This window comes from Trachemys scripta, chromosome 20, assembly GCF_013100865.1.
Source record: "Trachemys scripta elegans isolate TJP31775 chromosome 20, CAS_Tse_1.0, whole genome shotgun sequence".
Taxonomy (NCBI): Eukaryota; Metazoa; Chordata; order Testudines; family Emydidae; genus Trachemys; species Trachemys scripta.
In genome coordinates, this window is record NC_048317.1 from 15,449,060 (window position 1) to 15,591,748 (window position 142,689).

Here is a 142,689-nt window from a genome sequence, read left to right on the forward strand (position 1 = left end):
CATAAAGAAGCAAAAAGGGGGATGCAAACCTCCATACTTTTACCCTGGGGGAAATGAGGGTGGGATGTGGCTGGGTGTGTTTATCTTGCACAACTTGCCTTCACAGTACAAGCTTCCAGCGCATCTGGCAGCCAGGCGTGGATAACTTCCCCTTGATTTTATCTCAAAGGATCTGATTTTGCAACTCTGAACTCCCGGGGGCAGCTCTTCTGCAGCGTCCCTCTGAAGTCAATGAGGAAAGGACTTGAGCGCGGGGCCCCAGCCAGAGGATCTCAGAAGTTCCAGGAGCGGGCAGGGCTTTTCCAAAGGGGATGGGAGAGGACCGGACCTAAGCCCAGCAGCGCAGGCTTCAATTAACAAACTCAGTAGGGATAGGGTTACCATATTTTAATTTAAAAAAAGGAGGACACTCCACAGGGCCCTGGCCCTGCCCCAACTCTGCCCCTTCCCCGCCCCTTCCCCAAAGTCCCCGCCCCAACTCTGTCCTTTCCCCTGAACGCTCCGCCCCCTGTTCCTCCCCCTCCCCTGCTTCCCGCGAATCAAATGTTCGCGGGAAGCCTGAAACAGGGAGGCAGCAGGTAAGCTGGGGCTGGGGCAGGGGCAGGGGCTGGGGCGGGGCGCGGCACGGCCCAGTCCAGCCCCCCCGCCCGAGCGGCTCCCTCCGGCGGCCGGCCAGCCCAGGCCAAGAGGTTCTGGCCCCGGCGTCTCCCGCCCGGCCCAGCTCCGCACCGCCGGGCCCGGCCCGGCCCTGGCCTCCTGGCCGAGCACCGCCGGCCCCTCCCTCCCTATTTTCCCGGACATGTCCAGCTTTTTGGGATTTCCTCCCGGACGGGGATTTGAGGCCCAAAAAGCCGGACATGTCCAGGAAAATCCGGACGTATGGTAACCCTAAGTAGGGGATCCAACAGCCCACTGTCACCGGGGTGGTGGTCGCAGGAGGGGGGGTGATGACCCTGCAGCAGACCGAGGTTTTCCCACAACAAACTCTTGGTGCTTTCCGGTTGCTCTGCTAAGCAGGGCTGTTCACTTTGTCCTCTCTCTGGCGAGGCGGTGTCCAGGGCAGCTGGGGCTCTAGAGCACGTAGGGAGACCCCCCCCCGACCTCCCCGCTCAGGTTCGGGTGGAGTTTTACCAAGGGACTCCTGAGACTCCTTCGTGCAGCAGCTGCAGTAAAGGTGCCTATCTGAACGCTCACCTTACTCACTGGACTGGAGGGAATTAATACAACCTCGGCTGCTGTTCCTTCTCTGATCCTTGGGGGTTCCTGACTCAGCCACCTGTTGCCGTCCAGCTTTGAAACTTCTACTCCGCCCTCCCTCTCTCTGATTCAAAAGCCCTTCTGGTTTGCACTGGCTGTTTGTGGCTATGAGCCGCTGTCTCCACACCCCCCAGAGCAAGGGGCCACGGGCACAAAGCTCGGGTACAAATCTTCTGGGTGACAGGACAGTTATTACAAAACACTTTGTCACTTTCCCCAGGGCTTTGCACAACACAGATAAGACACGTCCCCTGAGCTGGAGAGCTTTCTGGCTCAATGAGACAGGACAAGCAAACCCAAGGCAAGGCAGAGAGGGAGGGATTGTAGGTGAGAAGGAATAGTTCGAAGAGGCAGACTGAAGGGTGTAGGTACTAAGGTGCCACATATCTAGATTGCAGAGGGTGTCAGGTGGCCAAGGACCCTGGGCCTTGGCCCATTGTAGAGATCAGGCTGACTGCAAAGTTGGATCTAGATCTGTGTTTAGATTCTAAATATACCCGAGAGTTTGGGGATGTTTGGCTCAGGCCCATCTCTAGTAATATCTATTACCCCTTGGCCATTTGGAAACCCATTCACAGCCCTGCAGTACATCTGCTATGCTGGTGGCAGGACACAGATCTAAATGAGGGCTTGTCTACATGGGGACACTCAGAAAAGTTAATCTGAATTAGTTTGGTGGTTTGGTTAACTGCATTAACTCTGAATAAGAGTGCTCCCACAGGGGATTAAAGTTACCTTAATTCACTTCCAAAGTGAATGCCGAATAAGAGCATCCACACTGGGATTTAATGTGTTTTCACTAATCCACTTTAAATTCACACCTTTAGTTCAGATTAATTTTCCTGAGTGGCCCAGTCAGGACCAGCTCCAGCTTTTTTGCCGCCCCAAGCAAAATATATATATATATATATAAAGCTGCGATCAGTGGCACTTTAGCGGCAGCTCTACTGCGCCGCTTCATTTTTCGGCAACCGATCCCTCCGAGAGGAACTGAGGGACCTGCCACCGAAGACCCGGACATGCCGCCCCTTTCCATTGGCCACCCCAAGCACCTGCTTCCTTTGCTGGTGCCTGGAGCCAGCCCTGGGCCCTGTGTAAACTAGCCCTTGGCTATCTAGCAGCATCCCCATCTGGTGGCTAGGGCTGCCCTGTATGTGTCCTGTTTGTCCTCCGGGCCAAGTGTTCCTCCTACCTTGACATGTCTGTCATCGGCGGTCATCTCATCAAACTCCTCCCCCAGTTTGAAGCTGATCTCTGTGCTCTTGAAGGTGCTCTGGGTCTTCACGGTGACCTTGTCGCCCTCCAGCTCGATGATGGTGGTGGGCTTGGTCAGGTTTGCTATCTGCCTCATGGCAAAGCCCACGCCTGTGGGACAAACAACAAGAGCAGACAGCACTGAGTGGGAGCTGCAGGCAGCGGGCTCGAGGCCTACCTGCAGGGAGCAGGCGGAACAGATCCTCAGCTGGCGTGAACTGACTCCAATGGAGCCACGTCATTTGACACCAGCCTCAGATTTGGCCCGAGATCTTCCTTGTGCAGCTCCAAGCAGGGCCTCTCCCTCCAGCACATCCCCGCCCAGCTCACCCTTGCTGCCTCTCCCCACAGCTCCCGACGAGAGATCACCGACCAATGGGAGCCCACAAGCCACATCAGGCCTGATTCTGCCCTCGCTCCCACCCGTCGCTGCCGAGGGGTGACTCCCCACGCACTCTTGGGGGCCTATTATCTCCTTTCTATTTCTTGTGAGACACAGGAGCCAGAGGGGGCGGGATCACACTAGGCACTTGCACTTGGCCTTCCGCGTGGGTCACCCTGTGGCATGGGCAAGTGTGCGACAACACACCCGTGATCATTTCTGACTCTTACAACCAAGAGCTTGGGAGCCTGCCCTCCAGCATCTCAGTAGCTTTAGGGGGGCGGTGAGCAGTAAGTCCCCTTCCCAAATCGTCTCTCCCATCAGCTGGACTGACTGACTCACAACTAATAAATAACATCCATCGCTCTCCGGGTAGCACTGGACAATTTCCTGAGCATTGGTGCCTCTTGTCTCCACTTATCTCAATTGGGCGCTTGGTTCCGTGATTGCCTCTCTCATCACAGCTCTCGAGGGGCAACGGAGCGAGAACTTGGCCCACTGACCACAAATCACTGCCAGCAAGCAGCTGAACGGAGCCCGGAGAGGAGCCGTGTTCTGAAATGTATCAGCGTTTGTACCGGGCTCCCTGCATAGCCCGAATCCAAGCGTCAGTATTTTACAACCCTCCGGACACTGGTTTGAATGGGAGACGCCCTTGGGGCTCGGTCTTTGGCAGCTGTTCAGTGGCCGAGCTCCACTCCCTTTCCACCCGTGCTCAAGTGCTTTGCTGAATCAGGGCTGCTGTGCTGAGCACTAACCCTTCCCCAGCACCCATGTGCGCTGCTGCGTTCGCACCTGCAAGCTCCCAGCTGCTGTGTCCGGGACACCCCTGCCCACCCGCTGATTTTATTGGGACTGCAAAGGTGCAACAGGACAGATTTTGGCCCAATGTCCGCTATCTCCGCATGGCAGCTGCACTGTTCCCAAGCACGCGCCAGACTCATTTCCAGCATTGACGCCAGTGCAGTTCAGCAGGATCACGTGAAAAGCCCCTAGGCTGAGGCACAAGGGCTGACGTTTAGCACAACACCTGGGAAGTGATTAAAGGGCTGAGCGCTTGCTGCTGGGAGCCAGGGTGTCAATGGCAAGCAGCAAGTGATCCCGCGATAGGCCTGCGGTTAGCAAATGTTGGCTAAGCTGGGGGGACCACCTGAGCAAACGTGCACTTATTAATGCACAATAGGGCTTGGCTCCATGCGACTCAGCTCCTGGTTTCCTTCTTTCGGGACATGTAGCAGTAACTGCTGCAGGGACAGGCGCAGGTTAACCATAATCCTCACCGTGAAACCACCACCAGTTAGGGAGAGTCTAATCTGCACCCCCTCTGCTCAGGGCTGAGTTGTGTGGGGCAGGGACCACGGCACAGCTGGGGAATGTGGGAAGCCTGGGCCAAGAATGACTCATGTAACGCTGACACTCCTGGGGAGGTTGGCAGCAGCAGGGATCAAACCTGGGAGCCTGGTTCCTAATGCATCGGCCTCTACTGCCCGAGCTAAGAGAGCCAGCTCTCGTAGGCCGGAGCAGGCGCATCAATCGATCTGTTTGGCCTCACCACCGCTGGAGGGGACAGAGCTTCGCAGCAAGTGGGCATGTGTAGTGAGGCGGAGTGGCCTCCCACTGAGTAGAGGGGAAGGAGTCTGTGACGTTCTCTACCTTGTGGGACCACCCTGCACCCCCATGTATGTTCATCCTTATAATATGCTGGTGTGGGATCCAATGCAAAGTTTGTCATGTCGGGTGCCTTCGGAAGGCTCATGACACACCGAGCAGTGTTGTTATAGTGATGTTATAGGTTGTAATTTCATGTATATAGTGATGAGGCTGAGAATGTGTCCTCATGGCTTAAAACAAGCCCAGGCAAAAACTTTCCAAGAGCAGAGGGGCAGTTCACACCTCATCAGGGCACGTATGGGAAAAACCCAGCCCAGCCTCACAGGAATAAAGGACACTGGCCTAAGCAGCAACAAAGGATCTGTTGGACTCTCGAGGGAGTCACCCCCTTCCTTTAGTCAGTTTGAGACTGCGATGAGGTAATGCTCACCTGACTCTGAAGGGGAGGGGGCGAAGCCACAAGGGAAGAAAGAATACGATAAAAGGGAGAGACGTTTGCCATGCTCTTCCTCTCTCTTCCACCTACATCTACAGACATCACCACCAAGTGACTGAAGCGCTGATCAAAGGGGAGAGCCTGGCTGAAAGGCAACCAGCCAGCCTGTGGTGAGAAGCATATAAGTTTGTAAGGGCACTGAAAGTGTTAAGATCAGCTTAGAATGCATTTTGCTTTTCTTTCATTTGACCAAATCTGACTTATGTTTTGACTTATAATCAAATCTTTGTAGTTAATAAATTTGTTTGTTTATTCTACCTGAAGCAGTGCGTTTGGTTTGAAGTGTGTCAGAGACTCCCCTTGGGATAAGAAGCCTGGTGCATATCAATTTATTTGTTAAATTGATGAACTCATATAAGTTTGCAGCGTCCAGCAGGCATAACTGGACACTGCAAGACAAAGGTTCCTAGGGTTGTGTCTGGGACCGGAGATATTGGCTAGTGTCATTCGGTTGCACAATCCAAGGAAAAGCTTACATCCCAGAGGCTGTGCGTGAACAGCCCAGGAGTGGGGGGTTCTCACAGCAGAGCAGGGTAAGTCTGGCTCCCAGAGTCCAGGATTGGAATGACCTAGCAGATCACGGTCCAGATAACACCAGGGGAATGTCACAGAGTCACTCTGTGATCCCTGGTGAGTGCAGCCAGGCCAGGCTCACCCCTTCTGCCTAGAGTGACCAGACAGCAAGTGTGAAAAATCGGGACAGGGGGTGGGGGGGTAATAGGAGCCTATATAAGAAAAAGACCCAAAAATCGGGACTGTCCCTATAAAATCAGGACATCTGGTCACCCTACTTCTGCCAGAAGCTAAGGGGCAAGACGGAAAGTATAAAAGGCAACGCCTCTAACGCAGTTGAGCCTGAGCCAGGGAATGGAGCAGATGTCTCCAAGCCACTGCAGATCCCCAGACCTGAACCCACGCTGCACCATGCCCTGCCCTGCTCCTGGAGGAGACCGAACCAGGTGAAGAGCTGCCAGGAGTGCTACTCGCCATATACCCCAATGAGAAGGGAGATGACCCCAAGCCACAGGTACATTATAGTGGGAGAGTAGAAAGTAGCCCAGGGACACCAGACAGTAGTTTGGTTTCTGTTGTTGCCTGAACCCCGGTCAGTGTGTTTTGGGCAGATCCCATTGGTCAGGTGGCAGAACACTCCACCACTGGGCTAAGACCAGCTGGGGTAGGGTGGGCCCGGGTCCCCCTACCCCCTGCTGCCAACCTCCCCCTGGGGTGGCAGCTCCTCACCTTAGGACAAGAGGCCTGTATTGTCTGCCGTCTGCCAGAGCTGGGACACCGGACTGTCTGTTTGTATTGCTCTGCCCACCTAAGAGCCTGAGCCTTAAGCCTGCTTGTTTGCTCCGCCCTGCCTAAAGGCTACGGCTTTAATCCCCGATAGGGAGTGGCATCCCAGAGTCATAGTGAGGTGGAGTGGCTTCCCACTGAGCCAGAGGGCAAGGGACCATGACAGCATGGTTTTCATTAGTGATTTGGGGAGACACCTAAAAGGTGGCTGAGCACCCGTCTTCTGCAAACTCTCCCCTTTAAGGTGTGCTCACGTGGGCACCCAGAATCACTAGGCCCTTCTGCAAAATCTTGACCCACGTTTGTCTGGCTTCCCCCAGTAGCAGCCCAAAGCTGGCTTTGCACTAAGTGTCAGCTGGGCCTCTGCTCCCAGGAAGCCAAAACCCTTCCACCAAAGTAATCAAAGGCCAGAGCTGGCCCTGAATAATCAGAGTGGGGTGAAAGTGGGTGACTTCCCCCTGTGTGCGTGTACGTGCATGTACGCATGGGAAGACGTACAAAATGTTTCATTCATTTATTCCAGGCCATTTTGCACCCCTGATATTTCAGTGTCACAGTCAGGGAGGGACCGTGGACCCCACCCAACCCGCATGACTGGAAAATGTCCCCACCGTGTTTATTCAATGGCAACAGCTTCTGGGAGCCAATTTCGAGGGAGCAGCCATTTTACACAGCAGACCCCACAATCTGCTAGGGAGAAGGCTGGAGCAGCCACTCGCCATCCCTGACAGATCCCCTCCCACGGGGTAGCTAAGGCAGGCTGGCCAGGGCAGGGGTCCCCCGAGGAGTCTGCTAGAGATTGCAGTGCTCCAGAGCAGTGTCTGCCCCGTGCTCCAGCAGTCACGCACATGCAAAGCAGAGCACTGCCCAGCCCAGGTGAGTTGGAAGCGGCTGGGGTGTCCAGTATGACAATGCAAACCCCTTTCCTCCGATGCCGCAAGGAGGAGACTGGGGGGGTCCAATCCTGCCCTCAGTTCCGCCCATGCAGCTTCACTGTGATTATGCTGGACATGTAGCTAGTGCTCGCCGGTGGCAGCGCAGAGCGCTTGCTGCTGGGCCCAGCTGCCTTGCCCGAGCCTTGCAGGGTTCTGGATGGCCCACGCCCAGCGATGACTCCACATCCATCTGCAAATGCTGCCTGGCACCGAGCAGTCTGCGCACGGCAGAGAGGAGAGGCACTGAGTGAAGCCAAGCTCCCATTGCCAGAGCAATGACAAGGCAAAGGGTAGGACGGATCTTGCATCAGACACAAAGGGCCACTAACACCCCCCTCCCCACTCCTGCAGAGGGGATTGCATGGGTGTGGCTGATGCCTGTGAGCTCATTGATGCTGGCGCAGGAAGTCGCTGTGGCTGAGAGCGATGAGCCTGGCCAGCTGCCATGCAACCCAGGCTTCCCCTTTTGTGTCTGATTGTAGAAATATCAGTGCCAGGCTTGGCTTGGCTCCGTTACACTGACCTTGCTCGCCAGCTCTTGCACTCAGACCTCCCCCCACGCCCATCCAGCTGTCAGCCGTGCAGAACCCCCCCGCCGGGCCAAGCTGCTCCCAGAGAAATCAGGTGACAGAGTGATTAACCCTGCCTCTTCCATGCCCTCATCAAGGTCGGAAAGGGGCGTGTGTGTATGTGTGTGTGTGTGTGTGTATGTTTGTGTGTGCATTTTAAATACAGCACAGCAGCCTGTTTGCCTTTGATTTTAGGTTTAAAAACTGCTATAAAAAAAAAAGATAGAAAAACCATTCTGCCCACTAACACTGCTTACCAATAACACTTGTCCCATATTTTCCATTTCCAAATAGGGTGACCAGATGTCCCATTTTTAAAGGGACAGTCCTGTTTTTTTGGGACTTTTTCTTATATAGGCACCTATTACCCCCCACCCCCTGCCCTGTTTTTTCACAGTTGCTGTCTGGTCACCCTATTCCGACAGGAACATTTGCTCCAGCCCTACACGTACTGAAAATTCAGCGTGAAGAGAAAACAGACATCACTGTTTAAAATGTTACCCAAAATACCCCCTTCCGCCTGAGCCCACACCCTGGACATTACGCCCAGGGGACACTTGTCTGCATACAATGCACAGAATTCAGCTCAGCAACGGGAATGCAGCCAGTCCTGGGATTTCACTGCCTGTTGAGTTATTTGCCTTTTTTCCTGGCCAGCCTGCAGCTCTCCTTGTATCTCCAGGGCAAAGAATGACCCCCTAGCCATCATTCTCCCTTTTAAATAAAGGCTCGTCCACTGCACCACCCAATTCCCAGCCCCCTTTCACGCTGCCAATCACTCACCAATCGCTTTCATGTATTCATCAAAATTATTGCTGTCCACCAGCTTCCAGGTGCCCGCGAAAGCTTCAGCCATGCTGAACCCTGTGACTGCAAACTGCCGTATGGCACTGAGGAGAGGAGAGGAGAGGAGAGACTGCTCTCTAATCTAGGCACATTCTGCCTCTTTAAATAACTGTTCTAATCACATGATTGGAGAGTGAGCGAGCGGCTACAGCAATATTTCCCCAGCCTACCAGAGAAACTGTCAAACTGGAACAGCTAGATGGGCTGGTAGGGGGCAGAGCTCAGCGAGAGGTGTTCCAGCCTCGCATTGCGTTAGTAACACTCCAGTGCTGCATGGATTGGGCTCTTCTGGCAAGCAAATCATCTGCATCCTGCCCCTATCTCCTGTGTGTGCCGCTCCCCACGGCTCAGATGAGATCCCAGCGTGGCCAGTGAAATCTCTGGCATGAACTGACCTCTGCAGAGTGACACGCTAGTGTACAGATGTGGGTCAGGAATCAGACCCCTTGGCTTTTCTCCTAGTACCTGGCTGGATCTTTGGAGGGTTTTCAGAGCCTTACGCAGCCCTAGGTTAGGCAGCGATGTACGAATGATTATTTGGATTGTAGCTGTGCTCAGATTGTGCCCAGCGGAGATCAGGGTCCCGTTGTTGTAGGGCGGGGTGTGAACACGCAAGGAGAGCCACCCCCTGCCCCGAGGAGCTCACAGGCCAATAGACAAGACATGAAGGAAAAGCCAGTATAATTATGCCCATGTTACAGATGGGAAAGCGAGGCTCAGACGGGGGAGGCGTCTCGCCCTAGGTCACATAATGAGAGGCAGAGCTCAGAGCAGAATTCTGATCCCCGGATTTCCACCTGAGCAGACCCCTCTGCCCCTCTGAAGCAGGGCAGTTGCCCAGTCCCTGGTGGTATTTGGCAGACAGTCCCCCAGGGCCAGTTAGAGTCAGGGGAGTTCCCACTCTCTCCCGTCAGACCTCAGGGCACGTGGTATAAATCCACTTCTTCCCAGCCCTGCCCCTGCTCACACCCACCTTCTTAGCTCAGGGGCTGGAGCGGGCACAGTCTCCCTCTTTAGTTGTAACATGGCGTTGCCCATCTCTGGCACCGTTCACCCAAGGCATCAGTGCCATCGATCAGTGCTCACCAGTGCAGCCGCGCACCCCAGAGTTATGGTGTGGGGCTGGCCGCCTCTCCGAGTACAGCCCTCAGGCGTCAGGCCTCAGGCTCTTAGCTCCCGGAGGCTGGCATCCTCCGATTGTCCCGCTCTCGGAGCGGGTGCTGGCTCCAGTCCCCCGCGCACAGGCTGCAGCAGGACGGCTGGTCTGTCGGGGGGTTGTGACCCACGCAGGGTGACCAGACAGCAAGTGTGAAAAATTGGGACGGGGGTGGGGGGTAATAGGAGCCTATATAAGAAAAAGCCCCCAAAATCGGGACTGTCCCTATGAAATCGGGACATCTGGTCATCCTAGACCCATGTGGGGACAGTGACCCCGCAAAGCTTCATCCGAACAGCAGCCTAGCAGGAGAGAAGGTGTTTAAACCACCCAACGGCCAGCAGGCCTGTCTGCTTTGCCCCGGTCTGACATTCCAAAGTGGAGACCTGGACAGACTCAGCTTCCTCAGGGCACCCCTAAACTCTGGGGTCGGGGGTCAGGTTCTGCTCCTCCTTGTGAGAGTGTTTAACCCCCCCCCACCCCCATAGGCTTTTGATCCTCCCGCCCCCAGGACTTTGAATCCAGCCCAGCAGGGGCGTGGAGCCCAGTGTTCAGAGGGAACTGATCTGCATTGGCTTGTCTGGGGAGAAGGGCACTCAGGATTCGCCTCCCCTGCCTGGGTGCATTTCCTGCTCGTCAAGTATCTCAGGCTATAAGTCCATTAAACAGCACAGCAGCCTGGTCATCAGTTCTAGGCAGTTCCAGACCCAGCACTGTAGAGTTACTCTCACTCTGTAGATAGGTAAAGTGGATCACAGAGAATTGTCTCTCCCCCTTCCTTCCCCCCCCCCCCCCCCCCCCGCCCCCAGAGATGCACAGCCGTGGCAGGAAAAGAATTCAGGTGTCCAGATCTCATATCTGTAAACCTGGGTGTAATGCAGATGCTAATAGTCCTTAGCATTCACATGGTGGTTTTTGTCCATACACCTCAAAGACATAATTATCATTGCAGCTGGGGAAACTGAGGCACAGAGCAAGGCAGGCCCTGGTCCTCAAAGACATTTAGGCACCTAAAAGCCTTTGAGGATTGGGGCCGCAGTGGCTAACCCAAGGCCATGGAGTGAGTCGGTTGCAGGTCCTGGCTGCTGGCTTTGTTTTGCACTACTCTATCTGAAGTCGCAGCAGCAGCATGCCAGCGAGGCTGACCCCTGGGGCCGAGGGGCGCAGGCGTGTACACGTGCAGGAGATGCCTTGAGAGCCAGCACGCCCCCATTGGGGCTCAGGGGTCCCCTCCTATGACTGGCAACGCTGTGGTCCCGTGTGGAGTTTGAGTCTGATCTGCCCCCTGCTCCCAAGAGCCGCAAGCCGAAGCTGGCTGGGACGTCTCCGGGGTGGTCCTCGGCTGGGATTGTAATTCAGGCCAGGCTTCAGCCCTTGTGTTTCTCGCTGGGGACTGCGCCCTGAAAAGACTAGTAGGCATGGCTGCTGCGTGGTACAAAGAGCGTGTGTAGCCTGACACAGGGGCTTGTGGATTTTAGAAGCTCCACCGAGCGCTTGCAGAGGGAAAACGGGGGAGGCACAGTCCCAGCTTTGCCCCCATGCCCCCCACCCTCCTTGCACCCTTTGTGTAAGGGAGCCACGGCTGTGACCATCAGCAGCCACCTTCTCCTCCTGCCCTGAGCCACAGACTCTATGGACCAGGGCTGAAATCCTGGCCTTCAGTTTGTACAGCGCCTAGCACAATGGCATTCTGGTCTCTGACTAGGGCTCCTAGCCTCTGTGGGAATAGAAATAGTAAATGACTATCATACCGACATCCACAGCGAAACTCCCATTGACGGGACCAGGGCCTGCCCCACAGACTTTGCTCCGTGGATCTCATTCACCTCTGGACTTTACGAAGAGCATGTGGGTCATTTTTCAAGACCACTTTACAGGCCTTGCAGAAAACACGCGCTGGGTTTCTAAGTGCTTCTTTCTTCAAAGTACCTCAACAGTCCTTAACATTTTTGAAGCACTTTTCATGTTCAAAGCATCACCCAGTTATTAACAAATGACTCCTTCAACAGCCCGGCCAGGGAGGCTGGTGAGCTGAGCTAGGCAGTTTTAGTATGAAATTATTCAGTGAAAAAAATGCAGCAACAGCGACACTGAAGCAGTTCATGACAGTGTGTTGGTTTCACTGGATTGTTTTGGCTGAAGAAACCTTACAAAATCCACTGAAATAAATCAACGTGTTTCAACTGGTTGGTTCCAAATGACTTTTCATTTCACAATAGCCTGTCATTTTATTTTTAAAAAATAAATCAAAACCATCTGAAAATGGTCAAAAGTGAAATAAAACATCGATTTGTCCAAACAAAATGTTTAATTCAGAAAAGAATGTTTATACTTTTCAATTCACCAAACATTTTGACAATTTTCATTTTGCTTTGATCCCAGGTTTTTTGTTTTGTTTCAGATTTCAGAACCAAAAAAATAAAAATCAGTTATTTGTGACACAGAGGCCCATTGGTTCCAACAGGCAAAGGATTCACTGTTCTTTACAGACAACTCCTGTCTCAGACCTGAGAAACTCACTACTCCTAAGGAAACAACAAGGAGTCTGGTGGCACCTTAAAGACTAACAGATTTATTTGGGCATAAGCTTTCGTGAGTAAAAACCTCACTTCTTCGGATGCATGAACTTACATTGGCAAAGCTACATATCTTGGGGTGTGAAAAATCCACACCCCCTTGAGACATCCATTTTGTGCTCAGTGCAGTAGACAGAGAAGACAGATAACCTGCACCTGCACTGTGACAGTCTTCCACACCCCAGCCAGAGGTGCAGGGCACAGTAATCAGAATGTTCCTCTAATGTGCACCAGCAGGCTAGTGTTTTATAGACCTGGATTCAAAAGATACTTAGATGCTGCAATGCTGAGTGTTGCAACACCTAATTTTTAGGTGCCTAGGAAATCACTGGAACAATAGTGGGATCAACAAAGCCCAAGTTAAGTGCTTGGGTTTCCTATACAATGAATGGGGAGACAGGCTCAGATTGGGAAGGAAAACCTTAGAGGTTTTTAAGGTCCGGCTTGACAAAGCCCTGGCTGGGATGATTTAGTTGGGGTTGGTCCTGCTTTGAGCAGGGGGTGGTACTAGATGACCTCCTGAGGTCCCTTCCAACCCTGATATTCTATGATTCTTGATGTAGCTACACCGATCTAGCCCCAGGTGTAGCCAGCATGAGGTTGATGGAAGAATTCTTGCATTGACCACACTTTCCCTTCACTGAGCACATATATAACTTGACAAATGTCACTTGTTTCCTTTTCCAAAGTGTTCGTAGGCAGCACATGCTTTTTCTGAATCTGTTTCTTACTGGAAATGATTTGCCAGCTAATCTCAGTGGCCCTCTCTTGTTTTGTATTTCAGTTTCTTAGTATCTGAGATCTGCAATCAGAACAGCTTTGCTTAGTTTGGATGGGATGCAAAGATCTCATAGAAGGTCTGTATTCCCGTATTGGATGAGGGTGACTGTCAGTATCAGATTTCCGGTGCAAACACTCATGTTTACAAGTGGCAAATATTGCTTTCCGTCAATGTGCTCCAAATATTTACTTAGCGTGTGCTGATTCGGTTAACGCTCCTGCCACCAAACACATCTCTGGTGCATTCCTCCAGAGGCAGGATTTTTGCCGCCCCAAGCAGAAACAATTCCTCCCCCCCCCCCCTTTTTTTTTTTACCCCACCCCCGGCCCCACCTCAGCTCCGCCCCTTCCCCAAATCCCCCGCCCTGCCTCCTCCCCCCAGGCTCTCAAGCCTGGGAGGGAGGGGGAGAAGCGGTGCACGCGCCGCGGCCACTCAGAGTCTCCCCCTCCCTCCCAGGCTCTCAAACCTGGGAGGGTGGGGGAGCAGCGGTGCACGAATCAGCTGTTTTGCGCGCCGTGGCCGCTCGGGATCTCCCCCTCCCTCCCGGGATCTCCCCCTCCCTCCCAGGCTCTCAAGCCTGGGAGGGAGGGGGAGCAGCGGCGCGCGAATCAGCTGTTTCGCGCGCCATGGCGCACGAGCGGCAGCAGCGGAGGTGAGCTAGGGCGGCCGGGGCACATTTTTAGGGGCGGCATTCTGGCACCGGCCATGCCGCCCCTAAAAATGTGCCACCCCAAGCACCAGCTTGTTTTGCTGGTGCCTAGAGCCGGCCCTGTCAAGAGCGAGCGCAAACGGGGCATGAAAATTGGCCCTGCCAATTTCTTCTAATATTTATGGGATTTATTTATTTTTTTTTAGTTCTATTTAGACTCTTAGCTTCAGCTCTGCATTCTCTCCACTGCCCTGTATTATAGTGATAACCCCGAGTGGATAGGACTTGCTCTATCATAGACTTCCTCTGTGATCTTAGATGAGTTACTTGGGCCCAGGTCCTCCAAGGTATTTAGGGTCCTACAATCCACTGAAGTCTGTGGAATTTAGGAACCTAAATACTTGTGAGGGTCTTGGCCTTAGCCTGTGTGTGCCTCAGGTTCCTGTCTGTGCTAAGAGAATAATAGCACTGCCCTTCTCCACAGGGGTGCGGTGTGTCCCATCTCCTAGCCAGACACTGCTTCGCCTGCCAGGCCAACACCCTGGGGGCTTTGCAGGGTACAGCTGTCTTGCAGCTGTTGCTGATAAAGACTGTGCATTAATTTAATTAGCTGAGATCCAGGGGGAATGCTCATGTTGTGACGCTAGTTTTTGGTCTGGAGAGACCTCTGTTATTCATACTTAAATCGTCTCCGCCAGAGGCCCTGTTTTGGAGCCATGGCTACTTGCTCATGGTCCCAAGGGATTCCCACGATTGGTTCACGCTGTTACTACAATGGCCTCCTATTGTGGGTGACCGAGACCCAGAAGGCAGGGGCCTGCTCTCCCTTACGCAGGGAGTAACTACTTTGCCAGGAGTGGAGTTATTCTGGGTCTACACCACCGTGACAGAGATCAGAACCTCACCCAGAGAGACTACCTGGTCTAGGGCCACCGAATCTGGGCCATGGAAAGAAAGGGGGCTCTAGCTGATCAAGTGCTGAACTGGGTCTCAGGAGAATTGGGTTCAAATCCTGGTTCTGCCACAGACTCCCTGGGTGCCCTTGGCCAAGTCTTGTAGTCTGTGCTGTGCCTCAGATCCCCGTCTGTGAAATGAGGGTGATACTTCCCACCTCACAGGGGTGCACGCAGGGCCGGTGCTACCATTAAGACGAACTAGGCGGTTGCCTAGGGTGCCAAGATTTGGGAGCGCCAAAAAGCGGTGCCCCCAATATTTTTTTTACAGTGTTCCTCCCTGAGTGCGCGGTCGCCGCTCCACTTCTCCCGCCTCCCAAGCTTGCAGCGCCAATCAGCTGTTTGATGCCGCAAGGCCGGGAGGAGAATTAGAGCGTGAGCGGCGTGCTCGGGGAGGAGGTGAGCTGGGGTGGGGAGGTGCCGCACGGCTTCTGGGGCCGGGGGGGGGGGGCGCGGGGGGGGGGGCACCTCAGGGCAGAGGGGGGGTGGGGAGCTGCCGCAGGGCTGGGGGGGCGCAAGGTGGAAGTTTCGCCTAGGGCGCGAAACTTCCTTGTACCGGCCCTGGGTGCATGGCTAAAATCCCTTTGTGATTGTGAGGTGCCGTGGGCCCTGTATGACAGATAGGACCGAGCAGTCCTGATCGCTAGCAAACGCATGTTCTGCGGCAGTCGCCTTACTGCTAGTCTGTGCCTTGGAAAGTCGAGCTCTGTGAATTGGGGCAAGGAAGAGGGGCCTTTAACCAGAGTCTCTCCCATGTGTGGCCTGACACATTCCTTCCCCCAGCCAGCTGCACTGAGCTGACATGATGGGCTTACGTAGCAGCTGTCAAGTGCTTGCTCCTGGCCACTGCGGGATGGAGCTGCTGGTCCCTGTAGCAGCCCGGTGGTCACAGGCCAGCCACTATTGATTCCTGCAGAGCCCATTGTGATCCTAAGGGAACCCCAGTGCCACAAGGCAGGGGGCTCACTGTATCAGGCAGGGAGTTTCCTCTGGTCTGACCTGTTCAGTGCATCCCAATCCCAACTCTGTGTCAAATGGGTGTCGTGTGAGGTATCCCTGGACAACCAATAACACCCTGATCATTAATATTCCCGCATGGTGCATGTACGGTAAACACCAAGGATTGAGCAAATGGGAAAGAAATATGGGACCAAGACAGGGCTGGAGAGTGGGGAAACAGGTGTTTCCGGACAAAGGAAAGGCCAGTGCCTCCCTCCAGCTGCAATCAGACAATTGACAATCACAGTCGAGTGGCCAGTCATTGGCCTATCAGCTGCTGCAGGGACAGATCAGTTTCCATTGTAGAAAACACCAGCGGGGAAGAAACCTGCATGGAACCTTCTCCATCAGGCTTCCTGGCACCTTTCCTTACAGCGGGGACCCCCCGGCTTTTGAGGAGACATTTCCAAGGTCCATTGGACATACAAGATGGGATAAAGAACCCCAAGTGATCTCTCACCTAAGATGACAAAGGAACCGAGCAGTTTGGACTTTGTGGGAGATCCTGACCCAGGGCTGGTCAGCCGTCTTGCTGGAGGGACGTGTGGTAAGACTCTTATCTGGAACGAAGTCTGTGGTTTTGTTAAGTCTTAGTCACTGGAAAACGTTTTTCACTTTTATTTGTTGGTAACTGTTTCTGTCTTTATCCCTGATTCCTGAATTCACGTCAGACCTCTCTCTTTTTGATGAAATACACCAGGTTTACTTCTAGTCTAAATCACCCCAGTGTTTGCTATGACATGTTTATTAGCTCCAGTCAAAGCAACAAGCTGTGTGCTTATGTCTCTTTAAAGGCGCAATGGGTCTTTATTACTCCTCTGAATGTTCCAGGACAGGGCTGAACATTGCCGGGCAGACGGTTTGGGGGAAATGCAGGACTGGGGGTGTGGTTGGGTCACCTGGCTGGTGGTAACCGAGGCTGGTGAAGACCAGAGTCTGGCTGGCGGGTAACAAGCAGGCTGCTGGAGTCACAGCTGCTGAACCAGGACACTCAGGGCATGCTTCTCCACTGGCTGGGAGTGTCCAGACAGGAAGCTCCAGCAGCAGGGCATTTTAAGGTTCTCAGGGTTACAGGAAAAGCTGTGACAACCTCTCACTGGCCTGGACTGCACCCCCAAAATATGAGCACCATGCTCTCCAGTTACTCCAGGACACTGTCTTCCTGTCTGGAACTGGTGGGCCATGGGAATGGGGTACAAAGAGACCTTATTCTCTGCCCCATTTTGTCTGGCTGCTAATTCTGCACCCCACATGCCTTGTCAGAGCCTGAGACCCCACCTTATCTGCACCAGGCTTTTGGGTGGGAGATCTGGATAGAACTTCTTTCAGAGACCATGAGTGTCACTGCCTTCCTCCAGAGATCAAGTACTCTGCAGTACTCTCCCCCTCCGGCCAGCCCAGCTCTCCTACCTGGCAAGACACACCATGGACACTGATAACATATCAGCCACGGAATTCAACGATCTCTTCTCAGATGGGGAAACTGAGGCCCCAAAGCAAAGTGACAAAGGTCACTGAATAAGCCAGTGGGAAATCTGGAAATAGAGCCCAGGAGTCCTGACTGCCTGCCCCGTGCTCTACCCACCCCTCCACACAGCCTATCACCAGCTGGGTCGGCCCCCAGGCTGTTGTGGTAATGTGATGTGACCTCTAGACAAGTGTCTGGAAGCCAGGCCTGGGCCGGAGAGGGGAGGGTTTGCTGCAAGGGACGTGGGAATTCTGAACCAAATGGGGAGCTGTTGGTGATGGAGGATGGGCAGAAGGTTGGAGGAGGCGCTGAAGCCTATGGGTCAGGGCTGCCCTGTGCACTCAGCTCCTGGGGGCAGAGCCAGGTCCCCAGAGGCAGGGAGACTCCATCCGAGGGAGCAGCAGGACGCCTCCTTGGCCATCAGTGGGGGGGCCCTGAGCAGAGGATACTGGAAGACCGGGGAGGAGCTGCTGTGTGTGGCCCATGAAGGTCTCGGCCACGCCCCTCACGGGTCAGCAAACAACGCACTGATGGACCAAAGGTAGGTAGAGACCTAGGTAGGGTGGCAAGGAGCCAGTGGGAGTTGCTCACAAGCCCTGGGGAGGGACGGCTCCCTGCTGGGGAGGTCTCTGCTCACAGGGCACAGGGGGTGAGCGGGAGGGAGGGGTGGCTCCCCACTGAGGCAGTCTCCGTTCACAGGCCCGGGCAGGGAACGGCTCCAGCTGCTCACAGGCCCTGGCGGGGGGCAGGACGGTTCCCTGCTGGGGAGGTCTCTGCTCACAGGCCCTGGCGGGGNACAGGGGGGGGGGGGGATGGCTCCCCCCTGCTCCCCCAGCAGAGTTACTGTTTAACAGGTGCCTGCGGCTGGAACAAGCTGATTAGGCAGAACAGCAGCTTGAGCAGCAAGTAAAGTGCCTTTGTCCCACCTCAGCCCCTCTGGCAAGGCGTAAGGAACCCACAGATCACTGGGCAGAGGCCTCCTGTGCGCCAATCCTCTCCGCTCACCCCCAGCAGCGCCAGGATGTCCTGCAGCCCGCCCAGCCACTGGCCCTGGGGACTAGGCCACAGGACACAGGCCTGGGGGCCGGAGGAACAGCACAGGACCATGGCAGCCTGCCCTGGGAGCACAGGAGAGGAGAGGTGCTGAGAGCTGGCCGGGAGCCCTCCGCTCTCCCCCGTTTCTCCTGGCCCGGCCCTCGCCATTCGGTGCTGGGCGCTGCACGTCTATGCTGAGGATCCTGGTGGGTTACCGCTGTCTGGGAGCCACAGTTCTGGGCTGCTGATGCCCATTGGGGTGTTTCCTCAGGCAGGAGCTGGCTGGTGGAAACTGACCCATCCACCCCCCTCCCCCCCCACAGGAGCCGGCCAGCAGGGCCCAGCACTCGGGAAAGGCAGAGTAGGAGCTGTTCAAAATATCAGCTCACATGTGTCACCAGCTCATAGGAAAATCCATCCCCAACCTCTCCTCTCCACTGGGTTCTTGTCCCAGTGCGATCGGGTGATAGAGCGGGGCCAGAGAGAGCCTGACCCACCCTGCACAGATCCCCGGGTGGGACGGAGCTAGGGGTGGGAGTGGGGCCGTGGAGTAGGTCTGCCCTGCAGTCAGGGGTGCGGCTGCAGCACGTCTGGCCACAGCCGAGCTGGCTTTGGTCTAACTCCAGAACCTGAGAGCAGTGACGCTGCGGCAGCACGGAGTGTCCATGCCTGGCTGGGACTCGACCGGCTCGCTCTGCTGCCACGCCTGCCCTGCTACTGCCATGGCGCTAGCGAGAGCAGAGCCAGCTCAGGGACGTCTGGCCACACCTCTGATTGCAGGGCAGACGCACCCGCTGGTTCTAACATTTGCACTAATAGAGGTGGGTGCAATACCTGCACTCACCTGCCCCTCAGGTGCTAGATGAGCTGCCAGCTCGGGCACGGCATTCATGTCTGGGGGTGGGGGGTGGCCTTCGGGGGAAAGCCTTGGCCAGCTGGGTACCGTGGTGGCCAGGTGGAGGACGCTGCCCCATCTCACTCCCATTTGTGCTCTGACCCCAGGGCAGGCTAACCTGTCACTGTGTTGCAAGCAGCTGGGAGAATTGCTGGTCCCAGCACCCAGTGCCAAGAGATAAGGGCAGGAGGCATGCAGCCAGCCAGATCCCGGTGCAGGGCTGGGAGAGAGTCCAGGGGGCCAAGCACGTCCCTTTTGACTGCGTCCAGCCTGCAGGGCTCTGGGATCCAGGTCATGCTGCCCAGAGCCAGGCCTGTGAGACTTCAGCTGCAGGTCCCAGTGTCGCCGCCCTCTGGAGCTGCCCTGGTGCCAGTGTGACCCCCACCAGGAGCAGAGCAGTGCCCTACTCGTTGCCACCCCATGCTCAGCTGGAAGGTTTGGATAAAAGTGTCAGACACACAGGGCCTGATTCTCCCCTATGAACACCTGGGGGACTCCAGAAACTCCTGATTTACTCCACCAGGGGGTGCTGGAAACTACAGCCAGTGTAATTGCCATGGGCCCCGCCATGTGCTCCTTGCCCCCTCGAGCCCAGCCCAGCTTACGAAGCCCATGGAGACGTCAGGCTAGAAGCAAAGTTTGACGTCTAAGGATAGAACAGTGACCTTCCCGCCCTCGCCTTTAGTCAAGCGCACGGCGTAGGCAGCTTGTGTCACTTCACATGGCTTTGCAGAGGGGCTAGGGTTGCTAAGTGTCCAGTTTTTGCCCAGAAGTCCCAGTCGAAAAGGGACCCTGGTGACTCCGGTCAGCACTGCCGACCAGGCTGTTAAAAGTCCAGTCGGCGGCGCAGCGGGGCTAAGGCAGGCTCTCTACCTGTCGTGTCTCTCCGCAGCTCCCAGAAGCAGTCGCACGTCCCCCCTTCAGCTCCTATGCGTAGGGGCAGCCAGGGGGCTCCACGTGCTGCCCCCACCCCAAGCACTGGCTTCGCAGCTCCCATTGGCTGGAAATCACAGCCAATGGGAGCTGCGGGGATGGCGCCGGCAGACAGGGCAGCGTGTAGAACCACCTGGCCATGCCTTCGCATAGGAGCCGAAGGGGGGACATGCCGCTGCTTCCAGGAGCTGTTTGAGGTAAGTGCTGCCCAGAGCCTGCACCCCTGACACCTCCCGCATCCCAATCCCTTGCTCCAGTCCTGATCCCCAACTCCCTGCCCCAGCCCTGATCCCCCTCCCACACTCGGAACCTCTCTTTCCCAGCCCGGAGCACCCTCCTACACCCCAAACCCCTCATCCCCGGCCCCACACCAGAGTTCTGGGGCGGAACATGACAGCTGTTCAACAGGTTGTTTAAAAAGAAAACCTGCCCAGGAGTTGAAGACGTTCATTGAAGGCAAATGCTGTAGCCAACTGGAAACACAAGAAGAATTAGGTAACACTTAGATTTGTTCTGTGTTTGTACAGCTCCTAGCACAATGGGGTTCTGGCCCATGGCTGGGGCTTTTAGGGGCTATCACACTACAAATAATAAATAATAAGCATACTGCAGCGATGGGCGCTATAGAAAACCCTTAGATAGGCAAAAGTTAATACGCCCTCTAGTGGCTAGATCACATATAAAGGTTTGTGGGTCTGCTGCCTGATGTTTTAGCAGAAGCGCGTGCTTGACCCAGAGGTCCCACGTTCAGCCCTCCTGGGTGACTCCTCCAGCAGTGGCGTTACACAAATCGTTAATGACCATAAATAGCCAGGACTGGAGTTTAGCTCCCCTCTGCACCCTCCAACAGCAGCGTTGGCCCTAGACTGACGCGGGACGAAAGCCAGCCAGCGTTACAGCACAGCTGTCCTTTGCAGCTCTTCCAGCTACTGCCCCAGCCAAACGCTGCTTCACTTGCAAGGACTAATAGGCTCACAGCACAGGGCTGCGTGGCTGCATCTTCACCTGTGGCAGGCGAGTGAAGGGCAGGAAACAAAGCCCTCTCATACAACCTGAGCCCGCTGCCCACGGGCATTACAAGCATAGAGCCAAGCTAAGGCCCCGTCCTGCAATCTGATCTGACCTCACCAATGGGGCAACTGCAGTGCAGAGTAAATGAGCAGATTTGCACTGGACCCAGAAGCCCGGTCAGACCTCAGCATTAGCCCAGGGCAAATCAGCACATCCAGGAACACCAGGCCCTGATAAAACCTGGAGCGTGAAATATGGATAATCATCCGATCAGACTCCTTCAGCACAAGGGGATGGCTTTATAGTTTTAACACTACAGCACCACCTGTTGGCAAAAGATATCACTACAGCCCTAGTTTGTTTTATAAGAGCAGGAGATGTCCTTAAAAAATTAAAACTCTGGGTCCTTTAAAATCATAATAAATCACCCACATTTAAAGATACATGCGCAGTTTGTTTCAAGTTGTAATTCTGTAGCAAATGGGATGGGCTCTAGCTTCCCCAGCTCCTTTGTCCAAGAGCCATCTGACCGTCCCTATGTGACAGCTGCAGATCGTAAGGCAGGTCCCCCAGCGACCCCCGTGTTCATGGGCAGGAAAGGGACACCTCAGGGTTTCTCCAACTAGTGTTTCCTTCCAGGTCAATTGCGGGATGAGTTGGTGGGCAGGTGCTCAGCCCACCTAACAGACAGGTGACCATGTCACAAAATAGTCTCACCACGGCTGGCACTAACTGGCCCCTTCAGCAGAGATGCCAAGGACTGGATGGGCCATGGAGACCGAATAGCCCTCTCACCTCGAAAGGTGGCTCCCATAGAGCAGGGTCCGCTGGCAGGGGCTGTGGGCGAAGCGTGCCCTGCCGCTGCCCAGCCTGTACCCCTTCCCTAGAGCGAGACGGCCGCCCTCCAAGGCTGTCACATGTTCATGGCATAGTTTTCATTGGACCTAAATTCATTGTAAAGTTTAAATGACAGCCCCACCCCCACCCCCTGCCGTAAAGAGAATCTGCTTCATTTATGGCAAGCAGGGCTGGGGCTGGGCCAGGTGCTTCATAAAGGCCAGACTGTAACACTGACCGGCTCCAAGGGGCTACCTTGTCGTTACTCAGCGCGCTGCCTCGGGTGCTGGGATTCATTTCTCGGCATGCTGGGTCCGTCTGTCTTCTCCTGGCTGCAGGGCACACGTTGTGGGGCCTGTCCTACAAGCGCCGAGCATGCCGACAACAACAATCCGAGGGACTGCACAGCGCCTGGCCAGGGTGCTCTCTGAATCAGCGACCGAGGAGACAACGCCGGGTTTGGGCCTGGAGAAGTGGCCAGGCTCCGTAAAACTGGGCCAGGACCACGTCCCTCGGGTGCCTCAGCACTGCCAGTCCCAAGCAATGAGGAATGACGGACAGCAGCACCAGGTCAGGAGTCATTCGTGCCGTTCCGGGGGAGGTTTGCCAGCCCTAATGACTCCTGGCAGCAGTGTGCATTGCCCCACCCCCACCCAGGACAGGAAATCAGGGCCCAACTCCCATTCTTCTCATTAGGATTTGAAGCCCTTAGGCTCCAGTCCGTAAAGGTACATAGGTGCCAAAGTCCCAGTTTTGGGCCCACTGTGATCTACAAAATTGCCACTGAACCCTGCAGGTGCCTCAACTCACTTGGCCCCTACATTTTCAGGGTAAAAGTTTCCATGGCCTGTTTCTGCCTCTGGCCATGTGCGCAGCTCCCTCCCTCCAGGCATCTGGACGCCCATCTGAGCCCCAGAGCAATCCAGGAACTGGGGGGCAGATCGGGGCTCACCCGCCTAACTAGGATTGCCTGGAACGCCCGGTCAAAAAGGGACCCTGGCAGCTTCATTAAAAGTCCAGTTGGCGGTGCAGCGGGACTGAGGCAGGCTCCCGGAAACAGCAGCATGTCCCTCTTCCGGCTCCTATGCGTAGGGGCAGCCAGAGGGCTCCGCACACTGCCCCCACCCCAAGCGCTGGCTCTGCAGCTCCCATTGGCTGGGAACCATGGCCAATGGGAGCTGCGGGGGCGGCGCCTGCGGACAGGGCAGCACACAGAGCCGTCTGGCCATGCCTTTGCCTCGGATCCACAGGGGGGACATGCCGCTGCTTCTAGGAGATGCTTGAGGTAAGCGCCGCTCAGAACTTGCACCCCTGACCCCCTCCCACATCCCACCCCTCGCCCAGCCCTGATCCCCCTCCTGCCCTCTGAATCCCTTGATCCCAGCCCATGGCACCCTTCTGCACCCCAAACCCCTTATCCCCAGCCCCACCCCAGAGCCTGCATCCCCAGCTGGAGCCCTCACTTCCCTCCAACACACCCCACCCCCCTGCCCCAGCCCTGATCCCCATCCTGCCCTCCGAACCTCTTGGTCCCAGCCCGGAGCACCCTCCTACAACCCCAAACCCCTCATCCCCAGCCCCACTCCAGAGTCTACAACCCCAGCCAGAGCCATTACACCCCTCCACACTGCACCTCCCTGCCCCAGCCCAGAGCCCCCCCCACCCCAAATCCCTCATCCCTGGCCCCACACCAGAGCATGCACCCCCAGTTGGAGCCTTCACCCTCCCACACACACTCCAACCCCCTGCCCCAGCCCAGTGAAAATGAGCGAGTGAGGGTGGGGAGAGCAACTGACGGGTGTGTGTGTGTGGAGTGAGCAGAGGGCGAGGCCTCGGAGAAGGGGTGGGGCAGGGGTTGGGGCAAGGGTGTTCATTTTTGTGGAAGTAGAAAGTTGGCAACCCTATTAGTCACGTGCAGGGCCTGACCCAGAAGGTGTGCTCAGAGGCCACCACCAGATTGGGTCTGTGATGGGGTATACTGGGACCTACCACAGACCACCACAGAAAAGGAGCAGTAAAGGTGGGTCCTCCAGGCCTGCCTAGAAAGGCTGCAGGGAAGCAGCCAATCAGAGCCCAGCAGGCTCAGTTAAAAGGAGCTGCAGGAGCTGGGCAGGTTAGTTCCTAGTGGGGACCAGAGGAGCAAGGCAGGTGCTCCTTGCTGGAGTTTAAGGGAGAGCCAGGAGAGGGTTTTGGTGACTTTGTCATTTCCTGAGGAAAGAGAGGAGAACTTCAGCCCTAAGGGAAGGGTGAAGAGGAAGGGGCTATGGGGGAAGCAGACCAGGGAATAGCAGCAGCCACTATTACAGAAAGCAGCATGTGGCTGCTTTTTATAGGGTCCCTGTGTCAGGGCCTAGAGTAGTGGGTGGGCCTGGGTCCCCCCCTGACAGGATGGCATAAGCCCTGAGAAGGAGATAAGGCTTGTTTAGAGGCCTGAGTGAAGACATGGACTTATTGACATAGGTGGTGAGTTCTATGGGCCTGGAGTGCCTGGGCACCAGGAATATTCCTGGCCTGGCTCCAGCATTGTTTGAGGCTGGGTCTCTTCCTTGGCCCCGTCTTCTGCCCCTGAGTGTCCCCTAGGCGATTTAAAATTGCCCTGGGACCACCACTGGCAGTGCAGCTTCTGCCTGTTTGCTCCACGTGACTGCCGGCCCCTCCCTGCGGCCCCTGGGTGGGTAGGTTGGGTCTGTGTCCACGCGCGTTGCTCCTGCCCCAAGTGCCCCTGTGGCCAATAGGAAGCTGTGGGGGAGGTGCCTGGGGGTAGCTGCACATGGAGACCCCCAGCCTGCCCTGCCTAGGAGCCCCAGGTAAGCGCCACATCCCCTCCACTCCCTCCCAGAGCCTGCATCCCCTCCCTCTGCACCTCCTCCTGTCCTCAAACTTCCTCCCTGAGCCTGCACCCTGACCCTAGCCCAGAGCCTGCACCCAAATCCCTCCCAGAGCTGGCACCTCAATCCCTCCTTCTGCCCCTGCCCTGCCCCAGCCCGGAGCCTGCACCCAGCACCCAAACTCCATCCCAGAGCCTGCACCCCAGATTCCCTCCCCCACCCAAACTCCCTCCCAGACCCCAACCTCTCACCCCTTCTGCACCCAAACTCCCTCCCTCCCAGAGCCTGCACCCCAATCCCCTGCCCCAGCCCAGGGCCTGCACCCCAGACCTCCTCCCCCCACCCAAACTCCCTCACAGAGCCTTAGGCAGGTGGGGGCAGAGTTTAGGGGTGGCGGACTCTGGGCATTCTGGACACCACCAAAATGTCTACAAACTGCCACTCCTGCTTATTGAGTCTCTAGGGAGAAAACCCTGGGAGCACTGCTCTTGGCATGGGCTTAAAACTAGCCCAGAAGGGCTGAGGACTGAGTCCAGAGCCAGGGCTGAAGACATGACTGAGGGCACAGGGACCGGCCCACTTGAACCTTTTACCTCAGAAGGGGTTCGTTCATGCATTTGACTGTGTGACTTAGATGGAGGGCTGAGCCACCAAAGACCCACCTGATGCGATTCACAGCCAACGGGGTGCTCACAAGAGGTGTGTCCCCCACCACAGGGTCCCATTGGGAATTTGAGCCCTACTGCGGGAGGCGGTGCCTATGTGGTCACTGTTAGCCCAGTGGTGAGGGCACTCCCCTGAGCTGCGGGAGACCCAGGTTCCATCCCCACACCTGAGGGGAAATGAGGGATTTGAGCAGTGCTATGGGATAGTCTGATGTGGGGGGCTGATAGTCTCTCCAGTTGAAGCTGTTCCACTGGTGCGGGGGGGTGGACCCAGGGACTCTGACCTCCCAGGTGGGTCCCCAAACCACATGATTATACAGAGTCCCTTTGTGGATCTAGGCCAGCTGGCCCTCGAGCTCCTGCTGGGGAGCGGGGCCTGTGGCTTGCCCAGCCAGGGCACAGGGTTGGGGGCCGTTCCAAACGGCTCCTGGAAGCCGTGGCATGGCCCCCCTCTGGCTACTATGCATTCCAATGGCCCCCTCTGGCGCTGCAGGGGCGATGCCTGCGGACAGGGCAGCATGCAGAGCTGCCTGGCCATGCCTCCATGTAGGAGCTGGAGAAGGGACATGCCGCTGCTTCCGGGAGTCGCGTGAGGTAAGTGCTGCCCAGAGCTTGCACCCCTGAGCCTCTCCATGCCCCAGCCCCGATTCCCCTCCCACCCTCTGAACCCCTTGCTCCCAGCCCCTCCTACACTTCAAATCCCTCATCCCCAGAACCCACACCTCCCAGCCGGAGCCCTCACCCCCCCCGCCCCACAGCCCCCTCCCGCACCCTGAACTCCTCATTTCTGGCCCCACCCTGGAGTCGGCACCCCCAACCCCAGCCCTCCCACACCCCAACCCCAATTTCGTGAGCATTCATGGCCCACCATACAATTTCCATACCCAGATGTGGCCCTTAGGCCAAAAAGTTTGCCCACTGCTGACTTAGGACATTTAAAATTGGCCTGGGAAGAGCCCTTGGAAATGCCCCCTCAGGGATGGATCAGGCCTGCAATGGCACTGGGAGATGGGCCAGAGGCTCTGAGAGGCATTTCCCAGCAATAGCTTCCAGGAGCTGATGCCAATTCACCCCGGATGATTTATTTCGTAGCATTTCCTCTTATTTTTTCCAAGCTAAACGAGCTGGCTCAGCGGCCGCGGGCTCACTCCCTTTTCACTGTCGCTCTGTGACACAGAGCAGTCAGGCGGGGGCCTGTCCCCCCAGCGCTGTGCTGCTGTACACAGTCACTCTGAGTGCATGCACCCAGTGGGGGGTGGGCATGACATGCTCCCCGGTGGATTACAGACACACTGAAGATCAGATTTTCAGACGTGCTCCGCTCCCTTTAGGCACCGAAATGAGACTCAAGGGAGCAAAAGGACCACGGCTGCCTACAGGGTTGTGTGCCTGGCCGGAGGAGGCAGGAACGGGGCTGGGAAGCCCACTCACAAGCAGTGGCACATGCTGTGGGGCTGAGGCCTGGTAAGAATTGCACCAACCATGCTGGTTTCCCTCCTGTGCCATTGTGCCAGGTTTGGGGGGTAGCCTTGGTGAGCCCCAGCTCTCCAGCCACCCCCACTCTGGTACATGTGGAATGCTGCCCCTGCGATAACCGTCCTGGCTTCTCACCGTATGGCTCCCCCCCACTTTAAGTCTTTTCATTAGCTCGCCTGCTTCCACCAAATCAGCCACAATGGGAGGGGGAGATGGGAATGAACCATCCACCTCCTCTGCACCCGGCCCATGCATGACTCTCCTCACCTGGTCATGCCTCCTCATGGCAGAAACTTGCTCCTCTTCCCCCAAATGCAGGGAGGCCCCCACCTCCCTGCCCACAGTCTGTCTCCCCCCCAAGCACAGGGAACCCACTCTGGCAGCAGGCGGCTCTCACCAATTCACTGGGCTTAGCTGGAACAGGGTGATCCATGGGGAGGGGCGGCTGGGTGGAGAGTCTCAGGGAACCGCAGGGACAGGATGTCATTTGGGCAGCAGTAGGGTGTGGAAGACAAGCTAGAAAACCAACCAAATGCTCATCTGCTACTTGTCATTTTAAATTCCCCTGCCAGTGTCAAATCTGTTCCGAAGTGACTGGCCCAAGGTCCCACCCTGAGCTGGGACCTGAACCCCAATCTCCTGAGCCCCGGTGCTGTGCCTTCATCCCAGAACCAGACCTGGATCGTCCACCCTTTGTAAACCTCATCAATCAAGACACACTTCACTCCGCCCTCGGTAGACTGCCATAAGAAGCAATGTCCGAATCCTCTGGACATAAAACAATCCAAAGCACAACCCCTACCAGAGCCCTGCACAGCCCCACTGCTAACGACACGTGGCCAAGGGAGCCCACACGACAGCCATCTATAGCCATTCATAACCTAACCAAATTCTGCACACCACCTGGAGTTCACAATGCATAGCATATGCTACCTGTCATATCCTATGCCTTTTGTAGAGATGAGCTATGAAAGCATCCTTATAGTCCTGGGGCACAGTGCCCTGTTCCCAGATAGTCCTGAAAAGGCTGGTGAGTTTCCTGACCAGGTGGGCACCTCCACACTTATACACTTCAGGTGGAATGCTGTCAGGGCCTGGAGACTTGCCCGTGGACAGCTGCTTCATGGCCTCAATAATCTTGTCTAAAGGAGGAGTGATGGGCATCTCCTCCAGGACAGGATGCTGTAGGAAGTGAGTCGATAGTTCATTGGACATAGGCATTGACAGTTCAGGAGACTAGCAAAGTGCTCTGCCCAGTGAGAGAATATCACTGTCATCTGTGAGCAGCCAGCTACTGTCCACTGTGAGGACAGGGGCTGTACCACTGGATTTTGGGCCTTCATGTCACGCTTGTCAGCTGCTTCCTACAGTGCAGCCTTCTGCTGCCACCAGTGTTTCTTCATCAGCCTTAGTCAGGTTTGTAGTGTATGTTTGGCCTGATGGTACCTGGCCTTCTTCATTGCTGATTTCTTGTCCAAGACGTAGGACTTGTGTGTGGTGTGCACGATCTTCAGTAGCCAGTCTATCTCAGGGTCATTCTCATTGAACCAGGCTTGGTGTTGCCACCTTAGAAAGCCAAGAACCTTGGATGCTGTATTATACGTGACATCTCTGAGCTTCTGCCGGGTTGCCTCAATATCTGTGGAGTTCTTTGGGACCTCGGCTGGAGCAGTCTCCAGTGTCTGTTCCAACTTTGTTTCCTGGGGTCTTTCATGGCAGCCACATTGATCATCTTTGGGGGGTTGAAATGATTTCTGGGGCGCTTTGGTGAGAAGTGTAGCGACATGATACATCTCGCTACCCGATGATCTGACCAGCATTTGGTGCCTCTCAAAGAGTGGGTGTTGTACACATCTTTAATGTCTTTAGACCATACTGTATGCCTCCATGTTGTCTTTTATATTTATTGGCCTGTTGGAAAACTTTGTTGGTAATAGTTAGATTGAACTCTGCACACTTGGAGAGAAGTAGTTGACCATTGGAGTTTGACCTTCTAATGCCGTGATGGCCTAGCACCCTGTTCTGGGTGTCAGAGTTGGCTCACACTCACGCACTAAAGTCGCCAAGGACAATGAATTTGTCCTGGTGTGGCACCCCTCTGACCTGCTGAGATCTTCATGAAATGCCTCCTTGGACTCTCACAGCTGTCTGTCATGGGGAAGATCCTTGCATGGGTTGTTCTCAATAGGTTCGTCTCTCATCTAGTGGATTTGGTGTGTCCAGAGTCACCGTGGGGTTTTCATGCTGGCCATGGCACCAAGGACATGATTTTTGCAGGCCAACAAACACAAGAGAAGGCTCGTGAACACAACAGAGACGTGTACATGGTGTTTGTTGACCTGCCCAAGGCCTTTGACACGGTGAATTGTGAGGCCCTATGGAAACTCCTTCATAAATCTGGCTGCCCAGAGAAGATTATTGCTGTCATCTGCCCATTTCACAATGGCATGATGGCCAGGGTGATGGAGGGTGGTGACTCATCAGAAGCCTTCCCCATCACCAAGGGCACCAAACAAGGATGTATAATGTCTCCAGTTCTCTTTGCCATTGTCTTTCTAGCCATGCTCGTTTGCATCCCAGGACTTGACAGAGGCGCACACATCGGTTCAGATTGGCTGGGCTCTAGCGACTCGGGTTCTGTGCCAGGGCGATCGACGAGCCATTGGAAGAGCTCCTGTGTGCTGATGACTGTGCCCTCATTGCGCGCACACTCGAGGACATTCAGCTTATCGTGGGCGCTTTGCCTAGGCCTCAAAATGCCTCGGTTCCACGCTCGGCCTGACAAAGACGCAGGTCACGTCCCAGCCAGCCCCAGACCATCGGCATCACGAGCACCTGATCTCGTCGTCACAGCTGACAACACACCCCTCAAGTCAGGTGGGAAATCCGGCTGCCTGTGTAGCACACTTCCCAGCAATGCCACGCTGGGTGAGGAGATCGCTCAGCGCCGGGCGCAGGCCAGCTTGGCACTTGGCAGGCTCACCCACGGGCTCTGGAGGGAGCGTGGAGTCTGCCTCAGAACCAAGAGAAACAACCTACCAGGCTGTTGTACTCACCTCACTCCTCTACGGCTGTGAGACACGGACGCTTTCCCAGCACCACATCAATCAGCAGGAGAGCTCCCACCCTCACCGCCCAACATCCAGCCGCAGCATCAAGTGACAGGACTGGATCCCCAACACTGAAATCCTTGACAGGTGCCAAATCCCTGATGTCGACAGCATCCTCATCAGGGCTCAGCTTCACTGGGTTGGACACGGGGTCGCATGGAGGTTTCCCGTATGCCGGTAGCAATGTTTACAGCCAGCTGAGCACAGGAACCTGCTCTAAGGGTCGGCCCGTCCTCAGATATCAAAATACCTCGAGGACCGACTTCATGCACAATAGACCTTAAAACCTGGGAACTTGTTGCCCTGGACAGACCCAGATGGAGGGGTCTGTGCCCACGTTTGAGGAGTGGCTGTGAAGTCTCTGCAGGAGAAGAGCACATCACAAGGTCAATGCCCCATCCTCCCCCGTGCAAGACCCCAGATCGGACTCGCTTCCCACGGGAGAAGCGATAAGAACAAACCCAGAACTGAAGTCAACATCAGCTGAACACTCCTCCATCGCCGTGTATCCTATGCCACTCCTTGTGCTGGCAGCCACTGCAGTTCAGCCCAACCCTCCTGCCCCCCCCCAGTAATCACTCCCTTTAACTCCAAGCATGCTTGTTGTCTGCGACACTGTGAGCCGACAGGCCGATCTCGTTGCTGCTTTTGGTGACCCGGCTAGGGTGCACTACACTCTAGCACCCGGCGGTTGAACAGAGCCCAGTAGGAGACCAGGGAAATCTCCTATTACACACGCAACTTTCCCAGAGGGTTGCACACATCATTGCTTATGTAGGCCACGCTGTACACCCAGCTGGGCTCTCACCCAGATGATGGCCAGGTCCCTCGCCCCGTACTCTGGTCAGAACCCCACTGATTCAGGGGAAAACCAGAAAAGGCTGCCCCTCCCCCAGGCCTCGGTGACGTCACTGTCTCACCCCTGTATCTTGACCCAATCGGTGGGCCTGGTTCTAGTGGAAACCAGGCTTTTGGGGGTTTCAGATTGTCACAGAAATGCCATCGAGTTGAGTGTACGTCCTCACCCCACACTCTGCATGGCCAACTGTGCAAACTCCGGCTTTTCTTGATAGCCATATAAATGTCCAATCCCTTTTTGAATGGCTCTCCCCTAACGAGCGACCTGCTTCTCTCGCTAATATCCCTTCCTGACCCCCCTCCCCTGCTGATCGGCTGCTAGCCCTGGAGATCTTCACCCCACAACCCACCCAGCTTGCAACACCTCCCCCTACACAAACATCCACACCATGCATGCAGTTCAGCTCCCTAGGCCCCTCACAGACCCCTTTGCAAGCCAGAGAGAGGGATTCCGCTCTCTCCTGGCTGGCTACACGCCCTCTGACCAAAGAAACCACACGCTGCACGGGGGGTTCACAGGAAAATACTCACAATTTATTACCCAAACAAGTCCCCAGGTGGGAGCAGCTCAGGACTCTCCCAGAGATGCACGCTGCTCCCTTAAAAAAAGACCCTCCGTGTTCACTGCCCTCCCCGCCCCATCTCAATTCCTGACAGCAACCAAGTCAAAACCAATGAGCTCTGACAGTTTGGGCGCTGGGGGCATCTGCCCATCTGAAATTTCCCTTTGGAAATCCCAGTCCTCAGACCTTCCTCCCAGCCCTGGTCACAAGTATCCACCACAAACCAGTCTCCGCATTCACTCTGTTCCCAGCTGCTCCAGGAAGCCGCATGTACACACTATACACAGCCGACACCCACCCACACATACACGTTACACAGACATTAAATCCAGGAAACCTCTTGTTTACATGTTAGGAATGATGCTAAATCCAGTATCCTTTTACAAGCATTATTTAGCCATGGGGGGCCAGAGTCTGGTCTCATTTCCACTGGTGTAAAATTGGAATAACTCCATTCACTGCAATGGACTTACTCCAGATTTATCCTGGTAGTCACTGAGATCAGAATCTAGGCCTGAGCCTTCCAGCAATATCTTGACAGATGGATGTTTTGCAAATTCAGCACAGGATCAGTGCTTAGAAAAATCAGATTGGTCCTGAAACCATTTGTATTGGTCCCATCAACAAAGCACGTTTGTTCCAGTGTGATTTTTAGCAGCTGATATTTCAAGTTAGAGGTTGATGCTTTATCCCCTTGGGAATCTCGGATTTCCAAGCTTCCACCAAGAGGACAGACAGCATCAGTTTCTGTCTCAAGTGGTTCTTGAGATGGCAGCTACCAAAACACATTGGAATTCAAGTGTGGGGAGAGGGGGGTGGGAAGCAAGATGGTAATCGGAGTGTTGAGATTTAAAAGATCTGATAAAATGACCTTGGATGATTAGAAATTAGTGCTTTATACCCCTGGAAAGCTGGGAATACCAGCCTTTTTAATGGCAGGAAGTGTCTATTTGTCCCCTAGGTAGTTAAGGAGAAATGAATTTCTTAAGTCTATGTCAAGCCTTTAGGAGTTGTTCTGTGTATCACTGGAGCTTTTTTTTTTTTTTTAAATGCCCAACACTGGGTGTAGCAAGTCCCTTGGACCAGCGATATATTCATTCCTGTCTATAACCAGGGTCGGGTTGTATTTTTGGGTCCATGGGATCTTTTTGTATAGGACTAGGAGATCCTCAGCTGGAAGGTGCTGGAGAATGGCAAGGGGCCGGTATTACTGTGCAGCACAAAGGTTTATTAGAAGCATCTTGTTCCTTGCGACACCGATGTGTTTCCGGCTGTTTTCTGATGACCCCAGGCCTGCCGGGGCAGTGAGCTCTACCCTGATTCCACAGCTGGGAGACCAGAGCCCCTGCACAGCTCAGTCCTGTCCCAGTGCCAAGGCAGGAGCTACCATGCTGGAGACCTGACCTTAGCAAGAGTGCCAGAGGGGGAAGGAGTGTTCTTCACCTCAGTTTGTTGGGTCTGGGAGCCCAGGAGGTCAATAAGAAACCTGGGCAGCAGTTCTGCATTCTCAGAGACTGGGGGCAGCCTCAGACTCCTTGGCCTTTGCGCTGGCAGGGAAAGGACAGCAAAATCCTAGTCTCCTGAGCACCCAAACCAGAGACCCTGGCTGGAGGCAACCGGGGGGTGGGGGGCTGGCAGCACAGACACAGGGTGCCCACTCGAAGGAGGAGTTAGGGAGCCCAGGGACACAAGTGGGAGGGGAAGGTCTGAATCTAAACGACTTCCCGCGAGGGGCTATTCTCCTGGCTCCTGTGTGCCCAAGGCTGGAGGCGAGGCCAGTGGCAGTGAGTCCTGGTGGATGCATAGTGCTCGTCTCCCTCCCACGAGCCAGGTAGCCACAGTGAGTGCTGGGGCGAAAGCCAGCATGAGCCCTCATGCAGCCTGGGCACGGCCCATTGATCTTCAGGGCTGGGAGTGTCTCCGCTGGGTGTGCACAGCGCCCAGCCCAGTGGGGCCTGGGCCCGTGACGGGGGCTCCTAGCACTACTGCAATACAAACAACAGGAATAGTAAGGGAGAGGCCATGGCGAGCAGGACAGCAGGGTCCTCTGTCCCAGAGCTCCCCTATGGAGCGGACCATGGCAGGAGGGAGCCCTCTATCAATCCAGAACCCTGCCCCGTGTGGCCACGGCAGCACTCGCTGAAGTGCCACACTATATCTGAGCCAAACCCACTAGGTTTCCTTTATATTTTCCTCCTCTCGGGGGCAGGGAGGATCCAGGCACGGTGGAGGGTCCCTCTACGCCTGTAGTGAAAAGCAAACATTAAACCCCCCCAAAACCTGAGTAGCGCCTTGTACCACCTGCAAATCGTTCCCTGCTGTCCTGGCCGGTAAGGGATGGGAACTTGGGGCTGTGTAATGCACCAATCTCCCTGCAGAGGGCAGTGTGCTGCCAGGTAGACAACACCTGTGTTTAGGCAGCAAAATCCTAGGCCTCAGGTTCTCTGCTGTTGTTTGGGGCAGCCCCCTCTGGGGTTTGCTGTGAAACCCACTGACGCCCCTTCTCTCTCCGCAGAGCCCCGCCGGCCGTTTCTCGTCCCGAGCGCTCGATGCTCCTGATTAGCTCAGGCGGCAACCATGGCTTGGGGGCAGAGTCAGCGCTGCTCCTGAAGGCCAGTCGTGAGGGAGGTAGCTGTGCACAGTATGCCCTGGCCCCTAACCACAACCCGGGGCAGGGGTGCTGCATGGGGGCAGGGATCCAGGCAAGCCCAGGGGGCTGGGCTGAGCCTGGTTCACCAGTGATGCTAAGCTCCATGGATTGGTGTCACTTACGCCCCGATGTGGCCTTCTGGCTGCTTTGAGACTTTGGTGAAACTGCCAAACTTCATCCCCTTTGGTTGGCAAGCTCCTAAAGGGAGCCAGGGCTCCAGGTAGCTTTATCCTGCAAGTGGCAGGGGTCCCAGCGTAAGCAGGACCCAGCCTGGGAAGGGACTCGCTTCTGTTTGCCAGACAAGGGCTTCACCTTTGGGTGCCAGAGAGGAGAATGTGCTACGGACCCCCACTGCGCCATTTGCCCCAGGCTTCTCAGAAGGCCTGAATAAGGATACTGGATCATCTATTATAAAAGAAAAGACAAGGAAATTGTGCCCCAGAACATCACAGTGAACGAACGTACTCAGCTAAGAACAACCCTTGGGTGCTCGTCATGATCCTAGCACGGAGACATCGCGGGCGGCAGCACCGCTCAGCTGTTCGGGTGTGAAGACGAGAAAATACCCCCAAACAAACGCCCTTGGTTCCTAAGTCGTGTCCTTAAATGCCATCGAAGAAACGTTTCCCCGCAGGGTTTTTCCCCAGCTTTGCCAAACGCGTGGCTGCTTATTCCCCCTTGGAGGTTCCTCTACTCCCCTGCTCCAAGGAACACAAGATGTTCTTGCTGCATAGCACCAAGGAAAACCCAGCAAGCTCCAGGCCCCACCACTCAAGCTGTGTCGATGCTCGACAGTCTCTCCTTTCCCTGCTGGTCAGAAATGCATCCCAGGGGAGGTGTTAAGACGTGTCCTTCAGCTCTGGGCTTTGGGGCTGCTGCGGGGGCACCTCTGTGGAGGGGGACTGCATTTCCTGGGATCTGTCTGTGGAGAGAGCAAGGGAGGCAAGTGCAGTGAAAAGCCCTGGAAAGCCCAATTCTCTGCAGCCCCCAGGCAGCCCCACTCCCAGGCCCAGCGAGACCCATTCCCTCCAGCTGGCCAGCCCCACTACTCACAGCCAGCGCCACGCCCCCAGCACTTTTGCCTACAGCCAGCCCCATTCCCTCCAGATCCCCTGTCCCTGGGTGGCCCCCCAGCCCATAGGCAGCCCCAGCAGTCCAGCCCACTCCCCCAGTACCCTTGCCCCAGGCCAGCCCCACTTCTCCCAGCCCCCCTGGGTGGCCCAATCCTCAGACCTTGTCCAGAAGGGACTATCTCCTTGGCTTATTCAGAGACTGACAAGGATGCCAAACGTGTTGTTCAAGGCAGCCACGTCATAGTGACCACAGCACCCAAGGAACTAGCCATCAGGCAAGGATCCCCTCACGCTGGAGCGGGGTGAAGAGCGCTGGGCAAAGGCTGTCTGTGTGCTCTGGCAGGGCACCCACATGCCATGGCGCTGCTCAGCGTGTCAACTCTTTGGGACAGGGACCATCTGTCCGTGCTGCGTCTGTACAGCGCCTAGCGCCATGTGGCCTGGTCTGTGACTAGGGCTCCCAAGCGCTATGGTAACACGAACGATAAATAACGATACTCACACTAGAGAGATGCCCATCAGAATAATAACACATAACAATCCCCATTGTTCCAGATGGGGAATTAGAGGCGCTGAGAGGAAGTGACTAGTATCACTCCGTTCCCTGCTGTAACCACTAGCCCATGCTCCTAGGCTGTGTGACCCTTCTCCAGGGCACATCTGCCCTCTGCCTCCAGTGGCCACAGGACCAGATTCCCTGGGGGACACAGAGCAGGGCCCATCAGGCAGGGCCAGACCTGCTGTCTGGTACATACCTGAGCTTAGAGACATTTCAGCTAATTTCAGAGGCAGGTCGGAAGGGCTGACGCCGGCCGGCGAGCCCAGGATGTCAGGGAGGGCGTTCCTGCGGCCAGTCCTCCCAGAGGATGCAAAGTCCAGCACAGGCTCCACCTCAGTCATGCTTCCCCTAGAAGGCACACCCAGGTCAGGCTAGAACCTCCTGCTTCCCCATCCCAACCCAGGGGCCTGACTGAGGAGCTCAGACCCTTTGGGGCAGGCTCGCTAACCGCTAAGCACCAACGGCAGGCAGCAAACCTTTGCCTCTCTCTCCAGGCCTGATATTCTGCCCCTGCAGGGGCTGCAGGGCAGTCGCACGCCCCACAGCAAACCCCACAACCCTCGGGCCCACACAGTGCATCAGCTTCTGCCCAGCAGCAGAGCACACGGGGGGAGAGGGACTCAAACCAAGATGGAGGCAGAGAAATCCTCTGTCTTCCCCACACCCCCATGCCTAGGACGGCCACCTGGCTGGGTTTGGTATTGCCTTGCTGGTTGCCAGGGAAAAGATGTAACGTGCCAGCTTTTGCCCCTTGGCTGGGACCAGCCCTCCCAGTCAGATTTGCACACGCCATTTTGTAACTACCACGCACATCACGTCTGCAAGGGCGGCCGGACTAGACCCTTGCCTATGGGCCCCATTGTGTGCTACATTTAACCTGGATTGTGAGCCTCTTGGGGGCAGGGAACATACTGTTACTTTCATCTGCACCACCAATGCCTAGATTCTATAGAAATACTATGCATTGGGGTGGGGTTTTTAAACACACAGGCCCTCTCGGGGCTGCTGCGAGGGGGGAGGAGCAGGGTGGGGGAGGCCGGGGCTCCTGGGAGGGGACGGTAAGGGGCTTCCTTGAGCTGGCAATACCCCCAGCACCAGGCCTTGGCCCACCCAGGCCATTTGTCTGTGACACTCACTCGCTGGCCTGGGAATGACTCCGGCGAGCGGGAGCTGGAGTGCAGAGCCCTGCCTGGCGGGGGCAGTGACAGCAGCCATGGGGGCTGGCATCAGGGGAGCTCCAGAGGCAGGAGCCAGGGATCTATACCTTGAACTAAAGAGCCTGGCTCTGTACCTAGGGCGACAACACATTTCCCTCCTCCGTGACTCGGTGCAGGAGGGGGGCTGGACTGGACGGTGGGTAACCTGGGCTTCGGAGCTCTCCTGGTGGGGTACAGACTTGGGTTTCTCCCTACCCCATTTCCTGTCCTCAGGAGCTTCATGGGACTGGTTTTTCTCGTGCCTTGCTGGTTTCCAGTCAGAAGTAACATGCCGGTGTTTTTGCTGGGTGATCTTAGCTACCGGCCACCCACGGCCAGAGGTGCTGGAACCAGGGGCGCTGGGGATGCTGCCGCACTCCCTGGCTTGAAGTGGTTTCCATCAGACCCGGGGTTTACAGTTTGGTTCACTGGCTCTCCGCACGTGCCAGCCCCGCTACGCATGGCATGGCTAGGAGTGCGCTGCAGCCACCCCCCTGGCACCCGGGTCCTGCTCTGCCTGCCTGCAGCAGCCATCAGCTGTTGGGGAAGCCGAGCCCTAGTCCTGCCCCGAATCCCCCCAAGTCTCAGGTAGCCCCTCCCCATGGTTCCCCCCAGTGCCGGGACCTGGCCCCACCCACAGACCAACCCCTGCTCCCCTGAGTCCCGCACCTGCCTCCCTTGGGATGTGCCCCCCCGCCACGGATCAGCCCCTCCCTCCTGGACCTGGCCCCACCCACAGATCGGCTGGTTTTTCTGTGCCTCGGAGGTGACAGCCCCAGGACTCAGGGGGGGTGTGCGGGAGCTCTGGGGGCAGGGATGGCAGGGGAGCAGTCCAAGCTTCCCCCACGTGCCCTGCCCAAGTGTCTCATCCCTGGTAGGGGAAGAAGGCAGTTCAGTCTCCTTGGCCCAGCCACTCCTCGGCCTCTCTGCTCAGACGCCCAACAAGGGGCCCAGTGATGCCAGTGGGGGCTGGTTTCTCTGACGGGGCCTCCTGCCCACAAGGAACTGGGCCGGCCCAGCTTGGCCTGGGACTTTGCTGTTTGGGTTTGGTTGGGCTGACGGGTCTCGTGGGGCACGCAGGAGGGGAGTGGCCGGGTCAGGGTGTACCAGGGCTCCTGGGCAACCTTGTCTGCGTTGTTGAAAAGGGCATTGGGAACAGGACACCCATCGAACCAGGCTTCGTCTCCCCTCTGGTTCTGCACCCTGGGGGGAATCACAGCCTCCAGCTGACCGTCTCCAGGGCCCTGCCATTGCCAGCAACCCTGTCTCTGTCCTAGCGCATGGTACGTGGGTGACACTCAGCCAAGCCCAGAGGGAACAGGAGCAGAGGTGCAGCCTTACCTGCAGCCTTCCAAAAGGGGCTGGCTCTGGCTCGCCGAGTTCCCAGGGGCCCCGCTCGCCTGGGGTAGGCTCCCTGGGGTGGGGTCTCCCCCTCCAGACGTCCTCCAGCCTGGGGAGCGATTTCACCAAGAGAATGTGGGGCTCAGACTGGGGCTCGGTCCCAGCGTGACTGGCCTTTGCCCACAGAGCGACGCAGCACAGCCTGTGCAAAGAGAGAGCGAAACCCTCAGAGCCATCCTGGGGATGCCCACATGCAACCCAGCGGCCACTCCCAGACAGAGCTGCCCCAATGTCCTCCACGATTAACTCCCCTGGCTCCCGCAGCCTGGCCTCGCTCCACCACGCTACACGTTCAGGGGGCAAGAGAGGACTATTTCCTAGAGGCAAGCAGAGAATCCCTTTCTGTCTTGCCCCACTGCCCCCTCTCCTCTCCCACCCAGGAGCAGGGCTCTCTGGGAGAGGCATGGGAGGCTGGGAACGCTCTGTGTTGGGGAGAGACGGGCGCTGGCTCGGTCCGTGTGTGCTAGCCAGCACTTATATTGGCAGTCAGAAAGGGTCAGACGACGTGGCCGTCCTATCGCCCCCTGCTGGGGAAAGGGGCTGCATCTTCGTTGCTCTGCTCCTTGAGTGGTCACCGACGCCAGCACAAAGTGCATGTAAAAGGCTGCCAGCTGGGAACGGTGGTGTTTTTGCACCGTGTAAATGACACACAAGGTGCAGGGTGATGGAGATTCCAGTCCTGAGTGGGGTGTGCGGGATTCCAAGCACCCCACTTCACATGCCATATAAGATCCTAGTACTGCTCCCTGCAGTATAAACTCTTACACCCCTCAGCTCTTTGGCAAGCATGAAGTGGGCTCCACCCACATGGGCCTTGGGGGCTAGCCACAATGGGTTGATTTCTGTTCGCGGCAGGAGTGGTGCTGAGGGGGGACCCTGTAGCCACCCCTCCCAGCGCACAGTTCAAACGTTATGCATTAGTAAAGGTGGCATGGTACGGCATCACCACCCTTACTTCTGTGCTGCTGCGGGCAGTGGTGCTGCCTTCAGAGCTGGGTGGCTGGAGAGCGGCGGCTGCTGGCTGGGTTCCCAGCTCTGAAGGCAGCGTTGCCGTCAGCAGCAGCACAGAAGTAAGGGAGGCATGTCGAGCACAGGAAGGGGTGGGAATAACAACAAACAAGGGAGGAAGCATGTAGGGAGTGATGTGTGGGGGAGTGTGCATAAGGGAGGGGATCACAGATGGGGCAGGGGAGCATCAATAGGGGAGGGGGAATCACTGATGGGGATGGGGGAGCATGCATGGGGGAGGAGGATCACAGATGGGAAGGTTGGGGCAGGGGTCACAGAACAAGGGAAGAGGAACCTGCATGGGGAAGGGATCACAGCGGGGGGCGGATGCATTGGGGAGGAGGGATTGCCAAGGGGGGCATGGTTAGAGGAAGGGGGCATGGATGAGGGGCACAGAGCCCCGAACAGAGGAACTGTAGGTGCGGGAGGAGTCCCACACCAAGCGAGGAGGGAACTGACGCCCTGTGGAGCTGTAATATGCAGCCTGGTGTGGGGCACTGCACGCCGTGGGGGTGGCACAGGGACCGGGATCCGCAGCCACGTTGGGAGCACGGGATGCTGCTGCAGTGAGCGGGACAGGCAGGCACCAGGGTCTGGTCCTGCCGCTGTGGCTGGCTGAGGGCTGCTAGCGGTGGGCTCGCCAGGCACTGAGCAGAGCTATGCCGCAGGGTGGCGGGCAATGTGAGGGGTGCGGGGCTGACCTCAAGCCGCAGGGCTGGAGCCCAGGTGGCTCCAGGGCCCTTCCCACAAAGAGGCAGTGAGGGGTCAGAGCCCTCCTGCTCCTCCCAGGCCCTGTGTGGGGCAGGCGAGCCTCAGTGCTCCTGTATAGTGCAGCCGCCCCCCCCAAATTTTCTCTCTAGCCCACCTCAGCCCCCCACCAGGAAGAATCTGTCACTGCCCCTGGTTCCCCATCCCCTAAATCCATTCAGATAACCGCAGCACCCCAGAAAATGATCCCGGCACAGTTTTACCGCGACAGCCTCATGCCTGGGCACAGGCTGGGTCAGCAAGCCCCGAACTCACAGTGCCCCAGCAGCCTGGGTGTTAAATTGCAGTTAAGTGTCAAGTTGCAGTGGGGGAGGTCCAGGTTGGATATTAGGAAACACTATTTCACTAGGAGGGTGGTGAAGCACTGGAATGCGTTACCTAGGGAGGTGGTGGAGTCTCCTTCCTTGGAGGTTTTTAAGGCCCGGCTTGACAAAGCCCTGGCTGGGATGATTTAGCTGGGAATTGGTCCTGCTTTGAGCAGGGGGTTGGACTAGATGACCTCTTGAGGTCCCTTCCAACCCTGATATTCTATGATTCTATGATTCTATGAAATGAAATCCAGAGGGAGGCTCCTCCTGGGAGCTCATTGAGGCCCGGAGCATTGTTTCCTTATGTGTGTGTGGCGTCTAGCACAACGGGCCCTGATCCCAGACGGGCGCATCTCGACACCCCACCAGACAAAGAACAATGTGGGGCTCAAAACTCAAGACAAAGCTAATCACAGGGAGATGCACTACCAGCTAACTGCCTTCACAGCCCCCTGCCATGTCCTCAGCAGTAGCTCAGATAACCTAACGGGTAGGGTCCACAGTGCAGCAGCTAGACCCTATTCCTGCAATATGCTGAGCACCTGAGACACTAATCGCAGGATCAGGCCCTTACTGAACTAGTAACTTCAAAACCCTGGGAGAGCCAGAGAGTGACAGCAAGGGACAGCGAGGGATGGGACAGAGACGGAGTCTAGAGGCAGCTGGAAGGACAGAGAAAACGATGGATAATGCCCTGGGAGGAAGGGTAGTGCAGATAGGAGTGTGCAGCTCCTACTGCAATCATGGGCATAAATGCAGTGGATTTGGGGCCCCTAGGAAGGAAGGGGGGCAGGGGTGGGACAGACAGACAGACACACGCCCTGCCTGGCTGGAAGCAGAGCTTTTCCATCAATTGCCCATCACTCTAACGTGCCAAACTTTCCCTTTCAGCTCCTGGGAGAAAGTCGAAGAGCATCAGGCTGCTAATTCACTGAGTGCTTTCTGGGCAGCGGGCGCTGGCCGCTGCTCCCCGGGCCGGGGATGGAAATATCACCATCGGCTTTGCTGCACGACAGCGTTAATCTTCCCAAACGCAAGCGTCCCGAGCAATACGGCGCAGCAGGACAGGCCTTTATGTCTAGTGAAAGGAGAGACAGGGGTCTGGCTCCCCGCACCAATAACAGTAACAGTGCCAATCAGAGCCAGCCAGACTCCCTGCTCTGCCAGCTCTTGGCAAGGAGCCTGAGGGTACGTCTACACTGCGGCTGGCCCGGGCTGATTCAGGCTCACGGGGCTAAGGGTCTGTTTAACTGTGGGATAGCTCAGGTTGCAGTCCGAGCTCTGGGGCCCTCCCCCCTCAGGGTCTGAGAGCCAAGGCTCCAGCCCAAGCATATCTACCCCACAATTAACCAGCCCTTTGTCCGGAGTCAGCTGGCCTGGGCCAGCCGCGAGGTCTAATCTCAGTGCAGATGTACCCAGAGAGTCGTACAGTTTAATCCCCGAAGGGCACCAGATCGTCTAGTCGTTCCTCCTGTATATCACCGGCCACCACCACACTGCACCCAACAACCGAAACCAGACCAAAGCGCCACAGCCCACAGGAGGGCGTGTTCCTTTCCTCTCCTGTTCTGACTGCAGACGATGCCGCTGGAACGCAGGTCATGACCCAGCCAGTGGGCAGCAATGCAGGGCCATGTCACGTGGTGGCTACCAGAGAATTCAGGGAGCCAGCCTTCACCCAGACCCCAAATTGTAAAGTCAGAGGCTCTTGAGCACAGACAATTACTTGGGGGCTGGGGGGAGATTTCTCAATGTGACCTGGACCATTCAGAGCTGCTGGTGCATAAGAAAGGTATCCAGTCCCCTCCAGCACCTCCCAGCTGAAGATCTCAAAGCACCACCTAAACATTCCCGAGTTAGAGTCTCCCAGCACCGCCATCAGGTGAGGCAGTGCTGCTGTCCCCATGTTACAGCTGCGGGGTCACCGACCTTTCCAGCTACTAAAGGGCGTCTGTAGGAAATAACACAGCACAGGGCCTGTATGGGATAGCAGCAGCCCATATGGGCCAAACCCACTGTCAGTTTCACAGCATCGGATCCTCTGCTCGGAAGCTGGCTCTGGTCGGGTATTGGGTGCCGGACCCTGATAATGGAGGGGAATCTGCAACCACCTCATGCCAAGTACCTTTGCTCGCCTCCAAATCCCTCCTCTTAGCAGCCCCTGTAGCATCAGGAGATTGCGATAGGGCAGAGGATGAGGCTGACTGCAAACAATGCTCCAAACTTTCCATCTCCTGTGCTATGAAGTGCTATATTTAGAACTACCACTAGACTCACATGGGGCCAAATGTTTCTCTAAGGCGAGGTTGACACTACGAGCTAGGCGTGCGACTCCCAGCTCACGCAGACACGCTCGTGAGCAGGCATGCTAAAAATAGTGGACCGGCGACAGCAGCGGCAGCATGGACTAGCCGCCCCAAGTACAGACCCCTGGGGTGCAAGCAGCTTCGTGTTCCCAGCAGCTCGCAGCTGTGCCACTGTCTGTGCTACTGCAGAACCTTCCCCACAGCCTCAGGTCCTGCTACCGGCTGCCAGCGGGCGAGTCACAGCCCCCATCTGCGGGGACGAAAGCTGTGAACACCAACGTCAGTCCCTGAAGTGCTGCCTCTGGACACGCACGAGGGGCAGCTCTGCTGAGTGAGAAGGGGCCGGTGCAGCTCACTGTTCCTTCTCCATTGTCTTTAAAAACCATTGCAGGGAGGTGGTTTGTTTGGGGCGTCCAAGAGACTGTTGGAAAGTGGCCTTCCTGGTACCATCAGCCCCCCCAAGTTCCCAAATCATATGCCAGGCCCCACAAGCATGAGATTGGATTACATAGTAATTGTGGGGTTCCTTTCTTTGCTGTCTGGTTTTGGAGCTTTGAGGACACACTCGCGTCATGTTTTCAAGCTTTTTTCCATCAACACGGGGGCTAGAAACTTCCTTTTTTTAAAAACGAAAGCTGAGCTTCTCGTGTAATATCATGACTCCAGGAGCAGGGGCTTTAAGAAATAAACCAGATATCACAAGACTTCAGGTGCATCAGGTGAATTGGCAACACTGCCTTCCCGTGCCCCAGAGGAACTTATGGGACACTGCACAACAGCCTAATATAAACGGACTGTCTTTAATTCCCCAGTCTCTGCAAGGCCCTTGTGGCATTTCCCTCAATGTACCTAGGTGTCTCCAGGGGAACATGGCCAACTCCATCCCTCCATCCTCGTCATCGGTGGCATTAAGTGATAACTGCTCTGTCCTGAAGAGTGCAGGGACATCTCTGCATGCATGAGTGTCTCAGGAACAAAGATTCATGCAATACCCTGCTGGCCCCGCATCCAGCCCCCAAGGTGCCTCCTTCTCCAGTGCCCATGCAATGAGCCCGTGCGGGCAGGGAGCTGGAACCAGCCCCTGGGCTCCTTTGCAGACTGTCTGGAGAGGATGCTCACTTCATTAGGATAAGGGGCACCATCAGCATCATGCTGGTAATTACCCAGCGGTAGCATGAAAGAAAACGAGCCCTCTTAGAGCAGAACAGATGGTGAAACAGACAAAGGTGGCAGACTCGTTAATTTCCCATCCCCAGCTGCTGCTGGCACCGGGAGGCCCAGCAACACGGACGCTCGTCACGCTGAAGGTTTGCAGTCAGGGTGAACCTAGCTCCACACTTCCACGGGCAGTCAGACTGATGCAGCCCCTGCTTTGTTATTGTAGGGTTCCTTGGGAGAGCTGGGCTGGGCACGGGCAATGGGCTGGCCTGCTGCTTGGTGACGGCAGGGCTGTCCGCAGGCCCTGGGCTGGCTGGGTTGCTCAGCAGCTTTGTGCCCCTAACGCTGAGCTGAAATTGTGCAATGAAGCAGTCGACTGTCCCCTCCCAAAGCCAGGCTCACTCCTCTACTGTGGGGCCTGGGGAGGTGGGACGAGGAAGTGGATGAGTAGCAGCATAGGAGGGGACAGGGCTGTTATCTGAGGGGATGCTGGCAGGGTGTGTGAATTAGCAGCTCCGACAATGGCCTGTTTGCTGTCTGTCACTGGGCGCCTTCCATTCTTCTAGGACAAGAAGGACTCGGCTGGGTTTGCACCAAGGGAGATTTCGATTGGAGGTTAGGAAAAACGGTCTAAAGGCAGGTTGGGCCCCCCCAGACCCATCGCTCACTCCAGACAAGCTGCCCGCAGTGCCCTGACAGCCTGTTGTCGCTGTGCCGTCAGATGAGGAGTGGAGCGGAGAAGCAGGCACAGAGAGACCCCCAGTGGTGCTCTCGACTCCACATCGACTGATGCGGTCTGTGCTGCCTAGTGTCTCTGTCCAGGGTCTTCCTGGCCTGGGCAGTCATGGATTGAAATATACTGATGACAATATACACCCAAATATCCCTTTTCTCTACATAGAACCTGCTCAGGACCAGTTATTGCTCCGTTTCTGGTATAAAATGACTTGATCCTAACTGAAGGCTGGCACCACAGGACACTCAGAGACAGACACAATAGCCAGGAGACACTTGGATGCCATTCTTCTCCATTACTACTAGCTGTCCTTGCAGAGTCAGGTAACTCAGTGTGCAGACAGGGACGATCCTGTGGTTAAGGTACTGAACTGGGACTCAGCAATGCTGCCACTGACTCCTTCCTCACCCTTGTGTGACCTTGGCCAAGTCACTTAATCTCTGCTGGCAACCTGTGTTCCCTTTTCCTTATCACTGGGGAGATGACACAGCCTCAGATTTTCCCTTTACTTTACACCCTTGTTTTCCAAAGGAAATTACATTAAAGACAACAACAACCCCCGCAGCATGTACCTCCAACCGCCCGGCAGGGCTGCACTATAGGAAGAATAACAGTCCTTGCTTGGGAGGCCTTCACGCTCTGCTTCTAGGACGCACTGAATAAAATAAACATCACGCTGAGGCCTGGTGCTGCCAGAGCTCAATGGCCCGACCCTCTGTCCTTCCACGCCTCCTTTTGCCATTACAAAGGGCTGCCGCCCTTCTGCTGAGGCAGCGTTTCACACGCTTCACCCTGCAAAGCGCAGGGCAATGGAGAATCGGGCCCAAATGATCCAAGCTCTGCCCTGGGACCCCGGAACCAGATTCTGATCCAGTAGGGCCAACTCCCGCAATTTGATCGCGATTCTAGTGATTTGGAGCAGGGGGAGTTAACCTGTCTCATGAAAACATAATGAAAGGCCCTCAACTCACAATTCTTCCCTTATTCAAAATGGCCTCCACCTCCCATGACCAGCATGACGGCCGCCATTTCCCCACAGTCTAGTCCCATCGGAAGTGCGCCTGCCCTTAGCAAAGATGGCTGCTGCCTCCTGCTGGTTTCAATGAGATTGACACCATGCCCACAGACCAAATGGCTGCCACTCAATGGGTTGGGGGCTGGTGGGATCCAGGGACAGTGGGGAGCAGGAGAGACCCTGTGAAAAGGGGATGGGGAGAGTGAGGGGTATTAAGAGGCAGATTTAGGGGGTGCAGGCAATGGGGGAGGGGAACGGGGAGAGGCCAAGAGGGGTGCAAGGGATGGGGGGGCAAGGAGGAGGCTGAGGGGGGTTCAGAGGGATGGGGGGAGGCTGGAGGGTGCAGAGGGATGTGGGGGGCAGGGGGATGGGGACAAGGGGGAAGCTTAGGGAATGTGGGGGGACAAGGGGAGGCTTGGGATATGAGGGGGTGCATGGGAGCAGGAGGGAGGCAGATGGGGGTGTAAGGGGCATGGGGAGGCTCTGGGGGTTAGAAGAGGCCAAGAGTGGGGGAAAAGGTTGGGGGGTACAGGGGGATCTGGAGTGGCAGGAGGAAAGCTGAGGGGGGTGGAAGGTGGTGCCAATGAGGCCAGGAGTTTGTGGAGGGACAGAGGGAAGGCCAAGGGGGTGCAGAGCAATGTGGGGGGGTATAGCAGGAGGCTGAGAATGTGGGAGGATACGGGGACAGGGAAGGTTGAGGGGGTGCAAATGACAGTGATGGGTGGGGCTCAGATGGCAGCTCCCCCAGCTTAGGGTGCTGGTGGGGAAGGAATGGGAGAAGGCAGTGTACCAGCATCACACCAACTCTTTTGAGCTGATCTTGAGTCACGGGATTTTGATGCCTGCAAGAGGAGCTGTCGTGATCTCCTCTGATCTTGCGCTTTTTAGGGCTGGGCAGAGCTCTGTTGCCACTGAACCATGCCTTCACATGTGGCCCCAGAGGAGAGAGAGGGCCTGGGGCAGAAGAAGGTGAGGGAGGGGAGTTGAGGAAGTGGTGCTGTGGGACCAGAGCAGAGAAATGGGGAGTCAGGGAAGTGGTGTCATTATGTCCCAGGCCAGGGAAAAGCCAAGAAGTGAAGGAATAGCTGGCAGTTCCCCTATCTCAGGGATGAAGACAAGGTCCGTGGAGTCTCCACCAGACCAGCCAGGGAGAGACATGCATTTCTGTGCGCTTTAAAGGTTGCCCTTTCAACCTGAACGTCTCTCCTGAACATTGGCACAGAAATAGAGAGGGGATTGATAAAGTCAAATGACAGACTGGAAAAAAAAAAAGATTTGATTAAAAAAAAAAAAAACCCTCATGGTTTTTTGGGCCAAATCTCATAATTTGAGGAGGGTCTGCCTCCTGATTTTTGATCTCTTGAGGTTGGCAATACTGCTGATCTCATCCCAGTTTTACTGCAGTGTTGCTAAGTGTCTTAGTGCAGATAGTCCTGATCTAAATGGGTGTACATGAGAGCAAAATCTGGCCCTCTTTGGTTGGCAGATTCTAAATTTGGCTGAGGGAACCCTATAGGGTTTGCAAGGTCAGTTTTGCAGTGAGGTGACCCAAGCCAGTCCTTTCCTTCCCTGTCTACTTAGAGTTCAGCAAATATTATCTGAAGGTGATTTTCCATCCCTTACCCAGCAAATCCCTCTGCGACAGCTGCTGGAGCCTGGGCTGGGGAAACAGTCGCTTGCGATCAAATCAGAAGCAAAGTGGGAACTGCTGTCACTTTGAACAGTGTACACAGAGCAGGTTGCCAGGGAGGGAGGGAGCCTGGCTGACTGAGCCCGAGTTACTCATAGAGGAGAAAAGAGAAGGTCAGTAATCGGTGATCCCATTTAAATAACAATACTTGGCTGCAGAGATCTGGAAGTAACTTGCAAAACAGCAGTGGATTAAGCCTTGAGACTCCCTTTGAGGCTGGTAAGTGAATGACTCCAAAAGAAGGGGATTGAGACCCAGAGAGGGGGATTTGACTTGCCCAAGGGTATAAAGGCAGCTAGTGATAGAACAGTGGTCGGCAACCTTTCAGAAGTGCTGTGCCGCGTCTTCATTTATTCACTCTAATTTAAGGTTCCGCGTGCCAGTAATACATGTTAATGTTTTTAGAAGGTTTCTTTCTATAAGTCTATAATATAGATCTAAACAATTGTTGTATGTAAAGTAAATACGGTTTTTAAAATGCTTAAGAAGCTTCATTTAAAATTAAATGCAAATGCAGAGCTCCCGGAGCGGTGGTCAGGACATGGGCAGTGTGCCACTGAAAATCAGCTCGGGTGCCGCCTTCGGCACACGTGCCATAGGTTGCCTACCCCTGTGATAGAACTAGGAGTCCTGGTTCACAGGCCCTTGTTTAATCACTAGCCTAGTTTGGCTAGAAACTTACTTTACTTGGTCAGAGAGCTATCGGTCTGGGCTGCTGCTGCTCAACTAGGTCCAACAATCATCTAATGAATCCATAAATAATCAAACATGGCAAAGAGAGCGGCGATTTTCTAGTCACAAAACAAACGAGCGAGCAGGAGGAGGAACTGCCCAATGCTATTCCTTGGTGAGTGCGGGGCCTTTAAAGCTATTGCTATGAGACCCCTTTGTCCTATCTCTTCTCTGCTCAGAGGTGTTACACAGCAAGACAGACAGTGCCTGGAAGCGGGCAGTAACTCTTCCAGCTCTTTATGCCAGGCACACCCAGCTGCCTTGGGGAGGTGCCAAGGGTTTCCAGGAGAAATCTCTCGCTTCTTCCTGCTTTGCAGATATAAGCGCCAGGTGGCACTTCCCAGATAGGGTCTCAGCCACACAGAGCCAGCTGTCTGGGCAGGGGTGCAGGAGGACTGGGATGGAAGGAGGTGCCACTGATGTGACAGAGAATGTTTAACCTCAGTTGCTTGGCTTTTGGTGTGGCCTCTGGACAATGACCCCCACCCCCCTCTCGGCAGCCCTACAGGGCATAGTACCTACACCTCCTTCCGGCTGGTGAACGTGGCAGCTGTTTAACATCCCGCAGCCACGCCACACATAAGATCGGGGCCCAATCCTGTGAGGTGCTGAGTCCTCTCAACTCCCACAGAGCTCGGCACCCCGGGCTCCAGGAGGGGGAGGGGGGAAGTATTCTCTCTCGGGGGAATTCTGGCAGGGGGAAATGAAATTTCCCAGAATTTGCTAGCACTGAGTGAAGGTGTCGAATACAGAGCCCCTTGGCTGGCACCAGAAGGAATCCAAACAAAAGGCCTCTCCCTGCCTATTCAGCCTGGCACATGCCTGACGCCCTGCAATTAAGAAACAGCAAGAAAACGAACAGTCACTGGTACTTGGGCTGGAAAGAATGAGATCCAGCCAGTCTGGGGGGATTTGGGTTAGGGTGGGAGGTGCAGACAGAAATTTAGGCCGGGCACAGGACAGAGCAGCAATCATGTCCCCGTTAACAAGGTGACTGAATACAGTGCTGGCCCCCTTCCCTGCCCTGTGCTAGTGTAACACTCCCAAAACAGCCCCGGGCCGAGCAGACGGAAATAACCAACTCACCCAAACTTTCCTGCTTTCAGTCAGAGCTGCCCAGGTGCTTTGATGTTACTTTTTAAGCAATTACATCAAAGGTTCTGAAGTCCTTGAATGCTGCATCGGCCGTCCAGTCAGACAGAAATATACCCGTGGGAAGTGAGCAGAGGTTCTGTCCTGGCAGGAATAAAAGTGAGCTCAGGCGTGCGAGGGAGAAGAGAGAAGGGAGGAGTCAATGATTAACCCAGGGGTTGAATCACTGCCTGGAGCAACGTGTCTGTCACACCTCTTTGGAGGAACTAAAACCACTCTGCCTTGGCCTTTCAGCAGGTGCAGTATCCAGCCACCACCCACCAAGAAGTTGTCTGACAAGCAGCCTCTAGCAGGGCGATGTGCCAGACATGGATCTGAATGTCTTTCTGCTTTCCAGATGGTGTCAGTGTGCCCTTTATTGATGGGGAAACTGAGGCACAGCAAGGCAAAGGCCCCTCGGTGGGAATTTTGTGTGTGCAAGGAGTACAGGATCAGGTCCTCAGTGACTCACCCCAATGTGGACAGGAATAGATCCAAGAGCCTGGGATAAGCTAAAGCAGTAGGCGGTTAGACTACACGATCCTTGTGGTCCCTTCTGGCCCTATGAGTCTATGAAAGCAGAACTGTGCCGGTGCACACAGCCAAACTGGAGAGGGCATATTGCTTACATATGTGTGTGTGCATGTATGTGCAGTACGCGTGTGTCCGTAGTGCACGTGTGTGAGCATATGGAGGTGCGCTGATGTGCACTTAAGTGCATGTTTGTGCCCAGCTGTTCACACTGGTGCTTGCCTGCCAGGTGCCAGCTCCCTTTACACTAGCAGCTAGTGAATTGCTCTGGTCACCGGCTTTGCTCCACAGTGGCCGTTTAAGTTCCTTAGGCTATGTCTACACTGCGCACCTTACAGCGGCGTCGCTGTGCCACTGCGGCCATGCCGTTGTAAGGTGCGCTGTGTGGCTGCTCTCTCCCGGTGGCAAAACTAAACCACCTCCAAAGGCTCCCGCTGACGAAGCGCTGTCCACACTGCGCTTTTCATCGCTCAAACGTTTGTCGTTCGGGGGGGTGTTTTTTCACACCCCTGAGCAACAAACGCTTTCGTGACGAAAGTGACAGTGTAGACAAAGCCTTAGGTTTGACCTTGCACTAAACCACGACACGACCTTGGGGAAGTATCTGGTTTATGGCCTAGACAATAAATCCAGCCACAATCAACAAATGCCAGCCCAGGAAAGAGGTTCCTCGTGTGCCATTGGCCTGTATAATCCTGTCCTAGGAGTCGCTCAGCCAGGTCCAATCTCCAGGATGCTCAAACCTCCCGGCGTGACAGCACAATGGAGAGTGCAGCACAGACCTCGGGGCCCTAGGCAACCCCCAGTGTGTTGCCATAGCAACCGTTCAGGAGCAGGGCCTGGTGGCTGCTAGCGCTGAATCTGGTCCTCACACACTTGGCTTTGCACACAGATGCCCCGCCCGGCCCTGCACGGCCATGCAGAGTCCCTGCTTAGTAGCCAAATGGCCCCTTTTGTGTGGCAAGGTGGTTGAGTGGTTAAAGCAATGGACGGCTAATCCAGTGTATAATGCATGCATGGGTGCACGCTCCACCTTCATTCTCTGTCCCCACCTGCTGGTGCGCAGACAGAGCTAGGAAAGGCCCAGTTCCCTGTTTAAAGGGAGGGTGTATGAGAACCTGTTAATAGAAGGTTCAAAGTTGGCTTTCACCATGCTTGTTCTGCTGGCCGTGGCAGGCCAGAGTTGGACCGGACTGGTTTGCAGTGCAGTGAGGCAGTGCTTTCCTCTGGGGGAAGACGGCTTGTGCACTGCAGTTTAAACCTTCATTAAAAATATTAAGTCTCTGTTTGCTTCCAGTTGCACAGAAATTCTGCAGAATTGGAACTTGGCATAATGCAATTCAGTGATGCTTGCTTGAGTTTGCAGACAGCCTGAACCAATAGCTCCAATAAAAGTGTTAACTTCCCCTATTCATCTCAATGGGGCAGTGACTGTGAAGCCTAATTATGCAAATGTAGATGTTTCACTGCTGATTAAAGTACACAAGGAAGGGGAGAGAGGAACCTAGCATTACGGCAATCCACACAATCTACTGAGTTGCATCCTATTTTGGGGTGACAAGTTGGCAGAGCTTGAGATGTTGGTAGAGCCTGGATTGTGGGTGGAGCTTGAGAGAGTACCACCCCTTTTGTTTTTTCTAGTCTGACACCCAAGACAGTGTTAAACCCAAACACTCCTACCCATCCCCTGGCTGAAACATACTTCTGGTTGGTTTACAAACCCAACCCCCTCCTTGGCATAGACCGGCTCACCAGACACCATCTATCACCTCTGCAAGGGAGAGACATATACTCTAGTCAGCTCTTTGTATTTGCAAATCCTAACCGAGCAGAGACCATATTGGGGACACTGAGGCGCTATCCCCTGTACTGTCCCCCTTGTGATTGAGGTTGTTCCTCCTGGACATCAACAGAGACCGGGGTGTACCAGTGGTGGATAAGCCCAGCCAGCTCTGTTTATCGCACCAGTAGGCTTCTGGCTCCGCAGAGTCTGTCCGTGACACGTTAATAGTCTGAAAACCTGCATCCTGGGACAAGACAGCCTAGTGGGTGGACTCACCAGCCGTACCCCTCCCCAGATCTGGACTTGGTATGCTGGCTAACCCACAGTGGGAAAGGATCCAGGAGGCTTCTTCTAGCCCCTGATGTCAAGTATGAGGGGGTAGCCGGGTTAGTCTGTATCCACAAAAACAACAAGGAGTCCGGTGGCACCTTAAAGACTAATGGATAATATGTATCTGTTAGTTTTTAAATAGCCCCTGATGGGAATTTGTCTCCATTGCAAAACCACCTTACAACTTGTAGGACAGACAGACCTGCTCATGTTAAACTCAGCACTGGAATAGCAGGGGAGGGCGGGATGTGGGTCAGGATTGAGGGGCATGGTCAGAGCTGTATGTGGGGAGCCCAGGACTGGAATAGCAGGAAGGCTGCAGGTCGGGATTGAGAGGTATTGGCAGAGTTGGAGTGGGGGCTCAGAGCTGGAATTCCTGGGGTGCTGCGGGTCAGGGTTGAAGGGCTCTGGCAGAGCTGTGGGGAGAGGGGCCCCAGAAGAGCTGTGGGTCAGGATTGAGGGACTCTGGAAGAAAGCCATGGGGGGGAAGGAGGGATGTGGGTCAGGACTGAGGGGCACTGCACAGCTGTGGGGGGCCCATGGAGGGCTGAGGGTCTGGATTAAGGGGCACTGGCAGAGCTGGGGTGGGGGTCAGGGATGGCTGTGGGACAGACTACTGGGATATGGCAGCACTGAGGGGGAAGGGGAGGTAGGGCTCTGGGTCAGGACAGCGGGGGAGCTGATGAGGGCCCGGGGGGCTGTGGGTCAGGGTTGAAGGGCTCTGGCAGATCTGTGGGGAGAGGGGCCCCAGGAGAGCTGTGGGTCAGGATGGAGGGGGAGCTGATGAGGGCCCGGGGGGCTGTGGGTCAGGACTGAGGGGCACTGGCACAGCTGTGAGGGGCCCATGGAGGGCTGAGGGTCTGGATTAAGGGGCACTTGGCTGTAGGACAGACTACTGGGATCTGGCAGAGCTGAAGGGGAGCGGTAGGCAGGGCTCTGGGTCAGGAGCGAGGGGCACTGGCAGAGCTGGGTGAGGGCCCAGGGTGCTGGGCGTTAGGCAGGGTGACCAGGTGTCCGGTTTTGGAACAGAACACCCAGTCCAAAAGGGATCCTGGCGGCTCCAATCAGCACCGCTGACCGGGCCGCTGAATGTCCGGTTCGCGTGGCACCACAGCGGGGCTGGCAGGCTCCCCGCTAGCCGCTGTGCCACGGACTACGGCTCCCGGGTCGGGAAGCAGCCAGCATGCTCCTAGCCCTAGGGACTGCCGGGGGGAAAGGGGGGGACAGCGTGCTGCCCCACCCCCCGCCCTCAGGCACAGCTCCCATTGGCTGGGTCAGGGCAGGGGAGGAACTAGCGCCACTCGAGCGCTCAGCAAGTGGCTGTTGAGGGGTCGTGTGGCACAGGCCTCTCCCGCTGGCTCGAGCTGCGGCACATGCTCTGCGGCGAACCGCGGTCGGTCGCCCCACCACTGGCACCCAGGAGCTGGAAGTGTGTGTATCCCCATCTCCGCGTGCTGGGAATGGGGCTGCACCCCCATCCCCTTCACTGCATCCCTCCCCCGTCCCATCCCATCCTGCCCCCCACACCTACCCATCCCAGTCCTGTATCCCTTACAGCGCTCTCCCACCCATCCTCTCCACCTCCCAGAGCCGCCACCCCATGTCCCTCACCCCTGCACCCCATTCACCTCCATACACTGCTGCACTCCCATTATGTCCCTATACACCCTGTGCCCCCCACATCCTCATGCACCTGTAGCCTTCTGCCTCCCGCAGCATCCCCATCCACCTCACATACCCCCCAAACCCCCACCTCTCTCCTTCACTGCCCCCTCACCCCAGCCTGCTCTCGTCCTTGGCCTCTTTCCCTCCCCATCCTCTCTCCTCCACCCCCATCTTTTCCCCTGCAGCCCACCCTCCTCCCTTCCTGGCTAGGTGATTTAGGCAGCCCCTGGAAAAGCGTATGAAAAAGTGTCTCTGTGTAGGCAAGTGTGTGCATGCATGCATTGTATGTGTGTAAGAGACTGTGTGTCTTTGTGTAGGAGGTGTGTGTATTGCTGCATGTGTATACCTGTGTGAATAAAATCTACACCCTAACTCTTTGACTTCCTGGCTCGCGCACAAAAAAACTGATGACATAAAATACGTGTGTATTCATTTCATAGCAAGTTTTTAAAAGGGAAGGGAACGCTAAAAGCAATGTATTATTTCTTAAAACGTGAATCTTGTTGACTAGTAATTGTAGAAGAGCCGACGGATCAGACATTTCTCCCCACCTTTGTCTAGCTCCATTATAAACTCTTTGTCGCAGACTCTCTCTTTTTATGTGTAGGTCCAGCACCTTCCACCCTGCAGCCCTGATCTTAGCTGGGGTCTCTCGGCACTAAACAACAATTGTAATATTAAAGAATGTGGAAGTCTATGTGTTAGTGCATGCTAGATGTCTACACATGAATACACGTGTGTATCTGCATGTAGAGGTGGGAGTCAGTTTCTACAGATTTAAGTATATAGGTACCTGGACAGGTGTGCATTTCTGTGGTTGTGCTCGATGAATTTGTATTTGGGCTTTAGGAATAGGCCTTTAATGGGCCCATTGCAGCTGTGATAATGTGTGGTCCTAATGGGGTGACCAGATGTCCCCAGTCTATAGGGACAGTCCTGATTTTGGGGGCTTTTTCTTATATAGGTACCTATTACCCCCCACCTCCTGTCCTGATTTTTCACACTTGCTATCTGGTCATCCTAGGTCCTTGTCATAACTATAAAGGGAAGGGTAACAGCTCTCCTGTGTACAGTACTATAAAATCCCTCCTGGCCAGAGACTCCAAAATCCTTTTCCCTGTAAAGAGTTAAGAAGCTCAGGTAACCTGGCTGGCATCTGACCTAAAGGACCAATAAGGGGACAAGATACTTTCAAATCTTGGGGGATGGGGGGGAAGGTTGTTGTTTGTGTTCTTTGTTTGGGAGTGTGTTCGTTCTCGGGACTGAGAGGGACCAGACATCAATCCAGGTTCTCCACATCTTTCTAAACAAGTCTCTCCTATTTCAAACTTGTAAGTAAATAGCCAGGCAAGGCGTGTTAGTTTTCCTTTGTTTTTCTCAACTTGTAAATGTACCTTTTACTAGAGTGTTTATCTTTGTTTGCTGTACTTTGAACCTAAGACTAGAGGGGAGTCCTCTGAGCTCTTTAAGTTTAATTACCCTGTAAGGTTAATTTCCATACTGATTTTACAGAGATGATTTTTACTTTTTTTCTTTAATTAAAAACCTTCTTTTTAAGAACCTGATTGATTTTTCCTTGTTTAAGATCCAAGGGGTTTGGATCTTGATTCACCAGGAGTTGGTGGGAGGAAGGAGGGGAATGGTTAATTTCTCCTTGTTTTAGATCCAAGGGGATTGGATCTGTGTTCACCAGGAGTTGGTGGGAGGAAGGAGGGGGGATGGTTAATTTCTCCCTGTTGTAGATCCAAGGGGTTTGGATCTGTATTCACCAGGGATTTGGTGAAGGTTTTTCAAGGCTTCCCAGGAAGGGAATTCATTGAAATGGTGGCAGCGGAACCAGAGCTAAGCTGGTAGTTAAGCTTAGAAGTTTTCAGGCAGGCCCCCACATTTGTACCCTAAAGTTCAAAGTGGGGATCCAGCCTTGACAGTCCTAATTCCACACATCAAATTACAATAACTTTAGTGAACATAAAACATGGAGCTGGTTATGAAAAATGGGAAGAGGGGAGAGAAAGAATCATGAAAACCTTTGTGAAATTTCATTTTTTTAAAAATTACCCTTTTTGACTATTTTGCTGCCAGCTCTAGCATCCAGTAACAAATAACACTTGATCTTAGCATAATACATCTGTCACAACAATAAACATGCCTGTTTGGGTCTTGCAGTGAAAATGAGTATGTAAGTGAGGGTGGGGGATAGCAAGTGACGGAGGGAGGGGGGATGGAGTAAACGGGGGGTGGGGCCTATGGAAGAGGCGGGGCAGGAGCAGGGCCTCAGAGAAGGTGCAGGGAAGTGGGNGGGGCCTATGGAAGAGGCGGGGCAGGAGCAGGGCCTCAGAGAAGGTGCAGGGAAGTGGGCGGGGCAAGGATGTTTGGTTTTCTGGAATTAGAAAGTTGGCAACCCTTGTGTCAGGTGAGGACCCGGGGGGCTGTGGGTCAGGACGGAGGGGGAGCTGGGGAGGGCCCGGGGGCTGTGGGTCAGGACGGAGGGGGAGCTGGGGAAGGCCCGGGGGCTGTGGGTCAGGACGGAGGAGGAGCTGGGGAGGGCCCGGGGGCTGTGGGTCAGGACGGAGGGGGAGCTGGGGAGTGCCCAGGAGTGCAGACATGCTGCAGAGCAGTGGCTGGGGAACCTGCCGTGCTGCTCTTGGCTTTAGTTGGTGCTTCTCCTCCATCCAACGCAACATTGGCTCCACACCATTCGGGAGAAGCAGGACTGGCCCAGACCCTGCTCTAGCTCCTGCCGCCCGGCCTCTCCCGGCGATCAATTGCTGTCTCGCTGACTGTGAGGGATGACAGCAGGAGCTTTGATAAATGAGCTAAAAGGTCGTCTGGATTCACCGGCGCTTTGACAAGTGCCTCTGGCTCCACTGCTGGGGGCTATTTGGTACCTTCTAGCAGCAAAACGCTTTGGTGAATCACAGCAAGGACCTGTGCGCTTCTCAGGGCAGCGGGGCAGGAGACGGGGGGACTATTTTGCCTTTCCAAAGATGCGGAAGCATGTTAAAGGGGAAGTGAAGCAGCAGAAATGTGATCACTCATTCCTGGATTTTCTGTTTACTGCCTTGCTCAAGGCACCTCCATCACCAATTGCCTCCGCTCAGCGCTGGCTACAGGCTCACCCCCCTGCACAGCGGTCAGCCGTGACACAAGGTGCAGAGCAAGGGAGACCCAGGCTTAATGTTGGCTAGCTGACTGTTGTTGCTAAACAAACCAGCAGGGGGAGCCAAAACAATGTGTTTGCATAGGTCCTACATAAACCGTGCTAATTGCTTGTTTTGTTTCTTTTAAATTTCTACACTGATGGGTCGAAAAGGTTTTATTTCTGTTTACCAACTTGAATAAAGAAGGCATTTCCCACCAGATGAGAATAATTTCAAGGTTGGTCAGATTTGGAGCCTAACCTGTATTTGAGAGATCTTTCCCAACAGACAGTACATTGGTCCCCGGCCCAGGGCCATCCAGTCTGGACCTTGTCTCCAGCAGTGACCAATGCCTGGGAGTATGGTGGAAGCTGAAAACTCTTAGTAGTGGACTTGACCAATTCTATAGGGCAGCGGTCAGGAAGCAGGGCTTGCAGAAGAGTCAGTCTCCAGGCAACCTAACGAGCATAGCTGGCCTGTAGTAGGCTGCCTAATTGGTTACACCCCCTGAGTAGTTGGAAAAGTCAGCAAACCAGCTCTTAGACTCAGCACCAGCAGCAGTTCAGTGGTTACTCAAAGCATTTGCCCCCAGCTACCCTGAGATAGTTTCTGTGCCTGCTTGCTCCAGCACTGCCTTGCCTTGCCTTGCTCCATGTAACCCAGTTTTGATTTTGGCTCTGGCCTCTGACTCCTGCTCCAGCTATGAGGTATGACTGCCCTCATCCCAGTCGTGTGACAGTAGCAAATGAAAGGTTAGTTCCTTTCCTGACCCCTGGAAGGCATCAGCTGGTACCTTGAAGCAGGAAGTCCCCCTCAGCTCTCACAATCTCAGCACAGAGGGTCAGAAAGTCATCGGGCCCCTGCTGTTGTCTTCCTCCCTCTGCAGCAGGAAGTTCCACCAGTTTGTGTGCTGCCTTGATTTCTTGTTTGTCTGTTTAAAATGTGCTGCCTTTTAAAACTGTGAGTGCTTCTGTTGTTCTCATACTGTCTGGTGGGGAAACTGCACTGGGTAGAGCTGGTCAAAATGTTCTTGACAGAATAGTTTTGCATTAGAAAATGCTGTTTCATCAGAATGGAAACATTTTGTAGGAATGTGTCTAATTTCAACAATATTTTCAATAGAAAAAACTGAACTGATAATGTCAAAATGTTTCATTTCAATAAGGTAAAAACACTTTCTTTTGACTCATTTCAAGTCATTTTGACTAATATTATAGTAAATATTAATTTAAATATATTATATTATTTGTCTTTGTAGGGTTGAAACATATGTTTTTTACTCTGTTGAACCTAAATGTTTGGATGGTTACAAATAAAAAATTTGCAGAATTTTTGTTCCACAGGAACTTTCCAGTTTTGGCTTTTTGCTCCAATTGGTAATGAAAACAAATTCCGAACTATCAGAATTTCCTGTAGAATGGAAAGTCCATTCCCTGCCCAGCTGTGTCACTGGGTGATGTGGAGTCATTCCGGAATTAGAGATCCAAACCTCGCCCATAGGGCCTGTGCTGTGTGCTCGCAAAGCCCTGCTTTCCCAACTGGTGTATCCCCAGAATGTCTGTTCATCAGTTGCTTCCAAGTAAATTCCCCTTATTGTCTTGGTGCCCGGTGGGGTATATTATTCGGATGACGCAAAGCCTGCTCACTCTATAAGTAGAGCTAATAAGGCTCAGTCCCTGGGGGCAGAAGATTCTTCTTTAATCACCACTTCAATAGAGCAGGACATTGCCTCCTTCAGGCTGTGGGGCAAGCACAAGACTTATACAATCGACTCTTTTCATTCGCAGGATGTAATTGATGTTCTCATGCTCCTCAAAATGTCCTGGAGCGAACACGTGTCCTTCCGAGTCCTTGTGAACACACTGGATCAAATCCCAAGCTGCTTCCGCTGCGGCCTCCTATGAAAGTGCTCCCGGGAGCTCGATTACCCCTTTGACCACTGGGATCAGGTGGGTGAGATTCAGAGATGAGGACATTTTTCTCCCTTCCCTAATAATGGGGCTTCCTTTATTCCCATCGTCTCTATGGCAGGGATAAAGACAGAACAGCCCGGCCAATGAGGGAGCTGGGCTGGTTAGGGAGGAGAACGACTCCAGCCCCATCCTCTTGGCTCTCCCTTCTGCTCCAAATCTGTCTCCCCAACCAAGATGTGTGCAATGCGGAAACAACCCATCCGGCTCGCTGGGTGAGAGCCACACGTTCTCGAGTCACAGGTCGGCGATGGCTCTCTGTGTCCAGCCGGGCAGGTAGGAATGAGAATCTGGGACGAGTCCGCAGGTGTCAAGCTTCGGGTGATAGTCAGGAGAGAGCCAGAATAACACCACACTCAAGGGGTCTATGGCTGGAGTTTCAATGTGTTGAGCCCCCACAGCTCGACGGAAAGCTTCACGGGAGCTGTTGGTACCCAGCACATTTGGAAATCAGGCTGGAGGTGGCTCGGGGGTGGGGGGTTTCACTGCTGGCCTGGGCTAGGAAGTGGATCCTTGAGGCTGGAGTGAATTTCACCCTCAGTTCCCCAGCCGCAAGACGGGGATGAAAAGATTCCCCTTGCTGACGGAGCTGCTGTGAGGGTCAGGCTGCTCATGGCTGTGAGGTGCAATGGGGGCCATAGGAAAGCGAACGAATACAGCGGCGGACAGACCGAGCCTGCGGGTGTTGCAGGACGCGTGCACGCCTGCTGTAGAATTTCCCCATCCCCGCAGAGGCAAGGGCTGCTCTGAGGCCTAGCTGTCAGCATCTCCTTAGGGCATCCGACCTGGGGCTGGATAGCCAAGGCCGGGTATGTCTCCCCTGCCATCAAAGGTGTGACTGCAGCATGCGCTGCCGTGCCCAAGCTAGCTTGGATTTAGCTGGCTCAAGTAACAACAGCAGGGAAGCCACAGCGGCCCCGGCAGTCTGCGATGCGGCCCATGTTGCCGCAGGTTCACCGCTCTTGTTAGTTGAGTTAGATCAAAGCTAGCTTGGGTAGGTCGACACATGCTGCCGTGACACCTGTGACTTCAGCGTCACCATCCCCTCTGCCTGCCCAGTCCCTGGGGCCCACGAACGTTCACACAAACGCTGCCTGGTGCTGCACTTTCCTTGCGGAGGTTCCGGGCGGTTAATCCCTGGCCTTGATAGCTGATCAGCCACTAAAAAAACGCCTGGTGGATCCCAACAGTTTGCAGTCTAATCCAGAACAGGTCAAGGAGACAGGGGGCTGCTTAATGAGAGCTAATTGTGTTGCATAAATCTGAATAAATACAGCCTGCAGCAAAGCCGATGCACTGGGTGGCTGTTGGCCACCCTGGGATTGGGGCCAGCCAACTGGGCTTCCACTCCTACAAGGCAGCGGGTTCATTTCTGGGCTTTCTAAGCAGGGTTGATTTCCTGTAGGCTTAGAGCGGCCTCTGCTTTACCAGGCTTCCAGGGTCACAAGGAAGGGTTTCCTGAGAAAATCCTTCTAATGAGGATATTTGAGGGTGTGGTAAAAATAGAGCTAGTGAAATGCACTGGCATCTATGGAGTCCATATGAGAGGGTCAGAGCTGTCTAGTAGACAGGGCTGTGGGGGCCAGGAACCCCATAGCTCGCACCTGCCCTGACTTCCGCCACAGTGTAATACACACATAGGGCTTCTGGTTTTCAGGGTTTATTAATTTCATTTGAGGGGGGGAGGGATTATTTTTAGCAATTTTGAAGTTCTGTGTAGATATCCAAATATTGGGGTTTTCCGGGGCTTTCTCTTTGATCCAGTATGAGAAGATTTTTATCAAGTACTTCCCAAAATTCTTGTCTAAATAAGAACTACTTTAATTATTGCTGTATAAAAATAGTGTACACTTTATTTGAAACTTTGTATCCTTGTTACTGAATCACTGGTTTTGTGTTCACTGTGTTTGTTCCTTCGTGGGCTGTAACACAATGTTGTTTCAAACAGCCCTACTGTTTGCACCCCAGCAGGGTCTACATGGACCAATTAATGTGCAACACTTTAGCGCACTTTAGAAACCACACCCCCGTAGTCTGCGTTACTGCTCTGTGTAGCTAAGCCCTTGATAGGAGCAGAGGCATTGCCTGCATAAACAAACTGCTCTGGGAAAGGGGTGAAGTCAACACAAACTGAGTCACCCCCTCCAGTGTTTCTTCTGATGTTTACCGGAGAAACACTAGCTGTTTATTTGGGGGGGGGTGACGAAGTGGGAATTTCCCCTTGTTATGTTGTATGTGAGTCTTACTGTTGACCCTATGAGAGTTTTACCATTTTGCATGAATATGGTGTGCCTCAGTTTCCCTGTGTGCTGCACCAATACCTTGGTGGTGGGAATAGGGGTGTGTGACTTCGGCTGAGACCTCTGGGACAGGTGTGCCCTTCGTAACCTGAGACCCAGGAGGGGGATGCAACCAGATGATGACCAAGTGACTCTTTGCCTGGGAAGCGAGACAAGGAAGAAGAGCAACAGGGGTGTCTGAGGTTGGGTTGCTGGAAGCTAGGGTGACCAGATGTCCCGATTTGATAGGGACAGTCCCGATTTTTGGGTCTTTTTCTTATATAGGCTCTTATTACCCCCCACCCCCTGTCCTGATTTTTCACACTTGCTGTCTGGTCACCCTACTGGAAGCTGGCAGTCTGCAGTGTGGGACTGGAAAGGGGGAGTCCAGGGTGTCTAGCCCAGCACTCCTCAAGATGGACTTGGCTGAAAGTCACTGATTTCTTTGCTAACAAGTTCTGTTCTACACTGTGTTCCTGTCGAATAATAAACCTTCTGTTTTACGGCTGGCTGAGAGTCACGTCTGACTGCGGAGTTGGGGTGCGGGGCCCTCTGGCTGCCCCAAGAGCCCCGCCCGGGCGGACTCGCTGTGGGAAGCGCACGGTGGGGCAGGGGATGCTGAATGCTCCGAGGTCAGACCCAGGAAGGTCGAAGCTGTGTAAGTTTCTTGCCCTGGAGACAGTCTGCTCCGAGAGAGGAGGCTCCCCCCAGAGTCCTGACTTGCTTCATATGGAGTAGTTCCAGAGCATCGCCTGGTGACTCCGTGACAGGGGGTGTACCAGGGATATTTGATTAGTTAAAACATGAAATCAGAAGCTCTCTGTATAAACCAGAACTGATGACTCTGTGGTCCTTTCCCTGGCTCTGCCACTGATGTGCTGTCCTGGTCAAGTTGCTTAGACTAAAACATTCCCAAAGTGGTCACTAGTTCTGGGGATCTAAGCGCCGATCCCCTGGGTTGGATTTTCAGAAGTGCTGAAGCCAATGGGAGCTGCAGCAGTTCAGCGCCTCGGGAATCAGGCCCACGCTGTCTGAGACCCGGCTCCCAAAACCTAACCCACCCCAGACAGGGGTGTGTCTCAAACACCATGAAATGGGGAACAATAGTGACACTTCCGTCATCCAAGGAGCCATAAATAATTCCCTGCAGATCCCTGCGAAGCATAAACACAAGGCAATAAATCTAGTGATGTCACAGGAACACCTGGCACTGTGACCTTTGCACCATGGAGTCTGGCTGCCGGAGTTTGGTTTCATTAATACACAATTGCAAATCATTAAATAGCTAGCACAGGACCAGCTGAGGTTGGGGGCTGGACGGTGCTTGCCACTCCCCCGGCCCATCTATGCTGGGCAGGGCAGAAATGCAAGTCTAGTGAGAACCCTGTTTGCTGGCAGGGGGCCTGATTCTGGGGTCAGTGCAGAGTAAGCTCCCTGAAGTCAATGTTAGCTCACAGTGACCAGGGAGCAGGACCCCATGTGTGGTTTGCCATGTACTCCACAGCGTCCCCTGCAGGGGGAGCCCGTTCACGCAGCTGTGCCTGCTTTTCTTTGAGACTTTAGATGAGTGAAAAGTATTTGAGTGGCAGCCCTGTCCGTCACTCAGTTCATATAACACAACTAGACCGACTGGCCGCACTTCTGGGCTGTGACTGGATCTGCATGGGAGTGCGTGTGTGACCGTCTCGGCTATTCTGTTCACCGCTTTTACAAGACTGCACTGCGTTGAGCTGAGCCGCTCTGAATCTTTCCCAGTGAACGGTGAGAAACCTTGTCTGTCCTTGTGGGCACAGGGGGGCATTGTTGGAAGGCACTGGAGGACTATCCGCACTCAAGTTGTTTAGGCTGTGTCCTCACCGCAAAGTGGGCAGGTTATCAGCCTGATGTAAGTGGCACCTGAATTCTAACTCACCGCCTGCTGTGTCAGCTAGGGAAGGGAAGGGAAGGGAAAGGAAGGGAGAGCGATATCTCAGTTTCCAGCCACAAGGGATTAAGCAAAGTTTTCTAAAAAGCTAGACCAAATTGTTTCAAATCTGTCCGAGGTCCCTCTTCTCTGAACCATTATCTGCTCCTTAGCTGCCCCGTCAGCCAAGCTGCTATCCCCCGAGGCAATCTGTTCTTCCAGCTCACCATTACACAAGGGCTTGTAAAAGACTGGTCAGAACACCCAGGGCATTGGCTGGGCTCCTCTTAGTGCAGAGTAGTTCCACTCCAAACAAATACATGCAGGAAGTGCTGGTATGATGACAATAGGTAACCAATCTTTGCTGCTCCCTCTCCCCTTAGGTTGGCAGCCTCATTTCTGGCTCTCTAGTCTCAATGGGCCAAATTCAACCCAGCTGTAACTTCACTGACATCACTGGATTTACCCCAGGGATTGGCCTGGGGTTCCTCACGTAGAAACGCCTTTGTTTCCTGGCTCCAAACAGACATGGTCGCAGCCCAGGAAACTGGGCAAAGGTTTAAACACAGCGCCTGTGAGAAAAGGCCCCAGCAGAGACTCCATTTCAACTCCAGCCTTTTATATCCCTTACCGCTGATTTCCCAGCCCCATGCCAGCCCAAACCCCTTGCTTCATGGCGCAGCCTAATACTGCTCACTCCTAGGAGGTGTGAAGGCTTCGCTATGGGAAGCGGTCACAGCTTTTCTTACTATTCAAACCTCCTCCACCAAACACTCCTGTATGTTCCCTGTCTCCCATAGCCAGAAATCACAGTCACGGCTGAGGATCCGCCAAGGCTGAGCGCCTCAGAGAGCGAGGGTTGTGGTACAGAAGGTGGATGTATTAGATCCATTCCTGCAGGTAACAGACACAATGACTATCTGTGTGTGGTGGTGTTGTAGGCGTGTCAGTCCCAAGGTATTAGACGGACAAGATGGGTGAGGTGATATCTGTTATTGGGGAACTAGGACTAGAAACTTGATCCTTCCGCTTCAAACACACTAACCTGCTAGCCCAGGGAGAGCTCCCTTAGCTAGCTATGGCCACAGACCTCCTAGCCTTTCCATGGGATGGCCGCTAAAGACCAACGACATTCCCTTAAACGTGCAAACAGCCTTCCTAAGCAGCTCTGACTCCTGTCAGCTTCCGAGGAAGCTGACAACTCCCAGGAGGGGCTCAGCAGCTGGCAGGATCAGGCCTGTATTGGTAATGACATGGTGGGACCCCGCAGCCCATTCTGAGAGTTATCAAGACTCAATGGGCCAAGACTAGAGGTGACTGTGTCAGACTCACTCCCGGTATTCCTAATGTTATTTTAACTCTCTCTCACTCTCTCATATTTCATTTCCTTCGGTTATTCCAGTCAGAGCCCATCTGGCTTTCTTAGCAAGCTGCTCACTTCACTCCAAGGTGCCTCTGTTCTAATCAGAGCATGGGGCCGTGCCAGAATCTCGCTAACAGATTTTAAATTGGAGCGAAGAGGCATTAGACTCGGTTTGTGATGGCTGGATTTCCCTGCCCTGTGAACAGAGAGCCCATAAGCCAGGGCTATTGGAATGCAAGAAAGAAACTCTGCAGTGACGCCCCATAAACACCAACCCACTGTGTGAGCTCCCGGAGGGAGAGGAATAATTTTGGCTGGACCCAGGGGACAGAACGAGGAGCCAAGGGATTAGAGTAAAGGAAAATTAGGAGCATTTCCTAACCGGGAGAATCTGGGAGGCTGTGGATGATAAAAGCAGGGATGCTTCTGAGACAGATGTGGGACTTGTACTAATTTAGAGGGTGTATCTTGGCTAAAGATGTTACCGTAACCCAGTCACTATCCAACACCACAGTGTTAAACAAGGGTCGCATTTTGATACGTGGAGACCTCGGCCTGCGTAGCACCATGGCAAACACGCCATTCACATTTTTTAACCTTTAATTAAAGTTTTTTTTAAAAAAGGAAAAACCAGTGAAAGCCTTTGAAATGGCAAGTATTAGAAAAGGTGCCATTTTAACAGCAGCCCTTGTTCCCTTTCCCTGTAGCTGGAGAGTTTTTAGGAAGAAAATCCCCCTGGTTTGACAGTCTCACATGGTAACAACTGGCGTTTTGGGGGGAAGAGATGGGCTGGAGCTGCTGCTGTTACAGTCCAATCCCGTTTCACACCAGGTGGTGCCTGGACTCTGGTGATGTCACCGGGGTCCCTCTCTTTGGTCTAGTCTTTGGCCTGGACATGGTGGGGGCGGCAGCCATACTGGTGAAGCTCACTCCAGTAGCTAATTTTTCTCCCCAAAGTCTTTCTTTAAGGGCGCACCCCGGGACTGGTGGATTGAACAGCCCATCCCCTTGGTATCTTTGCCACCAATTAAGCCTAGTTTCTGACACACCAATTTTGGTTCACTGCTTTCTGGTCCCACGCGGTTCTTGTTTACCAGGCATGATCCGAACACAGCCCTCGATCCTAACTAAGCCCTGCTTTAGCTCCGCTACGCCACTGACCGGGAACTGCCTGAGGTAAGCGCCGCTTAGCTGGAGCCCGCACCCTGAACCCCCTGCCCCAGGTTGGAACCTCCTCCCGCACCCGAACTCCCTCCCAGAGCCCGCACCCCCACCTGCACCCCAACCTGCCTNCCCCCTACCTCAGTCCCCTCCCGCACCCATCTCCCTCCCAGAGCCCTCACCCCCTCCCACACCCCACACCCCTTACCCCAGCCTTGAGTCCCCTCCCAGAGCCCGCACCCCACACCCCCACCTCAGCCACCTCCCGTACCCAACTCCCTCCCAGAGCCCATACCCCTCCCACCCTCCATACCCCCTACCCCAGCCTTGAGCCCCCTCCCAGAGCCGGCACCCCGCAACCCCTACCCCAGCCCTGAGCCCCCTTCCACACACAAACTCCCTCCTGGAGCCCACATCCCACACCCCGTCCCACACTCCAACCCCCTGCTCGGAGCCCCCTCCCACACGCCAAACTCCTTGGCCCCAGCCTGGAGTAAACAGCATGGTGGTGTAAGGAGGCCTACTGGTCACTGCCCACCACTGGTCACCACTCCCGAAGGGAAGAACCACCGGTGCCAAACCCAGTCGGACCTGCTGGCTAAGCCCAGGAGATCTGCAAGGTGCTGTAGCCCAGGACCTGGTCTCAGAGTGGGGGAACTGTGTGATCCCACCCCCAGGAAAGGCCTGACACCTGAGGCTTGCACTGGGAGAGGCCAGAGGGGCAGCCAGCCCTGCACCCATGACAGCCCTATTGCTGGAGCCACTTAGGACTCTGAACAAGGCAGTGGAAAGTCCCCGCTGGGAACAATTCTACACTGGGGGGCATGAGCTGATCTCTCATCGGGCTTTGCAAGCGTCCGTGATGGGGAACACAGTGCAGAACTGCACCCGTTGTGCTCTGAAACCAGGAAACGGCTTCCCCGAAACGCCGTCCCATTCCTTGCATGGCATGAGCGATGGGGGAACTGAGACAGAGACTTCAGTCTAATCTGGCATTTGCACCAGTGCTGCTCCCCCACTAACTCCAAGGGGCAAAGGATCAGGCTCCCAGAGCTGTGACCGAGAACATGCGGGTGGCTGGGTGTCCCCGTGTCCGGTTTGTTTTTTTACATTTCAAATGCAGGTCTCGCTAGCCTGGTTTCCCCAGAAGACACTACGGCAGATAGGAGAACTGCCTGAACCGCCAACCCCACATGATCAAAAACCAATAAATCAGTCCCCACAAAATCGCACGATTGGCTTAAAGATGGCGCAGCTTTTAAAACCCGCAACGTCGAGGTTCTTTTTATTGATCTTCTAGTGTCAGAGTCTTGGGGGAGAGGGGCACGTTTTCAGGTTTACTCTGCAACCACGAGTCTGGGAAATTTACTTTTTTGTAAATGAAAGCTGAGATTCTCCCATCATCGCACCACTCCAGGAGGCAGGGCCTTAGGAAAATCACCGAATATTGTGAGAGTCACAATAAAATTGTGGGTGTAGGCCACACTGACTGGAGCTTTAGTGTTCCACCTGCCCTCTTGACCAGGAACTCGATGCCATTCAATAGAATTCTCCCGACAGGACATGTTCATGTTCCAGGACTAGGGGATTTATGGCAGCAGATTGCATATGCTTAACTTTTTTTTTTTTTTAATATGGAGATATATCTATCTCGTAGAGCTGGAAGGGACCTTAAAAGGTCACTGAGTCCAGTCCCCTTCCTTCACAGCAGGACCAAGTATCTTCCCTGACAGATTTTTGCCCCAGATCCCTAAACGGCCCCCTCAAGGATTAAACCTACAACTCTGGGTTTAGCAGGCCAATGCTCAAACAACTGAGGTATCCCTCCCCCTGTTAAGCACACACTTAAGTCTCTTTGGGACTTACCCAGGACTTTGCAGTTTTAAGTGAGTAAAACTAGATTAATTAAGAGGGGAAATTTCATTCAGGCTGTTTGAGATTCTTGTTTGGTTTTTTGTCAGCACCCATCAAATGCCTGAGAAACACTTTGGAGAAAGGCTCTTTCTGTTAAAAATTCAACACCCAGGACCCTCTGCAGGAGATGAGCCCAGTGAATTCCCCAACATAACCAAGGAAAACTAGATGTGAAGCTCTTGCTATCACTGAGAGGCAACAAGCAGAATTAAAAATAAAAGGGCTCAAGGAGTTTATCTAAAGAGCTGTCACTACAAAGGCGAAGAAGGACGAGGGTCGCCGAATAGGACGGCACAGCTGCCCCCATATTAGAATGGAGACACAGCGCAGTCAACGCCAGAAAAATAAGCAGGGAGGTCACACAAACAAGAACACCCAGTGGAGTTCATTTAATCCCAGACAAACAACCACCCAACAAGCCAGCCAGCCCCTGGAGACTCACAGAGCTGATGGTGATAATTAATCACAAGCCAGGAGTCTGAGGAGCTGAGTGATCACCCGAGAAGAAGGCACCTGAGGTTTGGGGAGAGACTCTGGTGTGTTTACTGCTGGGCCTAATGCTCTTGAATGTCTTACTGTGGTTTGGAGAAGGTCTGCAAGGCTAGGGTGACCATATTTAAAAAATAAAAAAAGAGGACACTCCACCGGGCCCTGGCCCTGCCCCTTTCCCACCTCTGGCCCCGCCCCAACTCCGCCCACTCCCCACCACTTCCCCAAAGTCCCCGCCCTAACTCCGCCCCCTCCCCTGAGCGCCCCGCATTCCCCCTCCTCCCTCCCAGCCACGCGAAAAGGGCTGCCCCAGTGCTACCGGCTTCATGGTTTGCCGGGCAGCTCCCAGACCCTGCGCCCCCGGCCGGCGCTTCCCCTCCCAGGCTCCGGCTGCTGTGCTCCTCCCCTGACGCTTCGGCTCTGTTTAAGAGCCGAGCTGCCCGAGCGCTACCAGCTTCGGGCAGCCCCCATGCCTCCGGACCCTGCGCCGCCGGAGCCCGGGAGGGGAAGTGCCCGGCCGGCGGCTCAGGGTCCGGAGGCATGGGGGCTGCCCGAAGCCGGTAGCGCTCGGGCAGCTTGGCTTTAAACAGAGCAGAAGAGTCAAGATAGGGAACACAGCAGCTGCGGGAGGGGAAGTGCCCAGCCGGCGGTATTTTTCCCGGATATGTTCGGCTTTTTGGCAATTCCCCCTGGACGGGGGTTTGATTACCAAAAAGCCGGACATGTCCGGGAAAAAACGGATGTATGGTAACCCTATGCAAGGCCAGAGCTGGACCAGCCTTTCTGGTCTCTTGCATCTATTTGCAGAGTCTGTTTGGTTCTTTCTAGGTGCCATGAAAACAAAGGATATGAAGGTCTAGTTTTCTAAAATAGTCAATGCCAGCAGCCCTGCACTCGTGAGTAACAAACAGCCCAGTGCTTCTGAGCTACCCTACAATAACAAGCCAGCATGAGCAGTCCAGTGCTTCTTAACAGCCGTACAATCCCAAGCACGTGAGCAGTCCAGACCTTCTGTGCAATACTACAACAACAAACCAGTACACCCAGTCCTGTAGCATAAGCAACCTACTAACTGTTTTGAGCAAATGTGTGTCCATGAAGAGCCCCCTAGAAACAAACCCAGCGCGTGCTTTCAGGAAGATGGAGAGAGAAAATAACCAGCTTCCTGGGGGCTGGCTAGGAACAGGGCAGAAAAAAATGGAAGCAAATATGCTATCTCAACTCAGGCGTTCTCTGATTTCCCAGCGGGAGCGAGTGGGAAGGGACGTGGCGCTGGGGAAAAAGCCAAGCTTCTTGTTTATATACAAATCTATTGGAGAACAAGCAAACGCTGTAAGAAAAATGATCAGTGACAACATGCAAACTAAACGGGTTTGTGCTTCAGGCTCAGGCTGTCGGAAAGTCCCTCCTGCAAACCACGCTTGGTCTGAAACCAGCACATGCAATACAGGGAAAGACCAGGCGGCAAATGCTTCTCTCGTGAGGGACAGCCCCATCCTTGCCCACCCTGCTCTGTGGACCTTCATGACATACTGCAAGATTCAGCTGGTTCCTTGGGCTTTTGCAGCAGGGACGGGGGGTGCTGGGAACCCAGGGCAGTGTGAGGGAGAGAGTTTTACTGGGGGTGGGGTATTGTCAGCTGTGGGAGGGATTAAGCTGCTAGTTATCTGTGTGTGTGTGGAGGGGTGTCATTTACATCCAGGGTGCCTAGGGTTTCAGATTGGTGCCCTTTTTTATTATTCTTTATAATGGGAAACAAAGAAAGAAGCATCTGATTCAGAACCCACCTCTGAGGGCAGGGCCACTGGGTATAAAGGGTTAAAATGTTCACACGGGTGTCCATCACCTGAGCTCATCACCAAACTTGACTCGCCTTTAACACTTCAATAAACTGGATCCTTATTTTCCAGACAGGTTAGGGGATGCCAGTGCATACTTAATTTGCACACACAGCTACCATGCTTGTGCATGTTGTCCACACAAATACATCTCATTCACGACATGCGTGCACAAGTGACCAACACAGCGCATGCAAAGAAGACGCACGGTGGCTCAGGGAACAGCGTGACTGGAAAGCACTATCACTATGTGAACACATAATACAAAGGAGTCACTCCCCAGTGGTGAAATTTACCTGGGCACCACATAAGACCCACTTCAGCCTATCGGGTTTTGGTGCATAGGGCTCGTGTTGCCTCTCTGAATCTCACCCTAAGTGAAGAAGGAGCGAAGGGCCTGATCCAGATCCTAGATACCCACTGGGGCCCAATCCTCCCACCAAAGGGTACAAGCAACACTTACTGACCTCAATAGGACTCAACTGTATCCTGCAATGAGATGCTAGAGCCCTGAGAGCTTTGGGGGAACCAGGGAGGAAATGGTGGGAAACCCACTGTTTCCTGGAGGCCTGTCCTGTTCCTGCCTACCAGACCTGTCCAACGTTAGCCCAGGAACAGGAAGGCACAATTTAGGGAACTAGTCTTTAGCTGTGGAAGCTGTTGCCAATAGGTCACTGGCCCAAAGCCAGCCCCAATCATAGAAGCTGCAAGCTGTTGCTCTCTGAGGCCTGGTGGCTTGTGAGAGAGGAGCTGGTGGAGGTCACCAGTGTTAGCAGCACCTCGGGTGTCAATCTGAGCAGAGAGGACATGGGCTGGAAGGGCCACGGTGACTTGAGCGCAGTCTCCTGACCAAGGTCAAGGGGTGCGGATGTGGGAGTGCGTCCTAGTGCTACCCAGAGCATCCCTGTTCTGCAGACAGCTAAGGGGAGTCACTGACTCGGGTTGTCAATCCAGCCCCTTCCACTGGCTAGGAACTCACTGAAGATCTGTTTACCCTGCAACTGGGAGGTGAGACGGCAGCACGCGTAGACATCCGGAGCCAGCGTTAACCTAGCTAGAGTAACTACGGCAGTGAAGCCGTGGCCAGCATGGGTGGCTCAGTGTCTGGGGTGGGGGAGAAACACCCCTTTCTCCAAGCCTCTCCATGCTCTGCAGGGGCTGCAAGGACAAGTGGTTTCTTCTCCGCTCGTCTCCCTACAGCAATTCCTGCATAAGAACACATGCATGCAGGGGAACACAGCTGGGAGCGTGTCCATGTGTGGCTGTACAGGAAGACTCTCAGCTGGCATAAATCAGCACAACTCCACTGCGGATCTGGCTCAATGGAGGTGAATGTGTTTGTGCACGCCAATGTATGCTTGTGAGGCTGGTTCTGCATGTGAGAAGTGGTGTGTGCATGCAGTCGTGAGCTCGGTGTACATAGCTGTGTGCCAGACTTTGCATGTGTCTGATCTGTGAGCATGTGTCAGGACTGTAGAGCTGCATGCAGGTGGGCAGAGGTGTGTGCCCATACCCTGTGTAGCGGTGTGTACAGTCACTGGATTAAATGCATGTGTCTGAGCAGCATGCGTGCCCCTGTGTGTGTACCCGTCTCTGTAAGTCTGCACTCTGTGAGCAGCGCATGCAGGCGTGTGGGAGAGAGCGACTAAAAGAGACACCATTGGTGAGTAATCACAGTCGTGACAAAAGCGGCGTTAAAAAATAACCTGGGTGGCTCAAGCCTGGCACTGGACGGGCAGCCGCAGAGCCTGCTGCTCTCGTTGTCGGCTTCGTTTACATTAGAACTGGCCTGGACGCTTGATGGGAACTGACTCTCATTCAATCAGAGCGACTGACATTCCCCAGGCCTTGATTTAACGTCTCAGCACAGAGTAATTGTGTTTCCTCCTTACCGTGAATCCAGCCCTGGTGAAAGGTGCCGGGCCGGCAGCCCAGGCGTCTCGCTGATCGTGTTACTGTTCCGGTAACAAGGTCGCAGCTGGGAGCTAAGTGGCTCTTCCTGGCTTGGCTGGCGAGACTCTGTTTCCTCGCTGGCTCTCTCGGGCCACGTCTGTGCTGGGCGCTGGGGGTATGATTCCCTGCTCGTGTAGATGTACCGCCAAAAACAACAGGCTAGCTGCAGGAGCACAGCCCAACTACATACCTGTAACCTGCCCCAACCCCTGAATATGTACAAGAGCGGCTAGCCCAAGCCACCCCCCGGGCTCCCCTGGCTACACTGTACCAGTATGTCTACATGAGTTGCGAATCACAGCCCCAGCTCCAAGTGTAGACACAGTCTAAGGTATGAGCACTTCCACTGCAGCCTGGTACGACAGGCAGGGCTGGCTTTAGGCCGATTCCACCGATACCCCGAAATCGGGCCCCGTGCTAAGAGGGCCCCACACCTTAGGCGCCTTTTTAAATTTTTAGGTTTTTTTACTCACCCAGCGGCAGTCCACTCCGGGTCTTCGGCCGCACTGCAGCGGCGGCAGGTCCGCTCTGGGTCTTTGGCAGCATTTCGGCGGCGGGGGGTCCTTCTGTGCCGCGGAAGACACGGAGCGGACCCCCAGCGGCCGAAGTGCTGCCGAAGACCCGGACCGCCACCGGCCCTGACTACAAGGGAATAAGAACCGTGCATCAGGGTCCGCCCCAGGTGAAGAATAATCCCTAAAATCCCCCCACTATTAGCGCTCCGTAGGGATGTGCCTTTCGCCAGTATTGCTTCTCTTCCAAGCACCTTAGCGACCATCCTATGCACTTAATTAACCTTTGCCACACCCCGGCCAGGTAAGTATCATTGCCATGATATAGAGGAGGAAACTGAGTCGCAAACAGATCATGTGATTTTTCCCAGTACAGACCTGTGCAGAGCTGAGCGAGAAACTGAGTTTTCAGGTTGCTGGAAGTTCCAGAAAAAATCAGGAAAGTTTTTTCCGGTTTCGGGTCGAACCAAAACCAGCAGTTTTCAGGTTTTTTGACAAATCGAAAAAGCCAGAAAAACTGTGTTCGTTCGGCCCGAAATGTTTCGTTTTGGGGCATTTTTTTTTTACTAAAAGGACAGGAGAGGCGAGATTCTCACAGCCCCAGGAGGCCGGGCTGCTGCTGCCTTCACACCCAGTAGCCCAGCTGTTAGGGCACTCACCTGGGTGTGGGAGAGGCAAGTTTCAATTGCAGCTCTGGAGCAGGGACTTAAACCCAAGGCTCCTACATCCCCCATGACTGCCCTAAACGCCAGGCTACTGGCTATGCTGGGGTGGGGGGGCTCTCTCAGGCTTTCCTGTTGAAGCTGTTCCACTGTGTATAAAATACTTGACTAGTTCTTGGGCCAGAAGGCGATCGTGAGAATGACTCTGGCCTTGGGGTTAGGGCTCTCACTGGAGGGGAAGAAAGCTGGGTTTACATTATCAGGGTTTTCTCTGCAACCATGAGGGCTAGAAATGTCCTCGTTTTTTAAATGAAAGCGGAGAGTCTCATGTAATCTAGACCAGTGGTTCTCAACCAGGGGTACGTGGACCCCTAGGGGTACGCAGAGGTCTTCTAGGGGGTACATCAACTCATCTAGAGATTTGCCTAGTTTTACAACAGGCTACATAAAAAGCACGAGCGAAGTCAGTACAAACTAAAACTTCATGCAGACAATGACTTGTTTATACTGCTCCATATACTGTACACTGAAATGTAAGTACAATATTTATATTCCAATTGATTTATTTTATAATTATATGGTAAAAATACAAAAGTCAGCAATAGTGTGGCCGGGACACTTTTGTGTTTTTATGTCTGATTTTGTAAGCAAGTAGTTTTTAAATGAGGTGAAACTTGGGGTTACGCAAGACAAATCAGCCTCCGGAAAGGGGTACAGCAGTCTGGAAAGGTGAGAGCCATTTATCTAGACTGAATGTAACAGCTCCCCTTTGTCGGAGAAGCATCGTGCAGTCTATCTCACTCGCACAAGAGATACAAACGGGGGCAGTTAAAGGCTTGTATTCAAACTTCAGTCCAACACAAACAGTCAGAATGAAGCCGCTTAAAACGGGAGACTCTAATGAGCTCAATTTGCAGCCCGTGTTCCCTGAAGCCCAACGAGAGAGAGAGATTTCTGCTGAGATCTGTGGGCTGCACATTGAGGCTAGTCAGATAAATGAACAATGTGATATTGTCTTGTGAGTCACCGGCTGTGTGAGGATAGCAAAGTTCAGCCCCAGCATTTCCAGTACCCACGTGAAAACTTCTGCCTCTCCAGACAGGATTTGGGTTTGTTTTTTATAAACTGTCGCTTTTGGTTGAAGTGGTCAAAACACAATCAGACCAAGTTCTGCTCCAGGGCGGTTGTTTTCAATCTTTTCTCATTTGCGGATCCCTAAAACATTTCGACTAGAGGTGTGGACCCCTTTGGAAACCTTAGATATAGTCTGTGGACCCCCAGGGATCCATGGACCACAGGGAGAAAGTGTTCTACGGGAACAACAACCTTTCGCAGACCCCTAGACATCTGCAGACTCCCGGGGGCCCATGCACCACAGATTGCAATGCACTGCTTTAGGGTAACGACACTGGCTTATGCATTCTCGGACCTCTAACTCTTTCAGCTTCCCCGAGAATTTCAAGGACAAACGGAAAAGGTGCTCGAATGAGTTTGGACTTGCTCTTTAATGAGGCAATCTCTCTATCTACCAAAGTAGAGATACCAGGCTCATCGCCCTAGCAACAGACAACCTTTCCCGGAGTTGCTGTGTAGGATCAAACTGGTGACCTTGAGAGGAAAAGGCTCTGCCCTCCATTTTCATAATAGTTACAAACAAAACAAAAAAAACGTCTTTAAAAGAAGGCTGCAAAGTCAATTAAGCCTCCTTGTGCCTATGTGTAACCCACACACCTCCTAGGTGTGATGTTCTGGCACCAAGACCACTTAAAGCGAGAGATAAAATGCGTCTGCTCGACGGCCTTAGCTAAGAGCCAGTTGGCTTTTAGTTCATGCAGTAGACGCTCACGCATTACGCTCCAGAGGTCCCCGGTTCAATCTGTCGGCATTACAATACACACCTTAGTTACATGGGCACATACTAGTTTTTCCACAGAGCTTTTCTCATTTGCTCACTCAGTGCACAGGGAGGACGACAGCTAGTTAATATTTTGTTTTATCCTAACTGGTCAGTGTGTGGCCCAGGCCTCATTTACTGCACACTATTCAAACCCTGCTCTGAATACAGACGCATTAAGCTCCTCCTGGGCTTTTCTGTGGGGCTGAGCAAGGGTATTATCCCCATTTTACAGATGGAGAGCTGAGGCCCAGAGATTAATGACCCCTGGTTTTGGGTGCCCAGATTGAGATAGCTAAACCTGATTTTTTTCGCAGTCCTTCGCCTTCTATAGCTGTTTATAAAGCACAGCTCTGACTGACCTTAGCTGCAGCTGTGGGTGCTCAGCACTGTTGCAAACCAGACCCCAAACTCGCAAGTCAGGCCCCCAGAAAATGAGGAGCAGTAACTTCCCCAGCATCCCATGGGAACTCTGTGGCCGAGGCAGAGATAGAATCCAGGGCAGCATTCAACTGCCTTAACCATGACAGCATCCTTTCGCCCAATGCCGCCAACCATTCCTAGGCCACCCATGCTAACAGAGTCACTGACCCCAGTAGTAGTTCGTCATCCTCTCAGCAGACCAGCCACTAGAGGGCGACGATACACATTCTTTGCCAGTGGGCTTCACAGTTATGTGCTAACAGCAGAGGAATGGTGAGACTCGGGAGTCTTGGGTTCCATTTCAGGCTCAAGAGAGGAATGTGTCTAGTGGTCACAGACCCTTTTGCCTCTGTTCCTCCCAATCTGACACCCCAAAAACCTTCTGCCCCACTCCCTCCAAGCTGTCCCTATACCCATCCTGTCTCTCCCTCCCCCCTTCTCTGGCTCCTTGTCCAAGCCTCCTCTGAACCCGACTCATCCCTCCCCAGTCTCCTTGCCCAGCCAATCCCAGTCTCTCCATCCTTGTCCCAATCTATTCCCTCCCCCAATCTCTAGGTCTAGCTCTTGTCCCATCTGCGTTTGTGTCAGGCTGTCTCCTCCTCCAGGCTTCCTGGGTGCCAACACAGAAGGCATCACAAGCCCAGGAGAGACAGTCGCCCTGCTCTCAGTTTCTGTGCCTCTCCCCACACTGGCCTGGAGAAGCCAGAAGCAGCTACTGCAAGCAAAACCCTGGCCTGGTGCAGCTGGGATCTTCAGAGAATTTAGCAGCCAGACTCTAACAAGAAGGGACATCCCTAGCTATTCTGGGGCCCTACACAGCCGCCCGTGGAGGGGGGGGCAGGCCTCTGCATGGGGGGGGGCGGGGCTGGCTTGGGGGGTGGGGGGAACCACCCACCAGCACCCACTGGCAGCGCAGCTGGGGCCAGGACGCTGCACTTCCCACTGCCGGTGAGTGCAGGCCCATAGGGTTACCATATTTCAACACTGAAAAAAGAGGACACTCCATGGGGGCCCCGGCCCCACCCCAACTCCGCCCCTTCCCCGCCCCCATTTCAACCCCTTCCCCAAAGTCCCCGCCCCAACTCCGCCCCCTCCCATGAGCACCCCACATTCCCCCTCCTCCTTCCCGCCCCCTGGGCTCCAGCTGCTACTGTGCTGGGGAAGTTGCTTCGGCCCTCGCCACGGTGGAGAGTGGCGGGAGCTGGGAAAGTTGGAGCCCAGGGGGGAGGCAGCTGCATGCTCGGATGCCGCCCGCCGCCTCTGTGCCCCGGCAGATCGGCAGATCGCGGGAGTTGTAAGTTTTGCTGCAACCACTCGCACTTGGGGTCCCCTTACCATGCCTCCCTATTTTCCCGGACATGTTCGGCTTTTTGGAAATTCCTCCCAGACGGGGATTTGAGGACGAAAAAGCCGGACATGTCCGGGAAAATCTGGACGTATGGTAACCCTACAGGCCCAGCCCTGCTGCAGTCCTCAGGGGAGTGGGGGCGGGGCTGGGGTGGAGCAGGGGTGGGAAGAGGCAGGGCTGGGGAAGGGGCAGGGTGGAGGTGGAGCGGGGTGGGGGCTGGAGCAGCATGCAGCTGTGTAGGGCACCAAGAAATGTGGTGCCCCAAATTCCCTGGTGCCCTACACAGCAGCGTACTTTGCGTTTGAGTAAGGACGGCCTTGCTAACAAGTCTCTACTGAGCATGTGCAAACTGATTTTTTCAAAGGTTTACAACATGGCCAAATTTGGGTAGTTTTTCCCAGGAACACCTGACACCAGGTGACCTTTCCTGCCTGCCCCCAACCCCCACCCCTGTCCCCACGCCAAGCCCCTACTCGAGTTTCTCAACAAAGCGGTTGGAAGAATTTTAGCATGGGTCAAACAACGTATTTTTCCCTAAGCTCATTCTTGGAAGTTGCTAACCTATTTTTTCTGAAACTTTCCAACCAAACTCAACCAGAGGCAGATCACTAGCAGGGGGAATTTCAGCCGGAATCGGTAAAGTTTGGCCAAGTTATAAGCAACTGAAAACAGGGCCTCCTAACGGGCACACAGAGACATGCGACTCTCATTTTACAGCCGGGGAAATTGAAGACTATGCTTTATGTGAGCTGCCCAAGGGCAGCGTCTCCTGACATCGGGCGCGCCTCAAACGAAAGCACTGACGTCACAGGGAGGGTCAAGCGTGAGCGTTATCGGTCGTGTCTGCACAGCCTGGGGAACCTCGCAGCACTGACAAAACTCCCAGCATGCACTGGGCTCAGAGTAAAACCCGAGCAGAGGCGCCTCTTTGGAACAACCGAAGTCCTGGGCCTGTTCCTGACTCTCCTTCCAGAGATGAGTAACTCCCACTGAAGTCAATGGGTGTCACCAACCTGGGTGTGCTGCCCTGGCCCATCCCCACCAGTGCCCCAACGGACCTGCTGCAGGACATTGGTAATTGCCATGGGAGCTGCTGAGGGCTCCGTGCTTTGGGAAATCAGTACACTAGAAACTTTACTTATTATGGGAAGGTTCATGGATTCCAAGGCCCAGGAAGAACCATTGTGATCCTCTAACCTGACTCCTGTACCACACAGGCCAGAGAACTGCCCCAGAATAATTCCCAGAGTGGATCTTTTAGAAAAACATCCCGTCTTGATTTAACAATGGTCACTGATGGAGAATCCACCACGACCCTTGGTCTTGCCTTAACTATGCTAGAGAAACAGTGCCACAAAGCGCTGCTAAATGTCCAAAGGAAATAAACTGGGAATCTAGAGAGGGAATAGATTTTCCGCTAACATCTCTCAGTTCTCGTTACTGTAGGTGCTACAGGTAACCACACCAGAGATGATGGGATTGCCACGAAGACAAGAGTCCCTTCGGAATGATACAGTCTAGGCTGAATATCAGGAAAACCACCTGGCAGTGAGATCTTGGTGGGTGTGACGTCATCTCAAGAAAAGGAGCCACAACCGCATCGCTTGGGACATTAAAACATGGACTGGACACAGTCCCAGCAAACGCTCCATAGCGACAACTCTGCAATTGCCAGCTGCTCGTATTGCTCCACGTTAGCCATTCCAGCAACACTCCTGCCTGCCAGCCTGCATGCTGATTGGATCCACCACTGCCATCACCGTCTGGGAGCACTGAGAGAAGTCACCAGTGGTCTTCGGGGAATTACAGTTTATTGTGGGGAAATGAGAGATTATTAAGCCCTGCAAGGCAAAATGACTCTGCCGGATTGCACACACAAGAAGCTCTGTGCGGGTGTTGCAAGGTGGTGAGGAGGGAGAGGTAACGGCCACACCCGAGCGTTTCCTAAGCGAAGGCAGCCTGGGCGGCTGTCCCTGGACGCTACGCACAGGGCACTCCATGATGAACACATCATATGGATATGTAGAGCAAAGAACAAGATGATAACCCCTCACACACACACACACACACACACACACATACACACACGGGCATTCACAGCCAAACACTTGGGTCTATACACACACAAAAATACACACACAGCTAACAAACTCAGATGTTCACATTTATTAATATGTATACACCCCTACTGCACAAAAACTTAGATATATCCGATCCTCGCTAGAACCGACCATGTGGTACCGCGCATGGATTCCAAATCCCGTGTTCTAGCGAGGGTCCGGTGTGTATTTACACACACAAATATACACACCCTAAACCTCAACACGTCCACGTGCAAAGTGTGTCTGCATAGTAACACATGCACACCCATGCAAAACAAAGAAGTGTACAAACACAAGCAACATTTACACTAGCACACATGAAAACACATGCCTACAAACACATGCTTGTGCAATGCAACATAACACTCCACACACACAAAAACGAGCACACACACACACACAAATACAGGTATGCACACACACATGTGCTTGTGCACACAGGCAAACACACATGGATGCTGGCACTCCCACAAGGACATGCCGACACCCCTGGACGCCACACTGCATATGTGCATGCACAAATGTTAGACTGTAAACTCTGTGTAGACCTACATAACATCCAAGGTGTGATGGGAGCTCAGGTAGCCAGTCCTGCGCTAGCTTTACCCAGGCTAGCATGGCTAAGAAGAGCAGTGTAGCAGGCTTCAGCAATGCAAGTAGGTCCCGGGGGGCTTGTACAATCCATGTTGAAGCCTGCACTGCCACATCTCCACAGCTATTTTTAGCCGTACGATGGTAGGTAAAGCTAGCGCGGGTCTGTCTGCCTGTACTGCAGTCACACCTGAGTGCACTTCATACCCTACAAGACAACAGGCTACATCCTCAGCAGGTCTTGGCCCTGAAAGCAATGGAACTGTGCTGATTTGCACCCACTGAGGAGATGGTCGGGGCGGGGGACCCAGAAGACGGGGGTGTCAATTTACAGCAAATTTTGCAATCTCTAATAACCTTCCCCATTCGAGGACACAGGCCGTCTTTCCAACCTCCTCTCCTTCCACAGCGGAAAAGATTACATAGTTCCCGGTGCGCCGATGACAAGAGTGAGTGGGCTGCCTGCAGGTGGGGATTTATGTTTAATAATTCCTCTGGGGCAACTGGTGTTTCCTTCTCATCCTTCCTTGCCAGCCACGGCTTGAAAATGGCTCCCTTGGTTCTTGCTGGGTTGTTAACCTCTGGTGGGGAGGGGCCCCCAGATCTCAGCTGATGAGCAAAGACTAAGGTTGGGATTTTTCAGAGTTGGGTTCCTCCTTTAGCCCTTTTCAAAAATCGCAGCCCAGTGCAACTACCCCAATCATTCAGCAACAAAGGCTGAAGAGCGGGCAATGGAATTCCTGCCCCAGTCCCCGCTGCAATCTGACTGGCCCTGGGCCTCCGCCAATCATTTCACTCCCCAGCTTTCGGGCCACTTCCTCAGCTGGTATAAATTGTTGTAGGGACCGACTTCAAAGGAGCTTCGCACATTCACGCCAGCTGAGGATCTGGGTTTGCCTCTCTTGGGGCAGGAAGCAGCGGAGAAACAGGCCTAGGGACTGGGAGCAAAGGTTAAATCTCATCCTTGCTGAGCTACATAGGCCTTGCCTGAGGCATCGTTCCTAGAAAAAATAGGCCCCTGGCAGATTTTTGGCTGGGGGCAGATACACCTAGAGCAACTGTATTTGCATGCAGCCCCAGAGGGCCCCCTACTTCTAGCCAGCCCGCCCTGCTCCCCCAGGGCCAAATCCCTCTTGGCATCTCTTCTCCACAGCCTGCCTCTTGCTATAATGAGGCACGGAGAGCTGGCGCAGCCTAGCAAGACTTGTGATCTCTGGGGTGACTTCCAGCCCCCCACTGCCTCGGGGCATGGGACACGTCGATCCCCTTCCTGAGTCAAACAGTGGGCGTGTGCTTCCCCGGGTCACTTCCCTGCTACTGCCCCGAGGAAGACCATGGAGCCCCAGGAAATCCCCTAGCTGCACGGGGCCTGCGTTCTCTCCAGCTGTCGTGTTCATTAGGTTTGCTACCTGTCCTGGCTTTCCAGAATGGTCGCTTTTTTGAAGTAGCTGGGGGGCGGGGGCGGAGGTGGGGGGGGGGGGGGGGGTTGTACCTCCGGGGGTGGAGTTATCCATAAGCCACAGTCCCCAAACAGGCGTCAGCATCTGGCTCCCTCCCCCAGAGGACGGGCACTCACAGGCCAGCCTTTAAGAGCTCCGCAAGCTGACACCAAGTGTCCTGTTCATGTGCCACCGTCCCTTAGACGCACTCCAAAAGCCTCTGCAGTATCTGGACCGCCCACTGGCCCACTGACGCTGATGGGGATGGATGGATGTTAGAGAGGAGATGGGAGCTTTATAAAAGTTCTCCCCTCTATAGAATAGAAACCCACATTTCTATAGCACCGTCCAGTCCTGAAGGGGCCCAAAGCACTTTCTAAATAGTATGTTGTAGATACAGAAAATCGCTTCTCCTGTCTCTGAAATGCAGACACTTCTGGGGTGGAACACAGCGATTGTTTAACAGTGCAGAATAACATTACACGTAGGGAATGAATATATCCAGGGAGCCATGGCTGCCCATCTGCAGTGCCCCACGTAGGGGTGTGACCCTGAACACACCTGTTTAGGGTCCCAAGTTCTCCCAACCTGTCCCAAGTTCTCCCACTAGCATAGAGTAGAGGAGATGTCAGACTCAACCCCTTTGCTTTCTCCCCTCACAGCTGGACTCTCCTGCTACCTCCTTCTCTCTTCCCCTTCACTTCTCCTCTCTCTCTCCTGCTTGCTGATTGCCTAAGAGATCTACACAATCACAGTATCAGATTGGTAGCCGGGTTAGTCTGTATCGGCAAAAAGAATGAGGAGTACTTTAATCAATTAGACTCATTAGAGTTGGTATGGCAACACCCGTTTGTTTGTTCATGTTCTCTGTGTATATATATATATATATCTTCCTATTGTATTTTCCACTGCATGCATCCGATGAAGTGGGCTGTAACCCACGAAAGCTTGTGCTCAAATAAATCTGTTAGTCTCTAAGGTGCCACAAGGACTCCTCATTCATTTTACAATCACAGTAATGAGCCCCGAGGCCCAAAGTCAGCTGAGGGTAACCAGCTACAGCTCCCACTCACCTCGAGGGCTGGCAGCAGGGATGGATTGAGAAACCCTTGTCTGGATTGAGAATCACTATTACATGCTTCTTGGGTAATTTTTGTTTGCTGTCAACTTTCATGACTGCTCTTGGATTCTTTCCCTAGATAATGGGAGGGGGGGGCGAGAGAGAGAGACCCACACAGACACCGAGATGTGAGACCCCTCCACACACTCAGACAGTGTGACACACACACAGGTGAAATCAAGATTTGCTCTGATGGCCCCTGAAGGTAAATAGAAACTTCTCCTTTGAAGTGTCTCACGGCAGCTGATCTAATAGCAGGTAATTATGGTGGTTTAGCCCTAAATAACACAGCTCCTACTGTAACCTTTCTTAGCTGCTTTGATGACTGCACAAACTCTTCTTTTATGTAATACACGGGTCACCCACATTTTCATGTTCTAAATCTGCTTCGGTCTTGACTGGCTGCAGGCTCCGTTCGGGCCAAAGCGGCTCTTCAGCCCTCAGATGTGGCTCACGGCTGGAGACTGTCGCTTTCCTCTAGCCTGCAGGGCTCAGTCCTGGAGCCTGTGCGGAGCAGCCCTTGCCTGAGCACGGGAGAGCCAGGAAATGCTTGGGGGAAAACCCAGAAGCTGGTGCCACAGTCACAGACTCGGCACCGTTCGGACCCCGCTGGCCGCCGTATGCAGGGCTGAGGAGCACGCATCCCGCAGGGCTGAGCGGGGAATGCCACGCTGGCACGAGGGCTCCAGAAATCCTGAACACGGCGTCTGGGTGTCAAACTCCTCCTAACGCACTACAGCCCTCAGGGCCTCTCGGCCACGGTTGCAGAGGAAGTCTATGGCAGAGTCATGAGAAGACTCCAAGCCAGGGCTTCAGTCATGAGACCCCCTTCCCTTCCAGTCACACAGGGCTCTGGTGCCCGCACTCCCCACCTCCAGTTCCTCCCACTAGGCCACACTGCCCGGCTTGGATCTTGACGCCTCTTTGATCTGGTTGCCACAGTCCTTTTAGCTCAGATGCTTGGAGCTGGTTTTGTGGCCTGATTTTATTCTCAACAGATTCCGCTCCCTGAGACTCCGCTGGCTAGACTGCTGCACCGTCCCCGTCGGGGACAGCACTGTGTAGCGGATACAGAGCGCGGCCAGTGGATTACATCTCCAGCCAAGCCCTCCTGTCCTGCGGGAGGGCTGTGGTCTGCTCACGATGCCCTGGGGAACGAGGGACGATGCCTGGAGTCCCCACTGCAGGGGGTCCTGTGAAACTACATTGCTCAGGCTTTGACTTCAGCCCCGGGTGGTCAGGGCCCCGGGCTTCAGCCCCATGTGCGCAGGCTTCAGCTTTCTGCCCTGGGCCCCAGCAAGTCTAATGCTGGCCCTGCTTGGCGGCCCCCCTGAAGCCTGCTCAGGGCCCCCCATGGGGCCCCGGACCCCTGGTTGAGAACCACTGATCTATAGGGCAGGGAGCTGGCTTTGGGCTGCAACTCAGGCAAGCGGTGACCTGTTTGGAGTGCACGGATTTTGCAGTAAATGCAGAGCGCTGCCTACAAAGGTAGCAGGCCCCCCACCCATCTGCAAGAGACAGCCGCCCAGTGAAGCTCACGGGAGCCTCTTCTGGCTGGTTCAGGAGCAGCACCATGAGCTCAGGGGAGGGCTCTGGCTGGCTGTCCTTGGCTAGGACAGTTACTGCGCCACAGCATGAAGCCGTGAGGGTGACCCAGAGAGGTGCCACTGATGAATTCCTCTCAGCCGCGTGTCTCCTGCGCTTGAGTATGGTGATCTGAGACAAGGGAGGCAGGACCAGGGTGCACCAGGAGAGGTGTCTCCAGTTAGCACACAGGCCTGGGCATCAGGGTCTGCTCCCGACTCAGCCACAGACTCCCTGTGGGACCTTGGGCAAGTCACTTAACCTCACACCTCTGGCTCCACCTCCCAGAGACACGCCTCCTCCCAATACCCACTCCTCTCCAGCCCCACCCCCCAAAGAACCAGCCTCCCTGTTCCTCCCACATACAACCAACCCCTTCCCCTCCAATAAGCAACCACTTCCTTCCCAGGCCTCCCCTCACAGCCAATCCCCTCCTCTTCCACCTGCTCTACTCCCCACCCAGTAACCAATCCCCTCTCTCGCCTGGTGCTGGCCTCCTCAGAACCTCCGTTCAGAGTCACAAACACCCGCCAGGAAATAAAAACCCCAGACGTCAGAGGGGAAGCGACTCAATTTGCCTCTGTGGCTGAGCAGATGCAAACACCCAGCTAATTCCTTTGGGGAACGGAGCCAGTGGATGGCTTCCTGGGGCACGTGTGGTGTCTCAGGGACTCCCCTGGGAGTCTCTCATCACAAGCGGCGCATGCTGCTGTTTGTCATCACTCCCCCTCCTGGACCCTTTGCACTCAGCAGATCCTCTCCTGTGCGATGTGACCACTTCCCTTTCCAAGGTCTTACACGTGTCTCACTCCCCACGGGAGGGAATGACCTGCTTGCCCAGGCCTGTCTGAGCCTCCAGCTGTTTCCTCCCCCTCAAAGGCTGTGAGCAGCTCCAGGATTCCCTGACACATGAACCATCCCCTCCAGGCAGATATTACAGAGCCTTCCCTGCTGTTCAGCAAGGCTCCGCCGACCCAGCCGAACCCCCAGAGAAGAGAATAAAGCCTGGCGTGCGTACGGGATCGGGGCCATGATTGCAGCTTCCTGGCTCAGAGGCAGTACTTGCGCATTGTGGGACCCAAGCCATTGATTAAACAAAGCCAGGACCCAAAGAAGGCCCTGTCAGGGGACCAAGGCAGACTAGATCAAGGTGCTCCAGGAGGCGCTGGGCTTTAGAGGACAGAGCAGGGGAATCAGGAGGCTTGGACCCTAGCTTGGAGCTCCTTGGAAGCAGCTAGTATTTTTTACGAGTTTAGTCCTGGCAGGAGAATTTCAGCAGCAATTGAATATCCAGCGTACAGCAGCGAACTGGGTGTGTCCCGTCATGGCCTCCCATCCTCTTCTCGATTATGTCCACACTCCCCTGCTCCCGCCCGGGCCGTTTGCTGGTGGGACCCGAGCACTCGGTGACTCATCAGGTCCGAATGGCTCTTGCTGGGCATCCCGGCTGTGGTCACACAGTGGGTCCAGATTCTGGGCTCCTCTCCTGGGGCGATCAGAGACCTCGCCCTCCCACAAACAGTACCCTGCTGCCCTTTTCAGGGGCACCCCGTCTGTCCCTCTCCAGACAGAGTCACAGGGCCCAATTCCAAGGGAGTGTAAGTGGGGCCACGTTAGCAGCGTTTTGCATGCACGCGGGAGAGCTGAAATTAAGGGCCAAACTGCCCTGTGGCACGTAACTGACAGCAGCAGCTGGCCCATCGGGGCTTGGGAGAGCTACCAACAAAGGAGGAAATGCGTCTGAACAGCTGAGCTTTGAATTCCATCCCCAGTGGACGGGTCTTAGTTCGGAACAGTCCTGAGCACCGCGACAAGACCCCCCCCTTCTCTCACTCACGGGCTGCCCTGGCACATAGCAGGAGGCTGTGAAGTTAAAGGCAGGGGCGTGAGGAAAACAGCTCCGACTGCTGCTGCCACCTCACATCCTCCACAGCCTCCCATCTCCTGCTCCTGCCCCCAGAGGCCCCCCAGGCTTCTCCGCACCCTCCTTATCCCTCTGCCGCACGCACCTTTCGCCATCTGCCTCCAGGAACATCAGCAAGTGCGAGACTCAGAGTGCGGTTAGCCCCAGAGCAAGACCGTAGGGTTGCATGGGCCACTTGCATTTAAGGGCCGCTCTGGCTCCCAGTTTATCAGCCGGACTTGCTGGGGGCAGACGGGGCTTTTATGACTGCAGAAATAGCACCGGCCATACGTGAATCTCCCTGCTGGGTGGGGTGATGACCCCATCTCTTCCTCTGCATCACTCCCATCATTTATACCAAGCCCGGCTGGGGTTCATCGCCCCTTCCTGACCTAAACCGCTGTTCAACGGCTGCCGCACTCCACCCCAGCGATAGCTGCATTTCAGCGGCTGGTGGAAGAGATTCCTGCCTATCAGCATGTCCTTCAGCTCCAAACCGTGGGCCAGAACGTGGCCTTTGGAAAATCCAGCAGGGGATGGGGAAATCATGGAACTTTTCAATTGGCAGGCAAGGGAGGGGCTGAACCTAAGAGCAATCCCCACCCCACCCCCAGCTCTCTGAAAGGCCCTTCCTTATATTTGGAGCTTGGTGGCTGGGGGAGGTGGCGCGGGGCAGAGCTGTGGGGCAGAGCCGTGGGGCATGGGCATTCTCCATTTAGTATCACACGAACCCCCGGAAACCTCCGGGCATGTCCACATGTCAGGTCAGGCTGGCCCCAGCGGTACACGAAGCACTTCCCCCTCTGCGCTGGAGGGTTCGGAGCAGCCCGGGGAGCAGCGCTAGCAGGGGAAGGCAGGTCCTGGGAAGCAATGCAGGGGCTCTGGGCAGCTGCGTGAATATCCCAGCTCCGTGCCCCTAGAGCCACACTAGGTTCACACGGTCACACTCCCTGCCCACTCCTTGGGGGATGAGAGGGGACAAGGCACCCACCTCCTCAAGGGGAACCACACACACTGGACCTCTTTGCTTTGCCTTCCTGTCTGGAAGATTCCCATGTGGCCAGAAGACACAGGCTAGGCCTGGGTGCCAGGGGCTTGGAGCCAGGGTATTCCAGAGCAAACCCGATAAAATCAAGTGGCAAGGGCAGCAGAGAGGCCGTTGCCCTGGTGAAACCGTGAGCGTTTGGACAGGGAACTATCATTTCTGTGTAGCCTGCCTCATCCTCCACACGCAGCTCCCAGAGCGCCTGTGAGGAAAGGCAAGAAGCCAGGAATGCTCGTACCATTTACCACTGGGCAGGGCGTAGCTACAGGAACCACATACCCCAGTGCTGCTTTTTAGCTAGGAGATCTGGGGGTGCCCAGAAAGCCCCCTGATTTCAAGCTCTCATCACAACACACAGCTCAGCACTGCTGGAGCCATTTCTGTTCCCACAGCTGTTGAAATCTGTTTTCCTTCTGGAAGCCTGGGACAGAAAGGCTAGGGTGGACCTGGGGTGAGGACACTGGGGGTGGGAGTCATGGGGGCAATAGAGGTATGGGGGTGATGGGGAGCTAGTAGAGGGTAGGCATGGTGACCTGCAATTGGGGTAAGGTGAGGGGGACCTAGTGTGGAAGTCATGGACCCTTGGGTGATGAGGGTGATGGGGAACAAGGATGGGGTGAGTATGGGAATTTGGGATGGGGGTCATGGGGCCTTGGGTGATAGGGGTGTGGGTTTGGGGGTGATGGGGGAATTAGGATAGGATGGATATGAGGTTCATGGGTGGGAAATATCAGGCCTTGGGTGTGATTTCTGGGGTAATGAGGAACTAGGACTGGGGGGGTATAGGGACCATAGGTGGGAGTTGTAGGTACCTTGGGTGATAGAGATGGAGGGTTGGGGTGATAGGGATCTGGAGTGAATGTTTAGTGTTTGGGGGGTTAGTTGCTTATTTGTAATTCTTTTTAATCATACACAGTATATTTATGTGTCGAAAGGAATCACTCAGCCTGTTCTCAGCTCCCTGACACCAGATCCCCCAGTTTAACTCATCCTCACGTCCTGACCTGCTGTTAAAGGCGAGACTTGCTAGGACTCATTACAACTGCAAGCTGTGACCACACTTCTGGAGCCGCCTTTCAAGCCAGGTGTAATAATCACAAAAACAGCAGCACAGATACCAGAAACCAGGGATTATTCAGCTACCAAACAAAAAACTCCCGGCCATTACGCTGGCATGCCCTGGGTCTGTCCAACACTCGCCGCTGCTGATTAGAGATTACAAGAAATACCAGCCGTTTCCCTGGAGCAGTTTTCCATTTGTGACTCCTTACTCCCTGAAAACTATTAATTACCTCTCCCTAGGTCCGGGGTATTTGTAACCCCTGGGTGAACATAGTGTCTGGGCATCAGTCCTACATACTCACAAAGATGGAAGCAACATCAGCCCTCTGTGATTTTAACCCACTGGAAAGTTTGATTTCCCTGCATTTCAAACACATGTCCCACCCGCAACCCCGCCACCCTCCATCTGGAGTCAGCCATGTCCTGACATCTATCTCCCTCTGTTTCTTCATCCTCCTTTGCCTTTATTCCCCAAGCCGGCAGCATGCAAAGACCTCCTTTCCCTGGGTGTGAAATTGACCAGGGCCCCCTCTGACAGCCTGGAACAATGCCTATCCCACCCCTCAATACTCCTCCCCTTCCTCATTCTCCCAGCAGCTCCCCAGCCAGGGCAAACCAGAGCCCCAACACTTACCAAATGCAGTGGGGAGAAATGGAGGGGCCAATCCTGCTGCTGAACCATAAGGGGGTGAAATGCAGAAGCCAGCTGCTGCCCAGGGAGCTGGGAGCTGCAGGAAACCCAAGTAAAGTCCCTGGCCCAGCACAGCCACTAAGACATCTCCTTGTCTGGCTGAACTGCACTCACAATGCATTGGGGTACCAGCAGCCTGCTAGCTGCCTGCCTGAGAGACATACCATTCATTCTGCAGGGGGAGAGTCCCTACGAATAACCGTGCCCTCCATCCCTGTGCCAAACACAGAGGCACCTCTGCTCTACCCCAGCCGGTCTGAGGGTCAGAGATCAGGGCTGCCATTTCCAGACAAGTCCCCTGCAGAGAAGCCCTGAGCCCCTCTTAGGGATCCCTCCAATTCCCCCCCTGGCTGCCTCCTGAGTCAGTGCTGCTGAGCGGTGCCAAAGATGTGGATTAGCATTTCTGGCAGGGCTGTGCATGCAATGGGAGCCGCCGCCTTTCTCTGGGGTGTGGGTTGTTGGGTTTGTTTTCTCCCCATCAACAAATAATTTTTTGTTTGTTTGACATTTCTATTGAGACGCCTGTTTCTGCCACTGCTACGGCCAGGGGATAACCCCCCCACCCACTCCCACCCCGCCATCCAAACGGTTCTCAAAGGAAAGGAAATTCCACCGAGCATCCATGACATTGTGAGGCCGGGCGCTGGGCACCAGGCTCCAGGGATAGCGACCCGCATGCAGGGATGGCATGAAAATAAAATGGTTGGCTGAAGCCCATGGAAGCCAGGAAATTCGCATTTCCAGGGACTGAAAAGCAGTGCGTTTGGGCCCCCCCTTTAGATGTTGTCAATAAATAAAAAAGATTTAAAAACTAAGCCAAAATGTCCAGAAGTGGGTTCCTACTTGTTTAACAGGGAGGGCCACTGAGGGTATGGCTACACTTGCAGCTGTACAGCGCTGGGAGTTAAACCTGTCTTCCTACAGCTGAGTAGGGAAAAGCGCTGCAGTCTGTCCACACTGACAGCCGCCAGCGCACTGTTGTGGCCACATTTGCAGCGGCATTGGGAAGGGTGCATTATGGGCAGCTATCCCACATCTATCCCACAGAGCACCTCTTCCCATTCTGGCACCGTGGGTTGTGGGAAGGGGGCGGGGCGTGGGTGGGGCATTCTAGGTCCTGTCCCAACGCCCCATGATGCATCGCTTCGCATCCCAGCAATCCCTGTGTTTCCGTCCACATTTGACGCCATCTTTCAACGGTTTCTGTGCAGCACAGTCTGTGTTCCGTTTCGGTCTGCGGGAAATGGAGCCCGAACTGCTGAGGAGAATGCTGACGAGTCTCACCAGCACGTCACGTTTGGCAGTCGAGCTATTCCTTAAGATCCAAAGTGACAGTGAGGAGTCCGACAATGATATCGAGTCGCGTAACGCGTACAACACGAAATTGCTTGTGGCATTCACGGACATGCTCAGCACCGCGGAATGCCGCTTTTGGGTTCGGGAAACAAGCACCGAGTGGTGGGATCACATCGTCATGGAAGTCTGGGATGACGAGCAGTGGCTGCAGAACTTTCGGATGAGAAAACCCACTTTCATGGGACTGTGTGAGGAGCTCGCCCCCACCCTGCGGCGCAAGGACACGAGATTGAGAGCTGCCCTGCCGGTGGAGAAGCAGGTGGCTATTGCAATCTGGAAGCTGGCAACTCCAGACAGCTGCCGATTGGTCGCGAACCAGTTTGGAGTGGGAAAGTCGACCGTTGGAATGGTGTTGATGCAAGTTTGCAGGGCCATTAATCGCATCCTACTCAGAAGAACTGTGACTCTGGGTAACGTGCAGGACATAGTGGATGGCTTTGCACAAATGGAATTCCCTAACTGTGGAGGGGCGATAGATGGGACGCACATTCCTATTCTGGCACCACCTCACCTAGCATCCGAGTATGTTAATCGGAAGGGGTATTTCTCTATGGTTCTCCAGGCGCTTGTGGATCACCGTGGGCATTTCACTGACATTAACACAGGCTGGCCCGGAAAGATGCATGGTGCACACATCTTTTGAAACACTGGCCTGTTCAGGAACCTGCAGGCCGGGACTTTTTTCCCAGAGCGGAGGATCACAGTAGGAGAAGTCGAAATGCCCATTGTGATCGTTGGAGACCCCGCTTACCCGCTAATGCCGTGGCTCATGAAACCCTACACAGGGAGCCTTGAAAGCAGCAAGGAACGGTTCAACTACAGGCTGAGCCGGTGCCAAATGACTGTAGAGTGTGCTTTTGGCTGTTTAAAGGGCTGCTGGCGATCTCTGTATGGGAAGCTGGACTTGGCCAAAAACAGCATCCCCGCGGTTATATCTGCGTGTGAGACCCTCCATAATATTTGTGAAGGGAAGGGTGAAAGATTCAGTCAGGCATGGACCGCCGAGGTTCAACACCTGGAGGCTGAATTTGCACAGCCAGAGAGCAGGGCTATTAGAGGGGCCCAGCACGGGGCTGCAAGGATTAGGGGTGCCTTGAGGGAGCAATTTGAGGCTGAAAACCAGCAGTAATGTCTGGTGCCCTGCACAGGAGTGAAGTGCAGTGGTTCCAATGTTAGTAGGAATCTGTGTTTGCTACGCTGACTTGCAGTGCCTGTTTCTTTCCTGGGCTAAGGTATCTTTTACTTTATGCAATAATAAAGACTGTTTTCAAAGCCAAAAAATCCATTTATTGAAAGAAACACAACTGCTTGGGAATCAGAAAGGGCAAGGGGGTGGGGTGGGGAATGGTACAATCACAGATTTGCGTATGTCCTGTTTGGGGAGTGCTGTGCAATGAGGGCTGCACTTCAGGATGGCTATAATGCATGGTGATGGGGGTTGAGTGCAGTGGGTAAGGGTCGTAGTTTGCAGGGCTGGGTGGTGAAGATACAGGTGTTGGAGGCAGCTGGTGGTGGTAAGAACCCAGATGTTGGGGAAAGTGGGTTGGAGGTGACATGGGGGCACAAGGGAAAGAGTTTTGGGACAAGGGTTGCGGGAGGGGCGGGCGCGGTAGTGCTCCGCCTGCATGGCTACGAGCACCTGGATAGAGTCCGCTTGGTGCTCCATGATGCTTATCAGCCGATCCGTGCTTTGCTGCTGGTGCTCCGTGCTTCGCCGCCGGTGCGCTGCGTTTTCCTGGCGGATCCTGCTTTCGCTCTCCCTCCACTCCTGCGCTTTTTGATTCTCTGTAAGAGATTGATGCATCACTTTGTGCAGCATGTCTTCTTTGCTTTTTCGTGGTCTCTTCCGGAGTTTTTGCAATCTCTCAGCCGGTGATAACACGGACGTCTGAGATCTCAAGGTTGCGTCTGTAAAGGCAAAATGCAACACTTAACAGAGGCAGCATTGTTTATACCAGACAGAGTAATGATTCCCCCGCACTTAAGGAGGGCACACACACTCTACACAATAGCATAATTTTCCTGTACCAAAGAGAGCGCACATAACCCACAGGAGCCCCAAAATGGTGAGTAAGGGGGACTGATTGTTTCAGGGCTGTATTGTCCTTTGGGTTTCTGTGCCTTGGGGAGAGCCAACAGCTGCAGGGGGCACCTACACTGAACACTGTCCCAACATTTTCCACAGGAGTTTATCCTGGACGATATCTTGCTGCTGAGGGTGACCTGGGAAGCAAAGGAGGGTCTTCTACTGGAATGCGGCTTCCACCCTGGCCCACATGCAGCTTGCCTGTGTGCAGCAATGGTCCCCCCACCGCTCGCAGCACAGTGGCACGGACACGTTACCCTGACTGGGACAAGGACCACGGTGGCTCTCCCAAGAAACCTGCACAAGCGCATTGCCCACGTTCTGGATGAGACTTTCGAAGAGATTACTGAGGCCGATTACCGCGATATGATAGACCACATCAATGCGCTATTCCGCATCTAGGCATGCATGCAGCCCTAACCCTCCTCTCCCAAAGAGCCCGCACCGAAAAAATTCCTTCCCGAAAAAAAAACTTCCCGAAAATAAAAGCCGCTTACCGGGAACCTGCTCTTCTGTTTGTTCTCCACCAAGTACTGGCCGCTGCGACTCGCTACCTTCCTCCTGGCTCGAGAAGAGCTCCTGGCTGCATGCCTCCAGGGATTCCGGGATGTCTCCCCCCGCCCTAGCACCCTCACTCCCGCTTTCCTCCTCCTCCTCCCCCCGCTCTGAAGTGTCCATGGTGGTGCTCGGAGTGGAGGTGGGGTCATCCCCAAGTCCAGCTCTTTGTAGAATCGGCAGGTCATGGGGGGAGCACCCGAGCGGCTGTTTGCCTCGCAGGCTTTGCGGTAGGCATTCCACAGCTCCTTCACTTTAATCCTGCACTGCAGTGTGTCCCAGTCATGGCCCCTTTCCATCATGGCCCTCGATATCTGCCTGAAGGTGTCGTAATTCCTACGGCTGGAGTACAGCTGGGACTGGACAGCTTCCTCCCCCCAAACACTGATGATGTCCAGCAACTCGCCATTGCTCCATACTGGGGCTCACTTGGCATGTGGAGACATGGTCACCTGGAAAGATTCGCTGCTAGCACTCCACACCTGGCTGAGCAAACAGGAAGGGGATTTTTAAAATTCCCGGGGAATATAAAGGGCGGGTCTGACAGTTGGTCACCTGAGGCCAGGGCAGTAGAGTTCGAACTGATGACCAGAGTGGCTAGAACAGGCATTGTGGGATACTGTCGAATACTTCTGGAGGCCAATCAGAGTGCATTGGGCGGCCACACTGGTGCCGCAGCACAGCAGCGGCAGCACAATACTCTTTATTCCTCTCAGGGAGGTGGAGTACCAGCAGCTGTAGCCGCGGAGATACAGCGCTGTACGTGCCTTGCCAGTGTGGATGGGGAGTGAGTTACAGCGCTGTACGTGGCTTTCTTGTGCTGTAACTTGCAAGTGTAGCCAAGGCCTGAGCCTTGGAACAAACTGCCATGGGGAGTGGTGGATTCTCCAGCTCTTGAAATCTTCCCATCAAGACCAGACGCCTTTCTGGGAGATACGCTTTAGCCAAACATAATTACTGGGCTCATTCCAGGAGTAAGCGGGTGAAATTCTCTGGCCTGGGTTATACAGGAGGGCTGGCTAGATAATGTAACGGTCTTTTCTGGCCAGTCTGAATCCATGAAACCCCCGCTTAGACCTCGATTATTATGTGTGATTTATGTCACAGCAACGTCGCAGAACCAAAAGAAACTAAGGCCTTGTTGAACCAGATACTTTACAGACATCATACGGGACAGACCCTGCCCCCAAACAATGTACAGTCCACGGCCCCAGTCCTGCACCGGCTCCCAGGAGGAAATTTAAGCACCCGTGTGTAAGAGTCTGTTGAACTGGGGCCTAAGCAGACAAGACAGAGAAAGGGTGGGAGGCAGCATTGTTATCCCAGCCGTGTGCGTGTGTAAATGAGAACTGGTGCTCTGTGTGTGTGTGTGTGTATGAAAGAGAGAGAGAGAGAGAGATTTACCACTCTCAGCTCTAATGTCAAATGGGGTTATTAGTGACATGGGTGAGGAACTTGCCTCTGTGTTGTTTATTAAAATTATTTTTATCCTGGCACTCCCCCCAAGGGACATCAAATTAGCTCCAACTAGGCCCAACACCACCAGTTCATACAGACAAGATTGTAGAAAACCTAAGAGTCAACTGTGTGTATCTTGTGGTCCCTGCTAGTGGCTGTCCCACATACAAGTCTAGCACTGCTACTAGCTAGTGTGACAGACTCAGACCAGTGGGGTTCAGGAGTCTGGTAGAGGGCAAATACACTGGTCACTGGATGAGTAGTTTTCTGTTCCCTGAGTGACCAGAGCAGGGGCCGCACTAGAGTAATCAGGAACCTGCTAGAACCAGTTAAGGCAGGCAGGCTAATTAGGACACCTGGAGCCAATTACGAAGAAGCTGCTAGAATCAATTAAGGCAGGCTAATCAGGGCACCTGGGTTTTAAAAGGAGCTCACTTCAGTTTGTGGTGAGAGTGTGAGGAGCTGGGAGCAAGAGGTGCAAGGAGCTGAGAGGGTGTGCTGCTGGAGGACTGAGGAGCACAAGCGTTATCAGACACCAGGAGGAAGGTCCTGTGGTGCGAATAAGGAAGGTGTTTGGAGGAGTCCATGGGGAAGTAGCCCAGAGAGTTGTAGCTGTCATGCAGCTGTTACAGGAGGCACTATAGACAGCTGCAGTCCACAGGACCCTGGGCTGGAACCCGGAGTAGAGGGCGGGCCCGGGTTCCCCCAAACCTCCCAATTGACCTGGACTGTGGGTTCTCCCAGAGGGGAAGGTCTCTGGGCTGTTCCCCAACCCACATGGTGAATCTCTGAGGCAAGAAAATCTGCCAATAAGCGCAGGACCCACCAAGATAGAGGAGGAACTTTGTCACACTAGGGAAGTTACTCCTTCAGCGCAAGTGGTAACAGCTCCTGCTCTTCGGAGTGGAGATCCCTGTTTCAACCCCCAATCTCCTAGCCTAGTGTTATGAATAGAGAGGTTTCCATGACAGTTGGCTACAAAAGACCAATCCCAGCAGTTTTCTGATGAAACGGAAACCTTCCTCTTCGGGGCTGCTAGTGGGTGAGATGCAGGCAGTGACACGGATGATAAACACAAATGAAGCTGCCTGAGCTGGTCCGCTCTTATTCTCTAGGCTGCGGGACATGAAAAACCCCAGCACTCATCGCTTGGGGCACAAGGCGCTGCTGATTTGTTAAAATTCTTTCCATTTTAATGAAGGTTAGAACTGGCTAGTGCCACCTACTGGTGAAAGTGCGGAACCAACTTTCTTGCTAATTCCTGTCTTCTGCTGGAAGAAGTTAGCAGTTGCTGTTGGGCTAATTGCTTCTTCTGCATTATGCCTTGAACCTGAAATCCTTCCTTCCTCCTTAGGATGACCACCCTAAGTCTGGGCGGGACAGTCCTGAAATGCAGAGTTCAAGTGCCAGTCCCAGGCTGAATGACTCCAGGACAGTATTTGTCCCGGATTCCCTGTGGCACCGCTCCATGCCTGCCTGAGGCTCAGGGGTAGCGCCAGCCTCCACCACCACCACAAGGTCCTGCCCGCTCCACCTCTTCCCCCAAGGCCCCGTCCCTGGCCAGGCCAGGCTGGGCCATGGTGAGAGCCACCCAAGGAGCCCAGGCCGCTGGGGGAGCCTCAGACTCGAGGACACTCCCCTGCCCTGGGCAGCATGCCCTGGACATGGGTTGGGGCTGCTCTTGGGCACCCCACCCAGGACGGGTGGAGGGTCCAGACTCCCCACTGCAGCCTGGGCTCCCTGGGCAGCTCTTGCCATGGTGCAGCTCCGACGTCTGGCCTGACCAGAGGGCAGGGCCTTGAGGGGAAAAGGAGCCGGGGCAGGGCCACGGAGGGGGATGGGGCTCCTGCATGTGCCCTGCTTCTGCCTTTTGAAAAGGTGGTTCCCCTACTCCTGCGACACCAGGCAATCGTGGGAGCTGGTCTCTTTCTTTGGGTCACTGAACAGAGCTGCATGTCTAAGGAAGCTTCAAAGGCAGCCCGGACTGGTTTGGTGTGTAAGGAATGAACACAGCCTGGAATCAAGATTCGATCCAGAAAAGATTTGTTTCCCCTGCACTCTGCCCACTAATCCATCTCCTCCTGGGCTGAGTCTTACATTTGAAACCCGTGAAGGTAAATCTACACTGCCGCTAGTGGGCGTGAGTCCCGGCCTGGAGAGCTTGAGCTGGTGTGCTGAGAATAGCAGTGTGGACGTTAGAGCCACCCCAGCTTGGACTCAGGGGCTGGGCAGGCTTGGACTTGGGCGGCTAGTCCAAGCCAGCGACACAACATCCCTGCTGCTATTTTTAGCACGCTAGCTCAGGCTGAGCTAGTGGGAGTCCCAACCCCTAAGCAGCTTCAAATGGCTGCTAAGTGTTTTTAAATTCCCCGGGCTGGAGAAAAGCTGCCTCCTCCCCGCAAGTATGGGATGATCCAGGCGTCCAAATAACTCCCCTGCCCAAGGATGGACAGGATTCTTCCTGCACTAGTGACAGGTATAAGGGCTGCATTTTGCAGGGCTCGAAACAGGAACTTGATTGGCCAGGCAAAGGGAGAGTCCTGGCTTGACAGGGAGACACAGCCCCTAACGCTGGGAAGTCCCGAGAGCTCACCATCGAAAGTGGCGACGCATCGTCTACAGAAGAGCGACCTGAGCAGTTGTATGGCTCCCTCGGAGCCCCACGCACTTGGACTTGTGGAGCCAGCTTTTCAGATGTGTTCAGCATCTGTGTTTGAGGGGGTGAGAAGGGAAATCCTCCTTTGATCTCCAGGAGAGGGGCTGGGTGCGGAGAGCTTCTGAAGACTTGCTCCCCGGCAGATGAGGCACCTGGCTTCACAGGTGAGGAGAGCAGAAGAGAAGAACCAACAACCTCACCCATCGACCATATCCCTAAATGGGAGCAGGGGTGGCTGAGCTGAAACAAACGACAGCCACGGGCAGGAAGGTAACATAGGCAAAAATAACAGCAGCCAAAAACTCGCCCAGCCTGGGGCACGAGCCCTGGTGTTCTCCACCCTCTGTCTCGCTAGCCACGCTTCCTCTGAACACCTAGGCGAGCGGAGGGGGAAGGAAACTGGCGTTAACCCCTGATGTGCTGTGGATGAAGTGGAGTCTCTGCCCCTCTCATGCTAAACGGTCTCTCCACAGAGTGGCTGATGTAAGAGTGACCAGAATGAAATAGGCTACATTTTGCTTTGCCCATTCAACCCAGGAATCTTTGCAAACAATAATGTGGATTGGCTTTTGGCTTAGCCCGCCAAGGAAAATGCAATGGCAGCCCCATCACTGGAGATACAAAGGCTTTTTATGGGACAGTCCTACGTTGGCTGAGCACAGACTGGAAGAAGCCCCTCTACATACTAGGATTGTCTGATGTCACAAGGCTTCTAATGAAGAGGACAGATGCATGCAAGTGACATCAAAGGATCTAAGCACAGATCCTGAAAACCCTTCTGTGCGAGAATAGGCCTATTGACTTCCGTGGAACCATTGTATGAGTAAAGGTGACTCACCTGAGGAAGAGATGTGGGTGGAGATGGCAAAATGGTGTTGCAGCTAGAGGTGGGGAATTCCTTCCTGGGCCCTGCAGTGAAGCATGATATTTGCATGAAGGTAGCACCCACCTGAGATCAGGCGCAGCACAGCACAGACAACCCCTACCTCCAAGAGCTTGCACTCTACATAGATAAGACAACAGGTATATCAGGCTATTTTTAGCCCTCACCAGCTGACCCGCGCTCTAAGACTTGCTGCCGTGGGTCTCTCTTTGCAATGTAGACAAACCTTACGTGACTCACCGAACGAGGCTGTGGCTCAGCAGAGCACTGAACCTTTCTCGAGTCCCACTATCACAAGCGTGTCATGGGCAGTCAGACCTAGTGGTCAGAGTGGGAGTCGGGTACCAGAGGGTCAGAGTCCAAGACAGGCAAGAGGGCAAACCAAGAGTCCGGCATCAGGAGGGAGACAGGGTCAGAAGCCAGTCTGGGATCTCTCACATGCAGGCAGGCAGTCTGTACTGTTGCTCAGTCGACTCCCTGTCATGACTTTCTGGCTTAAGTACCACTGCCAGCCAATCAGTGGGCTGCGAGGATCTGCCGCTCAGGTCCTGCTGGGCCCAGCCTCACAGGGTCCTCCAGCAGAAGGCCAACTTAAGCCTCCTGGGGTGCTGTGGAGGCATCAGAACCCCTTTGGTCCCAGGTTCTAGCCCTGCAGGCTCTTATCGCAGGCCCCCCTTTGGAGTGGTGCTTGTCTGGGTGACCCTTGTGGAATTCCTCCACCCCGTGAGTGGTTTGGACATGGGAGGCAGGCTCCCAAGTGCCCTCTTCAGGGCCATAACCTTCCCTATCCACCAAGTAGCACAGATGTCCAGAAGGGAGGATGGCATGCATTTCATATTCCTCGTGGGCCTGGATTTCAGCTGGTGGAGGCAGTGGTGTGGTTTGGTCAGTGAAAGAGTTCTCCATGTAGGGCTTCAGAAGGGAAACGGAAAAAAATGGATTTATTTTGAGACTGAGGAAGCTGGATTTTGAATGTAACTGGGTTAATCTGCTGGCCTAGCAGAAACGGTCCCAGGAACTGGTGGCCCAATTTGCAGGAGGGTCGCTTGGTGTGGAGGTGTTTGGCAGGGAGCTATACTTTCTGGCCTACCATAAATAGCGGATCTTCTTGTTGCTGATGTCCACATGCCTGTTGTAGGCCTTCTTTGCCACTTCTAGGTGGTTCTTGAGTTCTTCCTGAGTAAGGTGCATCTGTTGGACCCAGTCGGTGGCGGCAAAGTTTGGGAAGGCTGCTGGTAACGCAGGATGGAAATGGGGGTCAAACCTATAATTAGCAAGGGAGGGGCTCCTATCTGTAGAGGCATGGTCGGTGTTATTGTAGGAAAACTGCACATGGCAGGAGCATGGACCAGCTGTCTTGACGATAGTTTATGAAACACCTCAAGTACTGTTTCAGTACTTGGTTCACCCATTCTGTTTGTGTTTGGTGGGTGGTATGTGGTGGAGGTGGATATTCAGATGTCCAGTAGCCTGAACATTTCACACCAGAAAGGAGAGGTGAATTGGGGCTTCAGTTGGAAACTATGTGATGTGGGAGTCCATGGAGTGTGGGGCCACATTGTGCCGTAGGAGTTGGGCAGTATTCTTGGCAGAGGACAGCTGGTTGCAGGGGATGAAGTGGGCCATTTAGGTCAGGCGGTCCACAACCATCAAAACCACAGTATGGTCATCACATGATGGGAGCTCCATGACAAAGTCTAGACTGATGGCGGACAAAGGCATAGCCAGAGTCTTCAGGGTACCAAGGTGCCAAGGGGTCTGGTTTGGGGCATCTTGGTACATGTACTGCACTCACAGGAATGCTTGGACCTCAACCCGCATGTGAGGTCACCAGAAAAAGCAGGCAACCATGCAGGAGGTCTTCCAGTGGCCAAAGTGCCCCATCAATGGAGCAACATGACACAGCCGTAGCACCTGCAGTCAGGGGCACCCTGGGGGCACATCTATGTGCTCATCAAAGTTCATTACCACATCCTGCATGGAACGGTACATCTTAGCCCCCAATGGCAGGGGCTGTATCCCTTGGGCTTGGGCAAGTGCATCTCCCTTCAAGGTGGACCTGATGAGGGAGAGCAGGTCTCACTGGACTGTGGCATTGACAAAGTTACCAGGCTTGAAGAGGAAGGGGGCTCGGATGTCAGTTCTTTGCTTCCCTGGTAGTAGTCCCTCTTCCTCAATAGAGCATCAGCTTTCCCATTTCGCCTTCCCGGGAGAAAGGTAATTGTGAACTGAAATCGAGAAAAGAACAAGGCCCACCTTAGCTGCCTCTGGTTCAATGCTCAGTCCTTGCAGAGGTACTCACGGTTCTTATGATCAGTGAAGACCTTTAGTGAGTGCCGAGCCCCTGCAGGGTGGTGAGGCCATACTTCAAATGCCGTCTTTATGTTGAGCAGCTCCTTGTCCACTATTCTGTAGTTTATTTCAGTGGGAGTCTTCTTCATATGGCTGATGGAAATGTAGAGCAACGACTGTAATTTTACATTCAGATGGTTAAGCTGGATAATTGCCTCTGGAGTAGCAGAGTGTATTGCTGTCATGCCTCCCTCGTATTTGTGAATCAGGGAGTGAGTTGTTGTATGTTCCGTGGTCTGTTCTGGGTGATCACGGTCACGCAATGGAGAGTCTTTAATTCTCCATCTGTATCCGCATCTGCCATGACGTATGGGCAACCCAAACCCACATGCGCACGAGCTTCGTGGGCTTCTGGGAGTAGAATGCGCAAGAGTGCAGAACTGACTGGGGGGTTAGACACTGTGAGCATAGGTGACACATGAGGGGCGGGGACATGCCCCCTCACCAGGTTTCTGCCAGGGTTTGCCAGCCAGGCCCCCTCCCTTTACAGCAGCTCCTGGAGCTGGCAAGCTGCAGCCGTGGGGAGAGGCAGCAGCAAATATCTGGGAGCTGCAGGGAAGGGCTGCTGAGGGTAAGAAGGGGAGCGTGACCATTGGCGGTGGGTATCATAGGCTGGGGGAGGCTGTACCTCCCCAAATAGCCAGGCGTGGCCCCGGCCATGCTCCACCCCCAGACTTCCCCCTTCCTCCCGCTTGGTGCAGCTCCAGTCTCTCTGTGGGGTGGCCCCAGCTCAGGCCATGCCACCCGCCCACCTGGTGCTCCGGGGCTGGGGAGGGGGGGTGCTGCAGCTGTGCCGCCCACCCTCCCAGCGCTCCGGGGCTGGGGAGGCTGCACCCACCCTCACGTCGCTCCGGGGCTGGGCAGGGGGTTGGGGGCACTTCGGGGCTGGGAGCACTAGTGTGGGGCTGGGGCCGGCGGCTGCGGTGGTGGTGGTGGGGCTCTGGGCTCGGTAGGGAGCATGGAAGGGGCAGGGCCTTGGGTAGAAGGGGTAGAGCTAATTCTGTGGCCTTTACTCACGTAGAGTTGCACTTATTCATAGTAGCAGTCCCCAGTGTCTATAAGGGCTGCAGAAATCAGGCCTTTTAAAGCCAGCCTCGGAACGTGTCTCGATAAGCTTCTTGTTTTCCAATGGTGCACAGGGGCCACCCGGGTTTTATTTAGTTTTATTTTTAGTTAATCCCAATAATGCAAAGAGGAACTCTGCAATCCAGAATGGCTGTGGCCCTTTTTATCTACATAGCACAAAAGATCTGCAGTGGTGCTCCCTCAGCTATATTATGTCATTCTTTTACTGCGCGATCTTCGGGACAGCACTAGACAGATTGGTTGAGTCCTCTGGAATTTCCCCAGTACTCCAAGATTTGTTAAATAGCAATGGCTCAGTTAGCTCCTCAGCCAAGTCTTTTAAAACTCTTGGGTGCAAATTATCCAATTGTGTAGCTATAAAAATATGTAACCTTAGCAGTTGTTTAGCACCCTCCCTAGTCATTGTTGGAATGAAACATATGCCATGATTGTTGTTAGAGACAAGGTGGGTGACGTAATAGCTTGTCTTGGACCAACTTCTGCTGGTGGAAGAGACAAGCTTTCAAGCTACACAGGGCTCTTCTTCAGGTCTTCTTGTTTATTGCATGCATTACTACAGCACTTCAGAGCCTCAGCTGTGGGCCAGGACCCCTCTGTGCTAGGGCTGTGCAATCACAGAACAAAGACAAGAGCTCACAATCTAAGTAATTATCACTGTAAAATGGGAATACATCATCCAGCATCTTTCCAAGCACAGAACAGAAACAGTCTTCGGCGCATCATTATCTACAACCTTACCATCCCTTTTACCTAATGAGGGACCTACAAACATTGTTTGAAAAATGGCGAGAAGATGTTGACATTCAGATAACACCTGTGTGTGTGTGTGTGTGTGTGTGTGTGTGTGTCCTTGATGCAGTAGCTGTAGGGGCAGGACTAGTCCGGTGCACTGAAGGGGGATGGGTGGAATGCGTGAGGAGCACTTCCCCTGCCTTTGCGCGTGACCTACCTGTTCTGAAGCTAACCACAGGCCTTTGCTCTCCGGGGCTATCTATGTGGTTCCTTCCACGAACACGAAATTCACTGTAAGTTGCTTTGTGAGCAAATCACAGACGTGGGCCTCAGTGCTCAGTTTGCTCATTGTTTAAAATGCACCATCCCCCTCTGATCTTAAAAGCAAGCAAGCAACCGAAAACCCAGCACCACTGCCAGCTCCTTGGGGCAGGAGCCCTCTTGCTGTTCTGTTTGTGTGTCTAGCGTCCAGGAGTAGTGCTCCTTGGTGCTATGCTAATATCATTATTATTGATGCAAATTGCCTGTTTCTAGAAGCACTTCCAGTTGGCTGGGAACTGATCAGGGCACAGATCCCTTTGTGTTCTAGTGCAAGTTAGTGACCACAGCCCTGCTTATATTGGTGATCCAAGCTAGTCACTGCCAGTGCCTAACCTGCCTGGAGACTAGCCCTCGCTTTAAATCTTATTTTGCCCTGAGGAAAAGGGATCAGCGTCTAAGGGAAATGGGGTCAGGAGAGTCTTATATCTGATTGAAACAAGATCACCACTTTTCTTCTTCGAATGCTGCTAAGCCGCTTTATCACACTTGTGCAAGAAGGTTGTTAAAAATATACAGCTTGATCCTCTGCAGCCAGGTCTGCTGGGCTCAGTTGTCCGCTGCACCTTGGTCTCGAGGTGACATTGCTCCTCCACCCAGCTTCATCTCTGCATTCAAGCTGATTTTGGTGCTGCCCGGAGAACCGGTGGCCAAACACTGCAAGCCCCATATGCTGTGCTTTTCCCCTGCAGGGGGCCAGGAAGCAGATGGGCCATTGGAGGTGCATTCTAGAGTCACCTGTGAACTGCTGGACCACCTCACGGGTGAGGGCATTGTGTGCCGTCAGCTGCAGCTGTAGGTCTAGAACCCAAAGATTGTTAGTGGGAAAAGGATTCAATCATCCCAAACGCCCACATTTCCCCTGCACAAATTGGGGCTTGGGTGGGGGGAGGGAGTGAGATTTAGTCCCAAGTACGATGCAGTGCAGGCTTCCCTCTGTGTCCAAGCACGTGGTGGATCGTGGCTGATGTATCTGGAGCCTATGCAATGATCCACAAGTATTTGAAGGCTGTTGGTGCAAGGGAGGGAAAGGAGCCATTGCGGGTGGTCCTTGGGGCATAGAACTGGGAGCCACGGCATAAGATTAAGGAAAGGAAAGTTTAGTGTGAAAATAGGCTGGTCCAGTGGCTAGGATGCAAGACTGGGTCCTCAGAGGCCACCGTTCAGTTCCCGGCTGGGCCGTAGGCTTCCTGTGTGATCTTGGGCAAGTCCCTTAGCGTCTCCGTGCCTCCGTTCCCCATCCGTATGATGGGGATAATAGCCCTGCCCTGCCTCCCAGGGGGCTGTGAGGCTAAATGCATTAAAGATTGTGAGGCCTCCAGATGCTACAGTAAAGGGGGCCATATAGATACCTTTGATAAGTAAGATAATTACATAAATATCAGGAGAGCCATCCTGACAGTGAGACCTCTGAGGCCACAGAATTGCCTCCCAAGGGAAGTGGTGGGAACCTCATTGCATGTGGCATTTAAAACTAGACTGGGCACAACACTAGCAAATGTATCACAGGGCATGATCTGGCATTTGGTGGGGACGGAGTATCGCACGGAACTCTGGTGCACCTTCCCTGGCAGCACAGGCCAACGTCTGAATGATCTTCTCTGCCCCTTCTTTACTGGATACTTGAGGTCAAGTTAGAGGTCAAGTTGCCTGCTTACTAGACACTGGATGTGACCATTCAGGCATCTGAATCTAAGGTGTCTGCATGGTCCTTCTCGCTGAAAGTTCAGGACACATCAATTATGCAACGGCCTTTTCCTCCTTGAGGCTTCCGGGGGTTGGAGAGATTCTGCTCCCACTTGCAGACACACTGAGGCACGCGGGAGCCTTCACAGCCTGCTGCGTCCTTCTGAGGTGGAAATGAAGCAGTTGCATGTGGCTCCGTCTGCTCTTTACGTAAAGTGACCCGGCTGGCTTCCAGTGATGGCCAGACAGCCACATGCTCCCTAGTGCTGAGTGCAGCTGGTTGGCAATTTTCAGTCGGAGTGATTTTTTGACAGAAAATGCAGTTTCTGAAAAATCAAAATTTCCCTGGAAAAAAATTAGATTTTGCCAAAATGTCTCGGTTTTCTGCCAAGAAAAACCCAAACAAAATATTTGGTTGGTACAATGCCAAGCAGTCTCCCCTCTGACCAAGTGGCGTGATTCATAAGGGAGTCTCATGGTTGCAGGTGCTCATGGGAGATGTAGTCCAGTTAGGGAGGGAATAGGAGCTTCTGCCATAAGAGGGAATAGAGGCGTCTGCCTCCTGAACTACACCTCCCATGAGGCAATCTTCCATAATAGGGAAATACACTGTAATGTTGAATAGACCTGAAACGGAAAATCTCCCCTTTTCTGAATTGAAATTTTTCAGAACTTTTCAGTCTATGAAAGGTCATCTATGCTGCTAAGGGCTAAATCCTTCTGCCTTTGCTCAGTGTGGGGTTTTGGCTAGAAGTTACTCACAACAAATAAATTATTTACAGAATTTAGCACTTTATTTGGTTTATAAATTGCCCCTTAAGGAGTCCCAAATTCCACATATTTGCATTGACCATAGTTTTTTTTTTCCCCCCCCCAAAGTATCTAAGTCACTTAGGAGCACAAGCACCATTGAAGTCACACATCCCTACAGTTCAGTGGGACTTGTGCTCCTGAATCCCTTAGGGTTTTGTAAATTCCCACCCAAAACTTCTTATGCAAATGTATTTCAGTCCCCAGCTCCCAAATGGTTCTCTCTGAGGTTCTCTCTGAGCGCATTCAGCATTCACTGCTTTCAGTGGACATAAGTCACATGGCATATTTCTGCTCCCTGATTGGACAAGTGTAACAATTCAAATCTATGCAAATATTCGCATTGATTCTGAAATTAATTTTCCATTAATACTCTCCAATTATCACTGCAAACTTGCTCCTTCCTGCCAGCAGACTGGTTTGCAATTGCAAGAAATGAACAGCAAAAGCATCCCAGACCCAGGGGAAATGAATTCATTTCAAAATGCCCAAGGAAGGGTTTGGAAAATATATATAAATGTTGCAGGATTTGCTTGGCTCTCATTTTGCTGGGATAAAGAAGGGCTGCAAGATTTGGCCTTCAGTTTGAAGTCTTTTTAAAAAAAAAAAAAAAAAAAAAAGCAATTGTGATTTAACTGAGTGCAACTAAAGCATCTGAAAAATGTCTCAATGGGTAAAAACAAAATGTCTGTCATTCATGCTCTGATAACTGCCGGGCAGCTGGGTGGCTTTTTATGAAGCTTCCCAAAGCCCATCACTTCCAGGGGTGAACTCAGGGGCACAAAGTTTCAACTCAGCCCTAAACCCACGTCCAGAGACAAATAGAAACCGCTGCAGACAGCGGTTGCCAGTGGACGCGCTGTCACTGCTTTACCGCAGTGAAGTAGGGGGCAAGATCCTGCTCCCTGTTCCGGGGCCCTGGGCCGGGTGGGACCCCACAGGCAGGTGTCATTGCGCACGTTAGTATTCCGCTCCTCCGGGCCATATAGGTGCCTCTGAATCTATCTATGGCAGAGGGCCTGTCAGTGCCGCGGTTCTGCCGTATGGCACAGGCAGGCTACACAGGGCTGCAATCCCTGCATGCTAGAGCCCATTGAGGTCGGCTGGCCCAGCGCTCAGGGCACTCACCTGGGACTCAGAAGCGCGAGGTTCAATTCCAAGCCAGGCCTCAGACCAGTGCCGTAACAAGGGCGAGGTGAGTGAGGCACTTGCCTCAGGCATGCAAGGCGGAGGGGCCCAGCTCTACCGCGATCGGCAGCGCTTCAGCGGCAGCTCTACCGCCGCCACTTCTTCAGCGGCGGGTCCTTCTCTCTGACCGGGATTCAGGGACCCGCCACCGAAGAATGAATGAAGCAGTGGCAGCAATTCGGCGGCAGGTCCTTCCCTCCGACAGGGACTCAGGGACCCGCCACCGAAGAGCCTGGAGCCGGCCCTTGCCTCAGGTGCAAAAATTCCTTGTTACGGCTCTGCCTCAGACTTCCTGTGTGACTTTGGGTAAGTCAATTAGTTTCTCTCCGTCTCACTTCCCGTCTGTCCAGTGGGGATCACTGCCCTGGGGTGCTGGGCGCATAAAGGCATTAACGTTGTCACATATGACGTTGATGAAGGCAGTGTAAATATCTGCAATAGATCGATTGCTGCCCCCAGCTTTCTGCCCCGCTGGGGTGGAAAGGAGCCCAGGTATGTGACAACACAGATTCCCTGGCTGCCCACAGCCCTACGACCTGCCTACAAGTGGTGAGCTGGGTGGGCAAATAGCCAAACCCTTTTGGGCTGGGGGGGGGGGTTTGCTCTGCCCCTCCTGCCCATGGGGTTGGCGCGGAGACAGCTGCTCCTGGTGGCCACCACCCCACGCTGCAGTCGGTGTTTGCTGCTGCAGAGCGAGCGAGCTGAGCTGAGCGGTTGCAGCACCTCTCACTCTGTGGCAAGGTGGCAGCAGCCAATGGGGACAGGGCAGGCGGCTGCCTATACACTGGCCCCATGGGCAGGAGGCAGCGGCGCTGACTCACACCTGGGGAGGGAGCGAAAAAGACTCGACCTGCCAAGTTCAGCTCTGCGTCAGGCTTTAAAATGAGGCCTGAGCAGACCTAGGGTGACCAGACGTCCCGATTTTATAGGGACAGTCCTGATTGTTGGTGCTTTTTCTTATATAGGCATCTATTACCCCCCACCTCCTGTCCCGGTTTTTCACGCTTGCTATCGGGTCACCCTAATGAGGCCTGAGCCGCCCTCTCCCGCAGGCAGGCTGCAAAGGGGCCAGGGGCTGGCTGCATTGATGGGTCCCGGCTGGCAGGCAGGGTGGGTTTCCAAAGTCTGCTGGGGAATGCCCTGGCCAGGGCCGAGCCCGGCTCTTATGAAAATGCGGAGGAGGCAGCATTGGCCAGTGAGCTGGGACTCAGAATACCGGGGTCCATTTCTGGCTCCGTCACTGGCATCCTGGATGACCTAGGGCAGAGAGTCGCGCCCCGCCCCGTGCCTCAGTTTCCCACCTGTATGATGTTTTTAATGTCTATCCCTGCTTTGCAATTCGCAGACAAAGTGCTCCGTGAGAGCGAGCAGAAAACGGGGTATCCAGAGGCCTTCTCTCGGAGCCAGGTTCCCGTTCCCGTCTCAGCCAGCCAGAGGGATTTGCTCAGAGCTCTTGGTGTTCGGGTTGGTTTGGTTTGATCCCTGGTGCCTTAGCTGTTCACCGGCTCCGGCACGGCTCGCTAACCCCTTTTACAGGAGCTAAATATAGCCGGGCAGCTAAGCAGCAGCTGCTCTGCAGGGCCGCGCGGGGCGAGAAACACCACAGCCTCCACTGGGGGAACGTTGGAGCCTCTGGCTGGCGACAGGAGACGGACTCAGCGTCCCCTGCAAAGCGCGGCCTAGCCACTTTGTCCCCTTTCAGGCACGAGGTCTTCGCCATCATGCCCATTAATCACAGTGATGCCTCCTCTCTCGCCTTCCTCGCCTCCGGCTCCAATTTCCCGCCTTGCCCCTGCACCCCAGTGCAATCAGTCGCCCTGAGCTTCTCTTCTCCTCTCGCATTCTGCTGCCCGACTCCCTCCCTCATATTGCCTCCTGGATTCTCCTTCCTCTACATCCTCGCCTCCTCTGGCCCGGCCCATCGCATCTCCCCAGAGTCCCCCCGTGCTGTCAGACGTGCCCTTTGCAGGCAGGCTTCAATTCAGCTCCCAGCCCTGGTCTCTCTCCGCTCCCCTTATCCGGCACTCTCTGGGCATCCCTGCAATCTTACCCCCATCCATGCAGAACCATCTTCTGCACCACCACCATCCTTGCTGCCCCATCCGCTCTCCCTCGATTTTGAAATAGACTCTGCACACAGACCCCTTCTCTTGCTCTGGCACGTCCCCGGGGCTCTGCTACCATTGCTAGGATGCGCTTGTTCTTTTAACCCTCACTGCTGTTTACTTCTGGGAAGTGTTTGGAGTATGGAGTTCATTAGCAGCTACAATTCCACAGACACAAACGTGGCTTGATAATTAGCTAGACGCTGTACTTAATAATAAAGCTGTGTAGCTAAGGAGAGCCAAGTGGGTGAATCACGCTTATGCAATACACAGCAGATCTGGGGATATAGCAAAATGACTCTTGCATAGAAGGCAATTGGGATTTGACCCCTTTATGGGGCTTTGGGATTTGCTTGTGCTATTCAATATTAATATGAGCAGATGGGATCTGAAGGGACTCTAGGAGGATCATATTGAGGTTTTACTGAGGGGTGGAGGTGGGGGACAGAGGGGTCTTCTGAAACACAAGCCCCTTCCCTTTGGAGTTTGGCTCCTCTCCTGTTTCACTAGCAGCGTGAAGTTGTTCAAGAGACACCAGTCTACTTGTCTCGACACTCCTGCTCTTGTTTTTGTTTTTAAACAGGAATGAATGTTGCAAAATGCCAACTGGGGCAGAGGGAGAAATCTAATTGGATTCCCATTTGTCCAAAAGGAATAATAATTAAGTGGTAAGGCTGAAAAATTAACAGGCTAGAAAACTGCTGGTGCCCAAATACCTTTCCACGAGCCTGCCTTCCTTATACACACCCAGGAAAATTCCCCTGGCCCTCTAGGGACCAGTCCATATTTGTTAGAAAGATGCAACCAGCGTCCCGTGGCTACTGGCCAGAGCTGGGTAGATACTGTGATGCTGGCAGGCCATGTGCCTGCTCTTGCCATGGTCCTCATGTCTCAGTGGACACTTGGCTGGGTCGGCTGGCTCCCCGGTGGGTTAATAATGATAAAATAGGGATTGGAATGATAAGAAAGTGTTTGGATTCTATTGGATGCTGCCTGCACGAATCTCACTGGCAATCTCTGTGTGCCGTATGGCCAGGCACTGGGAGCCTCTGTGGTCGTGTGAATCACCATGCGGGAGAGTGTCAATTGGTGGGAAGAGCTGCTCCTCTCCAGGACCTGTTACACCTCGCCCAAAAGAGGAGACCTGTTGTTTCCAGGCAGGCTCTGGTTGGATCTTACACCTGGGAACTCCCTACCCCTGGACTGAGAAACCATCAACACCAGGACTAAAGACTCTTCTTGTTGTTCTGCTCCCCACGCTGTGACGGTGAGTCATGCCAGTGGACTCCTCCCATCAGCTGAGTTTGGCAGCTCAGAGCACATGGCAGGACGGGGGTTAAAAACCCCAAACCAAAGGAACTAGGATGCAGTGCTGGCTGGACTCTGGGAAGGCAGGGTGTTTCTAGGCATAAGCAAGTGATCCCCAGTTGCTTAGCCTGGGTTAGTCCTAAAGGACAAATAGAGCTTGCTGAGTATGGAAACCTATATTACTTTTTGAAACCTAAGAGTGTAACTGATTCGTGCGTCTATATTCGCTTGCTTTCACCTTGTAAATAACGCTCTAATTTCCTTTTCCTATTTCATAAATCATCATATAGTTACTATGGGATTGGCTCCAAGCATTGTCCTTGGTGCGAGACCTAAGGCGCTATTGACCTGAGGTAAACGACTGGTCCTTTGGGGTTAGGAGCAGGGCTGCCAACAGCCCCTTATCACAAGGGAACGTCCCTTCTTTTTTCATCTCTGTACAACAAGACTTGGTGTTGCTGATAATAATTCTTATGATTTAAGAATGATGCTGATAATAATATGGGGAGGTGGGTGGGGTGAGGGTGCTAAGAAAACAGCCCCCTATTTTTGAAATACAATGTTGACGACATTAATTAGGAGTGACCTAGATATTGCTGTGAATGATTCTTGGGGTAAGGGGCCATCTGTCGCAGAGCGGTGCTCATGGGGGGGGGGGGGGGGCAGACAGACTGGAGTACCCACGAGGACTGTCTGTGACTCTGGGGTAAGACTGATAAATTGCCTGAAAAGTTTGGTGAAATCTAAGTTTAGAATTCACAGCCAACTTGAGCTTTGTGGCTTGGTTTTTAACAGTCTGCCCTGAGGTTGGTACTCACACTCTGGGGCCATCATTGGGAGCATAGGCACTGACTCCATGGGTGCTCCAGGGCTGCAGCACCCATGGGGAAAAAAATTAGCACCCACTGGAAGCCAGCTCCCCCACCCAGAGCTTCCCGCCCACTGGCGGCCTCACTGATCAACTCCTCCCCTTCCTCCCAGCACCTCCCACCCGCTGCGGATCAGCTGTTCCATGGCATGCAGGAGGCACTGTGGGGGGAGCAGGGACAGGGCGTGCTCGGGGAAGGGGGGAGAACTGGGCAGGAAGAGGCGGGATGGAGCGGGGGTGGGAATGGGGGCATGGCTTGGGGCGGAGCAGGGACGGGAAGAGCCAGGGTAGGGGAGGGAGCTTGGGGGAATGGGTGGAGTGGGGGCAGGGCCTGGGGCTGAGCAGAGGTCGAGCACCCCCTGGGAAAGGAGGAAGCTGGAGCCTATGGCTGGGAGTGTCACAGAGACGACAGCCAGTTTCCCAGGAGTCTGTGGTCGACTTTTTAACCATGATCTGTCGTTTAAGAGAAGAAGGACGGGCTTGTGGGCCAGGCACTAGCCTGGGCTTGAGGAGAGATGGGTTCAGTTCCTGGCTTTGCTGCAGAATGCCTGTCTGACCTTGGGCAAAGTCACCTGATCTCTCTAACCCCCAGTTGCCCATCTATAAAATGTGTATAATGCTCTGTCCATTGTCTGTGTGGTCTAGCTGGACTGTAAGCCCTATGGGGGCAGGGACAGTCTGTCACGATGTGTCTGTGCAGCACCTGGCGTGACAGGGCCCTGGTCTCACGTGGAGGTTATTGAATGGTGAGTAATTTCCCTGTGTCCATGCTCCTGCTGTGTTTGCTGTTGCTGAATATTCTAGTTGCTGACAGGAAGTGTGAGTTTAAACAAATAGTAGAGAATAGTCCTAGAAAGTCCATTTTGAATTCACATGCCCGGGTGTCTGCTCCAGGAAACTGATTCTAAGAGCTAGGACCATTCAGAGAGCAGAGCAAAGCGTTCAGTGAAAACCAACCAACCCAGCTTGAGTATCAGATTCAGAATTGGGGTGATCCTTGTCCTACCCTGCTGGGGGTGGGGTAATTGCCAGAGATTGATACTCATAAAAAAAAAGTCCAAATTACACACAAGTGACAGCCAGAGAATCATCTATCTGCTGAAGTTGCTCAGTGAACAGTTCTGAATGACAAGGAAATTGGAGAAAATTGTATGACTCTCAGGGACAATTCATCAACAGAGAAAGACGTCAAATTGAGAAGAAATGATCTGCTTGTCTCTTCTGACAATGGGCCCAATCCATCCCTGGGGTAATGCTATTGACTCCAGTGTAAATTCAGATGCGGGAGCTGTGACGCTGTATGGAATATGGGTGACCATTTCATATATTATTGACACCAATATTACAAAATTGCAATGACTCTTACAAGATAGGCCGTGTAAGGAATTAGTGGAAAAGTACGATTTGTTAGCTATGATAATCTTGTTTATATGTATGTACCCTCTCCATATTGTGAGTTACAAATATGTGTGATGTATCTGCATCTCAAACCTGTGCTGTGTTTCTGGGTGACACCCCCAGACAGATTGGCATCAACACTATCCAGCCTGCTTAATGGCCCATCGAGGGCAATCACCTGTACAAGGAATCCATGGACATGCCTATGGACAGGGGACTCCAAGCGCTCTTCTATGCCTGTGCGCTGTGAGCTTGTGTTTGGGACAAAGGATGTACAAGCCACATGGCAAAGGATATAACAAGGCAGCTGCATCTTCTCCATTTTGTCTTCAATCTTGCTCCTCACCTCTGGAGTCACTTCTCTACACACTGAAGCTTTGAACCAAGAACTGATAGACCCATCCAAGCTTTGGATGTCTTCCAGAGGGATTTTACAAACCAGCAAACTCACCAATGCTGCTAAGAACCTGATATATGGATTCTGAAGTCATATCTATGTATCTGATTTCTTTGACCATTTAACAATTGTCTTTCTTTTCTTTTATAATAAACCTTTAGTTTTAGATACTAAAGAATTGGCTGGCAGTGTGCTAGTTTGGGTAAGACCCGAACTATTTAGAACACATCACCGGACATCGGCAATACCAGCAGAGATGAGCTGGAGTGCCACTGAGAAGCAAAGTTGGGAAAGTAGCTGAAATACCTCTCTGATGGATTGTATTTACTAAGGGACAACCCATTCTAAATTCTCAGTTGCTCAGGAACCAACCCATGCAACAAACCTCGATGCCAACTCTGCCCACATATCTACACCATCACAGGACCTAACCAGATCAGCTACAACATCACCGGCTCATTCACCTGCACGTCCACCAATGTTATATGCCATCATATGCCAGCAATGCCCCTCTGCTATGTACATTGGCCAGACTGGACAGTCACTACGCAAGAGGATAAATGGACACAAGTCAGATATCAGGAATGGCAATATACAAAAACCTGTAGGAGAACACTTCAACCTCCCTGGCCACACAATAGCAGATATAAAGGTAGCCATCTTACAGCAAAAAAACTTCAGGACCAGACTCCAAAGAGAAACTGCTGAGCTCCAGTTCATTTGCAAATTTGACACCATCAGATCAGGATTAAACAAAGACTGTGAGTGGCTATCCAACTACAGAAACAGTTTCTCTTCCCTTGGTGTTCACACCTCAACTGCTAGCAGAGCACCTCACCCTCCCTGATTGAACTAACTTCATTATCTCCATACTGATTTATACCTGCCTCTGGAGATTTCCATTACTTGCATCTGAAGAAGTGAGGTTCTTACCCACGAAAGCTTATGCTCCCAATACTTCCGTTAGTCTTAAAGGTGCCACAGGACCCTCTGTTGCTTTTTTAAGGGACAATCTACACTCATTGCTATATCTGCTTTCCACAAGCTACTCTTAGTATAACCTTTTATGAGTGATGTACCCGAATATTTGGATGCTAATATCAAAACTGTATCATTACATTTATTAACCTAAATTTGGGATATTACAGATTATGTACTATACGCAGTTTAATAGTCAAGGGAGAACAAATAGAAGAAATTGAACGACACGTCTATTTGGGCCAAGAAATTAACATGCACCACGATCAGGAAGGTGAACTCTCATAAAGGAAAGAAAGCTGGTTGGCGCGCATTCAATTCTATCAAGAATGTCTTCTAAGGAAAAATCAAAAGGCAACATGCGCCAATCTCTTCAACTCAACAGTACTTCCTGCAATGCTGTACAGCAGCAAAACATGGACGCTGACAAAGATAGAGGAGAAACTTCTCTTTGTCATGGAGAGGGTGATGGAAAGAAGAATTCTGGGGATTTCAATCCGCAACTGAGTCCCCAATGAAGTGACTAGACAGCAGAGTGGAGCACAGGACGTCATTGTTGAAAGCAGGTACAGTAAAATACAATTGGCTGGGCATATAGCTAGGCTCACTGACAATCGATGGACTACAGCTGTCGCCGAGTGCGACCCACGGGAACTGAAACAAACACTCGGCCGACCTCCAAAGAGATGGGAAGATTTTTATCATGAAAAGGCCTGGCCACACATGGAGAAGGAAGGCCAGGCTAAGGAAAGAATGGAAGATGTGTTGTGATTGGAGCAATCTATATGAGGGCTGAAGGACCAATCGCTCAAGGTGATGTAGTTTATGACTTTTAAACCAAATTTTGTACTTTGGGATTATTTAAACATCATACCCAGATGTATAGACACTCTTTCCTTAAACCTGTATATTAGATAATGTTAACATTACCAGATCCATTTTTTTAAATTAAAGTTAATGTGGCTGGCCCTTTGGGGATCAGAAGAACATTTTGTACAGTGAATAGTTTTAAATAACTTTTCACTTTACGGGACCTATATGGTGATTGGGAGCCAGAGAACTGGAATGTAATAAAAAGGGCTGGGTGATTTCTTTTTTTTTTTTTTCAGCTTCTTGATAACCAATGGGGAGTGGGTTGGGGTGGGGGGTGATCAGGAGCACAGTTTGTGACTGGTTGGTGAATCTAACTACAGTGTTAACCACTAATTTTGGGGGAATCTGCTCTTCTTTTTTCAGTCTGCCCTGACCATGGTGTTTTCAGTGTGGGCTGCCCTAGGCACCTCAGGTCACAGGAGCCCAAGTCAAAACTTCTTTCAGGAGAAAAGGAGAGTCTGAAGGCAACAGGACCCATATCCTCCATTCCCAGGGGGCATCTCATTATCTTCAGGAGCCAGTTCGCTCTGCTCCACTTTTGCTGACTTCCTTTGTCAATCCCAGGTGATGCCTGCTCAGCCCCATAAAAGTGACAGTTGTGTCATCCCATGAACTGCCACGAGAGAGCAGGGCTGACAGCTCCTGTCTCGTTTGCTCCTGCGGCTGGTACTGGGGAATTCTCAAAGTGCAACATTTCCATTATTCATGGCTCTGAAAAAAGAACCATGTTCCCTCTTGCAGTGTGCTGGGCCCCTGTATCATGAGTCGTGTTTCAAGTGTGTCGCAAGGTCATTGTCTCCCCCCCACATTCCCTCCCCACTTCCTCTCTCTGGCCTAGGAGATTCTTCTGCCTTGGAAAAGAGATCAAATCCATGACTTCCAAGCAAATCCAGAGGGAAGTTCAAACACACACACACACACGCACACACACACAGACACACGCAATTCTATAGTTGCACAAGCAGCTAGTGTGACACTGCAGAAATGCCTCCCACAGGTGCCGACAATTACCGGGTCTGTAAAGATATGTTTACTTGCAGTCCATGTTCAGTCACTAGATGTCGCTGTGAGCAGTAAAGAGGTGCAGATCGGAGGGCTGGTGGAGTTCCCTGGTAAACAAGGAAGACAAAGCTGGAACTCGAAGTGTGAAACACTGGTTGTTTGTATCTGTAGTTGAAGTGGTTTTCTTTAATAAACACGTCCTGTTTAGGGAGAGCTGTGATTCCAGATATCAGCCCAGGGCCTAGCTGCAGAAATCTATTTCTTATTTTTACTCATTTTTAATCCTGGCCTTTGTGCTGCCCTTCCACATAATCAGAGGCCGTCATAATACAGGGATATTCTTCCGTGGGCCTATAAAACACCTACCATTTATTACAGGGCCGCTCTGTAGACACTAATTTCCAGACTCAGAGGAAGGCACAGCAGATCGCCTTTTAAAAGACCCCTTAAGCCTGGAATCTCAGGAACGTCACATTTGTGTTTCCCACACCAGCCTGGATTCTCTCCTTTAACTCTACTCACCTTCCCCCCATGGGCTGGAGTCCCTCAGCAGCTGCAGCACGGAAGCTAAGCCATACTGTTGAGTATGAGAATGACCGTAACGTGGTCTCCACGCTTACCCTTCCAGCCCATAGTAAGTACAGTGGGATCTCCACCGAGCATTGGGAGGCCAGATTCCTGTGTCCTTGGGATCTGAGACCACTGCAGAAAAGAGCCCCTGGTGGGAAACTAATTGATGGCAGCTAATGACCTGCCCTGCAGTCTGAGAGCCGTGGAGGCCCAGACAGAGCGGGAAGAGAAGCCCGCGATGCACAACAGCAAAGCAGGGAGTCCATGGAGCTGCATGGCCTGGACAGGAGCATGAGCCACAAGCCCAACAGAGAAGCTGGAGGAAAGATTTGCAAGACGTAGGGATTTCCCTCTGATGTATCAGCAGATCCATTCATCTCCACCTGCATTTCCCCTGAAACAACACTCCACTCTGCAACGCTGCCGAGATGCCTGTCTGCTTCGATGCTGGCAGGTGTATTCCTTGGAGGTCTCCTTCTCAGGGGTGTGGGGGACAACTGAAGGGCACCTTTTCATGACAATGGCACCTTGCTGGGGGGTTTTCTTTAACCGTAACAGTTTGTACCAAAAGTACATTGGGCAGTACATCGTCTGGACAGTACATGGGACAGTCCATAGTTTGCTGAGACCCCTGTGTACTAACCTGCGCAGACCTGAAAGAAAGCCCTCTAAAATTGATGGGAAGACTCCAGTTGACTTTAGTTGGCTTTGGATCAGGGCCTGTGTTAGCTCAGATGGGGGAAGAAGTGAAGGGGAAAAAATTTCATGTCCCCAGCACGACTTCCAAGGAAATTAAGCACACAAGGCCAGAGTCTACTATGAGTTACACTGTTGTAAATCAGCAATCGCTCCACTGACCTCCATGGAGATACTCCTGATTTGTACCAGCATACCTGATAGGGTAATTGGCCCAGCAGTGTTTAACCCTATATTACACTGCTAGTTGCCGATCATGCCCTCTTGGTCAGTAACAGGAGAATAACTGGTGGTAAAGGAGCCTCCAGCCCCACCGGGCAGTACAGGTGCCTTCTCTGAGTTCAAATTCTGTGTCCACAGAGATTAGAGAAGAGACGGGATGGGAGAATTTCTGTTCTTCCTCTCGCCTTTCTCGAACCCCCTGCCGGAGTCCCCTCTCCACAGCATCTGCTGCATTAGGAATCAGACCGTGTGTAATTCTGTACCTGCTTTGGGGGGCTATGGGGTTAGTGCAGTTGGGGATAGCATCAGGTTGGCCAGTGAACAATGGCCAGGTTCAGCTTGCTAGCTACATCTCTCCTGGCTGAGGATGCTGGAAACAAGTGATCTCCTGTTACTAAATCTGGGACAATACCAGATTAGCCATGGGCATGGCCAGAAGGGTTTCTGCTGAGGCTGGGTGTTGTAAGAGGATAAAGCTACATGACCGTAATTAATGAGTAATAATAATCAATAATCAACTTCCTATTTTGAAAACCCACCTTAAACCATTCAAACCCCTTTTCTTCAGGACACCACCCAATGCAGACAAACACAGGTAGAAACAAGATACGGGAGCTGAATCTCTTGGGAGATGAATGGATCTGCTGATACACCAGAGGGAAATCCCTGGGTCATGCAGATCTTGCCTCCAGCTTCTCTGCTGGGCTTGTGGTTCACGCTGCTGTCCAGGCCGTGCTGCTCCATGGACTCCCTGCTTTGCAGCTGTGCATCGTGGGCTTCTCTTCCCGCTCTGTCTGGGCTGGCCCCGCTCTCAGGCTGCAGGGCACAGTTCATTGTTTGGACAGTGCATTGCACAGGCATAGACCCAGTGCCGGGTGATTGTAAAGGTGTATTTAACATCAGCACAGACGAGCGTGCTTTACGCGCCCTGCGTAGAAGCGAAATCCAGCTCCGTGAGGGCTGTGTATTACTGAGCCTCCAGCTATGTGTGGGGCGCAGACAGCAAAGCAGGCAAAGTGCTGTCCAGATAGAGATGTCAATTTTCCTAGTGTACTGAATGGCGTAAATAAATCATTGTGTCTTGCTGTGTGTAAAAAGGGTCCCTGCCTGTCTTGTCGGGCTGCCTCCTGAAACACACTCATAAATGGTTATTGCTTCTTTCTCACAAAAGCATGTAATATTCCCTGGGTTTATTCTGTGCTGGCAAAGCTGTGTGATTCTGAAACAAGGTTGTTTTCGGCTGGACTGAGGCCACGGCCTGCCATGTGCCATCCACATAGGTAACTGGGCTTTGGGACAACACTTCTACACATTCGGGGGTGGGGGTGGGGAATTAAGTGTGTGTGTGTGTGTTGCAGGGGGTTGTTGTTAACTCTTTTGCAACTGCCCCCTGGTTGTGCTGCTGTTGCTCCGTTAATGTTCCATTGGAAGGAGTTAAATACCCGGGTGTGTCTGGGATTTTCAGCAGCCCAGCAGGGGAACTCTGGCTGCAGGTGCCTGGAACATCCAGCAGGTGCAAATTGCCTGGGTGTAGCTGGGAACCTTTAGGGACTGTAGAGCATTATACCTGCCTGTACTCGGCCCATTTGGCAGCTACTTGTGTGTGCCTGGGTCACTTGGCAGACAGCAGGTGAGCACTACCTGCCCGTACCTGGGATTCCCACCCTCCCACAAGGGGTATTTTGTATTTTGCCTGCCCTTCCCTGGACCCTTCATCAGGTGCCACCTACCTGTGCGTACCCAGCTCCATCTGTCATGTGTGCGTTCGATCAGGATGGGCCTGGAATATTCAGCAGTACTCAAAGGGTTAACATGACACTTTCTAGGGGAAATGAACAAGAGAGGCTTCAAAGTTGTGTCACCAGCTCCTAGGCGCCTGCCCTGCTCTCAGTGTGGGTTTTCCGGGGCCAACCCCTGGCACCAGAGCACGGCTTGGAAGGGAGAAATACCTGGGTTGCACTCCCCCTGCTGGACACTCCCCAAACTCTGCAAGGAGATCCAAAGGCTGCCTTCCCCATGCCTTTAGTCTGCTGGGGCTGGGCAGAATTTAGGCCCTTTTCCTGGCCCTGGGATCTAGGCAGTGGTGGATTAGCCACTGGGCCAACGGGGCCCATGCCCAGAGGCCCCAGCCAATTGGGGGACCCCAGAAAAATGGGTGCCCCTGTGCCCTGACCCTGCTCCCTGGCAGGAGCGCCGGTCGGGGAAGCCCCTGTGTCCCACCTCTGTGACAGGAAAGATGACAATTTTGGGCTGGGAGTTCTGTACAATTACTATTTTTCTGTCTATTGACTCTGATGTCTGTCAGGTAATAAGAACCCATTTTTGGCTGCTTTTCTGAGACAGTGGAAAAAGCCTTAGGGAAAAAAACACTTTGAAAGAACTGCTGTGAGCCTACATTACCCAGGAATTCACCCTGTAGCCCCTTATATCAAGGGTAACTGTGCAAGTCCCAAATAGTAAACTGTTTTTGTTTAAAAGAAAGTTTTATTTTTGTAATGGGCATTATAGAAAATGGTTTTATAAACAATAAACTCTTACTTTTCTCTTTTTTCCTGTCCTTCTGTCCCCAGTATTAACCCTGACATTTACCCAGAAAACTGTGAAGTTAATTTTTGCCCTGATTTTCACCCATTTTTTTGAATTAAACATTGATAAATTCCCAGGAAATTTAAAAAAAATAAAAACCAAAAATGAAAGGCCTTAAATATATACAGTAGATGTGAGCTAACTAACAAAGCTGTACATTTAAAAGTGTCACTTCGATACTATTTATTTATTTATAATCTCTTCCCATGACCTTATTATCTTATGCCACTTGATAAGCTTGAAAGAGTCCTTGATGAAACACGTCTGACTTAATGTGCCAGCATTCTTGTTTCATAATCATAGAGTAAGGTACTCGACACTACGGGGTCAGAAACATAAAATTTGATCTTTCGTGTGACACCAGGCTGGTTCCAGATTCAATGTTGCATGTGTTGTATGTGTGCAAAGCATGTGTTTTTAATCTGCTTAATAATTCAATTCTTGGTCAATATGAGCCCAGTCTTTGACAAAACTCCTCTACAGAACGTGCGACATGTTGCCCACAGTGGGTTTGGCTACATGCATATCATGTGAGGATTTACTTATCTTTGTAGAGATGCAGCTTGGTACCTATGTATTTCCTTGGTATCTTTCAGAGTGGTTATATTGGCCACATTAAATTGGTTGGTTATTGGTAGAGGGCTTTCCCTTCACCTCCTCCCCTGGTTTTTGTCATGCAGACAGAAAGCAGAAGACCAGAAGTCCAAAGTGCAGGCAATGAGATGTTTATTGGGATTAGTTTCAAGCAAGCATGTCCAGAGCTCAACACGCTGGCAGAGAATGTTTCCCGGTTTTCCCAGCTCTGACACCGCAGAGCCCTTACCCGTGTCCCCCTTCCCAGCTCTGACACCGCAGAGCCCTTACCCGTGTCCCCCTTCCCAGCTCTGACACCGCAGAGCCCTTACCCATGTCCCCCTTCCCAGCTCTGGCACCGCAGAGCCTTTACCCGTGTCCCCCTTCCCAGCTCTGACACCGCAGAGCCCTTACCCGTGTCCCCCTTCCCAGCTCTGACACCGCAGAGCCCTTACCCGTGTCCCCCTTCCCAGCTCTGACACCGCAGAGCCCTTACCCGTGTCCCCCTTCCCAGCTCTGACACCGCAGAGCCTTTACCTGTGTCCCCGTTCCCTATTCCTCCCTCCTCCTCCTTAGGAGGTCCAAATATACCTACAATGCACGCCCCAAGTCACACTCCTAACAACTTATGGTGATGTTCCATTTTGGAGGGTCGTGAGTCTGGAGTCTTCGTTCCACCTCTTTTGTATCCTATGGGAGGGGTAAGGAGTGAGGTTTGTTCTGGCCAAGGCCAGGCTCGTATATTACACTTTTACCATACCCTGTAACACTTCTAGCTCTAGTCCGTATTGATTTCTTATTGTACTAAAAGCCCCATCTGGTTGTAAAAAAGGCAACACATAGTGTCTTTGTTCATTGTTCTTTACACATATTAGTAAAAATATAAAAGTATTAAAAATCAAACCCCAAATTCTATTTCAGGCCAACAAACAGGGGTCTATAATAACAGTTATATCCTAGAGGGTCCTCTGAAATAGACAACAACCTGCACTGCCACTGTGGTACTTGCACCAGGGCTCGTGGATCTGGCCTGGCAGGCAATGCTGTGGATGCTGGTAGTAGTTTCTGTGCTACACGCTATACTGTAATATTTCAGCTCCTGATGAAGTAGGGGAGCCAAACTGGGGCCGAAGACCATGCCATTTTGTTTCCACCCTGTAACCAAAACATTGTAAACAGCGTCATATCCTACAGCCTTTTACCTACGCTAGCGTAGTTGCACTGATTCACAGAGAAGGTTCTGGTTACAGACTGTCTGTATTTTCAAACAGCTTCCCAGATATAGATAAGAGACTCGTTTTCTGCATGCAAGAGGCAAGGTCTTTTTGCCTCCCTGTTTCACATCACATTCCATCACCCTCTGCTCCACATGAATTTTTTAAAAGCTGCCATGTTCATACTGGTACATAGACGTCCCATTATGAGATTGCCAGAGAAGCATTTGAAAATAGAGAGAATTCTCCACTGGGTCAGCAGCCACTGCTAGCCAATATTAACATTAACATTAGCTTTGGGGTAATAGTTTTAGAAAGAACTTTGTTCTTCATTTAATGTAAGTGGATCAGAATCGAGATCAGAGGGGTGAAAACACAGGCAGCTTTAAATCAGAGCTCTTCTGCTCGCACTCAGGCTCTCCTGTTAGTTGCTTTGGTCTTGGAGCCACAGTGGGGTGGGAGACATAAAGCAGCAAAGGGGGTTGCGGGGCCGCAGTGGAGCAGAATGGGGCAGACCATGGGTGGAACGGGGCGGGGCAGAACAGGGGTCAGGACTGCAGGCGGAAGGGGTGGGGAGGGGCCCCCCACTTGCTGTGGCCCATGGGCCCACAAAACCTTAACCTGCCTCTGTATCTAGACACCCTTGGGACCACCCCCAATCCAGTTACCTAGGCCCTGAAATTAGCCTCATCTCCCCCAGGCCTCCCCAGCAGCCTGTCGAAGGGGTGAGCTGGCTTGCTGACACCATAGCTCTTCAGGGGCACACGGCAGTGAGACCCAACCGGCGCACGGGCAGACTTCACACGGATCCAAAACCCCAGCGCTCCTCACAGCACGAGGGCTCCAGTGATCTCCACAAAGTAACGAACACACTTGCATGTGTTCCCCTGCCTCGGGATTGCTGCTTGGGCCCGGGCAGAGCCCCACGATCATTGGGGCCCCACGATCATTCCCCGGCAGCTCATGGCTTCTCTTCCAGATCTTGGCTAGCCTTCCCTGGCCTTGGCTGGTCTGCAGTTACACTGGACAGCTCTGCGACGAACGCATGCCCACCTCATCCCAAAACTCCTACGAATCTTCCCCCACTCACGCAGCCTCCGTGGTTTTCAGAAGCATCAAGACCTGGGGTGTGTAGCTCTGTGTCTGGGGCTTTCCCGCTCTGCAAACACCAGCCCCTGCAGAGAGACAGGAGCGAACTGGTTCCCCTAGACTGGAGCTAATCCATTGGGTCATGGTGGTTCCCCCTGACGAGGTGGCGATTAAATTCTAACAACCCACCATTGTCACTGGTCTGGGAGGGACATGCCACGGCCCCTGCCAGCATGTGATGCATGCCACAGGCACCGAGACAGCTCACAGTACAGCAACTCTCATAACAGGCGCATAGCATCAGCCAGGCAGACTCTTCAGCTCGTCCCACCTGGGTCCTTTATAGAAATGGATAGAAATACTCACTGTTTCGTCTGGAAACCCCAAAGCTGATATTTCCCACTCCAGAGGCTTGGTTCTGTTCTAGGAAAGAACTCACCCTAGCATCCCCTGTTCCTGCATTGAAGAATTTGGCTTCCAGGCTCCCAGACACACAATGCAGAGTGAGAAGTGGGAGGGGCCTATGGAGAAGGCACTGGACTGGGACTCAGGAGATACAGGGTCAATAACTCAGATACAGGTTCAAGTCACTGAGAACGTGAGGCTCTTTATAGTATTAACCAAGAGGTGGCTTTTTAGCTCAAGCTATAGCAGCTCATACTTTTAGTTCTGGAGGTCCCCATCTCAATCCCCGGTGCCAGCCAAGACAGCGGCCGTCACACACACATCCCTGACTGTGGCAACAGTTTCTGTGTCTTCTCTCTCATTAGCTGGGCACAATGTCTTTTATAGAGACGCCAGTGCCCTGTCCCTTCATGCGAAAACCTCCTTTGGTTCCCCTGCACCTGGCAGTTCCTTTCCCTTCAGAGCCCATTGGTTGCTTTCCTCGCTTGACCTGCGGGGCTGGTTGCCAAGCAGCGGGACACACGCCTTCCCATTGATCGTTGGCCTAGAGACCAATCCACAGCCTCCCTGCTTTCTAGCATGACGAGGTCCATTCATCAGATGGCCCTGGCTCATACCTCTGAGAGTGGTGCACCGAGGGGCCCACCCCCCGCCACTGTGCAGAAGAGGGAACGTCATCCTCTGTCTGCAGAATGGTCCCAATGGAGGCCTCTCCAGGGATCCATGGAAGGGGAATGGGTGCAGACTAGGCCTGGCTAGGGGGAAGACCAGAGAGAGAAAGACATTGTCTCCCTCGGAATTGACAAGATCACGTGGGTCCAGGTCATATAGATCTTATCCCTACGCGCCAAGGGGAGCCCCTGGGAGCACACTGGCATGGCGACCACGCTACCATGGGGCCGGGACAATGAGGACCAGAGTCAGTGCAGGGGTCCAGGGCACTGGGCCTGTGCATGACTGGGGCAGGTCCATGGCCCCTTGCAGGGCAGGGCCACGTGAGTGGGGGAGAATATCCTTCCTGGCTCTTGCAGGTGATCACTTTATGCCCTGATGCTGCCTGACCCTGGCTCCCCTCTCTGAGCCTGCAAAAGGATTTAGAGACTGGAAGGAGTTCCTCTGGGCCTGGCCATTACTCAATTCCATTCTCTGTGCGTCCCAGAACGTCACCTGCTGTTGTTTGCTTCCCTCCCCTCCCCCCCGCCCCCTCAGTTCAGGGCTATGTGTGGAAGGTTTCAGACAGCTGTGTGTATTTACTGATGAGTACGGGAACACTGCGGGGGACTCAATACACTCAATAAATCCAGGGGAAAATGAACCTTAAGTGGTTTGCAACATGCTCCCTCTCTGCGGTGTGAGATGGAGGGGAGGCCTGCGGGACGCCAGACACAAGCAACAATCGAGCCTTGGAGAGACAGAAGCATACAGCAGCGCCAGCTGGCACGTGAGAGCTGCAGGCCATGTCTGCCCCGTGTTGAAATGCTCTCGCAGCAGCCAGTGCCAGCCCGTATTGTAAGAAGCCTCGATCAGCTTGAGGAGGTTGTTTATTACAGACTCCTGGGCAGAAGGGTCGGCTCAGTGCCATCGCCTTAAGGACCCTGAGAAGATTTGGGCTGCCAAGGAGTGATGCTGATGATGGGCTGTGGTGGTGGCGCTAGCCTAACTCTTGGGAGATAAGGGGTCAAGTGCTTGCTCTGCCACAGACTTCCTGTGTGGCCTTGGGTGAGTCTCTCTGTGTCTCAGTTTCCCCTCTGTCCAATGGGGCCAGTAGCCTCACCCTACCTTGCAGGGGTGTTGTCAGGGTAAGTACATTAAAGAGTGAGAGCTGACCAGATAGCGTGGTGATGGAGGCTGTAGAAGCACCTCAGATCATTGGTCTTGCAGCAGCTACAGTAGCAACAAGCTCACCAGCTTCTTGGGCCCTGCTGGCTGTGCTGGGGTCTTTAACTCCTCCCCGAAAGCCATGCTCGAAGGAGCTGTTGTCATCATGTATGTGCTGGCATTTGGGGCTTTGTCCCGGGGTCCATGATTCCATTCAGCTGCTGTAGGTGCCAGCTTGTAGGTGAGATGTTACACTCTGGCTCTGGGAGCTGGTGCTCATTAGAGGAATCATAGAATCATAGAATATCAGGGTTGGAAGGGACCTCAAGAGGTCATCTAGTCCAACCCCCTGCTCAAAGCAGGACCAATTCCCAACTAAATCATCCCAGCCAGGGCTTTGTCAAGCCGGGCCTTAAAAACCTCCAAGGAAGGAGACTCCAGTGCCCTGTCCCTAGGTAACCCATTCCAGTGCTTCACCACCCTCCTAGTGAAATAGTGTTTTCTAATATCCAACCTGGACCTCCCCCACTGCAACTTGAGACCATTGCTCCTTGTTCTGTCATCTGCCACGACTGAGAACAGCCGAGCTCCATCCTCTTTGGAACCCCCCTTCAGGTAGTTGAAGGCTGCTATCAAATCATAGAATCATAGAATATCAGGGTTGGAAGGGACCTCAAGAGGTCATCTAGTCCAATCCCCTGCTCAAAGCAGGACCAATTCCCAAATCCTCCCTCATTCTTCTCTTCTGGAGACTAAACAATCCCAGTTCCCTCAGCCTCTCCTCAGAAGTCATGTGCTCCAGCCCCCTAATCATTTTTGTTGCCCTCCGCTGGACTCTTCCCAATTTTTCCATATCCTTCTTGTAGTGTGGGGCCCAAAACTGGACACAGTACTCCAGATGAGGCCTCACCAATGTCGAATAAAGGGGAACGATGACTAGGTTGCCTCCCTCATTCAGTAAGGGGCCCACACTTTCCTTGACTTTCTTCTTGTTGCTAACATACCTGAAGAAACCCTTCTTGTGACTCTTAACATCTCTTGCTAGCTGCAACTCCAAGTGCGATTTGGCCTTCCTGATTTCACTCCTGCATGCCAGAGCAATATTTTTATACTCCTCCCTGGTCGTTTGTCCACTTCTTGTAAGCTTCTTTTTAGCGTTTAAGATCAGCAAGGATTTCACTGTTTAGCCAAGCTGGTCGCCTGCCATTTTTACTATTCTTTCTACACATCGGGATGGTTTGTTCCTGCAACCTCAATAAGGATTCTTTAAAATACAGCCAGCTCTCCTGGACCCCTTTGCCCTTCATGTTATTTTCCCAGGGGATCCTGCCCATCTGTTCCTTGAAGGAGTCAAAGTCTGCTTTTCTGAAGTCCGGGAGAGGAAGAACGGTCTGGTGACTAAGTACAGGCAGGTGTAGATGGTACATTGTGCTAGGAGCTGTACAGGCAAGGGTAGAGCGAGAGACAGTCCCTGCCCCAAGGAGCTTACGATCACACAAACAAGAGAGACGCAAGGTGGGTGAGGAAACAGAGATGCCAGAGGTAGAATGATTCACGCAGGTCCCCCCAGCTGGGAACCCCCTCCCGCATTTTCTACTCCCAGCCTAGCGCTCTTTCGCAATTAGACCCTGCTGCCTCTGAAGCTGGATTCAATTCCCTGCTCCACCACAGATCTCCTGCATGGCCTCAGCTCTCCAGCTACAGCAGAGGAGGTTGACACTGCCCTGCCCATAGGGGGATGGGGAGGATCTAGCCATAAATCCTTGGGAAGGGCTTGGAGACTCTGGTGCTGGGGGCTGGGTAAGTGCCTGGCTAGGAAGCGCCCTGTGGCCCTTTCCATAGGGGACGTTAATTCCCATTTTTGCCTATTTGCGGTACATTCATGCTGCATGCCCATTGGATATACCACTCCTCTTCACTTCCTGTCCTAAGCAGGTGCCAAGGTCTGCCCCACATCTCGGGAGAGTTGTCACCTCTGTTAGATTTCCAGGGATCCTCTGGGTTTTAAGTCAAGACATGGCTCCTGGATCCGGTGTCCCTTTGGGGGCCTGTGAGCGGCCCCCCCCCTTGGGAGCATGTTTTGACGCAGCACCACACGCCACCTGCTGGGTGTGACGTGCGGGTGAAGGAAAGGCATGTCACTATGATTATCCCAGCCGATCTTGGGAGGGGCAAACCTGTCCCACAGGACAAACACCCTGAGAGGCCAACCCTTGTGACGGGTCAGTCTGTGGCTGCATGAGTAAGGGCTGCAGGGCCCGGACCCAGAGTTTTGAAGATGTCCCCCCCACTTACTAACGTTATAGTGCAGGGGTGGCCAAATTCACCTGCAGTCCCAGCTGTTTGCCGCTGCCTTGCCACGTGGTACTACTACCACTGGGAGCTGCAGAGAGGGGCTGCTAAGGGTAAGGGGGGGTGTGCCTGGGGGTGTGTGATTCAAGCTGTTGGGAGGGGCAAACCTTGTCTCTGGCAGAACTCCTAGCCCCATGACCCCAACACAGGGCAGAAGCCTGAGCTCCTCCCCCCGCAATCTGGTAGATAGAGAAAGGGGATGGGGTGCGGGGCTCCGCGAGCCGCACTTTAACTGTAAAAGAACCACATGCGGCTCGCAAGCTGCAGTTTGGCCACCCCTGTTATAATGCATCATTGACATACTCGGACCCCATTCCCCAATATCCATCCTTAATTAGACCCGTTAATTAGGCCTTTCTCCAGCCTCACAGCAACCCTGGGAGGCAGACAAGCACTATTATCTGCATTTGACAGATGGGAAACTGAGGCACGGGGAGGGTAAGTGACTCGGCAAGGTCAGATAAGATGGGCTATGGCAGAGCCAGGAGGAGAATCCAGGTCTCCCAAGCCCCTGTCCTGTGCTTTACCCACAAGACCTTAGGGAAGAGACAGAATCAGGCTTTGCACGTGTTGTTTCCAGTATGGGTGTTAATTCTGGTGCCAGCCTGCCCCACTGAGCTGTACTTACAGAGGCTCCCAAGCAGCTCCTGCAATGGCTGGCACAGGAGGTATAATAACCGCATCACATACGCCAGGAGATTAGGGTTTGTCATTCAATACAATACTGGGTAGATGCAGTAGTGGGGACACTTGTTTCTGTTTGAAGCTCAAAGACCCTCTCAGAAAGGGCATGGCCAAGGACAGAGAGGTGATCCTGCTTCACGGGCACAGCAGAGCTAGGCAAGAAGCAGTGAATTCCTGGGAAATTCCGCAATTTCAAGGCTTGTTTTCATTCTGAGGTCGAATTTTTAAAAATCTGGGGAAAAAATCGTTTGGGGTCAATTCAAATGTTTTGTTTTGATTCTGACATTGGAAAAAGGTATATTATAATCTGTAATTTAATATAAAATAAATTCTAAATAAAAAGTCATTTTGATACAAAAACTGGATTCCCCTTTGAAAATACAGAACGGACATTAAGCACTTGTTTTCGATTTATTTTTCAAAATGAAATTCCATCAAAACTGTCACATTCCACCACAAGGTTTTGATTTGGATAAGGTGGCATTTCCTGATGGAAAAACATTGCGTCTGAAAATTTTTGACCAGCTCTAGTTCATGTTATGTTTTTAACATGCACACGGAGTAGTAGGATATAAAATATAGAGTATAGGGGGTAGCCATGTTAGTCTGTATCCACAAAAACAAGGAAGAGTCTGGTGGCACCTTAAAGACTAACAGATTTATTTGGGCATAAGCTTTTGTGGGTAAAAAACTCACTTCTTCAGATGCATCTTATAAAATATATGCTGGAAGGCTGCAGTGTAACATGACTTTATTTCTTAAAATCCAGAACCATAACACACAAGAACCAAAACCAGAGAGAGACAAAGCAGGCTGCTCCCTAAGGCAGCTCTTCAGAACTCATCCACCTTGCTGTAAGCTGGTTGTCTGCAAATTGACTACTGTTAGCACGCTTCCCTACAGAGCCTCCTAGACTGCAAGCAGGACCAGGAAACCCCTGAGGATTTTAAATGACAGCTTACACTTTTTAATACAGTTTTCCATACACCACAGTGCACAGCTCTCACCTTGCAAGGAAGGATCAGTCCTGCAAATCTCTGAGTGCCCCTCACAGCCACAGAAGTCCCGGGCTCAGGGCTGGTGGCAGGATCAACCCCTAAGCCGTGCTTGGCTCTAAGAAGTTAAATTCATTCTTAAACCCTCAGCTAGAAGCAGTTCCACTAACCAGATTCACCCAAGCGACCAATGGTTCTTCTGGTGCTATGGAAAATGATAGATTTGGACGATGCATGAATTGAAGTAAAGGCCTCCACTCCCTAAATGTTGTTCCCTCACTTCCCTGTCCACTTCATATGCAACACAACCAAAACAAAATATAGCTCATGTTTCTTTTTCGTGCGACAACAAAATCTATAGCTCGATGGACCCTCTTCTCCCCTGACTCCCAGCCCCGCTGCTGCTAGTGGCCCCCAGGGGGCCGTACGAGGTGCATGTTGGCACAGAATTTGCCCCAGTAGCCACACATTAAAATCCAAGCAGCAGCAGGATGTGGCTATGCAGATGACCTGAGCGCTGGAGGGGATTTCCGTACATTGACCTTTTCCCTAGTGGAGCCCCCTGCTATGAATGTGGAGCCCCTGCCCCAACACCTCCAGAGACCCGGAGTCACTCGTCACTCCCCACCCCTGGCCACATGCCAGCAGCGACCGCGCCTTTCTCCCACTCGGTGACTCAGCCACTTAGTGTGAAGAGAAGTTCCCTAAACTCTAGGCGAGTCCCGGCTGCGTCTCTCTCTGTCACGTCTCTTTAGTTGCCTCCCCAGTTAAATCCTCTGCGATTTGCTAAGCAGCAACCTGCTTCTGGTTGCGAGACGCGGGCTGCCAGCTCGCCTTCCCGTCCCCTTAACGTCATCCTGTCAAGCATGAAGGCTGGAGCGAGGCTCCTTCCTGCTGCCTGTGTGGAGTTGGCCCTGCCTAGGAGAGGCCCCATGCTGAGGTCTCTCCAGTCTGCTGTGGTAACCACAGGGGGCTGCCTGGGGAAGCTGATCCTTCCCCTGGCATGCTGGTAACTACAAGGACCTCTCTGGAGAGGTCTGTAATCACCAGCTGCGTTGCCTGTGTGCCCTGTGGCTCTCCAGCCCTGGGGAGGCACTGGGCAGGTGGAGGAGGATGCTTTGATTGTGCTCACGCTGCTGGAGCAATAATCCAGATCAAAGGGATGCGGGACAAACAGCCTCCTGCTTTGCACCGGGCCGTGGCTTCGAGGGCTTCATCCAGCCCAGCAGAGGTGCAGAGCACCCGGGCTAGAAGCCCCAGGTCCTGCAGAGCAGGGGAGCGCAGCAGACTCAACCCTGCACTACTGACAGCGTTGCCTAGCAGCTGGAGTGAGGCCTACGAGGGGAGCAGATAGCTGAGAGCCGCTTCTCTGTCAGACATGCCCATTCTCCACCCAGCCTGCCCCATGACAGCGGGGCAATGATTGCGCCGGACCCGGAGATTTCTCCCCGCTCAGTGCCGAGGGCTTCACCTTGCCCCCGTGCCCAACCTGCTCCCCCAGTGCTGGAGCACACGCTGGTGGCTATGGAGCGAAGCCACAGGCATTAACACAGAATGTGCCTGCATTAACACAGAATGTGCCAGGGGCAAATACCTCCATAGGAAACAAACACATCCCGGCAGGCGAGGCTGGAGAGAGGCAGGCCGGAGAGAGGCCGGCTGGCTGGCCCCTCAAAGCCCAAGAGAGGCTGGTGGGAGCTGGAGGGTGCATGGGCAATGCAGAGGGGATTGGCAGTGTCCTGGTGGGTGAGGCACTGGTTAGGGTGGAGCAAGGGGAAGGAATGAAGCAAAAGGCCACTTGCAGTGGAAACCAGGGCTGGATTAACCTTTTGTGGGCCTGGCGCCAAACATGGGGGCAATGGAGCATGGTGCGGGGGGTGGGGGGGTGTCAGTCCCCGGAGTCAGGGGCCGGCCAGGGGCAGGGCATGGCAGAGGCGGCCCTGCTTCTCCCAGCCCAGTGCGAGGGCACTATTTACAAACCAGCAGTTGCCAGGCACACAATGGCCCACCGTCTGCGTGCTACCAGCATGCCCCTTCCCCTTGGGGGTGGGCCAGTGCCACACCACACATCCCCCCCGCCCAGCACTGGAACACCCCCCCCGATTCCCTATGGCCAGAGCCTCCCGGACCCACTATACCCAGTGCCCCCTCCCCCAACCCTGCCACAAATGCACAGCGCCCTGCACACCACCACCCATGCCTAGCATCTTCCTGCCACCACAACTGCCCAGCACCCCCTCCCCAGAACCACCGCTCCCTAGTGCCCCAACTCACAGATTTTCCCCACCCCCTCACAGCCCAGCAGCACCCTTCCCTGCCCCCCACCCGGCCTTCCAGAGACCCACTCCCTCACGCCCTGCTGCCTGGCCATACTCACCGGCCCTGCTGGGCTGAGCTGCCAGTTCAGCCAGGGCTGGTCCCGGGGTGGGGAATCGCTCTGGCCCCTCGGGAGTGGCATGTGCCGATCAACCAGGCCAGGCCCTGCCTCAGCCAGGCTCCCTCAGGACCCAGTTGCCCGGAGGGGCCCAGCCAAGCCCCTCACACTGTCCCCTGCCCCCCAACTGGCCGAGACTGGCCAGGCTTCTGCATCAGTCCGGGGAGACAGGCGGGGCCCCACAGGCGGTGGGAAGCAGACACGGCCCGGAGCCAGAGGTGCACTGGTGTCCAGCCAGGAGGCAGAGAGAAGGCTGCGAGTGGGGCCAGGGGACGGAGAGGACCCCTCGGCCGGTGGGCAGGCAGGCCGAGAGGAGCAAGTGGTGGGCGGGGTGGGGGGAACCAGCGGGCTGGCGGGGTCTCAGGGCACAGTGCAAGCAGAGCAGACCGGAGCCCCTTCTGAGCATGGGCCTGGCTCCATGGCGCCATTGTAAACCGGCACTGGTGGAAACGCATCTGAGGAGTGAGATGAGCTCGGCTGTGAAACCGTCTCCCAGTCAGCCGCTTGAGAGGTTAAAACTTGACTGGACAAAAGGCTGGAGAACATGCTGCCGTGGGGATGGGCCTAGAAGGCTGGAGAAGGCTGGTCCATTCCCAGCATCTGTGACTCTGCAAGACTGGAGATGTCACTGGGAATCCAGCTGGCAATAAGGGGTCTGCCCCTTGTAACATCCTTGGGGTGGGGTGGGGGAGTGTCTGTGCATTGCTGCCCTCTTCTGGATGCAATAAGATCTGCTGCAGTACATCTGCACTCTGCAATGGCTGGGTCAGAAGGAATGCCCAGTGGGTAGGGCACTAGCCCATGACTTAGGAGACCCAGGTTCAGTTCCCTGTTCTGCCAGATTTCCTGGGTGACCTTAGGCCAGGTTAAAGTACAGACCGATATGGGTGTAATTACATCGCTCAGGGGGTGAAAAATCCACACCCCAAGCGACGCAGTTATACCGACCTTCCCCCATGTAGACAGCGCTATGTTGCTGGGAGAAGCTCTCCCATCAGCCTAAGTCCATCTTCACTTAAGTGCTACAGCGGCACAGCTGCATCGGTGCAGTGTGTAGACTTGCTCTTAGTCTCTCTGTGCCTCTGTTCCCCAATCTTTCCTGACAGGGAGCTTTGTGGAGATGAACACATTAAGGAGTGTGAGGTAATCAGGCCATATACAGACCTTAGATAGATTTCCCCAGAAGATACAAACCCTGATTCTACTGCCCATGATGATCAGTGGGTTTGAGCATTGGCCTACTAAACCCAGGGTTGTGAGTTCAATCCTTGAGGGGGCCACTTGGGGATCTGGGGCAAAATCAGTACTTGGTCCTGCTAGTGAAGGCAGGGGGCTGGACTCGATGACCTTTCAAGGTCCCTTCCAGTTCTAGGAGATGGGATATCTCCATTAATTTTATTTTTTTATTTTTTTATTTTATCTGTGGTTTTAGGGCTTGGGCTCTATCTCCCACGCCAGATGACTGGTTAAGGCCTGGTGTCTGTGGTTTGCAGCCAACTAGCCTAACTCTCTGCTCTGGACATCTCACGAGAGGCTGCAGATTGTACAGAAAGGCCCCTTACCCCATTTTCTGAGCTTGTGTTAACAATTTCCATCCCTTGCCCCGCCTGAGAGCTCACAATTCTCCTCCCTCCAGCTGCCCCAGGAGGGCAGCGTCCTTGTGGCTGGGTCAGGACCCAGACCGGCCCTGCTTTCCAATGGATAACAATCGTGATGTTAAAACGTCATGAACAGCAGGCTCTCCCTGCGTCCCTTCAGACACCCACCACGAGAACGGGCTGGAAACTAGGGAGATTTTTCCAGTGGAAAATTTGTACTTTTTGTCAAAAAAACACACATTGAAATGTTGGGGTTTGGTTTCCCGATGAAAATTCAAACATTTTCAAGAAAGCAGAAAATATTCTGCAAAAATGTTTTGGCAAAAACCCAGTTCCACACAGAAAAAAAGTTGGGATTGAAAATTTTCAATGCTCATAATCCTCTTTCAAAGCTCTGCCCAGGAGATGGGAACAAAGAGCCACTGAGATGTGGGCCGCACTATGACAAAGATCCCTTGTCGATACACTCCAGACCCACTCCTCGCTACAGCTGGCTGAATGCTGCAGAAACACCAAGTCTGTGAGGGGTTTCCCCATCCTGCTGCAGGCTAGGAGGCTCTGTACGGAAGTGTGCAATCTGGGCCTTGTGAAGTCAGTCAGTTTGCAGAGCCAGCCTACAGCAAGGTGGGGTCAGTGGTGCCTCTTTGCCTTAGGGAGCAGCCTGCTTTGTCTCTCTCTCTGCATTTGGTTCTTGTGTGCTCAGGTTCTGGATAAAGTTGTGTTACGTTGCAACCGTCCAGAAAGATAAAAACATAAAATACTCTAACTTTGCTGTGTGTATGCCATGAACATAACACCCCTGTTAGTCACTGTTTGTGAGTGGGTGTTTGGGGAACAATCGCTCTTTGGATGAACCCCAGGATTCACAGGTGAACAAGCGTGTTTGTGCATAGAGTGTTACTGTTTATTTGCCTTCTGTTCATTATTCCCCTGCTTCAAAAGCTTCTGTCAGCCAATCACTGAGCCGTAACAGTACGACATGACTTAGATGACTGTTCACACACTATGAACAGCAAATAGGCAAAGTGACCTATTGATAAACACACACAACCTGCCACTTGTTTGCATGAGCAAGTCAGTGGATCTTTAGGAATAATGAATCTGTTTGCAAAGATCACGGTTGGCTCATGAATGATTCACAATTGGAGAAAAAGGCTAAATTCATGGGGTAATTTATTAGCAATGAATAATTCAGCCGTCTCTAATCCCTGCTACTGCACCCTATGGTGCATTTCCTAGAGCCTGTTGAGGTCAAGGAGAATTTTTCTTTTGCCTTCAGTGGGCCAGTACCCACTGGGATCAGACTTCTTGTACTTTGCCTAATTTTAGCAATGGGACTGCTGACCCTCCCTTGGGGAGATGATGCTGACAGGATGGTTGTCTCCCTATTTTCCAGGAGGAGATAAACACGGGTCACAGAGCCAAGGTCCTCGCAGGAGAGGGAAGGGTCCAGGTTCCTACACAGCGACGGATAGTAGAAAGCATTTCTTACCACCGATGCCATCGGGTGCCTGGGACTGAGTCTTTTAAGCTAACGTGGTGTCTTTCATTTGGGCTTAGGACAAATCTCGAGTAGGAAGGCTGGTTTGATTTTCAATACCAAGAGCATGACTTTCTGGACAGGATTCTCCATTGACTAACCAGCCAGCTGCTGAGTTCTTTCTTCCTTGCATTATTACCTGTGTTCCCCACTGATCGAAAGCCCACATGTTGCTGCTGTTACATATTTATGCTTTTACGCTGTTAGCTAAATTTAGGGCTCCAAAGTGGGCTCATGCATCACATTTCATCTCATCCCCTGAATTATAAATGCTTGGGTGACGGTATAAACCCAATCTTAGATCTCTAGGCTGGATGCTCCTGACCCCAGATGGAAACTGCAGGGAAGGCCATGAGATAGGGGCTGCCCGTGGGCCATCTATCCTGCTTGCCCTGCTCTGCTCGGACCCGCTGCCTCCCTTCCTTTCCTGCTCTCAAGCCGCTGACACTCAAGCAATCGCCGCCTGCTTTCTCTCACACAGCCTCAGTACGGAGCGGGTTCAGCACACAGGTTACTCTGAATAATTCATTCCTTCAGCCCAACTGCACAAGTATTCACAGCACAAATGGATGAAGGCTGGCAGGAAATTTAGCACAGATGCAACATTTTCTGCAAATGTCTGTTATATAATGTGCTCCCTCTCTTGCTCTCACGTAAAGCTTTGACTCACCACCACGTGAAAAGTCCAGGATGCTGCAGCCCCCCATCAAAGTCTCTGAAGGTTATGGCATCTGTTGCTAACAGAACTGGTTTTGTGCACTGCACCTTTAAATTTCTGGGACTCTGTTGCATATTCCGTTCCGATGCAGCCTGTTATAGAGGGGACACACACACCGTGCTCTCTCCTGAAGAAACTCCTTTACTTGCTTTTCCCTTAATCTAAATGCCCTTCACACCGAGGAGAAAGAAACACAACAAAGGCTAGTTAGCACTCTGATCCTGTGGGAAAAGCTTGGTGCATTGTCAGAGCCGCATGTAATACTGCACCATCAAGGGAGCTGGTGTGGTCACCGGACTTCGCTATTCTGTTGCTTTGATGACACATCACCCTTTTCTTTGCTTCTCTCCACCGCTGCCCCTTCTCTATTGCACCAAACACAAGGTACTTGACTTCTCTTTCAAAGCCCGCCATGGCCTATCCCCACCCTACCTATCACTGTTGAGATGTTAACTCCTGCCTCCGATCAGCCCATGATGCCAGCCCCAGCACCTTTGTGCTTTCTCCCAGGCTGCCCCATAAACATCCACCACATTGTCCTTCTTCAAATTCCACCCCAAAATCCTCCCTGGCTGTGAGGCCTCCAACAAACTTGATGATGGTGAGATTGCCAGTGTTCAGAGACCCCTGCCAGTCACGCTGGCCAGTATTGGGTCACTGTTTCCTTGTGCTCCCCCATTGGTCTGTCTACTTCTGTTGTCTCTTGTTTTATCCTTAGATTATAAACTCTTTGAGGCAGGTACCTGTGATGCAGCCAAGCCCAGGCAGGTATATTATCCATGTCTGACCATCTTCTCCATTTTTCACCCAAAGGGGTTGTGTGTGGTCCCCGCCAAAAGCTAAAAATGAGCTGATCCTCGTGGTGATGGAGAGATATGTGTCTGGGAAATAGCTTATGAGATATGTCAAATGTAGAATATTAGGTTTCAAAACTGTCGAAGTGAAACCTGTCCCCGGAGGTGAGGCGGATCTCGGGGCTAACTAAGTTAACACTGAGAACTATGGACATCCCTGGAGCCAGCCCTGTCTTTGCTGTCTGGACCAAGTACCAGCTTGGGCATTTACAAAGACAAAAGAAGCCCTAGAAACATCTCTAAGTAGGGGACCCCGAGGGTGAGAGATGAATTGACTCTGCCAGCAGGGGTGTCTCAGGAAAGGTGGGTCCAGTCTTTCTGAACTGGACAAGTGCTGTAAGAACTAACCATTGGGTGAGAATCACAGAACCATAGGGTTAGAAGGGACTACAAGGGCCATCTAATCTAACCCCCTGATAAGATGCAGGATTTCTAAGAAGGAGAAACACCTTATTAGACAGGAAAGTAACTTGTTAATTAGTATAGGATCTACACTGTGTATCACGTTTTTCTTTTACTTGTAACCTTATGCTCCCAAACCTTTATACTTGCTTTTATTTGAATCTGTGTCTAAGCTCTGTAAAACAAACTCCAGTTTGGTTTTACTATAGACTGTCCAAGTGCCTTGTGCTAAGAAGAGGGTTCAACTGAGGTGAAACCGTGAATGAGGGTCCACGGTTTCCATGGAGGTAGTGAAATCGGTGTACATTGCAGGTGTACGGAAGATAAAGGGACAGGGCACTCGAGTGTAACAAACTGGGGTGTGTCATCCCCTAATATAATGACCCACCACCATGAAAACTTTCTCTAGGTTATTTCCATCTCTATGCCTGATCTGACCAACGTACGTAAGTATCCCGGCTGGGTTGTTGGGCAGCCAGACTTGTTGGAGGCAGAGTTCACAGCCATGAGATAGGAGTCAAGAGTTGGCTGGGTCAGGATACCAGGAGGTCAGAAGCAGGAGACAAACTGGAGATCGGGAACCACAAGTTGGAAGCCAGGAAACCGAGCTGGGTCGGGAAGCCAGGAAACCGAGCTGGGGCAGCAGAAGCAGGAGCGGGCAGCACACAGCACACAGTCCAGAGCAGGGTGGAGCCATTGGTTCAGACAGTTTCCTGGGCCTGCTGCTGGCAAAGTAGGGCCAATGAGCCAATCAGCTGCTCCGGCACTCTGCCAATCAGACCTCAGGGGCGGAGACTCATGCTAGGGCGGGGCTTTGTGGGTCCCAGGGACGCTCTGGCCAGCAGGCTGCTGCATGGAGGGTTCAAGCAGCCCTACTCCATGAACCTAGCAGGCCGGGGTTTGCGACTTGATTTCCAACAGCAGGGAAATCTCTCTTCTCTCCCATCCTATTTCTAACATGGGCATTCGTGGTCTTTTCCATCCAGGAGATAAGCAAAAGCAGAGGTCCCCAAACTATGGGTCACGCCCCCCCTAGGGGGGTACGAAGAAATGTGCAGGGGGTGCAGCTGGGACTGGGGTCAGGGGGGCGGGAGGGAGCGCTACCCAGCTCCGCTCCTTGCTGTGGCCCCGGCTGCTGGTCCCATGCCCAGGGCTCCCAGATGCTGGCCCCACACCTGCCCACAGCTGTTGTCCCTGTCTCGGCCTCCTGATCCCTGTCCACATCCCCCCCTCCTGGAGCTGCAGCTCTGCTCCCAGCCCCATCTGGGGGGGCATGGGCGGGGCAAGGGTGGGCAGAAGGTAAAAAGTTTGGGGACCACTGTGAAACAGTCTTCGCTAGAGCCACATGACAAAGGCTTCAGTTGCCTGCTTGTCAGCAGCTACCACCGTGCAAATAATTAATAACAGGGACTGGGAGCCAGGAAGTCCTGAGCTCTAATCATGTCTTTGCCACTGACTTACTCTGTGGTCTTGGTGAGTCATTTCACCACTTTGTATTGCATCCATGTCCTCACCCAGCCACTCCCCACGTGCTACAAGCACCACTGGCAGCTGTAACAGGCCAGATCTCCATGGCAAAAAGAGGTGGTTTTTTACATCAAGATAGCTAACTGGATGGAAAATCCTAGTGGAGGCAAAGCACAGGTAGTTTATACCTCGATGAAGCTAGTTGAGGTCATCCATGTGGCCGGCTCCTGGGGTTGACTTGCACTAGCAACGTTGGGGTAAAAACAACAGAGCCTTGTCTACATTAGGCTTTTACACCGAGTCAGTGATCTAAGTGTAAAAACACACCTCTCTGTGCAGAGAAGACAAAGCCCCCGTCCCCTGCATCCTGTGATCAGGCTCATGAACACTCACGATTCAGCTGGCCCCTGCACGATGCCTGGGAGAGGAGTATCAGGGAAAAGAAGACCCTGTGCACCCTCCGCCCATTTGCATGCCCAGAACTGGGTCCCTCTCAAAACCATGTAGAACTTGTTCTGGTTCTGTGACTCGACATGCAGAGTAGGCAGGCTGCAGGGATCCTGAAGCTTGGCAGACCAATGATTTCAGGTGGATTCCATGTGGGAGGGCAGCTGTCCGATGGGTTTGATGAGAACAGCGCAAGCTGTGGGCAGCTGAAAGCAGGGAGGTGAAATAGATGCCCCAAGATGCAATCAGAGTCCAGACAAGGCAGAAACAAAAGAATCCAATCGAGCTGATTCCCAACAAGGGCTCGGAGTTGCCATGACAACGGGGAAACCCGGGGAGCCCATCTATTACAAAATCAGGTTGCAGGGCCTTGGACTTGCCTATGTCATGAAAAAGGATCTCTGAGGAGGAGTCACTCTGGATTTACTTTAGCAACCTTTCCGTGGGAAGGCAAAGGCAAGAAAGTTAAAAGTTATGTGTCTGGAAAACTGGCACCATGTTTACACTCAGGGTATGTCTACATTTAAAACACTACAGCTATGCCCTTGTAGCGCTTCAGTGTAGACACTACTTATGTCAGCGGGAGGGATCCTCCCATTGGCGTAGGTAATCCACCTCCCTGAGAGGCAATAGCTAGTCTACATGGGGACTTAGTGCTCTCTATACAGGGACTTCAGTCAGTTGAACCAGGCCACTCAGGCATGTGGATTTTTCACACCCCTGAGTGATGCAGTTAAGCCAACCTAATTTTCTAGCACAGAGCAGGCCTCAGGGTTTGTCCTGTTTTCCTGTGGAAGGCCTTTCTTCTTTTTCAGATGCAGTTCTGAAACATCTCTGTGGAGCTCAGCTACTCCACCCAAGTCCTTTAACTGGGTCTTTAATGACACCCATCCAGAAAATTAGGTCAGTATAACTATATCAGGCAGGGGTGTGAAAAATCCACACCCCTGAGCAGTGTAATTAAGGCAACCTAAGTCCCTGTGTCAACAGCGCTAGATCGAAGGAAGAATTTTTCTGTCACCCTAGCTACCGCCTCTCAGTGAGGTGGATTACCCCTGCCAATGGGAGAACTCCTCCCACTGACATAGGTCGTGTCTACACTGAAGCGCTCAGTGGCGCAGCTGCAGTGTTTTAGGCATAGACAAGCCCTCAGACTTTGTGCAAAGCTCTTACTAAACCCTTCACATTTAAACCTCTTGTGAAGTTCCATATTTGATTTTCATTTCAGTAATGCAATTTGTCATCCCTTTTGTTCTAACAGCGTCTTCTACAACTGGTGGGGCTGTGGGGAAATGACTCAGATCGGACCATTTTCTGGCAATTTCCCCCAAGTCAGTAAATTGTATCCAGGCTGATGAATTGCACACTGTACTCATCTTACAATGCCCGAGAGATACCAACGCTGAAAACAATAATGGAACATTTGGCTCACTTACACACATAATGCACATTGTGCATTATCAGTGCACATTACACCCTATTAAATTTGATGTAGTCAATAATATGGGTCAAGGGGCTTGTACTGAATCATAGAATCACAGAATATCAGGATTGGAAGGGACCTCAGGAGGTCATCTAGTCCAAACTCCCCCCCCCCCGCTCAAAGCAGGATCAATCCCCAACTAAATCATCCCAGCCAGGGCTTTGTCAAGCCGGGCCTTAAAAACTTCCAAGGATGGAGACTCCACCACCTCCCTAGGGAACCCATTCCAGTGCTTCACCACCCTCCTAGTGAAATAGTGTTTCCTAATATCCAACCTAGACCTCCCCCACTGCAACTTGAGACCATTACTCCTTGTTCTGTCATCTTCCATCACTGACAACAGTCTAGATCCATCCTCTTTGGAACCCCCTTTCAGGTAGTTGAAGGCTGCTATCAAATCCCCCCTCATTCTTCTCTTCTAGAGACTAAACAATCCCAGTTCCCTCAGCCTCTCCTCATAAGTCATGTGCTCCAGCCTCCTAATCATTTTTGTTGCCCTCTGCTGGACTCTTTCCAATTTTTCCACATCCTTCTTGTAGTGTAGGGCCCAAAACTGGACACAGTACTCCAGATGAGACCTCACCAATGCCGAATAGAGGGGAATGATCATGTCCCTCGATCTGCTGGCAATGCTCCTACTTATACAGCCCAAAATGCTGTTAGCCTTCTTGGCAACAAGGGCACACTGTTCACTCATATCCAGCTTCTCATCCACTGTAACCCCTAGGTCCTTTCTGCAGAACTGCTGCCTAGCCATTCGGTCCCTAGTCTGTAGCAGTGCATGGGATTCTTCCGTCCTAAGTGCAGGACCCTGCACTTGTCCTTGTTGAACCCCATCAGATTTCTTTTGGCCCAACCCTCTAATTTGTCTGTATCCTATCCCTACCCTCCAGCATATCTACCACTCCTCCCAGTTTAGTGTCATCTGCAAACTTGCTGAGGGTGCAGTCCATACCATCCTCCAGATCATTAATGAAGATATTCAACAAAACTGGCCCCAGGACCGACCCTTGGGGCACTCCGCTTGATACCGGCTGCCAACTAGACATGGAGCCATTGATCACTACCCGTTGAGCCCGACGATCTAGCCAGCTTTCTATCCACCTTATAGTCCATTCATCCAGCCCATACTTCTTTAACTTGCTGGCAACAATACTGTGGGAGACCGTATCAAAAGCTTTGCTAAAGTCAAGGAATAATACGTCCACTGCTTTCCCCTCATCCACAGAGCCAATTGTCTCATCATAGAAGGCAATTAGGTTAGTCAGGCATGACTTGCCCTTGGTGACTATTCCTGATCACTTTCCTCTCCTCTAAGTGCTTCAAAATTGATTCCTTGAGGACCTGCTCCATGATTTTTCCAGGGACTGAGGTGAGACTGACTGGCCTGTAGTTCCCGAGATCCTCCTTCTTCCCTTTTTTTAAAGATGGGCACTACATTAGCCTTTTTCCAGTTATCCGGGATCTCCCCAGATCGCCATGAGTTTTCAAAGATAATGGCCAATGGCTCTGCAATCACATCAGCCAACTCCTTTAGCACCCTTGGGTGCAGCGCATCCGGCCCCATGGACTTGTGCTTGTCCAGCTTTTCTAAATAGTCCCGAACCACTTCTTTCTCCACAGAGGGCTGGTCACCTCCTCCCCATAGTGTGCTGCCCAGTGCAGCAGTCTGGGAGCTGACCTTGTTCGTGAAGACAGAGGCAAAAAAAGCATTGAGTACATTAGCTTTTTCCACATCCTCTGTCACTAGGTTGCCTCCCCCATTCAGTAAGGGCCCCACACTTTCCCTGACCTTCTTGTTGCTAACATACCTGTAGAAACCCTTCTTGTTACTCTTAACATCCCTTGCTAGCTGCAACTCCAATTGTGATTTGGTCTTCCTGATTTCACTCCTGCATGCCTGGGCAATATTTTTATATTCCTCCCTGGTCATTTGTCCAATCTTCCACTTCTTGTAAGCTTCTTTTTTGCATTTAAGATCAGCAAGGATTTCACTGTTAATCCAAGCTGGTCGCCTGCCATATTTACTATTCTTTCTACACATCAGGATGGTTTGTTCCTGCAACCTCACTAAGGATTCTTTAAAATACAGCCAGCTCTCCTGGACTCCTTTCCCCCTCATGTTATTCTCCCAGGGGATCCTGCCCATCAGTTCCCTGAGGGAGTCAAAGTCTGCTTTTCTGAAGTCCAGGGTCCATATTCTGCTGCTCTCCTTTCTTCAGGATCCTGAACTCGACCATCTCATGGTCACTGCCTCCCAGGTTCCCATCCACTTTTGCTTCCCCTACTAATTCTTCCCTGTTTGTGAGCAGCAGGTCAAGAAGAGCTCTGCCCCTAGTTGGTTCCTCCAGCACTTGCACCAGGAAATTGTCCCCTACGCTTTCCAAAAACTTCCTGGATTGTCTGTACACCGCTGTATTGCTCTCCTAGCAGATATCGGGGTGATTGAAGTGAGTACCAGGGCCTGTGATCTAGTAACTTCTGTCAGTTGCTGGAAGAAAGCCTCGTCCACCTCTTCCCCCTGGTCTGGTGGTGTATAGCAGACTCCCACCGTGACATCACCCTTGTTGCTCACACTTCTAACTTAATCCAGTGACTCTCAGGTTTTTCTGCAGTTTCCTACCGGAGCTCTGAGCAGTCATACTCCTCTCTTACATACAACGCAACTCCCCCACCTTTTCTGCCCTGCCTGTCCTTCCTGAACAGTTTATATCCATCCATGACAGTACTCCAGTCATGTGAGTTATCCCACCAAGTCTCTGTTATTCCAATCACATCATAATTCCTTGACTGTGTCAGGACTTCCAGTTCTCCCTGCTTGTTTCCCAGGCTTCTTGCATTTGTATCTAGGCACTTAAGATAACTCGCTGATTGTCCTGCTTCTTGCACTCTCCTGCTAGTGCTTCCTCCTGGTATCCCACTTCCCTCGAGACTTTTGTTTCCTTCCCCTTGAAGCGTCAAACGTTCCCGTGTTTAACAGAAGTCATAGATCTATGATCATAAGGCGCATTATTTTTTATTGGTGAACAAATATTTTTTCCAATAAGTTGGTTTTGAACTGGCTGTATTCAGCTGAATTTTTTTTTTTGCCTCTGATGTTTAATTCAGTCTCCCCTGCTGAACCATACATAGGTTGGTTGGGAAGAGCTAGTCGATGCTCCATCACATTAAGATTGGGATCAGCATCCATAGCGCTGCGTATCTGTGAGAAGGTAAGCCTTGTGTACGTTGCCTTGAAACAGTGAATCACTCCTTGGTCGAGAGGTTGGAGGATGGAGGTGGTATTGAGGGGGAGAAAGACGACTTCAATGTCGTTATGTGCAAACCGGAGTGCCGCAGGGTGGCCAGGAGCATTGTCTACGATCAGCAACACTTTAAAGTCAAGTCTTTTCTCTTCGAGGTACCGCTTGACCTCCGGAATGAAACACTTGTGGAACCAATCCAGAAATAATGCTGTTGTCACCCAAGCCTTTTTATTTGATTGCCAAAGCACAGGCAGGAGATTTTTGTTCTTGCTTTTTAGGGCATGGGGATTTGCAGCCCTGTAGAGCAAGCCCGGCTTTATTAAATGCCCAGCCGCATTGCCACAAAGCAACACAGTCACACGGTCTTTAGCTGCTTTGAAGCCAGGGGCTTGTCTTTCTGATTTCGAAATGTAAGTGCGGTTGGGAATTTTTTTCCAGAAGAGCCCAGTTTCGTCAGCATTAAAAACTTGTTCCGGAAGATAACCCCTTTCCTCTATGATTTTCTTTAATTGTTTGGGGTAGGCTTTTGCTGCCTCTTCATTGGCAGATGCAGCTTCACCAGGAGTCTGAACGTTTTTGAGGTTGAAGCGGTTCCTAAAACTGTTAAGCCAACCCTGGCTGGCTTTGAATTCCTTCTTATCAGAAGGCTGTCCCTCTTCAGCAGGAGGTTTGAACAGCGCGTACAGGCTAAGAGCCTTTTCTCGCAACGTGGTGCCATTGATAGGCACACGTTTACGGTTCATGTCTTCCAGCCATAAGTCTAATGCCTTATCAGTCTTCACTAAAGTCTTATCACGCCCCTGGCTCGTCACCTTAGCAGTTATTGAAGCACTTGATGCCACGGCTTGACTAATATCTCTCTCTCAAATCTTGATGGGACGGATGCTAGATTCATTGCGGCCATATTTATGCGCCATGTTGGCGATGGACATACCATCTCTCAATAAGTCCAACACAGCCAGTTTTTCCTCCAGCATTGGAACAGATCGCTGTTTCTTCGGTTGAGCACCAGATGAAGTAGTTGGCTTGTGTTTAGGGGCCATGTTGTACAAAAAACACGTATCTTTAAACACTAGAATCACACTCAGCACGGTGAGATGCTCACACTATGAGAGGCACACGGGAACTGAGACCGACTGAGGGAACAGCAGATTCACGTCTCCCATCTCACGCTCACTCCGGGGCATACGCTCATTGGGTGGAATCACCCGCACTATTTACAGGTATCTTGTTTTTCTTTTTTTTGCTGAGCACGTATAGTTGAATTCGCATAAGTTAAATGCGCGTATGATGTGACTCACCTGTACGTGCTCTGTGTGAGGGCACAGATCACA

The 142,689-nt window shown here is 53.2% G+C and overlaps 1 protein-coding gene and 1 long non-coding RNA gene across 4 annotated transcripts in view; both read right to left on the bottom strand.

Annotated features, from left to right (window-relative positions):
* The window catches only part of FABP3 (fatty acid binding protein 3), a 29,311-nt gene extending 20,483 nt beyond the window's left edge, over positions 1–8,828 (bottom strand). The window contains exons 1-2 of the mRNA XM_034754292.1: positions 8,587–8,828; positions 2,450–2,622 (exon numbers count right to left, since the gene is read on the bottom strand). Coding sequence (XP_034610183.1) covers positions 2,450–2,622; positions 8,587–8,659 — 246 coding nt within the window. The 5' untranslated portion in view covers positions 8,660–8,828. The remainder of the gene's footprint in view (positions 1–2,449; positions 2,623–8,586) is intronic.
* Positions 8,829–32,997: 24,169 nt separating this feature from the next.
* Positions 32,998–87,967, bottom strand: LOC117868286. 3 transcript variants are annotated; one of them, XR_004643599.1, is made up of 4 exons: positions 87,812–87,967; positions 38,262–38,463; positions 35,921–36,072; positions 32,998–35,014 (listed from the first exon to the last, which is right to left on the bottom strand). It is a non-coding gene; the product is annotated as an uncharacterized LOC117868286 (long non-coding RNA). The 3 variants fall into 3 exon arrangements; XR_004643598.1 differs by lacking the exon at positions 87,812–87,967 and adding an exon at positions 49,129–49,288; XR_004643600.1 differs by lacking the exon at positions 87,812–87,967 and adding an exon at positions 47,244–47,374.
* Between the last annotated feature and the right edge of the window lie 54,722 nt (positions 87,968–142,689).